Source organism: Spea bombifrons, chromosome 2 (assembly GCF_027358695.1).
Source record: "Spea bombifrons isolate aSpeBom1 chromosome 2, aSpeBom1.2.pri, whole genome shotgun sequence".
NCBI lineage: Eukaryota > Metazoa > Chordata > Amphibia > Anura > Pelobatidae > Spea > Spea bombifrons.
In genome coordinates, this window is record NC_071088.1 from 116,002,114 (window position 1) to 116,123,470 (window position 121,357).

A 121,357-nucleotide genomic window follows, 5' to 3' on the forward strand; every position below is an offset into this window, starting at 1 on the left:
TTGTACAGAAACCTGGCTAGCTGCCCCCCTAGTGTATCGATGCTGCCAGCAGCATGGGGTCTGCAGATCGCTTATAGCCACCCTGTGCCATGCCCCCCCCTTATGCATTCACGCTATCTCCCATACACCGATTCATATACTCATTCATTCACAGATTCATTCATTTCAATCACGCAAACTCATTCATACACCCTCCCCCACCCTCTTACCTGCACTGCAGATCTCTAGGTGCCGCTGCTTCCCTCTGGGTTGTTTGCATTCAGTGCGAGCAACTTCTCTTGTACCGCACAGAGAAAGCAGGAATGGGGTAAAGTCATGTGATGTGGCTTAAATTCACGTGACTCTGCTGGGTTACGTTTCCTCCGTTAAGTACAAAAGAACCTCCCACAGGTAAGCAGCAGGGCCCTTGCGATCCCATTTGCCCTGGCTGCAGATCACACGCAGGTCGTACCTCGAGGTCAGGCGGGCCGCATGTTGGACGCCCCTGCTGTAGATTGTAAGCTTGTTTGAGCAGGACCCATCTTACATGTGTCTGAATGTCATCTTGTTATATTATATACAAATTGTTATGTCCGGTCTACCCTTTATACAGCTCTGCAAAGTTTGATGGCGTTACATAATACAATAATAATAATAATGGTACGTTAAGCAAATAAACCTTATCAGAGCTGTCATTTTATTAATTACTCTGCATATTTAATCACAGACATTTAAGAATCTTTTATGGTTTCTATGGCAACAGCTCATCAGTGCCTGCGTTTAGGTTGTTACCAGTGATCCCATCAAAAATAGGAATGAGCCAAAAATTTGACTTGATTAAAAAATCATTACTGGGAAGGGTTTGGGTATTCAGCTGCACGTAGGAGCAGTCTTTTCAAATGCTGCGTTAGGAGATGCGTTTAATGGTTATGGTGCTCTGGACAAGAATACTCTGGTGGACCACCTGTACCAAGTAGAGGACCTGGTGAGGTGTATACTTTAAATGGCCCCTGATTCACTCAGCTGGCAGTGCCAAAGCAGCCGTGCCCTGGATACCTATACCAGGATACCTCTCCCGAACATACACCAACGAAGTAGCAGACCAACAGCACACATTTATGGCAACTGTGCACGTGAAGTATAGACAACGCTCAACGAAGCTAAGCATGCTCACAAACACAAGCTAATAGTGAACCGAAGATGTCCTGTTTTTTTACCTGCATTAAAGATGGTCCTGGCTGCATTTAGGTACAGAAGCGATAAGTTTAATAGAAGAATTAAAATGCCACCATTCAGTTAGTTCACAGAATGCCATCATTTGCCACAGAGCTCAGCTTCTTTGAAATAAAGTACTTTAAAACAATTACCGTATTGACCCAATTAGGGCCATGCCCGATTATAGGCCGCACCCCTAAAGTTTGATATTAATTTAAAGAATGAAACAAAAACATTACTAGAAAGCCGAAGCAGTATTTTCTCACGCTCTCTCCCTAACTTAAGAGTCATCTCACTATGTTTGCCTTCATCCACTATGTTTGCCTTCATTCAAGACTGAATCCTTAACTAATTTTACCAGAAAAAATATAAACCTAGAATTTCATTCATTTTTCATACTTATATGCAAATCAAACAATGATCAATTTTAGAGCAAACAAGCATGTTGTGTTTTTCAGTTGATAAAGAACATATTGGCAATTGTGAGTGAAGGAGTGGGAGAAGTGATTCCACGAATGAGCAGATGTGCTCTAAGAGGCCTGGGCAATGCTTCTCTTTCTCCGTGGATTTGTCTGCATTATTGTGGCTTGGTGTAGAAGTTCCGCAACAAGGTGGTGCCTCTCCCCCATCCCTTCAATCGACCTGTTGACGTATTACACCAGAATAATGCAGACAGATGAGCCGAAAAAGAAGATTTTCGACACTTCTCTTTTTTGCAAATGCGTCTGCATTGCTCTGGCCTCTTGGAGTACTTCCGCAAAAGAACGGTGGCGCTTCGGGAGGCCAGGTTAATGGAGCAGATATTTGGGAGAAGAAGACCACGAAAGAAGACAGAAGAACACGAGTCAAGACAAGAAGCAGAGCGTTAGAAAAAAACAGGGACACGGAAGTGGTTGGTGAAGACCATAGGGAGACGTTGAGAGAGTGAATGAATGAAGCAATAAAATGAAATGCAAAAGCTCTCTGCTTTGCGAGTTTGGTTGGGGCTCCTACTTTTCGGGCATTCGTACAAATTAACAAAGTTGGCAAATTTCTAATTAAAATTCATATGACAAATCTATAACAAAGCAAATCAAGTTTGGGTTACATAGATAATCAAAGGTAAATGTTTGGCCCATCACATCATGGATGAGAGGCGTGTGAATGACACAGAAAGGCAGATCCCTATAATCAGACATTACATTTATTTATAAAGCGCCGACCGATTCCGCAGCGCTGTTACATTTATTAGAACAATTTATAAACACATACAATGTTTTGAAAGTCATGTACGAGGCAGAAAGTCTGACGGAACGTTGAAGGGAATTCCACAGGAGGGGAGCGGCGTAGGTGAAATCCTGAATACGGGAGTGGGAAGAGGTAACAACAGTAGAAGAAAGCCGCAGGTCGTGAGAGGAGCGAAGAGGGCGGGTAGGGGTGTATTTGGATAGGAGGATAGAGATGTAAGGAGGTGCAGAGTTGTTGACTGCTCTATAGGTCAGGGTTAGAAGTTTAAATTTGATTCTAAAGGGTATGGGGAGCCAATTAAGTGATTGGCATAGCGGAGGAGCGGCAGCAGAGAAAAATGAATCTAGCTGCAGTGTTGAGGATGGATTGAAGTGGTAAAAGGCGGGAGACCGGTTAGTAGGCAGTTGCAATAATCCAGGCAGGATATCACAAGGGAGCGGATTAGTAACTTGGTGGTGTCTTGCGTGAGGAAAGGGGAGATTCGGGAGATTTTTTTCAGGTGGGAAGAAGTGTAGATGGAGAATAGCAGAGGCCCAATAACTGAGCCTTGAGGAACACCAGTAGATAGCGGTAGGGGAGAGGAGCAAGTTCCAGTAAATGAGACACTAAAACTATGGTTAGAAAGGTAGGATTTAAGCCATGAAAGAGCCATGTCACGGATGCCATGAGCATGGAGGGTTTGTAGGTGAAGGGGGTGGTCGACTGTGTCAAAGGGTGCTGAGAGGTCCAAGAGAACAACCAGTGAGAATTGGCCTTTCGTTTTAGCTGTGAGGAGGTCATTAGTAATCTTAATCGGTGCAGTCTCTGTTGAATGCTCTGGACAGAAACCAGATTGTAGAGGGTCAAGTAAAGAGTTTGACGAGATAAAGTTTGTTAGTTGATTGTAGGTTAATCGTTCCAGCAGTTTGGAAGCTAGCTGGAGAAGTGAAACTGGACGGTAGTTTGATGGGAATGTGGGATCAAGTGAACGTTTCTTTAGGATGGGGGAGACGATGGCATGTTTGAATGAGGATGGGAATACACCAGAGGACAAGGATAGATTAAAGATGTGGGTTAGGGTTGGGTTAAGGACACTAGAGAGTTGTAGGAGATATGAAGGTGCAGGGTCGAGGGGACAGGTGGTGAGGTGGGAAGACGTTGGAAACTTTGAGTGGTGTAACTGGGCTGAAGCAGGTAAGGATGGATTGAGGTGAGGAGGGAGGTTGAGGTACCATATGATTGACACTATGGGGGAGGATGTTATCCCTGATGATGTCAATTTTGTTTTTGAAGTAGGTGGCAAACTCTTGGGCAGAGAAGTTGGAGGGCAAGGGAGATGCTGTGGGTCTGAGAAGGGTGTTAAATGTGGAGAATAGACGTTTAGGGTTATGGGAAAGAGAGGTGATTAATGAAATATGTTTGTTTAGAGAGATGGAGGGCCGATGTATAGGAGCAGAGCATGACTTTGTAGTGAATGAAGTCTTCAGGTGAACAAGACTTCCTCCACAGGTGCTCAGCGGTACGTGAACACCTTTGAAGGAGGCGTGTCTGTTTGGAATGCCATGGCTGAGGTGGACGGCATGGGGGATTGCATACAGTTACAGGGGCAACCATATCTAGGGCTGAGGCTAGTGTATGGTTATACTGAGCTGTAGCTGTGTCAGGACCAGGGCCGGACTGGCCCACCGGGATACCGGGAAATTTCCTGGTGGGCCGGCAGGTCCGTGGGCTGGGACCAGGGGCGGGCTGGGACCTGAGCGGCCGCTGGGTGCTGATGCAGCCGGCCGGCGCTACTATAATACTTTTTTCTTAATTTAATATGGCAAGCTGGTCCGGCTTGCCATATTAAATTTTAAAAATGTATTACAGTATCGCCGGCCGGCCGCATCAGCACCCAGCAGCCGTGTGCGATGGCCGCTTAGTGATGGGAGCAGCGTGAGGGGTGAAAGCTCCGCCCCCTCGCACTGACCTTTCACCCCTCACGCTGCTCCCATCACTATGCAGCCATCAGATTGCTGGGAATGTAATCTAAACGGCCGGTGCGTGCTGATGCCGCCGGCCGGCTCGTGCTGATGCCGCCGGCCGGCTCTGCTTTAATACTTTTTTTTTTTTTTTACTTTATATGGCGAGCCGATCCTACTTACCATATAAATAAAAAAAAAAAGTGTTAAAGTAGCTCCGGCCGGCGGCATCAGCACGCACCGGCCGTTTAGATTACATTACCAGCAGTCTGATGGCTGCATAGTGATGGGAGCAGCGTGAGGTGGAAGCTCCGCCCCCTCGCGCTCAGACTGCTGCGGCACCGGATGTCAGGTCAGTGACATCCTGTCAGGAGAGAGAAGAGAACAGTGTGCGGCTATCAGAGGACGGAAGTCAAGAGAAGTAGAAGGTGAGTAAAGTAATGTATTTTTTTTGTACAAAATGTATAATATTTTTTTGAATGTGTTAAAAACAAAAAAAATCGGCATGTGTGTGTATGTAAGTGTGTCCCCCTATATGCCACTCTGCCTCCAGAAATGCCTTTTACCCCCCTATATGCCACTCTGTCCCATGACATGCCTTTTAACCCCCTATATGCCAGAGTGGCATATATGGGTATAAGGCAGAGTGACATATAGGGGATTAAAAGGCATATGATGGGACAGAGTGGCATATAGGGGAACATAAGGCTTTTTTGGAGGCAGAGTGCCCCATGATATGCCTTTTAACCCCCTTTATGCCACTCTGCCTCCAGAAATGCCTTATACCCCTATATGCCACTCTGTCCCATGATATGCCTTCTAACCCCCTATATGCCACTCTGCCATATAGGGGGTTAAAAGGCATATCATGGGACAGAGTGGCATATAGGGGTATAAGGCATTTCTGGATGCAGAGTGACATATAGGAGGTCAAAAGGCATATCTGGAGGTATAGTGGCAAAAAGGGGGTTAAAGGCATATCACGGGGCAGAGGGGCATATAGGAGGGTTGAGGCATATCATGGAGGCAGAGTGGCATATGGGGGTTAAAAGGCATATCATGGGACAGAGTGGCATATAGGGGGGCATAAGGCTTTTCTGGAGGCAGAGTGCCCCATGATATGCCTTTTAACCCCCTTTATGCCACTCTGCCTCCAGAAATGCCTTATACCCCCCTATATGCCACTCTGTCCCATGATATGCCTTTTAACCCCCTATATGGCAGAGTGGCATATAGGAGGTTAGAAGGCATATCATGAGACAGAGTGGCATATAGGGGTATAAGGCATTTCTGGATGCAGAGTGACATAGAGGAGGTCAAAAGGCATATCTGGAGGTATAGTGGCAAAAGGGGGGTTAAAAGGCATATCACGGGGCAGAGTGGCATATAGGAGGGTATAAAGCATATCGGGGAGGCAGAGTGGCATATAGGAGGGCATAAGGCTTTTCTGGAGGCAGAGTGCCCCATGATATGCCTTTTAACCCCCTTTATGCCACTCTGCCTCCAGGAATGCCTTATACCCCCTATATGCCGCTCTGTCCCATGATATGCCTTTTGACCCCTATATGGCAGAGTGGCATACAGGGGGTTAAAAGGCATATCATGGGACAGAGTGGCATATAGGGGGTATAAGGCATTTCTGGAGGCAGAGTGGCATATAGGGGGTTAGAAGGCATATCAGGGGGGCAGAGTGGCAAGCCTGGGGGCAGATGTGCATAACTCGGGGGTAGGTTGGCAAATAAAAGGAAAAAATAAAAAAACATATCTCAATCATAGCTTATATTAAATATGAAAAAAATAGTCTACATGAATTAATAAACAAAAGTTTCTTACCAGAATATCGTGAAGAATAATGTGATCAGTGTTTTGTTCCACTGAATTTTTTCATCTAAAATGTTCGCAGTAGTAAATGTTTTGATCCCATTATGTGTAATGTATTTAATTTATTAGGGCCTTTTAACACTTTTGCTTTCTGGCATTTTAATACAAATAATGAGATAAAAAGAATGGCGAATAGTGTGAGTCGGGTATGTATAAGGGGTGCGTGTGGTTAAAGAGCGCGACCGTGAGATAAACTATATGGGGCTGGTCTCCAAATTTTTCCAGGGCTGCTTTTCAGTCCCAGTCCGGCCCTGGTCAGGACAGGAGGAGGAGGAGGAGGAGGAGGAGGATATACTTGAGAGGAGTGGCTGTAGTGTATCTGAAAGCTGTGGAATGTTGAGGTTGCTGATGTTACGGTAGGTTTGTGGTGGTTTCTTGGGTAGGGAGGGTGTGTGTGATGTTGAGAATAAATGTAAGCAGGCTGTGATCAGACAGATGGGAGAGTTGTAGAACTGAGATGTGGAACAAAGGTGGGAGAACACTAGATCTATTTGATGACCGCCACGGCGCGTTGGGGAGTGTGTCCATTGTGAGAGTCCGAGGGAGGAGGAGCGTGAAAGTAGTTTGGAAGCAGCAGGTGAGGATGGGTCATCAATAGGTATATTGAAGTCCCCTAGGATTAGTGTAGGGATGGTGGAGGAAAGAAAGTGGGAAAGCCAAGCAGCAAAGTGATCAAAGAAATATGAGGTAGGGCCAGGAGGCTGGTAGATCACTGCAATGCAAAGAGCAATCAGGGAGAAAAGACAGAGAGTGTACTTCAAAAGATGAGAAAGACAGAGAGGGAATTGGTGGTAGACATTGAAAGGTGCAGCGAGGAGAGAGGAGAATACTAACACCACCTCCCTGTTTGTCTCCAGATCCGGGAGTGTGGCTGAAGTGAAGGCCACTGTAAGTGAGAGCAGCAGGAGAGGTAATGTCCGAGGGTGTCAACCACGTTTCAGTGAGTGCGAGAAGGCTTAGGTGGTTAGAGATAGAAAGGTCACGGACAGCAGTTAGTTTATTGTAAACAGAGCGTGCATTCCAGGACGGAAGAAGGTGGGGATGGTAGGGCCAGGGTTACGTTCAATGTCACCTGAGCACAGAAGGAGTAGGACACAGACAGAAAACAAATGGGAATGTGATTTGTGGGCATTGGATGCCTTTACTTGTGAGTGCTTAGTAGTGTTGGGGTATGAAGAAAACAGAACGGCATATGAGCTAGGGTGGGGTGATAGATGGGATGGAGTTAAGTGGACTGTAGAGGGTTTGTCAAGGGGTGTAGAGGCTGCGGCGATTGTGCGATTTGTGGGAAGAAACATGTATGTGTTCATAGTAGGGAAGGAGTGCAGCAAGCAAGCGCTTATGTGGGTTACCTGCTTTCTACATACCAAGTGGTACTTGGTATGTAGTTTCCCTCCAGTTGAAGTCCAGTGTAACTCTTATCTGTCCACTTATGAAGAGTCCACGTGGGGAGAGGCCACAGCAGCTACATTTCCAAGCAAGCTGGTTTCCAAGTGGGGTCTAGAAATATATAGGGCTGCCTCACAAGTGGTCAGATAAGGTGATTGCAAACAGGAGGCAGATGTTTCACACCTTGGCTTAAGCCATTGGTTTAAGTGAATCACAACTGACTTCACCCGCAGGGTGTTCTTGGAGACGGGGAAGGATTTGACTCCCACATCAACACCTCAGTCCTTATTCATTTATGCGAAAGTTTGTTGCAAATTCAGACAATAGATATGCAAACTGATCCTTTTTCAACTACACCATTCTCCAGACCCTAAATCTGCAGTCATATCCGCTTCAAACATAAATGAAGACACCAATTTTATTATAGGTCAATTGAAACTTCTCTGTAATCCTTTTCCGTCCGTATACAGTCTAGACTGATGAGTTTTGGCTATGATCACTCGATTTCAATATGATGTTATAACAAAGAGACATTGACGGGCTGGGACACGATCAGTAGACAGTGAATTTACATTCAGTGCAGGAGGACCGCAGAAGCACGGAACACAGACGCTCAATCAAAAAGATTTCTTCCGTGTCCACTGGGTATACTCTACCTACGGATTATTCTGTCCTGAATCATTTTATTGCTGGCACAGACTCGTCATTCACCTGGAAATGCCCCCACTTTTTTCTGTGTTGTGCTTTGGCAGTCCGGAACAGACTTAATGACTCAATACTCACGTCTGTAATATTTACATGGAGCCTGCCTATTGAGATACTCTATATACGCATTACAAACCCCGATTATGTACCGTATTGGCTCGAATATAGGCCGCACTTTTTTCCCCCACTTTAAGTCTTTAAAGTGGGGGTGCAGCCTATATTCGGGGTCTAGCGCCCGACGCCCGAGACATGCAGTCCCGGGCGCCGGGCAGGCAGCGGGGTTAGGATACAGATCCCCCGCAGCGGTACAGGGGACCTGTCTCCTACTCTCCGATACGCTCAGACAGCCTCCCCTGCCAGCACTTTCCACGGGGGGGGGGGTGCCGGCACGGGAGGTTGTCTAAGCGCATCGTGCGGACGGTCACCGGCTGACCGTCCGCACGATGCGTTTTACCTCTGCCCTCAAGACTTACCAGAGAAGACTCTCGGGTGTCTTGCGGGCCGGCGGGGGACATCTACGCAATACGCGTATACAACTTCCGGTGCCGGCACATCCGCTGAGTTCCGGCACCGGAAGTTGTATACACGTGTTGCGTAGATGTCCCCCGCCGGCCCCGCAAGACACCCGGGAGTCTGCTCTGGTAAGTCGGGGGGGGGCATAGTGGCAGCATATCTCGGGGGGGAGGAGGAGGACAGTGGCAGCATATCTCGGGGGGGGGGAGGAGGAGGACAGTGGCAGCATATCTCGGGGTGGGGGGAGGAGGACAGTGGCAGCATATCTCGGGGGGGGAGACAGAGTGGCAGCATGTTTTTTTGGTGCTTTTTTAAAGAAAAAAACTTCTTCTTTAAAAAAAGCACCAAACTTTTAGGGGGCGGCCTATATCCGAGCCAATACGGTATATGTAACAACCATAATTGTTATTGAATAGTTCAGGCATTCTTCGTAAGGTAGTGCTACGGAATTTGATGGTGCTATAAAAAACAATAATAATATTATTAACACCAAGGCAAGAAATTAGACATGCTTCGTCACCTTCTTCACCGCACCTCGCAGCTTCCTTATGCAAGATTTTATAGAATGCTCACATAAATACAAGCTATAGGTAGTTCTGCTAAATTAGTGACGTTGAAAGATGCGTCAGTTTCTCTAAGACATTTATTCATCCCATCCCCCAAAAAGACAAAAATACAAAAAAAAAAGTCAAAATAGCTGAATTTTACCATATTTTTGTATACACTGTTAATTGTTTCATACATGATGTAATCACATAATGGGAAAGCAACACGCTAGTTTCACACACATGATTTGTATAAAAACAGTTTTAAGTTCTAACAATAGCTTTAGCTGTCTTGAGCCAAAACACACATTAATGGAAATGTTCCAAGTGGCGAATCCGGGGTGCAAAATAACAGCATACAAAAACATTCAAGTTTTCAACATTTTTCAATTTGTAAACAAGTGTTACAATTAAAATTTCTTAGGGGCTTCCCTGTTACAAGTCAACCTAAAATATAACTAAGCTCTATCGTCAAATGGAAAACATTAGAATGAACCATATATATATAAAACACAAATTATGAGTTAACAACAACCGCAAAATCCAAATGATCATCTCACTCAAACAATACATATATTGATGATCATAGTAAATTAACAGGTATGGTAGTCAGATGATACCTAATAAGGAGGTATAAAGATCCAAGTTCAGAAGGTTGGTCCTGTGGACCCAAAGCATAATGAAGTTACATCACTTTTAATCTAAAGGCTGACCTGTGCTTTCGTGAGACCCAAGAGTCATCTTGAGAACCAGAGTAACTAAATGTCGTTGTTAAGGTTACCCAGAAACATATGTTCCCTGCATCTCCACCAAGCACAGGTGGCCCTCACAGTCACTGGCAGATGTATCTATCAAAAGGTTAACCTGTGATCACAGAGGGAGAGAGACAACTGTTATGGGACCTTGAGGATGCCTACCCAAAACTTTAATAACAGAGAGGATACAGCAACGTGCAACAGTCTGATCAATGCCCAGCTCGGGAAACACCATGGGTTCTTATCTGCTGTCAAACTCCATGTTACTAGGTTTTGCACACTTTGCAGAAAAGTAAAGAGTGTGAAAGTAATCAATTAAGGATATAAGTTGACAACGGAATAATGAATTGTCTTCATATTTATCCAGGGGCAGCTGGACGTCCGCTCGCTATTATGCAGAAAGCAGATGTTTTATCCACTAAACTAGAGCTATCAGAAAAGCGAAGGGGTTTTAAAATTCATGCCTATTTATGGAGACAAAGACATTGATCCCTATACAAAGATATCAAATAAAAATCACAGTAAACGGTAACCAAGTTAGTCAACAAAGTTTTGTTTTTTCTCAGACACTTTGTTAATTAAGGATTTTTTTTCCTCTGAAAATCTAAAATAAATAAGAAAGAGACTTTATACAAAAATACATAGAATAAAACAAAAACTTTCACAAATGTTAAAACAGTGGAAAGCTGCATTCCCGGATCAAGCTGTTACTTGATTGACATTTTACATTTTTTTAGCAAAAAGAAAAAAAGCACTTATAGAACTTGACAAAGAGTGGCTTTGTGTAGATTTTTTATGTGGGATTCTACCTATACAGGGAGTTGCCATAAGTAAATATTTTAAATAAAATAAAATGTGGGATAAAATATTTTTATAATTAAAGGCTGTGTTCATAAGGGGAGTAGATAGAAGTAGTAGATAATGGGGAGCTGCAATATTTACCCTCACCGCCTTAGCAATGCATTAAAAGGGGGGGAAACCCTCAGTAAGACTTTACCACCTAACCTGGCATAATATACTGGTAAATCGGCTACATTACGGCCAGCTTTGCAGCTTTGGGGAAAATCGCTGGCCTTTCATAATGAAATCATTGATTGTTATGACTGCGAGTAACATTTTAGTGAATTATCTGCCTTTTCTGCAATTTTAGCACTTCTAGCTCTGGCAACGTCCGACACCCGAATCAAGACAAAAGTAAAAATGTAGCGCCTTATAATAGTGCAACTTGAATCTGTAACTTGATGTTAGAGGCACAATAGTGTGTGCATGCCATAAAAGCACATAAAAACAAACACCTTGTTATTAGACACTGTACTGATCATGCACTTGAATATTCCGAAAATATATTTATACACTGTACAGTGTTAAGGTGCAGGTTGCATGTCGTTAGGACGTTGGTTATTAAGGTGGATATTAATGTGCAAAGGTTAGATTCTAGACTGATGCATTGCTTTTTTTGTGTACATATACACACTACTGTTCAAAAGTTCGGGGTCACTTAGAAAGGTCCTTGTTTTTGAAAGAAAATCAGATATTTTTTTCGATTAAAATAACATGAAATGGATCAGAAATACAGCACAGATATTAATGTTCTAAATTTAGCTGGAAATGGCTTATTTTTGATGGAATATCATGATAGGCGCACAGAGGCGCTTTATCAGCAACCATCACTCCTGTGTTCCAATGGCACGTTCTGTTGGGTGATCCATGTTTAAAAGGCTAATTAAGGCTTAATTTGCAATTAAGTTACACAGCTAGAAAATGTCCTCGTTGTCCAACCCCAAACTTTCGAACAATAGTGTGTATATATTATATATATATATACATATATCACTGTTTTAGCTGTGTTGTAAGTAAACTCTGCCTAAATACATAAATCACCAGTGTATCAAACTTCACAAGCAGAATAAAAGGCCTTCTATGAACTAACCATGGTGAATTCTCAAGCAACGTTAATTGGCATTATCAAGAAAGACCAGTCGGAAGACTGTTTCACAGTAGCTCTTTTTAATAAAACAACATTTGGGCTGCAAAAGTCTAGTTTGCCTTTTTACAACCCCTCCTTAGCTTCTGCCAAATAAAAAGTTGTTTATTCGATAAACATGGTGTCTTAGGAGAGGAGGAATGTTCTCTCAGCACCTCATATTATGAAGGCCACCTCAACCATCATGAAGTCGCCCACCAGAGCTGGCTCTCTATAACACAGAATGAATGCAGTCACTTGTGATCTTTCATCTCACCCACAACTTATTGTTTAGAGAATAAACTCCTAACAGTAAAGTGCTAGATTGTGCTGTATTGGAGCGCAAGTGGTTCTAACAGATTTGGAAACAAAACAGGGAAAAAATCCATCTGACACAGTAACTCTTCTTTATAATGGGACAAAAAATGGGAATCACTGCTCAGATAATATTGTACGGGATCATAGTTTTATTTTCAGATATAACGCTAAAGTGGATCTGTCACTTTTAAGACTTCACCTCTAAACGTTCCTTCTTTTGTTGCTGAAAAGTATATTCTCGCCTGTGACGAGGTCAACCCCTTACTCTTACTCATTGGAATAAATTGGTCTTGCAGGGAATTTGATAACTGTGGAGGACGCACCTCAATACTTACACTAGATTTGGCCTGGATATATTTTAGATATGCCTATATCTTAGAAGGAAATCACCTATTTATACACTTAAATGTCCCTTTTCCATTCTCCATTGGTATTTTTCTGTTACTTTGACAAGCTGAAGGTATTTAAAATCTGGCAGGGGAAAAACTATGAATCTATTTGTTAACTTTAGGAATCTGAAATGACTGCCTAACATGTGCTCTATGACCAAGCTGCTGTAATAGTATTTGCAGAATAAATTTGATACTTTGTAAGGAGAAGATATACAAGTGAATCACGTGGTTGGGTTAAAATGTAGTTTTAAAATACATTTCAGAAATGTTCTGGGATGAGCATTTTCTTTAATGAAAAATGTAAATACGGCCATCAAATATCTGTTTTTGGAATGCAATATATTGTAGGGTATAACGTGGGTGTCTGCCTCAGCTGACTAAAGGTATTTCTGCCTACTCATAAACAGTGTGATAACACGACTCCTACTGTGCAACTGGCTCCAATACCAGGGTCTTACGGGTCATCAAACCAATATAGCGTGGCAAAGATGCAAGCGCCACGGGCTACAGCACAAAATAAGAGGTACTTAGTGAATCAGGAAAGGAAAGAGGTGCGATACGAGTTTCAGTACTTAACAGACTGTATTTTGATACATAATAGACCCCTGATATAAAGCTCTTGAAGGAACATTGGAGCCAATGGTGTCTGAAGCATAGACGTACATTGAATTTGCTAGAATCCTCTGGATAATCAGTGCAGCATTCACATTACTTTTCTTGATCTGAGGTGTCCTTGACATGTGAGAGTTCAGCAGGTATATGAATATCGCGAGTATGTGCAGACTGCTGGTTAAGAATGAAGAAGATCTGGCCACACCATTACCCAGCCATTGCAAAGAAAAGCATTCTCTCTCATCACAATGGCAGAGAAGGTAGTACTGAAAGTGCATTAAGAATAACGTTAGATTAAAAAACAGTTGAATAGTTAGCTACTTCCCAAAGACTAGCTCATTAAACATTCAGCATATATATATATATAACATACATTAGTAGGCAATAGAATACTTCTGAATGGAATAGAACACAATCAGTCTATCACTTTCATTTTCTATACATCGAAAACCTAGTAAAATGCTAAAAACCCTCAACTGCATCCCTAGAACAATTCCACACCAATTCCATATTTATCACAAGCAAATCTGTTATATTAATATTTACATATTTAAAATATAAGTTGAATATTTTACATTTAAGACATATCTAAGTGGGGAGGGGGGGATTAAAATGTCAAATTCCTGTTCTTTTTATCCGACCCCCAGCCGTTTCCGACCTGCTACATTGCTCCGTTATCCTGAAGCAGGCTGATCGTGGCACCTTTATGAAAAAGTCATATTACTGTATGTTACATTAACCCAAGCAGCACCAAAGCGGCATGCGCGTTACCCCCTGTTATGCAAACGGTTGAATGAGAAAGCATCTGCGAAATGAAAATGTGGAGGATGTGAAAATTCCTCATAATTAAATACATCTATATTGCAGACTTTTTAAAACATACAAGTTATGTGAAACTGCACTGTGCGTCCCCCATTTAACCCCTGCAGCGCCACAGGAATGCAGACTGCATGTTGGACTCGTGCGGTCAATTCTGCAGTGAAGGTGTAGCTAAATATCCAGTGATCTGCTTTATAATGCTACATTAGCACAGTGTTCCCTTTAATAAAATAATGCAGACAGATTGTGGTCTACTAAAAGTTAAAACAAACAAAAAAAGAAAATACAAAGTTCAAACTATCATCAGGCATAGGTATTTTACGTGAAATTTGTCAAAGAATAAGTGGGTGATTCAGGCTGTTTGAGTCTGTGATCTTTACATGTTGTAGGCTACGTAAATAGGGTCCAACTGGTCGGCCAGGAAACTGTCCCGCAGATGCATCCGCTGCTTCTCTCCTCTGGAATTGATGGGTATAACTCCGGGGTCCACGACCACCACCACACCAACAATCAAGTAATGCTCTTCTAGCACCACGTTAGTTACTAGAGGAACCAAGTCCAGGGCCTCCTGCTCTGAGCCACACAACTCCACCACTACCACTAGTAAGTTGGTCCATGTGAAAACAGCGCTGCATATAAACAAAACAAAAGATTACAATGTACGACAAAGTAGGTTACACGTCTCTGTGGATGACTTTGCGGTGCATCTAAAACCGTGCTGTCCTGCAGGCTATAATTATATGTCAGACTAACCTAGTAAAAGGCCACCTTCTCTACAGACCGCCTTCCAAGAAAGGCATCATTTTAAGGATAAATTACAGCCCAAGATAGGGGATAACAAGCTTTACAAAATTTCAAATGGTTTCAGACACTTGTAAACGAGGTCATCATTTGTGCATTAAGTCACCAAAAAATATCTGCTGCTCTTTTCAACTACAGATTGATTAGAGATCTTTTCTGATCCAAATACCGGTAGCTTCATTTGTTATATTTGTACCAGTGCTATTGGTACTTTTTTCCTGCTTCCACCCGGTGCAATTGCAGCCACAGTAACTTTTGCTGCCATTTTATTTTTTGTTATTTTTTAATTCAAAAATAATTTTTTAAGTCCACTTTTCTTTTTGATTCTGTTCCTAAATGTGGAGAAAATGCCTTTTTTGTAACCAGTAGTACATTAGTCTGCGTTTATACTTTATAGACAGATTCAACACAAGACATTTCTGTAGGACACGCTTAAAATTTAAGTGGATGTTCTTTTGCTATTGGAGTGAATGTGTGCTCTTACCACTCAGCGATGCTCCTGTGTGTTCGAGAAACCGATGTTTCAATATCTGTTGGGTGATAACGTAATCCCCTTAACTCCAGTGTTTCATCCAGTGCTCCAACAACATACAGTGCATCATGACGTTCTACAGAAGACAAAACAGATGCATAGAAGAATAATAAGTACCTTTAGAACAAACCGCAACTGTGGTCAACCTCATCTTCTGAACTGGAAAGAATTATGTCAGATTGCACATTGCCATGTATATATATCTATAGATATATACACTGCCGTATAAATGTTTGGGTCACTTAGCCATTTACATGGAAAACAAGGATACTTCTCACTCTGCTAACATAATTAGAAAGGGTTCTCTAATGATCAAATAGCCTTAAAAAATTAAACTTGAATTAGCCATTGGATTGCCCATTTTGTGGGCAGAAGGGCTTCGCATGTCTGCTCAGTTGAAGAGGTTGCAGGAAAGCTGAATGTGAGTGTTGGATCTGCCCTGATTCATGACAGCCTTAAGTTCAGTAAAGTGGGTGCCAGAGCAGCTGACAGAGGAGCATAAGCGCAAGACGTTATCGTGAAGAAGGTGATGATTTTCTGCAGAAGATACTAAATAGACAGATCTATGTAGATTGTAATCGTACCGCCACTTGCGTCCGTTAATTCTGTTCTCCGGACAAAGCCAAGGTATCCCGTTTTCGCCCAGAGGGTCTGTGTGTCGCCAAAGCTAAGCTTGGTGTTGAAATGATCAGCTTGTAGACTTTCACTGTCATATATTGTGTAGTATCCACTGGCCGTATGGGGGCTATTCACCCATACCTACAGAAATAGCACAAAAAAGCATTATAAAACAATAGGTCTACACATCATCGCAACCCAATCAACTCATCCCCATCCAAGCAGTCCTCTCCTACTGTCTCACTCCCCTCAACCACCGACTAGATTGTAAGCTTGCAGGAGCAGTGCCCTTCTTCTCCTTTGCACCAGTTTGTCATTGTATGTGTTTATAAATTGTTCCAATGAATGTTACAGCGCTGCGGAATCAGCCTGTGCTTTATAAATAAATATAATGTAATGTATAATGTAATGTAAGGTCTACCTTAACTAGTAGAAATAACACAAATGAAAGCATAGCTCAATCAGAGACGTTCACGTTACTGCGCATCACCCGGTATATATGGACAGGTAGAAAGTAGCCATGTTAGTGGGATATTTGGTTAGAAACGGATAAAGCTTGTCCTTCTTAACAACAAGAGTAATATATGTGTTAAACTAAGATGTGTGCTCGTGTAGCTTCCCACAGTACACGTTTACACTCAAACATCCCAGGCTGCAGACAAACTATTAATGATAACTGCCATTTACATGAATCATTCTTATGATATATCTATGGTTGGCACACAAACCTGATACACGCGTCAGAAAACGAAACAAGGTGCACCCACCTCTCCCAAATGAGAATCCCCCAATGGTCCTTTGGTCTCTGGATTAACAATGATCACCGTGACTCCAGGTAAAATCTAACAGGAGACACACAAATGATAACAGCCCGTTATATTACCAACCACATGCATATCGGCACAGACGGTTATATTTCTAAGGAGCGATTCTTGGCCGTATGGGGCAGAAACCATTCGAGCATTTCTGCTGATCACTTCACTCTTGCCACCAAATATGCAAATACAGGGAAAGAGCAAATGTTAAAATAACTGATATGTATTCATAACGTTGTTATGACCTACCTTTAAGCAGTGTAAGCAAATGTATATACAATATATATATATATATTTTTAAATAGTGTTAATCCAGGGCAAGTAGGGAACGGTGCTTTCTTTCTATAGTCAATTTCATCTATCGTGAAAATACTTTTGTGGCAAGTATATTCTTGGACATTTATGACTGTAGTTCAGCACTATACACTAATTGCTTTTATAAAAAAACCTCATTATTATTATTATGATCTTTTATTTATATAGGCAGTTTACGCAGCGCTTACATGAGGTATATTAATGTAGACCTGTGAATCTAAATGGGAAAACTATACAGAATTTAAATCTGATATCAGAACAGCTTCAAACTTAGAATAGAACATAAAACTATGGAGTAAAACTCTACATTATGACGACTGATTCTCTTTATAATGTAGTTGCTGGTAACCCATTTCTCTGGGAGGCCAGATGGCGTTGTTAGCGCTGCCAGTCATTGATGTTAAAACAGCGCTGGGTGGAATCTTTTCAAGACAAAGATATTTCTTCAGGAGGCAATGAAGGCTCAGATCTTTCATGGGAGATGCCTTCCAAGCTATATCACATACATATAATACTAGAAGGTAATAACAACGATCAACTATCTCTTAAGACAAACATTTTAAAATAATTACCTTTCCAGACTCCATAAGAAGTAAACTCTGCGGAGACCCCCTCTCCACCAAGCGTACCCTGAAAAGAGGAGAGAAATATTATTTTAATCCGCCATATTTTACAATTTAATATTCAAACATATATATATATATATATATATATATATATATATATATAATACTCAAATATATATTTATAGCTTTAACAGCCATTTCAGCTGATGTGCACTACTGTACGCCTACATCCAATTGGCTGCTTGCAAAGGTGTATTATATATAGATAGTAGGTCTCCAATATTTATGTATTGCTTTTTTTAGCATGTTTAACAATCAAGTGTGTTGGGATTTGGTAAAAGAAAGATTATTGGTAGTCAGCTATGATGTTACACAAGCAAGACATTTAATGCTACAATATAAGGCCCAAAAGCAAAGCATCAGCGCTCCCTAAAGGGTTAACCAGTAGACACTTTAAGCATGTCATAAGCGTGTTCTGTCGCTTCTAGCCCCTGTCTCCTGATGCCAATAACTGAAGTCCTCACTCTCAGTCCAATTCGGCCTTAGGGTACTTGATGCTACCTCTGGTTCTGCTCTCCAGCTTGGTAGCTAAACATGGAACTTGTGAATAGCATTCATTGTTCTGACATGTCTTATTCTGATGCAATAGGCGCAAAGGTGTTCTAACATGAAGATTGCTGGGGTTTGGTTGTTTTGGACTTTACCAGCTCTTTCTTCCTTTTCATGAACAGAAATACAAATAACAAATTCATCACATATTCAATGATTTTTTTTTATTCATGAAAATCAGAATTTATGCAGAGGTAGAAGAATCCAGACTCTATTCAGGGCTCGATTTCTAAAATACAATGATGGGTAAAGTTCTAAATGTTATTGTAAAATCTCTGGCATAATATGAACACTTTACCCCTTTTCTAGACTCAACAAGGGCGTGCATATTATACAAGAATCAAAATTTGTTTATGCTGCATTATTGCTCCATGAGATTGAGGCACTGAAGGGGTTAACACTTGTGTCTTCAGCCCCCACAGCCTTGTGCAGACCTAGTCACAATCATTGCTCTGCTCCTATCGCGCACCAGCACCGAGTTCAAAAATAAAATAAAAATAATGATAATAAAAGTTTTCAACAGCACCCACCTGGAAGTCAAAGGTGCCTCCTGGTCAGCGGTTTTAAAGGACCCCTCCCCCACCCATCAGTGACAGAAGACAGGTCATCCAGGCCATAAGGGGTATATAAAATATCCCACAAAGGATTCCTAAAAATATTTTATTCTTATTTCTACATTTTTATTATAGAACTAAGTACTATCTGATCAATAATTAACAACATTTTAGGTCACTGATTATTGATCAAATTCACCAATGAAAATGGCAAGTAAACTGTTATCTGATCAATGACTCTAAGGCGCTGATAATTGATCAGATTCACCGATCATCGATCAGACCAACAGCCAGAGACCTTTTTCTACTAAAACTGCATATCCTGCACTTATGGTTATTAGATCAGAGATTTTACAGTAATCATCCAGACATTCCACTGGTTTCCATGGTAACTACTTCACATCTACAATTATAAGTATTACATGTAGAACTTGGCCCCATTGATGAAGCTAGAGTATTGCGCCTGCACAATTTCTATTCAACTCCCATCATTATGTCAAACATATTGAGGGTTACCGATAAAAAGGGGTCTCTGCAGTTTGCAAGGGTTCTTATCAACATGGCAACGGCTGGAATGCTTCTGCTGACTGGAACACTTTAATGGTTCCCATTCAATAAGAACGCTTTGCAAACGTAACACCATGGAGGGCTCTTCCTAATGTGTTAATAAGATGAAATGTTTAGTGAAGAAACCCCTGTTCAGTATGTGCTAAGGATTATGAATTATCCATGAGGGGACAAAACAAGGAATACTGCAATGGCAAGTAACTCTCCCCCTGACATTCACAGAGGACGTAGGCTGGCAGCGTGATGACATGATGGCAGTCTTCCACCGGTCTGTCCTTGATCTACATTATCAAGGTCATAGCATTTTGTTTGCTGACAGTTATCAGCAGATGGGAATAGCAGGCCACAGCTAAAAGTGGCTCTGACGTGCTGCGGAACCTGCCGGCATCTGGGAATGAGAGTCACGCTATCAGGCCGGATGGCAAACCGGTAAACCGGGCTACAAAACAGCCCAATGTAGGTCATTCTCAGCGTGAATAGTATTCAATATATACAGCATGAGATGCAAACCAGCTAAAACCACATTCATTGTAAAAATCTTAATGATCGGAATGATTTCCACTATTGGTCTCTATGCTTTGAAATAGTTCACTACGCGTGAGCCCCCCTTCACCATACCTGTCATGCCGAAGCGATTTGAGATCCACATACACAGTTGTGGGATCTGGCCCTGAGGTTCCCTAAAAAGCAAGCGATAAACATATGGTTAAACATAATCTATTTTTTATCATTCAAAAATGTCTGGTTTTATTTTCCCTTACAATTGTTTTTTTTTAAGAATCCACATTTTTAGCATGTGTGTAGTAATAAAAATTCTTGTCCTTTGCGGATTAGAAAAAGATAACATTCACTGAATCAACACGGGTGCATGTTAAATGCATGTACAGAAACGCTTCAGCGTAACCCCATAGAATGCATATAACATAATAAAATGAACACCTGTCATTCAAACTGCATCGTGCTTGTGTTTTATTCTGTACTTTGAGACTCACGTCCTTTTTGCCAAACACTGTATTATCACTGACAATTGTAATGTTTACGAAAGGAACCCATACAGAAGGTCCACAAATCAGAAACACATGAATCGTCCATATAAGTGATTTTTCAACCACTCCTATTCTTGCGATATTCAACTGATTTTACCTGTAAACATATTGCCGTATTGACTCTTGAGCCAAAAGTAGTACTGACAGCTCGAGGAGACAGACCAAGGTCCTTGAACAGCTTTGAAAAAGAGTAGGTCAGCGCAACTCTTGGTCGTTCCTCTGCAACCACCACACACGTCCGTACGTAGGAAAGGTTAATGCCTTTTGTCTATAAATAAATAAAAAAAGAAAGTTTACTTGTAATTAAAATAGTGGGGTAATTTCCTGTGATGTTTATGCACGGATCTGCAAACTCTGCACTCTGTACGAACCCGTCTTACATCTCAACTGCGTCCAATTTTTTTTTCTAAAAGTTGGATTTGTTACCGAGTGAATCAGAAATAAACAGGTTCTTTTTCTTGCATCCTTTGAAGGTGGCTACTCATGAAATTATATTGTTTTCACAAACTAGGTTTGAGTAAAAAACAGCATGTCGTAATATACTTCATTATATATATATATAAAGCTCCGTGCATAAAATCGATGTCGATAGTTCATGCCCCATACTCCGGTAAAAATACAGCTGAACCAATAATGTAAATAACACTTCCAGCAACTGAAAGGTTAATGGCTACAGGGAGGGTTTTCTAACTTGGTGCTAATAATGTATCCATTGAGAGACTTAAGATAAGTACCCAGGAAACATTATTAGTCACTGTTTGGATACTTTTGTTACTTGAGTGCTATTAGCAACAAGGAAGAAAGCCCTCCCGGCAGCCATTAACCTTTCAGTTGCTGGAAGTGTTAAAGTAATCTATTTCATTAACGCGTCCCATACATCTGCACCAATGAAGAATGTAAAGTTCTTCGGAAGGGAATTACTAGGCGATCTTTAGCCTTTATAAAGGTCTGCATCTCCATGATGGTCCTACTTTCATACTCCGAACAAAGCGTGAACGCTCTCCCATTGTAACCAATGGTACTAGATCCCCTGGAACTTGTGCCTGAGCTGAGAGCCGGCTAGCAGTAAGTACATGGGGTGTACGCTTTGGGATATTCTAGGAGTCGGGAGGAAGAAAATGAGGCAGGTGCATAAGGGGGATTCTGCTAAATCTCTCCCATGCATTTACCAGTAGGAGAAAATAATTTAAAAGGGAGCACTCGGCTATCACATGCATCAGGCGCATTCGTTGGCTGGGGTGTCCCTTTAGTAAAAAGCTTAGATGTGAGGGTTGTTAAAGAGACGCATTGATGAGAAGCTGTTGGTCCATTCCAAGTGTGTTTCGGTGATAAATAGTATCAGTGGAAATGCAGAAGCCTTATATACGGAAGTAAGAGATACCGATGACAGAAACCACCTTTGAAATCATTTTGTTACCTTCAGCACCTCGATCTGACTTCCGAGTCCCTTTGAGCACATCTCCATTACAGAATAGGAACAGAAAGTGTCTCTAATTTTGTACTGACTCACTGCAGACAGCCACAAGAATAGGTTTGATTCCAACTCCATAGGAGGAATTAATATTGACTGGTGACCTGAATAAACACTGACACAACAACAAGGGCCTGATTAGTTCATTTCATCATAGAGATACTTGAAGTCTTGATCGGTTCTTTAAGTACAACACACAAGATTTGGAACCTACCCACAAAGGCACCAAAGTACGAAGCCAAGTCCACAGTAAGGATCCAGACAGATGGCAATCTGACGGGTAGAGTACAGCTCACACTGCAGCTTTATGGAGCGACAGAGAGCATTTACAGCTCCATGGGACATCTAGAACATGGAGTCATATTAAAGTGCGTGAAACAAAAACAGTGTCAGAATTAAATTAAAATATCCCCTAAGCCACGTTAGGAAGAAACACAGCCAGATGAGTATTTCAACAAAATACATAACCTTTCATCTAACATAATAAAGCTGTTAAAAATAGAAAATCAGATTTGCTTTGGCAGCCATTTTCTAAAAAGCTCATGACTATTACCAAAAGAAAGATCATTTTTATTCTTCTGATGACCCAACTTACATGCATCTAATATATCTAATACATTAGTCTACAAAATGTTATCACAAAAGTAATCTCTTAAAACATCTCACTGGAAGAACAAGATGTAGGCCTCTGTAGCACTATTTCTGGGAATGCCAGATGATTTCTGGGAATGCCAGATGATTCCACTGCAGAAATTCAGTGGAATTTTCAGTAAAGTTAAATTGTCAAAGATTATTTTCACTTAAGAACAAGATCAAACATTACTCATTAAAAGGCTTGCACAATTATTCTTTCATGAGATTAAGTGAAAAAGCCAATTTACTTGCCTGTGCTGTCAGGTGAGGATCCCACAGTGCTTTATAGCCCCAGCAACGCACTAAGAGAACAAAGTGACGGCACAGAGGAGGGCACGAGCATCAACTACTTGATTAAATGGACCCTTTTCACTTAATCCCTTGAGAGATCACGAGAAGATTTAATATAAGTGTTCATTAACCATTTTCTTAAACAAAAAAACCCTACTACCCTCAGCTGCATTGTTGGGGTCAAGTGACTTTGTGCGTTGTTGTGATATTTACCTTCACACCTGTGAGCATGCCAGTTGTGCTAACACTGAAATCCAGGTATGCCAGCATTTCCGGGGTGGGTGGTTTGTACATCTGAGGAGCTCTTTTCCTGGGCAAATCATCTGAAACCAAAGAAGCGAGAATCATTTCAGAACTAAAAGCCTCTACCAGTCCAACAAGTCTGTCCATATAGTTTTTTTAGCACATACATTACGCCATGTTCCACGCTATTCCACCAAGTTCTAAAACCAGAAATGTTCTAACAGAATAAAACTATAGACGGCTTCCTGTTGGAAGCAGAAAATAAGGTATATCTAATAAGAGGGTTCCACTGACAGCTGATCAGAGACTGACAGAGTGATCCTCCAATTGTAGTTAAGATCAACTGTACTGATCTAGGTAAAAATCAGCAAAGGGATCACTGCACAGACAGTGAGAAAACAAACTGCAACTTCTACAATACAAGCTGTCTATATATGTCAGGGGCGTCCAACGTGCGGCCCTCCAGCTGCTGCAGGACTACATTTCTAATACTCCTCAGCCTGCCCCTTAGCTGAAAGAGCATTATGGGAGATGTAGTCCTGCAGCAGCTGGAGGGCCGCACGTTGGACGCCCCTGATATATGTGTTTAAAGAAGGTGTAGCATGTCCAGCCATATTGGTTTGACACAAACAGCATGAATAATGGCTCATGGGGCAGTCATATTGGTTCTAGTAAATCCAGCCTGGGCTGCCTTGAATATCTTTATGTCATATTTGGAAAAACTAAATATATATATAAAAAATATATATATATGTGTTTGCAACGTTTCAATATGACTGGGTGGTTTTAATCGAATGGATCAGCTACGTCTCAAATGTATATTGTTAGTGAAGTTATTAATTTTCTGTAATCACTGTTACCTGTCTCAATAATTGTTGGCCACGTCTTCACATCCACAGCTGCTGCTGCTTCTTTGGACTTCAGCAACCTCAGCAAGCTTTGTGTTGTGAGAATGCAGGAAGCTTTACTTACCTAAAATAAAACGGAAATGCTCAGTCATGCAAATTTATAAATTTATACTGAAAGAAATCTCTGATACGGCCTTCCTGGACAGAGCAGTGGAATTCATCAGTATCCATCCACAGGGACGATAAGCCGAGAGCACAGCGTCTCAGCTGTATTCGGACAGAGACAATCTGGTTTTCTCTCATTTTGTTCCAATAAACTACCTCCTGCAGACCTGAAGGATCTCGATGCTGTCAGTCATGTCACGTTCCTTCCTCGAGTATGGGTGATTAAGACCGAGCCATTTTAATGTTTACCAAAAGGCAGTATGATAAGGAATCGGGGCAAAAAGTAGACTGGGCGTGATAACAGTGCTTGAACACATAAAAATAGCAAACATGCAGCTGCCTGAAGATTTCAGGAGATGGGATTTAATGAAGCAAAGCATGTAAGCTTTTGAATTCCTAGCCCCCTGTTATATGAGCTCATGTGTTTACCGATAAATCAACATGTTACTCATCTAGCACTAAATAACTAGTTTCATTTTAGCGGCATCTTTTTTGTTCTGTCAGATGAATGGCAATATAATCACAAACATACAAAACTAATACACACAATCAGGAAAAACATCTACTATCATCAAGACAAAGAACTGCTTTGGAAAAATGGTTCCTCCATTCTCTTTCTTCATTCCTACCTGTGTTGCATTAATGACCTACCTACTGAATCCCAAAACTATAAGGCAGGTAAAAAATAAGAAGGATTGTAATTAAAGTGAAAATTAGCATAACAGATCACTGCTTGTATTGCAATAGTAATGTACAAAACTATGTTTGAAAGACAAAACAAAACAATAAAAAAAAACCCTCCGAACTTCATCCGAACCGAAAGCACAGATAACGAAATTTGTTGTCCAAATCGTTTTTGGTCCAAGTCTCCAGGACATATCTCCACTTGGAAGAGTTACTACATATTCTCACTGACACAGTATGAAACATAATAGTGACATCGAGGAAACATTGTTGCTACCTACATCTACAATCATCCGCACTGTAGGTAACGTGGCAGTGAGGTTTTGTGCATGCGGAGGTCGGACAGTTACAGGAATGCAGCCGGCATACAGACAGCCATAAAACGCAGCGATCAGCTCAATTCCTGAAAAGCAAACACACATCACAGCGTCACGACAATTGTGAAGCAGTGCATATTCATCTAAATGATAAAAATAGTTTAAACCATAAGTTAGAACTATTATAAGAGATTTAGAACTACTTATCTACATATATCATCGGGAACTATTCACTAAAACGTTGAGTCAAAAGTTAACAAGGCTTGCAAAACAACCTTTGACTACATGCAATCTTAAATTTTACAAGCTGCAGATGAAGGCATACAAGTGAAATGCCAACTCTCAAATCATCCCCTGTAACTTGCAGAATTAGATAAAACACCAAAACATTAAAAATGGGGTTGGAGTGAGAGGGGTTAAAATATTCACCCGGGGTGTAAAGAATCCACCTATAACCCCCCCCCAATCCTCCATCCCATGCCAGACAGAGCTTAAAAACATAGAAAAAAGACCAGGGGTGCTTGGTGGGATGTTAGGTTAAAAGGTAACATCTGTGAGAGAGCATATAGTCCACCTTTACCCATGGCCTACCATCCCCTGCTATTGAGATGAGAAAGGTTAATGTGAAATTAACCCTTTGGAAAGACAGTACCCATCAGTACCTCACATTCTCCCTGTGGTATAGAAATGAGCAGATTAAGCAAATTAAATGTCAAGTGATGCTCTTGAGTCCTCATCTTTGACCCGTGGAATAACACTGAACTGAATTAAAACCCTTTGACCCTCATCTCAACACAAATGGAAAGCTTACTGGAAAGTCTAGCTTGAAAAGATAACAAATATGATGCAGTCATGGTGGAAATACTAATTAAAGGGCCAGCTAAATTAGGTTTTTGACTAGCGGACTACCTTTCACAGTTACTGCCAAAAGTTCACTGACGGATGTCTTACCAGGAGGATAGAGGAGCACCACGTTGTCTCCGGCATTGAGGTGACCTTTATCACACAGCGCGGCTGCTATCCTCTCTGCTCGCTTGTGCAGCTGCAGACAGGACGCTGTGCACACTGCTGTTCCCTGGATACAATAAAACAAAAAGGTGGACATAATGTGTGTGCAACTTTGTTTCAAGACTCTATTTAAAGGGAAATATCTGCTATCAAACTTTGTGCACAGTACCACAATGTGACACGTGACCATTAAATACTTCCAACCAAAGGAAACTAGACCACATTCAAATATTCTTTTATCTATACCTCTACTGGCAATTGAGTAGATTTGAAGTCAAAATCCGATATGTTAATAGTGGATGTTTTTTAAGGTAGATGAGGCCATTATTTAGAAAACAATCTTCATAGTGGTGTTAAAATATTTCTTATGCAATACATAATACAAGCTGAAGTAAAATAGATATGAACTAGCACCCAGACACAATAGACGTTCACAGTACCTTGGCATTAAGCAGTATAAAGAGCACGTGTTCAGGTGTTGTCTGCGCCCGCCATTGCAAGATCTCGGTCAGGAATTGGTGCTGTCAACAAATGGAAATGGAAGCCGTTACACGCTATACACATACTCCGTTAGCTGAAGATCATATAGAGGAACTATTAGTTGTAGACGAGCTCAAACCATGAAACCCGGAGAGGAAAGCAATAATTCAGAAGCTGTAGTCAATGGACTAAGTGAAGTCAGGGGAACTGACAAACATAATGTGGAGGTTTCTAGGCCTTTCCACAAAAAGGAAAAAGTGACCTTCATGGTCACTGGCGGAGGATTTATTAAATCTATCTGTATAGCTTGTGCTTTTTGCTTACAATTAGTGTCATTATTTGATTACAAAATAAAGGACTCAATGAAGCTACAGAATAACATCTATCAAGCCGTTTGTATCTACATGGAACGATGTATCTTATGATTGTCTAATTCCCAATTATCCGGTTTCCAATACATACGGCTTATTAGAGTAAGTAAACCTTTTATAGGTCTAGTTGGCTGCCGAGGAATAAAGTGTAGTATTTGGAGGAAGCTGCAGATCCACTTTAACCAAGCGAACCGAGTAAAGCTAAACCCCACACAGCAGAAGTGAGTTACCAAGCTGGGCTTTGAGCTTACAACACAAATGGGCCCTCATAAATTGGTGGTTAAACGTTTGATGAATGTTTCACTACATATGGTACATACATGCTCCACACATGCCTTCTCATTACTGAAGGAAGTTTTGGTGCCGTCAACAGTCAAGGATCATTACATGTACCATGTATCAAACACAGAAGCATATTACCAACTCATTGCTTTTACCTTTTTCACTAAGTCATTCTCTTCAATTTGTCCCAAATCTCGGCCTGATGCCTGAGCAATTCTCTTTCCTGCAACCAGATTGCCAACCATAACGGAAGCCGGTCCAACTCCTTCATGGGGAATCAACAACGATGGATTAGTTCAGCTCTGTGCTAGTACACAATGTATTTATTCTGTACACATAGAGTTAATCAGCTGGAGTTTGCGTACCAGGCACCCTGTAGTAGACGGCTCCATTAAATGCAGATTAAGATTTTTTGCGTGGCGCAGATGGAGTGGGTTGCTAATTAGGAATATAGGGAGTGTTTGGTTGGGTTGAATGGAGCCATCATGGGGAATCCCCATATTGTACCAATCACAGGCTGCAACCTTGTGTTAAGGGGTTAACAATCAGTAAAACAGGTGGCATGTAAACAGGACAAGACAGGAGCAGAAGAGTTTCTTCTTCTTCTTTTGGAAGAACTGCTCCACGATGCACTTTTTGGGGGGGTCTGGGGACGCTCTACTCCTTGCTCTTCATCTATGACTATAAAGAGTGACTCCAATCCCTTCTTCTGAGACGTAGAGAAGGAGCCACAGTGTCCTCCTCACAATATAACGTGCTCCTTGAAGCATTAGTGTCTGTAAGGAGGTGGCTCTTCAACATCTATTCAATGCCCTGAGACCTTAATCACAGCTTAACCAATGATTCCAAGGCTTGAATTAGCAGATGAAATGGTTTAAATGAGGGCACTACTGTAAATAGTCATGGATATCCACAGGGCAAAAAAACCTACATAATACAGATGAGTTACGGCCAAGATGCACACTGTGTGCGATTTAATATTTTGCTTTAATCATTAACTTAGCATTGTAAGCGTGAAATCACCTGGTTGCTTCTGTCGTGGCTTTGGCAGGTTGGTGACACACGTGTGAGGACACATGAGGATGTTACACGGGTGAAGGTTGCCTTCCAGAAAGTGCTGTTTTGTCTGAGACAGGTGAATCCCTCCCAGTGGAGTTTTTGGCAATGTATTGGCAGGTACAAGGGCAAGACAGTATACCCCAACCTGGTGAATGCTGTCAATGGCCTACAGAAAAAGAGAGAGAGAGAGAGGCTGGTCATTTAACGAATACAAATCCTGCAGTAGAACTCCCATAACTGCATGCAATAAAATGCATAGGACTCCATGCAAAATGAACTCCCATTTCCATAGGGTTGGAGCTCACATTTATTAAGGTATGTCCAAAAATGGCATTAACTGATTTTAGGTTGGTCTCCAACTCTTTTTGTAATCATTTAGGGCCCTTAAAACAAATTTAGAGTTGCCCTTGGGTCCCAATCTGTATCAGATCTCTCATGCACCTACTTTTGGAAACAAGTAAATGGGCACTGATAATAGGATTTAGGGTGACCTAGAGGAAGGCTACCCAACTGAATGCACCCCAGTGTGTTAGTATTTTATTGGTGCTGTAATTGCCCCCCCATGTCGCTTTACAATAATGAACTCCTCTCCTAGTTAAAAAGTCAGAGAAACAAACTTACCTGCAACACGCGGCTCATCCACTGAAAGGAATCTTCTTCTGAGGCATCGGGGCGCTGTTCTGCTACCACAACTATCCGCTCGTCATAAAACACAGGGACTGAAAAGACCGCAATCCTGAAATTAAAACATAAATTATACAATAGGAATATATAGATGGTGTGTGTGGAATGTATTACAGTTTATAGTAATAGAATTATAAATGGGTTTTCGAGGCGCTGCGCCAGCAGTCAAACTCTAAAAATACCAACATGATTGCGGCTTAAAAAACCTTATATTATTAACCATTTGATTACAGAGTTTTTTTTTTTTTTTAAAGTTAACTTACATGAAACACAGAACAGAATGACTTACCTTCCTCTGTACAAGGTTTTCAATGACTCCACAGCCAGGGCTGTTGCCACAATGTCATCCGCGTTATGCCGACGGCCACTCACCACCAGGGTGCCGTCCATTTTTCCCACCACAAATACTAAGCTGCCCTGTAATAGACATAAGCAATATAATGACTGACAGCCCCAAATTACAGCATTATATTAGTCAAATATATGGTATCTTTCTAACTACTTTTAATTCTATTGCAGGAACAACAGTAGAGGATGGGGTTAATTCAAAGTTTGTCATTGGTGCTCAGAGGAAAGCAAATACTTAAAAAAATGCAAACCAATCTCAAAAAAATAGTCAAAACATTCAATTTAGATTAATGGGAAGTTAAATAATATTTGTAATATATAACATTGAAAATGTGGGGTCTATCCTGTAATACCACTCTGCTGGATGGTTTCTATGTACAATTCTACATTAATACATGTATCATAAACAGGATCCCAAACAATGGTGAGATAAACAATTGTAAACAATTTAAATATATCGCAAACACATACAGGTGCGGGGGAAAAGTATTTGCTTTTTTTTCTAGAGGTGTTTGGGAACGGCTTTTGACAACTTCAACCCCATGGCAAAGACCAACGCTGGTCAAATGTATATTGGGCCAGGTGTCCAAAATCAGGGCTGGTTGTCTTAATAATAATAAAAATAATAATAATAATAATATGATAAAGTTAAACTTACAGGGCCCACAAACCCAAGTAAACCGGTCCGAATGAAAGGGGTTTCTCCTATAGGAGATCCTGTGGAACTCACTGGTAAAACCTGAAACAAAACAAAAAAGTTTGCACATATTGTAGTCTGATTCCGAGTAGAAATGTACTTGTATCTGACTCCACACGCTAACTATAACATGCCGAGTGCTACAACCACTCTTATTCATAAACACAAGTTTAAGAGAGATACGAGTGCTTCTCTCCTAAAATACATGCCATTAAATTGTATCACCAAGATCCCGTCACCGGCAGCTCTTTCATTGATTTAACATTAACTGTGCTTTAATAAACTTTAGCGATTTAACACTACGGTACACAACCAGTTTCTTTTCTTGCCAAAGCATGTTATAAAAAGTAAACCTTACATTTATTTATTCTTTTTACTTAAAGAGCATGAGATATCTAAAGAAACATTAAAAACAGCAAGGGCATTTCTCCAGTCTTTACATTTCAGACATGGGAACATTATGAAATATATACATTCAAAGCATTAGTTCACGGTCCATTACTCATGTCCTATGAAAAGAAAAAAACACGACCGCCTTCCCAACTACTAACGGAAAATATACGTTCTGCTCATGGATGTTCGATAGTGAACGTCTGCAGCGGGTTTAGTAACGTACGTACCTCGAACGTGTTCTTGGTCACACCTGCCAGCCCGTAATACATAATGCCGCCCGCCTTGCAACTCACGCATATTTCTCCAATCTCGTCGGTTTTGCATAACTGAGGTAATCCTTCTGGTTTTACAATGCACATTACACCTTCAAGAACACAACACGGATGAAAATAATTAGTATGCCTTCAAAGGGGGTCTGAATAGTTTTTAGAAAGGCATGACATACAGAGCAATAAATAGAATAAATATTTTAGAGTCAAGAAGGAATTACCCCCCCGATGGCAGAATTCGAAGTAGGTTTTTTTTGTCTTCTTTTGGATCAAGAGTAGGAAGGTTAGGTAGAAGGGTTGAACTTGATGGACTTAAGTCGTTTTTCACGACTTATGTACTATGTAACTATGAAGTGATCCCCTGCACTGAGATACACAACTAGGATTAATTACCGGACGATAAGCATCACAGAAACATTTGTCACTACTAACAATACTGAACCTACAAAAGCAGTTCACCTTCATATTTGAAACCGATTAAATGGTGATTATTGGAAACAATGTTTATCCTCAACTCCTCCAAAGATTTATTTAATGTCACAAATAAGGAGAGTTTCAACTCTGGCACAAAATTAAGAAAACCATATGGGGCTTTGGGTAGGTGTTATGTTTATTTCCAAGTATTTAATATTTTTCTTTATAATATATGAATAGCTTGACAAGCGAGTTTGTGGTGATGTTGGATAGAAGCCCATCGGGCATTTGCCCAGTGTGCCAGATGGCCAGTGCGGGCCTGCGTTGTACAAAGAAATATTTAAATAGAAACTTGAGTATATGCACAATTTTTTGTATTGTAATGTATACATAATATTTAAGGGCCATTGTTCATATCAGTTAATTGTTCTTTTCTACTCCTTTATACTATAAGGCATAAATCTTAGTTATTTAATGATGTGTCACATATATTTTTCCTTTACCAGGAATGCATGTCATTTATGAAGCACTTGTATTAAGATGTCGGTGTTGAATGTTAATGTCTCTTACTTCCTGGCATCACGTGCCCCACATCCTGTACTGTGAGAGCCGAGTTCTTGTCTTCTGTGTTTACCCGGATGACTCCATAACTCAGGCCGTTCATAGAGAGGATAGCTCTACCGGGAAGAGGGGCTCCCGGTATTCCAGGTCTAAAAAATAAAATGAAATAAAGATATATTAAAAAAAAAAAAAAGAGCAGAAAACCATGTAGGTTCAATGTCAAAAACATTACTAGAAGAAATTACTGGTGATACACAAAAAAGTGGGCAGCCTGGGGTTTGAGAGTAGGTTCCGACCCTAACACATGGTAAAAGAATCACAGTAAAAACTAGAAACGTCACCTACACTGAGCACGCGGCATGAAACACCAGTGTGTTATATTGTTAAGATACACCTACTGCACATTAGAATAGTTTGTAGTGTACGATCATCATGGGTGCCAGCATAGCATATGTAACACAAAAAAACCCCACTGGGGATAAGCAAAAAAGAATGTCTTCGGCCTTAGTTACCTTCTAATGGCTACTGTCATGGCTTCAGGAGATGTGGCACATGGGCAAATGGCTTCAGGTTTAAGCCCGTAATTTTGGAACAAACTCAAGAAAGCATCGCAGGAGGACACTGACCCTGTGTAAAGTAAGCAATGTGTTTACAGTGAGAAATAAGGGAATCATAAGTAATACAAAGCACTACAATCTTTCAAAACAGTCAGAAACTTAACAAAAAGGGAGAGATAACGAAGAAACTGAAAACAGAATACTAACATGGCTGCTGCTGCTATAATAATAATAATCGGATTATATTAGTTACCATAGATCATTCAGTGCACAGAAGTGTAAGATATAAACATCGAATACATTTCCAGCAGACTCTGGGCCAGAACCAGTTCAGATAGAAGCCTACAATGGACTATCACTGTGCACGATGCTAGCTTTGGATTTTGATCCAACAAATGTTCAGTGCGAAACCATGTTCTCTCTTTGTGCACCCATTAGGCTGATGACCAAACACACTCCATATGGCAGCTGTCACAAAGGCACAATCCAAAAGCATTCTCGTTAACCAGTTTACTTACACTTACCTAGTCACCGACCCTGCCCGGAAATTAAATATACAAGTCTTACTTCCTCTAACTTCCAACATTTTGTTGCTAAAAGAATACATTTAGAGGATAGATCTCTCACGGATATGGAGCAGGGGTGGAAAACACCATTAAACTTACAGGGATTAGCTCCATCTGTTACAATGAGCATGCGGAGTGAGGCCAAACTGATATCCTTTTGTTCTCTGTGTGCAATCATCGCCCAGTGTAGGTCCCGGCACTTGACCACAGCAACTCTGGCTGCCAGACGGAAAGAGAGACAGAGATACATTGATCACGTTATCCGTTCACTACCCGTGTCAGAGATATGGATTTCCTTTCCATTTTTGCTGTTCATTCTCACAGTAGAGAAGACCATTAAAAATCCATGCAATTATATTCATCCATGTGTTGTGACAGTGATTGAGTTAAGAACAAATCTGGAGTGATTAAACAGACGAGAGTTTAGTCTATATTGGCAGCTTTCTTCTGCAGATGAAATCAAAGATGACAAGTGTTTTGTCCATCTGTATTTCTTGTAAAATTCACAAGTAAGAAGTTGTTTTACAAGCCAATGTAATCTACTGGTAACCTTTGAACGCTTAATCTTAATGCTTTCTTGAGTAGTTAAATTTATCCTGAACATTGTTGTCATCTTTTTAAAAATCCCAGAAACGGAAAGGCGAGTGACCGTCATGGGAGCTCTGAAGTAGCAGGAGGAATCTACAAATATATCAACACAATGACAATCCCCAGGATCACTAAAAATTGCCAGACAACTCCATTCTACCCCTACAAATATATTTCATTTAATGATTCTTTAGAAACCTGGAAGAAGTGATGTTTGCTTCCTCTCAAAATCTAATGGGGACTTTAGTCTAAATTGGTCCCATCTGAAGTAAAGACATTTGAGGTCTTTTAAATGCACATTTTCAATGTCGGCCCAATAAAAAACTGTTTCTCTTGGCCAAATACAATGGCCATTTTTTCATATTCTAAAGGACTTCCCGTTGTTAAACACAGGAAGTACAGTGTGTGAAGAGAAATAGCTTCCCCCTTTGTGAAGGAAACATTAGATGCAACATGATTTAATCACACACAAAATATGCAAGACTCACATGGTGGTGTCCTTAATATAAAGCCTTGTATATTCTATACATGGTTCTGAGTGTAATGTGACCATTTTCAAAGCTGGCTCTTCAGTCCTGGTACTATCCCTTACCTTTATTGGCGTGAACTCTCTGCACCCAAGATAACGGGCACGCTTTCATCACGGCATACGGCACACTGATCATGTGTATCTTGTTAACTACATTCTGTAAAAGACCAGAGGGTCAGTGATAGCTTTACTTCTCTCAGACATTCTGAATGCGGACGTGTCATATACAAAAACATTTTAAATTGTATTTGTACCATTTACAATGCAATTAGTTCAGCTAATTCTATTTCAGTTTTATTGCAGCTAGATTTTGTGATAAGTACAAACAAAAATAACATGATCAATACAGCTTAAAAAAGAAAAACAAAATGGTGACGACAACAAATATAACAAAAGAGCTTTTCCTCAGCCAGGCAGAGGATCATGGGACTTGTAGTTTAATCACAATCAGGGACTGCTATCACCTGGTTATTCTTGCTCTCATATTTTTTTATATATAATTCATTTCACTCATCTTACCGTTAGTATGCCGTGCCACAGACCAGCATCCCTCTTAAAATCGAGGACATTAACAACCGTTTCTCCTAAAATAGGAAAGAACGCAGTTATTACAATCTGGTTTTCCTTGTATGCCAATAATAAAAGATTTCAAAATAAATCAAAAATAGCTACATTTTTAAACCCTTTGTTTTATCAGCGTTTGGCCACCACGAGCCGTAAAAGATGTAATGCATGGTACGTGACACTAAATATCATAAATATGCAACTGGGACTCATTACTGTCTCCTATATCACCAGCAAAAGCAGACAGACAATGCATTCCATTACATTAACAAGGCTTTTATATTCACTAAAAAATAGTTTATCTGTGTTTGTGGAAGGGTTAAACTATTGTCTTAAATGGCATCTTTGCTGCGCATACAGAAGGGCCAAACCCAGGGAGCGAACCAACGGCATTTCTATAAATCTGCTGAATCAATGATCTATCTATCTATTTAAAGTTAAAATTGGCTCAATCTCCGGACTGTTTTTGTATAATTCATACTTGCAGGCAGATCTGGGTCATACCAAAGGCCACAACTCGGGAGCATAAAATTAGTATCCGCAGATACAAAAGGCTCTGTTATATTAGTACAACAGGCTGCAACATGACACTCCATAAAATCCGGGGATACTACCGAGTATAAACACGATTGTTGGGTAGACCGCGGCTCTGTATAGTCACTACAAGAGGGTACTATGTGGGTTTAACAGAAGGTCCAAGTGTTCTCTGTCTAAACACCGGTGTGTATAACGCGGCTCTAGAAGAGTGTATCTAGATCTGCTATTCTTAATACAAATATGTAAAAGGTAGCCCTCTGTGGTCCAATGTGGGGTATTATGATTTATACCAAAGTGTAGAGGATATAAAGCAGCAACAGTATAAGTATTATTGGTTGTTATAATGTAGGAAAGGAGAATATATCGCTGGTGAACATTGTTCGCATTGTTGCCATGTTTCTCAAACAATGGATAAAATGTAGATTCGGCAGATACAAAGTAGCCTGTAGCATTCACACACATCTATACCATAAAGAGACGTTTCATTCATATACTTACCCTCTGTATAGTTGCATGCCTGGGACAGGGCTTGACAGTGAGAAAGCATTGCGATTCTTGACACGGTGACTCCCATTACGCTCCCTTCTTTACTCGTTTTATACTAGAAACACAAATCATGAAATCAGGCTTTACATCTGAAATTATCTAAGTAATATCACCTAGTTTGTCCCTGTAGGAGGTCTTCTACATTTACTTTGGAAAAACAAATACATTATTAAAATTTAAGAAAAGCTGCCCATATAAAACATGATTTTGCATCATTTTCTTTAATAGGAAGGCACACTTGAAATCAATCAAAATACGGCTAAAAAAGCTTTAATTTGGAATGTACCGTGACAAATCTTGAATGTGTGGCTTTGTTATTTGGCAAGTGTCATCTTCCATATTGTTGTGTTTTGTGGGAATAAACGTAATAAAATAGATTACCTCAATGTATGCTGGCTCCGTACCAGCCGTAGTAATGTTTGGCTGCCAGTCCTTTGGTGACTTGGAAAGGTATTTGGAGTCTGTCACAACCCATTTGAGTTTTGGCCACCCTAAAAAAAAAAAAAAGATGGTAGAAGAGGTCTACTGAATCCCAAGTGTAATGGCATGTAACAAACTGGGTGTTTGACGTGGAAGCCGACGTTCAGACAGTTTTTAGCAAAGCAAGATGGTCCTCCATCAAAGTGAAACTTTTCATACAAAAAAACGAAGTAGTGCTTTGTACACTTATTTGACATGCAGCAGGTTGTTAAGCAGCTACATTTTTCCAATTTTAAAAAACAGATGACCAAAAGGGCCCAAAATCCATATACTCTAGTTTGTGGATATAATACACCGGACGGAACAGAACACACATTGGAAAGGAAGACCATGTAACCAGCGCATGAACTTTGGATGATCCGGAACGTCTATTACGACAAATAGCACTGAGCATTTGTGTTTTCATGTCTATACGCAAGGTTACATTTCATTTAAGTGAACTTTGAGCAATAATAAACTCACCAAACTGTGTAAGTGGTTATCTACAGTTAAATAGCAATATGCCTGCAACCAGACGTGTGGGCTTTACAGGAATCATATGCTAGATGTCAGCACTAATGTTATATTTTCAACGGGTTCAATAGGTAGCGACTCCAGTGCCAGTGTAAATGAGTTTACCAAGGGCCGGACAGTTCCTAGGCGAGTTAATCAGAAAACGCATTGGAATAAATTGAGAACATGAGAAAAGTTGATGGTCCCACCTTTGAATTGCACAATCTCCCCATTCTGTGTTTTTGGCAGTCCCTTCAAGCAAACCTCGGTAGTAAGAGCAAGTTTCACACCACAGCTTCCCAGTAAGAATCCAATCTGATGTCCGCCAGCATCCTAAGAAGAGAAAGATAAGAAAGAGGATCATCACTTTAAACCGCAGTATTTTTGTTTTGATCCCACTCAATATAACTCTTAGATAATTGTTTTTCTCCGAAAGGAGACTGCTTTTCAAGGTCTAGTATTTTATTAATGGGGAAAATCCATCCCCTCTATAAGTGCCACTATAGAGATCTAGCATTTCAACTAGATTAGCTCTAACACTTTGAAAAAACAAATGTTGGAGTGCACAATATTACCATTTTTTCATATATCGGTTCATTAAAAAAGGTGATTTTTCTTATAGCGTTAGCACACAGAATGAGGAAGGCCACTTGCACAAATGTTTTTAGCATTCTTTTACATGTTTTTTCTTCTGACGCAGAACAGAAAACAAATGAAAACTATTTTAATACTAAAGAAAATGTTTTAGATTTTTCTTTTGACAAGATTGCAAAAACATAGATGTTATTTTAAGTAAGATACCTTGAAAGTCATTGCATTGTGATTGTCAAATGATCTATTAAAGATCAGTTTGCTTCCAAAGTATGGAAAGAAGGACCTGATTGTTTTAATATGGAAAAAGTTGTACCCTGTTGTAATTGGCACAGAGATGTCTATTAAAGTAGGCGGCAGTAAACGAAACGCAAAATGATGGCTCAACTTTGGTGTTAATATGCCTACCAATGACAGCAACGTTTTCCAAACACTTTTGATCAGCAAGATGCTCACAAACCATGAGGATATGAATTGTTACTGTCACAGAAAGCTGTTATTTAGATCAACAGTAAAGTTTAAAAAATAACAGATAAACCACCCAGAAATTTCTGAATGCTTTAACAAATACAATTAACACAGAAAGTGGAGGTTTAGATAAAGAACTAGCAGAAGATAGGAAAAGAAACCGTTGAGAAGCTTGTGGTCTTGTAATTAATACAATGCGCCATAAAAAAAAAATTGAAAGAAAAGGATAAGCTGAATCTATTTAAGAAAAGGGATTTATTATTATATTTTACTTACAAAATGTGCCAGGCACCATTACCGATGTGCATTTAATAACTGAACAGAGCTGCATTAACATAAATTATAAATGTCTGCCGTTTTATTTTACGCCATGTACCAAAGGAATGAGAATACATTTTTAAAGGCATTATCACTGGGGTAAGGGCGCCAAATGTCTATACTGAAAAGACTGTAAGAGACTGAAGGCCTGAGAGCCTGTCCGTCCAACGTGACTGTACATTTTATCGTTACCTTTCTAGTAAGAGGTACCTCAATCGGCACTGGGATCACTTCTGCCAGGAGACAGCCGTAAAAAGCAACCATGAACATCACTGGATCACTGTTGGGGTAAACCAGGGCCACCTGTAAGAGACCAATTAACCCGGTTATTTAGGAGGTATGAGTATGCACTGTACAGAAACATAAATAAACAAGATTTGGTAATTCAGTTAAAGAAACATAAAAGATAAAGTAATGTTGAACATAAGGAGCCAGACATCCAAACGGAGTTCTGAGTTTGTGCAATTACCATAAAAACATAAGGGGCGTCCAATATATATCTCTGCAGAGCATGATGGTACTATATAAATCAAACCAAATATTGTGCTTTTACATATTCCATAACATTATTATTATGGTAATAGCTGTTAATAATTATAGAAATAGTTTTAATGGTTGATGCTGAAGTCTGACCACAGATGATGCATCAAAGGGGGAAAAAAACATTTCAACATTTCAGCCACCAAGACGGCATCTCTGTCCCATAACCTTTAGAGTTTGAAATCAAAGCATGCAGTTTTGCTTTATTTATTTTTATTATTTGTTTTTTTTTTAATTATTACTAAACTTGCATGGTTGGTAGAAAAAAAATGAATTAACTAGGCACATGTTCTACTATAATGTTTTCCCGTAATGCTGATAAATACGTGCTACAATTAGCAGAATTCACAATGTTTAGCTCACTGAGGCGAAACAAAGCGTGCCGGGTTCAGTCTGCTGGATTTTATATACTCATCCAACAGGTATATGAGCATCGATGATAGGACAAGAAGGCAGACAAGAAAGGAAAAAAAAAACCAGACATTAACACATTATGACAACCAAAAAGAAGAAAACCACATACGGCACAGCTTGCTCGATATACCTGCATGTGCTGCATCTGCGTTGGGCCCTTACTCAACATTTAAAACGACCCAAGAGGGAGACATTTCTAAGGAACGTTACTAAAGGTGGGACCTCGGTGACCATATCTAGGTAACTTATGAAGTCAGGTCATCCATAACATGGCCAAAGACCCTATTACATGAAACAAAGCCATGGACACGTAATCCTGTGAGGGCAGAGTCTTACTGCGGAGCCCTATAACCCTTTTGTGCATTAAGAGAGTGGAGACGGAAAGAAACGAAAGGTTCAGAAACGTTGTTAACTTTAGGTCGGAAAACTTCAGAGGCAGTGGTGGATTAAACAATTTACGGCCTTTCTACTAAACATTTAAGATGTACAACTGTGGATTAAAAGAAGAAAAAAGTATTTACTATAGCATCAGCTACCAGCATATCCACAAAGAGAACACATTTACCCTAAACAATAATTAAGCCTTGTGGTTCAGCAGTGCCACCTAATTAGTCTCGCCACATGAGAATCTTAACCGCAAAGATAATTCCTGACGACAAATTATATATCAACATAAGAAAACATACCAAATGCCTGCTGAAGTTACCTGCAGCTGATTACCTTAAAGGGGTAGACAACACATCTATGCATGGATACATTTATGAAAACATTTCTATGCATTTGCAGATATCACGTACCCTGTCTCCTGGTCTCAGCACTTGTTCGTTTTTTGTTCCCAGTTTGTTGAGCAGCGTATAAGCCAGTCTTACACTTCTGGTCCATAGCTTGCCTGGGAAGCAAAACCCAACAAATCACACAAAATGTAAACAAAATATTGCCAGATCAACATAAACTTGCAAACATTCATATAACAGAAGCTCAAGACATTAGCCAATATATCCAGGTCTGTATGTTAATTACACGGCTCCTGAATGGGGAAAAATCTGACTTTATTATGGCTTCAGCTACCTGTGACCCTACAGATTATGAGAAGTGCTACACTTTACACAAAGGGCTAAGAGAAATGGGCTTATATTCACACTGAAAAGTCATCAATAAAGCAATATCACAATGGTGATCATTTTTTATACAGAAACACACGTGATGACTTCACAGATGAAAGGCTCGTCCTACGCAGGATTTTTACCAAAGCCTAAGGATGAATTGAAAGGGTGTCAGTCATCGCTATCAATAAATAAATGGTAGTTTATAAATAATAATTATTAGTGGTGGTGGTGGTGGTGGTAATACATTTTTTTTTTATAATTCTCCGTTTATTGAGAGATTGTGGTAATACATTTTAACTCAATGAGATATTTAATATCGTTGACTGGTGGTATGCTGATAAATAAGAGGAATCCATTGCTACAGACAGAACTGCGTTGAAGTCCTCAAATTCCACTAAAAGTCTCGATCACTGTTCAAACAAAAAAAGTCAAATAGCTAATGTACTACAAACGGCACTGTATCAGCGGAAATAACGGTTACATTATTGGAGAAGGCAGCCAGATGGAGCGTGCGTTGAGTTATAATTGAGCAATCCTGGTAGATTCCCAGAAGAGGCATTAAACCACAAATAAGTTGTTGTTTACCAGCTGCGAATCATCATTTGGGAAACGGTCTACGCAGTCGGCTATGCTTAATGCACAAAGAATGAAAAGGTTGGAAGCGATTAGACGGACTGTCTTACCGTACGTTAAAGTGTAAACAGGTTTCCCAGTCACATCAAGAGCGGTAAGACAAGAGCATTTTGCTTGCGTGGTTCCCCAGCGCTGTAAAGCTGCTTCGACGGATGGAGGCCAGTTACACACCACACCCAGGGGCTCCCCTTTGACAGGGGTCATTTGACGACCTTCAGGTTTTGGTTGGTTTGGATCTGGTCTAGGAACTAAAAAAAAAACATGTAACTGATGCACTCTTTATGTACCATCAAGGGTAATACTGCACAGTTTAAACTATTGTCTGAAGGACAGACCAAGTTGAGCTTAGAACAAGCTGCTTCGGAAGCTTCCAACACTAAGACAGATACAATTAATAATGCAGCTTTTCAAAGTATGATGAACACTATAATCAGCCCATCTGAAGCAATGTCAAAACAAGGTTGTAATGAAAGCTTGATTTACTAAGAAGTGAAATGTTAGCGAGTGTTCTAAAAAAGGATACTGACACTTATCTCAGTGTAAACTAACAAAAATACAGGTCAGGTTACAGAACCAGACGATAACAAAATCTCGCGTAAATGAAAGACGATTTGTGCTTCGGATGAGTAACTCGCATAACAATCTAAGTGACCCTACAGTAGACGGATGGATAAAATCTTTAAAGTTGTTTTTCTTTATCAAAGTTCTAGAATAGGGTGAATGGAAAAACATTTTTCATCTTCCAAGTGTCAGAAAGTACAAATCATTCCAGCTGTCTCCTGGTTTTACTTTTCACAGACTAGTGGTAAAATCTGGCCCCGTTCACTAGTAATTCGTTCTTCACATTACCTTCCACAATCTCTTCAAAATCATCCACAAAGAACTCTTTTAAGGGTGGCCTTTTTGGTCTTTTCAAGGTATTAAGTAACTGTTGTATTTTTGTAGACACGCGAGTATTCACAGCGACACCTGCAATAACAGAATATATACTGTCATCACCTACAATGAACCGTCTGAACAAGAATTCACCGACTGCTCAAGGAAACATCAGCTGGACACAGACCCAACCGGAGGGGATTTACTCTCCACCCTGCTTAGATATACCCATCATAGGGCAACAACTTTATGAATTAAAGAAAGAGGGGAACAAGTGTATTTATTTACTGGTTAAAATTATAACCAGTTAAAATTATAACTTTTATGTTAACTTCATGTTCTGATGATCAATATGTCCTATTCACTGCTTTTAGGTATTTCCCCATTCTAATAAATTCTAATGGCAGATAAAATAATGTAATCTTTGGACTACAAGGATCGGCCATCTCTCACCATGACATAAAATACTGTATTTTCGAGAATATAATGCTTATTTTAATAGATGAGAACAGATGTTATATCTCTAAAAATTATTGCAAATCATAGTCTGTTGTGTTTTATTATCAGGTGCATCTTATATTTGGAGATGCAAGGAAATGCACCCAAGATTACGATCCCCTTACCATCCGCAGTGTCCATGAGGCTTGATCGTCTAGCTGCCTTGTGCATTCCCTTCACTATACCCCCAGGGGGCAAGTCCATGCTTGCTGGCCTCACAGAGGACAAGGACGACGAAGAGGATGAAGAGGTTGTGGTGGTGCTTGTGGTGGCGGTGACATCAGGTGGAGCTGAGAAACTTTCTACGAATGGCAACACATACATATATATTATAAAACCGTTCAATAAACTTGGTGATCGTCTGCTAATTGGTTAATTATAATTTTTGTATTGAAACTCCTAATTAATGAATAAATGTATTTGTAACCGACTGTGTGGCATAAGCTACCTTACATTTTATTGGGACAAAGCTCTTTCACGTTATGTCATGGGGTTATTTATGAATTCTTATGGGTCTTATCACTATAGCACTAAAAGTCCCGCTGACCAAACCGCACTATTCCATGGGTTGCTATGGTGTCACATTATATATTATTTTTTCAAAATCCATATATTTCATGTAATACTAAACCATGGTTATATTGTTTAGTTCTTTGCCTAATTTCATCAAATTGTATACGTCTCGCATACAATGTCTGTATTTACATGTTTATTCAAACATCCTAGTCGTTTTAAAAGACAATTATGAAAAACCAGAGCAAAAAGACAAAATGAATCAACGGGTCACGAACACTTTACAATACCACATTATGGGAAATGCTGCTGGTATGATGTGCATGGTGCAAAAGTGAAGTGGGCAACCAATTATTTTTCTCTTCATCCATATAGTAGCTATATTAATAAAGTACACACTATTCTGTTCAAGACACCCATAACTTGCAGAATTTACAGATACATTTCTGTTTTTTTTTGTTGGTTTTTTTTACCAGAATCTCAGCTTTCAATATATTGGATATCTGTTCGAAAGAACACTCCAACTTACAAGAGTCTTAAAGCAGTTTTTTTTTAGATATGCCCTCAGCTATGTACGAGGCTACGACAAAATGTCGAATTCCAACTAAAAAGGCTCCGGTTTCCTTCATTTACCTATATGAATGTTCGACAGGGCATCAGCTAATGATCCACTGGTGCTCTTTACTTCTCCATGTGACAATGTAGACGAGGCGGAGGACGACGTTGATGAACCCTGCACAGATTTGTTGATCCATGATTCTGTGTTCTGTAAACTCTGAGCCAGGACTGCAGACAGTACTGCCTGGCGTCTCAGGGAACCCTCATCCTCCGATGCAGATGACGTATCTGGAAAATCAGAAAAAGTATACATAACTTAGCTGGTAATGTATTTTTTCAATTATCTCTTTAGTACCGTTTAATCTAGCAATGCGCATATCATAGCCATTATAGACATATGTTCAAAACATTCAGTATAATTCCATTCTTCAGACTATCCAGTGTAATTCCCCATTGGTATTTATTAGGGCTATGAATTTATGAGCTCTTACAATCTGGGAGGTTCGTTATTTAAGAGAACATATTTTATTCTGGTTTTTGACCATATTGCTAGTTTTATCATGCGCAATGTGCAGTTCACTCATTGACCTCAAACTACATTTACTTTGATCCCAACGGCTGTACCTGGAGGTGTACATGTGTCTGCTGGAGACTGCACAAAAGTTGACCGCCTTTTGGTTGGCATTGGCAAGGCCATCTTCTGCTCTTTATGTTTAGCCAAAGCAGCTTGAACCGCTTCTGTATGGATATCTGCAAAAAAAAAAAAAACATATATATTTTTTAGTTGACGAATCAGCATTCACAATGTTTGCCACCATAAAGGTAGGAAAAAATCTGAAAAGACAAATTTTAGAGAGAACAGCTATACTATAGTGAACTCATTGATAAGTAAAATCTACATGCAAACAATACTAAAATCTACCTGTCTTCTCTCCTTCTCTCATGTCCCGAATTACCAACTACTTGTCTGCCATTTCTTCATGGATGTCAAAATGCTAACTGAAACTTAAATCTCTCTAAAACTGAACTCATATTCTTCCCTCCTCACATCTCCACCCCAGTACCTGAATTCCTAATCTCCATTAACACTACTATCTCTCCTATTAACCTGCGCGGTTGGGGTGAATCTTTAACTGAAACTTCATCCCTCACATTCAGTCCCTGGCAAGATCGGGTCACATGCACCCATTCCTTGCCCAAGAAGCCACAAAAATCCTGGTTCATTCACTTATCTCCCACTTTGACTGGTTGGCATTCCTCTGTCTCGACTCTCCAATCTATTCAAAATACTGCTGTACGACGCTTATTACCTTATAACCTTTAGATTTAAATTAAAAATTCTCCTACTGATATATTAAGCCTTCCATAATACTGCAAAATACTTTCCTACTTGATCTCAAACCCCATTTCTTTAGAGAAGAGTAAAATCTTTGTGGCTAGAACGTATCTGCCACTAATACAACCCCCACATCCATCTATGACAGGATCCCCCCATTTCTCCATACCTTATGTTTTCTCCTCACCCCCATCCCCTGTAGATTGTAAGCTTGTGAGCAGAGCCTTCTTTACCTAATGCATCGGTTTGTCTTAGTCTGTCCATTATAGTCTTATCATACCCCTTTAATATATGTATTGTAAGAAGTGCTGCGTAAAACGTTGGCGCTATATAAATAAGGAGAGCCTGCTTTGCAGAAACCTTGTACATTTACATACGAAACCAATGAAGAAAACATCACAAATGGGCAAAGCCCAGCGTCATTCTCAACTCAGAAACGACACTGCCAGGGCCGGCAATGACTGCAATCCACACAGATCTAATGGGATGCTGATAGATTATTAATAGACTAATTCCACCAGTGGCAGGTTATCATCAGCAGAAACACAGAGGAATGTGGGACAAACGTGAAAAAAGCCAATGGAAACAGAGGCAGTTAATTATATTTTCAAAATATGATAGAATTAGATTACTGGGTACTCCCGGAGTGGATGGATCTTCTGACACTGTGACCACAATCTAGAAGGAAAACTCGCAAAGTAAAACCTGAAAACATTTACAAAATCTTAAAGATTCGTTTTTCCTAATGGAAATGCTTACCAGCAATTGATTTGGTATTTAGCTATTGGTATTCCAAGACCAAACATAGATATCGATGTATATAGCAACATGCAGCTCTGTACAAAGGGTAAACAGGACTTACATACAGCAACAACATAAGAATTTGGATTTAAAGGAACAAAAAGAAATGGGGTCTCGCTTGCATTGAAGAATATGCAATAGTATTCGCTCATTCCTTGCCAAAATATAGATGAACTTAGATTCTCAAGAGAGAAACAGTTAAACAGCACGATTAAAAGGAAAATCACTAGTGGGCCAGATGGGAATATAGAGTATCTTCAGATCCATAAGGGGAGAGAACACCGTGAATTACAGACATGGATTCCGGCTAACATTCTTTCCACCAGACTCATCAGCATACCTCTCAATCACGTATTCAGCTTCTAAGTAAGCACCAGACGGGGCGCGAAACGCGTTAAGCCTTTTTCACAGGTTCTCTGTCCTACGCACTGGCGCTTTAACAGAGAACTCCTTGCTGCGTTTTATTTCAGTGTGCAAAGATTTTCAGGGTTTTTGTGCACTGTTTGGTCTCGTTCCGAGGGGACTTTTTAAGACTCCTAGCCGGCATTTTCCCTCTATACGGGGTGATGCAAGTGATGATATATTCACTGATTAGTTTGCCGGGCACTGAGCCCACATTGTATAAGCAATCATCAGCATAGCAGCCTAACCCACACTACTACTACTACGTAGGTTTTTCTTTTGGTCAATCCAAAAACCATGTTGCTCCTTAACTGAGCTAAATCACTACTACTACTTAAAAGAAATGAAAGCTTCTTCTGAAGAAGAGACCACTGACGTCCCAAAACCTTCAGTAACTTTCTATGTCAGCGCATCAAAAGGTATCAACCTTGACAAAAGACTCCATTAGGTCTTGTGTTAATATGGTTATGTTGATTTTTCTTAGTATTTAGGTTATTCTCCATGATCAGCTCTAGTTTAGGGCTTTTAAATTCGCACATAAATAATCCATCATCTTTTTCTTAGCAATATGGTAAATAATCAGGCACGCTTCTTCTAAGGCAAGAATTTGGGCAACCCTGTTCAGGTGAACCCTGGGTATGTATGACGTAAACTGTTGGCACTACACAAATAATAACCTTTTTAAAAGACATCGTGCTGCCATGCCATAACAGTAGGACTATTAAAAGCCATTTCCAGAGGATGAGGCTGTAAAGAGCATAAGGAATGAACCGTTAAAGGCAAGTTTTACGTGGCAGACAAGCAGCACAGCCGCCAAGCAACAGCGAGGGAACTTAAACACGTACTAGATCGGTAGGGCAAGTAGGCAGACCAGAGGAGGTTAAATGGTATCAAATTCTGTGCCATCAGTTATATGCCAATCTGCCATCAAATTCTGTTTCCATGGGCACAAATGCCATTTAGCTGTCCCCAAATGTAAAAATAAATAAGCGAACCCGTAAAAAGTGTACTGCCCATATGTAATTAAAGTACGTTCACAACTGCTGAACCATTAAAAGTTTACGCCTTTTACTAGACCACAGATCCATAATAAACAGTGACATTTCTATTTACCTGAGCGGTAACGTTCATCTCTGGCGCCCCCAGATCTGGCTCTATGGTACTTGGAGGACTGTGCTGGAGCTGCAGTTGATGACGTCTGATTTCTATTATCCTTCTGCAGTGCTGGGTCAACACCTGCAAACAGTGTACAGATAACAAAAGTATTAATGTACGTAGACGTTAAAAGAGAGAGCATCAACTAAAGTGACATTCATAAACATACACTATAAAACATTTGTATTCCTTTGATGTATAGCTCTTACTTCCCAGATGGGTTTGAAACCGTAACGTGGCAGATTTCTTCGGCATCTGTTACAATGCAGTAAAACCGATGGCGGGGGTCAGATTATGGCTTTTTAGGTGGACAGTGCTTTCACAACTTTTTTCCAGAAATGCTTGCATTATTAGCGGTTGAACGACTCTTATTTAAATGCAACCTCACCGCAAAGTACAAAGTACGGCTATATTTTTGGAAACAAGGCTTCAGGAGACATAGAACAAAAACATACATTAGGGGTAACTTTTATTACCTTAACACTGCATGGACATTGTCGTTGTTTCAAAAGTGTATATGTCGGAACAAAACCATTAGAATACGGAAGCCCGGAGAGGCCATTTTTATTGACTAGCCACATACAGAAATCATTCAGTTATTAAACAAAGAAATAATGAGTTACATTTCATCAAGGACCTTTTTCACCCAATTTTGTTGAAATCATTTGTCGTCACCCATCTAAGGCTGCTTTTAAGGTACGATGCCATTGTGAACACAGATGTACTGCTGGACCGTCCACCTTCCAATGGACACCGATGCACACAGAGTCTTCACAGCGAATCACACATATGGTAACACGTGGCTGGACACCATTAAATCCGTGGGCACGCTCGGTAGCAGATCCAGGCCTGAATTCTTTACAAAGTGGGAACCGTGGCCCCAGAGCTAATAAATACAAAGTCAGGTGTGGGATTTTTTTCCACGCCGATGGATCACAAGATGGATCAGCGTTTTAGACATGAGTACGTTAATTATGCATATGCATGGCAGCAGATTAACGAATGATTCATTAAAAAGGCAAACCCTGCGGTGCCTCTGGCTTTCACTAAATATAGAAGACGTAAAAATTGCTTTCCATATCTGAAATGTCACAGAAAATGATAGGATTCACATTAACGTCTCCTAATGCTCATTTTCAGACAGACATGGTCATCAGTGCCACTTTTGTAATGATACAGCACGTGATTAGAAGAAAGTCATATAATCAGCAAACGCAGTGAATGAGGAGTAGATTTGGGATATGTAAAGAGACCAGGCAGCCGGTGAAGTGCGTTACATTAATCAGATGAAAATGGCACATAAGGATTTGTGGGCTTTCACGATGGTAATATATACACTAAATTCATCAAAAGGGTCCCAAACACCCTTTGTTCGTCTCATCGCAGCAACCATTGGGATTCTTCTGCCTATCATGCAGATCAAGAACATTTCCATCACTATAAAACAAGATTACTACGTGCGCAGGGAAACACGCGGGAAGAAGAAAAAACAATGAACACAGATACTTCAAATTCTGAATTCACAAACACAAGGCACCCTTTTCTCATTGTTGTGTACTTTAACTCTCTATTCGTATATATGGCACAATATAAAGTCTTTTTTAATGTTCGTGGCTTCAGAGTCCTTGCACTAACATCCCGTGAGATCGGGGATCACCTCTAAGATTACAAAATGACAAGGAACAGGTTCCTGCTCTCAATCTTCAATCTGATTATGGAGGGGAAGCAACAAGTTCCATTTCTATTATTAACAGCAAGACTACTCTGGTAACCATTTGACTGCAAAGTTAACCTTCATTGTGGAGGTTGATCTTCAAGAAATACAAATACAAACACTTCTATGTTTTTTTTTTATAAAAACATTTTAAAATGGTAATACAATAAAGTCGGTGTCTTCAGCAGAGAGGAGATCTGCTAGAAGGGAGAGTGCAGAGTTCTGTAGGTTGAAGTCAGCAAAACAGGGGCAGAATGGGTGGCAGCATTGGGCACCATAGATGGTGGCCTTCAGCAGTTGCTTATGGTGCTTGCATGGGAGCGCCTCCCTGCTGCATTTTACTCTGTGACTCAAATGAAACCCAATACTTCCACTAAATGCTTCAATGGAAATATGATCACCGTAATTACAAACATTCAGAATAGTACGAGAAAACCGTGCTATGACTCAACGCACAATGCTAAGACAGTGGGGAAAGCTGTCTTCAATTCACTACAATCAGGAATTCACTTGGTCGTTAAAAAATGCAATCCACCCAAAGTAAACTGGGCGGGTTACATAGAGAATTTGGTTCATAACACATAAAAGTCAAATAAAAGTAAAATTAAAATATCCGTATAATTAATAGATCCATTCACTTCTAAATTAATGCCAGAAGCTGAAAGCGAGTCATGGTACTGCATCAAATAAAAAACACAAGGAACAAAAAATAAATGCAAACATAATCAGACATGTCCGCAAGTGAAGAGTATTATTAAAATTGTCCTCATCACAGTGCCCTGTTGGAATGATTCAAACTTTTTTTTTTTTTATTGAACTACATTGTGACCTTTAAAACCCACACGCAATGCAGGATAAGCAGGAGGGACAATCTCATATCTTCTCAGTATTACAGGAGTTTATAGGAATGTTAGTCATAATTAAGAGACAAACCAAACAGGACAGTGATTGAAAATCTGCTCTCAATTCCTTAAGATGTTTCTAAATAAAAAAGGAAAAAGTACAGTAATTAAATGACATAAAACTAAAAATGCTGATGAATGAAAAACACAATGAAGATGAAAAAAAAAAAACACAGTACTCGCTCTTCTGTGCGCTGTGAACTACCACTATTTTCTATTGATTACATGATAATGATTATGTTGATGTTCATGCTATTTATTATGTAAAAACCACTGTGTTTATTTTATAGGATAGAAAATGTGCATTTGTCTTTATTCACATGCCAAAAACACACGAATCATTGGTTGTCCAAAAATGCAACTGCAGAATAAAGAAGAACTTGGAACAAGCTTGAGACTACAGTTTGAGAATAAGATAACACGCTCTCCCTGGAATAAGCTATGAGCTGTATTAGGCACAGATTGCCTGAATCCAGTCTTATTACTTGATCGTGTCTAATTAGTTATGAATGAGGGTGGATGCCCTATTGGCATTCTGCTTGCCCATTTCTGTCTACTGACAATAAGGTAATATTCCGCATTTGTGCAAATGTCAAGAGTTCTTACAATGAAGGTCTGTCCTAAAAGCTTGCCTACATATAGACCCCCAGCGACCATTATTTCCCACAAATAACTGGCTCCCAACACAGTGCCAGCAGTCCAGGTGATGAAATCTATGGATTTGAACAAAATGTGGTAGTTACTAAATCCTGTCCTCTTTGTCTAGATGGCCCGGGGTTCCAATGGGAACTGATGGATTTTTTCTGGCCAACCCTCTCTATTCCATCTTATCCCCTCGCCCCTAACCTCCATCCCCCTACATTTATGCTGAAATGATAGGTTTGTTTTGTGTCATAATGACATTACACCAAATTCCCTTTCTCCAAATTACTGATAAAATCAAAACATCCGCTTTTAAAATGCTGTTGTATATTTTTGCCCTCTAGTCACATAATTAAAACTATGCTCCGTTTACTGTAGATATCAAGATAAACTTAGTTTCCTCCGACATAGAAAAAAACACCTTGTGTCTCGGGCTGTTAATTTTTCAATGTTTGAACTCCTCGCACCACGATCGTCTTGAATACTCTCCAAGGGTTTAAATCAGGCTCTGCAGATTAAGAGGCCCGATAAGCCTGTTACACCCCGTCTGGCAAATTGTTCCTTAAACCCCAAATTCTAATAAAAATCACTTAAAAAGGTTCATTAAAAGTGATTTTTCCCCCCTTCTAATGTTTATTTACAGGTAAGTAAATAAAAAGGCATTACCCGCCTATACTTACATGAATACCATTACAAAGACTCAAACTTTTAATAAAACAATTTGTAGACTAAATTTTTTATATTGTTCTACTTTTGAATATTTTTCTTTCTTTTCAGTTGGCAGATAAAAATCCTTGCGCTACCAACAGAAAAAGCACCAGAACATGGGGTGACATTGGGATACCACACAGCATCTTTCCATATTACATGGGTGGCCACTAAAAAGGGTGTCATCAGGATTTGTGCTATAGAAATATGATTAATTAAGATAAATTCCAGTGTGTTAAAACATCTAAGAAAACCAAGCCGTGAGACATTTAGTTTAGCAGAATTAATTCGTACTCCCGATGAAGTCCATTTTGGCTGAAACGCTGGCTTAATAAACTAAGTTTTGATTCATCATAAGTTTGTATCGCACATCTTTATATTTACTCAGAAAAAAAACATGGATGTCACTCCAGCTTCTTAACAAAACATGAGTTCATTCTGCACCCAGCGCAGAATATATTTAGAAGCTGAATGACGAGAGACGTGTACGATAACCACAAGAGATACTAATTTTCTCTTTAGTTTTTGGATCTTGGAAGACAATGAGCGCATTGTGAATGGGGTTGTGTAATGTGCCAAGTATGTGACCACCTCAGGCTCATACGAATGGGATTTCCTTTTTATCAGTTGCACAAGCAGTGGAATATTAAATGCTTGTCAAAGTGATTCACGGATACGTTCACTGGTCTTTCTCAGTAATGCCGATGACATGTTAACCGATCAGAAGCTGTCTCACGAGAAACACAATTACATAGCTGTGCGTAAGGGAGAGTTTCCACAGATGTTACATGACATTTTTAAAGAGCAAACCAAACCAAAACTGCATCATTTCATTACAGAGATCTAATTCTAAAGCAATCAGCTAATAGGAGAGCGTAAAGAATCACCAGAAACGAAGCCTGAGGGAGGTGTGGGATGTAGCAGAGCATGGTATAGAGACACGTTTACCCCCCCAAAAACTAGAGTGTTTATTGGATATTATGCCATCATGAACAACACCCGTCGAATTAATGCATGCCGTTATTAAGGACTGATCCACCCTAAACTCCTTATGTCTTGTTTTTACATGCGACCATCGTAATCAAGCCATCGGAAGGACCAACAACCTCTACGGATCGCCCTGACTCTCCTACTGAATTCAGATCCTCCATTGCAGATATAACAGCTACCACTCTTCTAGGAAGGCTTTCCACAAGACCTTGTGCCCATTCATCCAGTAGAGCATTGGTGAGGTCAGGCACTGATGTTTGGTGAGAAGGTCTGGCTTGCAATCTAAGTTCCAGTTTACCCCAAAGGGCTCAGAGCTTTTTCCAGGCCAGTTAAGTTCTTCCACACCAAACTCATCCAAGCATGTCTTTATGGCCCTCGCTTTGTGCACTGGGACACTGCCATGCTGGAATAGAGGCTACTTCTAGCTTTGTGAAACACAGCCTGCTGTCAAACACTTACAAAAGTAGCATAATCTGCTAATTATCTAGCACTACAGACTACACAAAGAGGTGACTGAGTGCCACAGGATTCACAGCCTACACAGCAAGTGGTTTTCAAGCGCAGCCACATCAAGAATGAACCACAGATATTCTATCACTGCTGTTTTATAAGGGACCCTATGTACATGTATACATAGCGCATGTTTATGAATCTTATGTGAGGGAGTGTTCATGTATATGCTGCCGGGAGGATGGGTGGCACCACGTGAAACAGGTTTGTATTTAATCAGGTAACTCTCTGAACGTATGACTTCCTGTTAGTGAATTCTTGAGCGAAGTCTTTGCGTGATTCAAATTAAAACTACATTAAAAACACATTAAAACAGATTACTATAGAAAGTTAATGGTTAAAAAAGCCCCACATATTTTAGTCGGGGAAAAAATGTTTTTTTGTGTTTTTATTTGAACATTACAACAGACCACATGTTAGCTCTAGAAAATGGGGTGTGGTAGATACTGTGATCGACACAATCGCTTTCTTTTATTTCACACCCACTCAATCGTCAGACCGTAGAGCTGCCACTAGGTGGCAGAACAACAACAATTCTCAACCACTCAGAAACTCCATCCAGAATACACTCACTGATGTCTTTACATAGGAAGGAGGAGGACACCTACGTCAACATATAGTTTATATAAAGTGCAATCAGCGGAACACAATCGCCACTGGGATTTGTTTTTCAGCTCTCCGCTGTACAAAAGCAGCAAGAGATGTTCGGAAAGTTCACCAGAACTGTAGCGGATATTAAAATGTCAAAATGTATACCAGATCGGTCAAAAAGGCAGAAAACAATGGAAGTATTGTCATCATTTTTTCCAGTATGTCAGAGATCCTTCTAACCATCAACAATCTGGAGCTTGTTGGTCAATGCTGTACCTCATCTATCTCGGTCGAGCTTCGACAGTGATGGACACACAGGTTCCATTCCCTTTTCTCAAGTCTGCGTTAAAAATAGGAGCTTCTGTTGCCAAGTGAGTCCACGGAGAGTCGCTGATTTATAAATACATGTTTATATAATGGCTTTGTTATAGGAATAAAGTAAACAAACTTTTTGACATGCTGTTTTTTGAAGAAAAAAAACACTGGGATAGCCAAGATTTGGATTAGTGTGAGGAAGAGAACATGCTTTCAAATTCCCGCTACAAATCATAGGACTCGCTGGTTCTATGGTACTATCCAGGCCTACGTACTAGACCGATTCCAGTACTGAATGAGCAAAGAAGGCTGTGAAGTTGTGAACATTTTCTTCACAGAATAAATAAAAGTACTCTGCTCTCATGGATATCAAACACAACATAGGTTCATAATAAAATAAATTAAAATGTGTAGTACACCTGGGTCACTAGGTGCAGGAAATCATTCAACCATGACTTCCTGTCTCACAGGGGTATAAATATCAGGTAACACATAGGCCAAATTCCCTTAGTCATTCATCACAAGGGGTAAGATCAAGGAATATAGCTGTGATGTGTGGCAAAAGGTTGTTGAGCTTCACAAAATGGGAAGTGGCTATAAGAAAATAGCAAAGCATTGAAAATGCCCATTTCCACCAGGGCAATATTTAAGAAGTTCCAGTCAACTGGAAATATTATGAATCAACCTGAAAGAGGACGTGTGTCTATATTAAAATCATGATTTCAGGTACTATGGTCAGATGAAAAAAACAAAATAGTGCTTTTTGACAAACACCAGAGGTGAGTTTTCCCACACAGAGAGGTAGCAATATCAAAAAGTACCTCATGCCCACGGTTAAACATGGCGGTTGCTCTTTAATGTTTTGGGGCCGTTTTCTGCCAGAGGACTGGGACATTTCGTTAGGATACACGACACCTGACTGCCTCTGCCAGAAAGCTTGTGGCCGTGGTTGGATCTTTCAGCAGGACAACGATCCAAAACAAAGCAAAACTGGCCATCCCCAACGAACTCCATAGAAAACTTGTAGGTTGAACGGAAGAGGAGAGTCCACCAGCGTCCATATAATATTGCTCTAATATAAATAGGCAATTGAGCTCAAGATGGCATGCGGTACATGGAAAGGTAGGGGCGAGGGTTTGTCTTAGTAACAAATATGTAAGAAGCAGGCATGACTGTGCCCCTAATGGGTATAATATAATGTGTATGAGCGCGAACAATAGCTGTAAAACTACCACTTGGCTCTCACCGGAAACTTCAAACGCAATTTGAAACGTAAAGAGATGTATTTATTAACCAATTAAAGACCTTTTACTATGTCAAGTATAACTAAAGCAGCATTCCTCGTGTATTTAATGGTTCGTCTCCTGCAGGAGGCAGAGGCATCGGCCGCAATCAATATCACCCTGCCATGCGGTGAGGAGTAGGTCTGACACAAATCATTAACCACAGGCAGGCCCAAGTGCTGAAGAGAAGAGGCCGTCCGTGATATCGTGGACACTGTGCTTTCTGCTGGTGTTACTGAAATGTGGAAACTTTAAGGTGGTACTTTGCCTCATACAAAGGAGTTCGGGGAGTGGGATTGTATCCTGGAAAAGTATGTGGCCCACATAATAAAGGGTGCGGACACAAAGGGGTAGAACTTTAAATAGTCTAAATGTAATACAAAACATTAACTATTACAGTATCTAGGTTTTTTTTTTGATGATTCCAAGTACGAAAGTGGAAAAGTAGTCCCTGGTGTGCGATCCTATTCACTGCTTAAACTACATTTCAATCCAACTTTTCCCTTCATTATAATGTCCGGGTCATATATTCATAAGACTTTTGTGTTGTGTCTGTATGTGTTAATGTGTATAATAAGGCATTTTTGTTATGTATGTTTTTAACCTCCCCATTCAAATTGTGCTGCATAATATATATGATGGTACTTAATAAAAGATAATAATAATAATAATAATAAACTAACCACCCACCCCAAGACCTGAATTATACATAGGAAGCTACCAACTGGTGTACCTGTGTACCCCAAAACTGACCCACACTGAGGAGAGAAACCACCTTAATTAATGGAAACGCTAAATGGATATAAGTCTCACTGAATATTAAAAAATCACAATGGAAAATAGTAAAGCATATTGTTTGTCAACTTAGTAAACTACCGTTATAACCTTTGATGGGAGTAGCAAGTCTGAGATTTCCAGTTATACAAATTTAAACATCATACAACAGAAGCTTATGTAATATTAAATACATTTGTGTGTATATAGCGTTGTGTTGAGTCCATAATCGGCTGTGAGACATATTTCTTAGGAGCTTGAAAACCATAAACCAGCCTCTGATGATTTCCGTTGATGAAGTTCATATCAGCTGTCTGGAGGACTTTGAACCTAAACTGATAAGCTCACCAAAAGCAGCAGCAAATCAGCTGAGGAGCATTTATGCGACACCTCTCTCTCTCTCTCAACAGGACAGACAATTCTAATTGTTAGGAGACAGATCAATCTGTCCATCTCCCTCACCAAAGAGGTATGTTTCTTTTTAAAGCTAAAACATTATTTTGTACAGAGCATGAAACCTACTGGCCATGGGTGTCCATGATCTCTGGTGAAGACTCCTGCAGAATGTGGGAAGTCCTTTTTTTGCTTTACAAATCGTATCACATTATCTTTAAAGATATTTGTGGGATAACATGCATTTGAGTGCTATTAGCATTTGTTTATTTTAATTTGTATCCATCATTTCAACCCTGTATGGCTTTTGCAAGATTGCCTCTACCTGCAGAGTAACAAAGTCAGTTAAATGTCCATGCTCTGCTGTGATAGTAATATTCGAATCACCTTATTATCAATCTCCTTTGATGAGGTATGGATAAAATATCAATGTGTTACCCCCCAAAAATGTTATGGTTCCATCGAATGATAATTGGAATTTTAGAGTTTAGTTCATGAAGGCACAAAAAATGGATATGTTCCAACAATAACAAGGAATTGTAGAAACCGGTGGCATCATTCTGGTCAATAAAAAATTGGCAAGCTGCATGAAACTCTTTCTTTTACTTAAACAAAATTATGGTATCCAACTATACTAATGAAAATCATTATATGACTGTAATCCAGTGGCTGAAGCCACAAACATGTAGATTATCGAAAGGTAAATGAACAGATATCTCAAAAGGATGCAACAAGCTGTACAGTGAAGACAGCCACTGTGCAGACACATAATAAACACACATAGATCTTACCTTGGGTTTGTGGGATATATGGAGCAAGCAGTTTCGCCCGCTTCTTCTCATAGCCTTTCTGGGTGATATCACCTTTAAACAATAACAAAACATAAGGTAAGCAGGTATATAGGCACTTACAATGTATACATAGGTCAATTAGGCACTGCAATGCAATTTATTTACTACAGTAGAGGTTGGTGGGAAAGAAAGAACCAATTTAACCTTCCCAACTTTGCTATATATTATGAAAGACCAACTCTAAGAGCTCGGTCGGCCCTGTACAGTAAACTTTTGTTGAGAATAAATTAAAATTAAGATTAAAGAATCAACATCTTTGTTTTAAGAATGATAATTGTCCCATTTCGTAATAATAATTCCTTTTTTCCAAGAAATAAAACGAATATCAATTCTGTGTCTTATCGGGTATTTGCAGCAGTTTACTGCATTAATTGGATCATTTTTATTGTAAATGAGCTGCAAAATGTAGAGTGCTTTGCTTCCTGTTTCCTTAATTCCTTATCATTGAAAACAGATACATGGGCAGAATACCATAACATAATAACCGTATGTTAACCAGTCAGCTCCACTTTCACTTCCTTAACAGACAGGCTAATTGCGACATTGTAAAAGTCCCTGAGAGTTAAGACTCCATGTTATCGGCAGAAATGAATAACCATTACATCCGTGCTCATCGTACAGTAAGTCAGAGAAGCCGACGAAACCATGTCCTGGGCTTTCTCGCCTCAGGTATGATGCAACATAAACATACAATAGATAGTAATGGAAGACGCACATAAGAATCCACTTGTTAATGCCAAGAGTTCATGTAAGGTTCTCAGCCGCAGCTGTGCGAGAACAGTATATAAACACATGTTCCCGGTAGGATCTAACAATATCGCCGAATGATTGATCAATGGTTTGGCCACTTGACACACTTGGCAAGATCTTGTAAGGATTACTGCCTATTTCAGACTTAGTTCCATAAATACTGCTGAATCCAAGAAGGAAGTGTATTTTTTTAGCTACGGAATATATGTCAACTGTATAAAAGATATATATATAGAGAGAGAGAGAGACAGGGCGGGAGAGGGAGGACCAGAGAGAGAGAGAGAGAGAGAGAGAAAGGACCAGAGAGAGAGAGAGGACCAGAGTGAGAGAGAGAGGACCAGAGAGAGTGTGTGAGAGAGAGGGGACCAGAGTGTGAGAGAGAGAGGGAACCAGAGAGAGAGAGAGAAGACCAGAGTGAGAGAGAGAGAGAGAGGACCAGAGTGAGAGAGAGAGAGAGAGAGAGAGAGAGAAGACCAGAGTGAGAGAGAGAGAGAGAGAGAGAGAGAGGACCAGTGAGAGAGAGAGAGAAAGAGAGAGAGAGAAGACCAGAGTGAGAGAGAGAGAGGGGACCAGAGTGAGAGAGAGAGAGAGGACCAGAGCGAGAGAGAGAGAGAGAGGACCAGAGCGAGAGAGAGAGAGAGAGGACCAGAGCGAGAGAGAGAGAGAGAGGACCAGAGCGAGAGAGAGAGAGAGGACCAGAGCGAGAGAGAGAGGACCAGAGCGAGAGAGAGAGGACCAGAGCGAGAGAGAGAGAGGACCAGAGCGAGAGAGAGAGGACCAGAGCGAGAGAGAGAGGACCAGAGCGAGAGAGAGAGAGGACCAGAGCGAGAGAGAGAGAGGACCAGAGCGAGAGAGAGAGAGGACCAGAGCGAGAGAGAGAGAGGACCAGAGCGAGAGAGAGAGAGGACCAGAGCGAGAGAGAGAGAGGACCAGAGCGAGAGAGAGAGAGGACCAGAGAGAGAGAGAGAGAGGACCAGAGCGAGAGAGAGAGAGGACCAGAGAGAGAGAGAGAGAGAGGACCAGAGAGAGAGAGAGAGAGAGAGAGAGAGAGAGAGAGAGAGAGAGAGAGAGAGAGAGAGAGGACCAGAGAGAGAGAGAGAGAGAGCGAGAGGACCAGAGAGAGAGAAAGAGGACCAGAGAGAGAGAAAGAGGACCAGAGAGAGAGAAAGAGGACCAGAGAGAGAGAGAGAGAGAGAAAGAGGACCAGAGAGAGAGAGAGAGAGAGAGGGGATCAGGGGGGGGGGGGGTGACGAGAGAGCGGAAAGAAAGATCTAACAGACAATTCTACGCAAAGCATGACACTGACACACATGGCTGATACCGCGGCATAGATGCCGTCTAATGAAACAGAGACATTCTACATTCTTCATTTCATATTTGCAGTTTCCTGCTCTGTCAGGAAACACAAGAAACACCCCGTTTCTATCTGAACACAAACACGGATATCCTGTCATAATAACTCGCTGTAGACTGCAGTCTCAGGAAGCGGGAATGACAATAAGAGTGCCTAGAAACAGATCTGCCAGTAAGCCATAAAGGTAGGGCAAAGGACAAGTAGCTTTTAAGAGCTCTCCACATGTCTTATTGCATGGTGGCAATCCAAAAATAAAATGCGACACTACAAAAAAAAATATACAAATAAAGAAGCGCACAACCTAAATAGTATAACAGGCATATGCATTCAGATTCACAAAACACACAAAACAATGCATGGACTCCGGCATACTCAGTGAATGCCATTCAGAAAACTCCTAAGGCATAAATGCTGGGGAGTCCGTCACACTATACGGCCATACACTGCTTTGCCTATTTCATACAATTCGTATTAGGGACAATTTTCCCTAGTTTGCATTGATTCAGAGACTTTGGGCAACCATCTATGGCCCTTTTCACATATGTTAACTGCAGTTCTACCTATTGCCAGCAGTGACAAGGACCATGGGCAGCATTTACACAGTGACTGGATCCATTCTTGTGCGTAGAACAAGATCACAGAGCGTCCACTGAGGATACTGTTTGCCAGATGCTGAAATGGACACTATTACAGGACCACTTAAACAGTTACATTTAAAAACTGTGAACTTTAAAAAGCCTGTCTCCGCTGCATACTGCCAGCCTCAATAATCCGACAATACGCCATTGTTAGGAAATGGCCGTCTTGTCACGAGACTGAACTACAGCGCTCAGCATTTTAAATGCATGTTTATCATAGAAATAAAGACATTTAGTATCCTGCTTCCTTGAAATTAATGAATGTGTATGGATAGCCGTATAGATATAGAAATGAATGAATGTGTATGGATAGCCGTATAGATATAGAAATGAATGATGTGTATGGATAGCCGTATAGATATAGAAATGAATGAATGTAATGGAAAAGACACTTCATTTACCCTTTAACATGGCATTTCCCGTGATCTTGGCATCCCTGACATTTTTAAAGCTACACTGGTGGTGCGGGATACCAGCTTACAGCAACCTTTAATGATCTGGAATTTTTTTTTTTTTTTTTTGGAGAAATAGAATTACACTCTCCTGCCGCCCATACTGAACTATGTTGTACAAAAGTTATTTTTTTTTTTATTACTAACAAATCCTGTTTTTAACAAAATACTTTTGTTTCAGTGTGTGTTCAAACCCGGATTATCTTAAAGGGCAATCGATACATTTTTAAGCAGAACGGCTTAGTGACAGACAAAAATGTCATACATTTGCTAGATCTGTTCTTCATTTGTGGCATGGCCATGTGGCACAATTTACAAATGAATAACTCCCCACTACAGCAGTTTTCTGGGGCATGGTGTTTTACGGCGAAGTCATAAATGGGGGACAGTAGAGAAAAATAACTAAAAAGCGACATCACACCTGTGTCATACACCTGCTTGCAAGTTTTTTGCCAAATGTATGCATTGCTTATATATGCTAGACATAGAAAAAGTACAGTTTAGAGGAATCCGCTTTATGGGTCAGTTTATGCTTAAAGCATAGCTTAGGTCTGATAGGGTTGAGAGCCTGTGTGTGTGTTTGTGGGGGGGGGGATAAAGCGCATATAAGACTCAATGCATTCGGTGCTCTTTAATGTGAATAGACAGATATGTGCGACTGACATTTTAATGGAGAGGGCCTATTTCTTGGGGCTAAGGCAGACATCAATCAAATGTGGTAAGCATTTATCATGCACCTGCACCCTCAGGCTACTGCCCAGGGGCAATTCAGTGTGTGCTGGAGCTGCGATCATTACTGGGTAGGATTACTGGCTGTGTAGCTTAAGCTCCCCTTGAAGTCCATTTCTTCAAGGATATATTCAGCAAAAACACAAAAAAACAATGTTGAGATTGGATGGACCAACATGTCACAGCAGCTGAAAGCGCCAAGTCTGCTCCCCTTAGTGCTACAGGAATCCTTAATAACGAAGACCACCAGATTCCATACCATACCGTTTGCCCTTTTCTGTAACGTCGGCATGGAATCTAATCGGGCAGGAAGGAGTTAAGAGAGTGAGAAATACTTTTCTCGTAATGCATGTATTGTATGTGTGTTGTAGACGTATGAGATCACTTCCTCTTATATATGAGGAACCCAACATGCAAGTCACAATGCATGCATGTTCTGCTCAACAGCTCCCTTATACTGAACACACATATATGCATTAAAAGTGCCGTGGCAGGTATATAAGGGTCTGTACATGTGTTTTATGCATAGCCTTGGTTCAGCTTGTGATCTTATTCACAATGAACACTTTAGGTAGTACTGCTGGGCTTGGTTTTTCTGCTTTGTAGTTTTTATATGGATTATACGACTTGGTGTTTCCTAAACATAATATAAATATAAAAATATTAATGGAAAAGTCCATTACTAATGAAATGATCCAACATAAGCATTCTGCATCCACCCAGGGGAATCGATCTAGCGCTCCCACTGATAATTACTATAGGTAATTGATTTCTTTTCCTGCGGCTCCAGGTAGTGTAAATCAAACCATTTATTTTGGGTCATGTTATTTAGTATAACTGGCTAAAATGAATGCGGTTTTGCAATCCGCAAACTCAAACAATGTAAGCAGTGGGGCGACGACTGAAAGTCACAAGATTATCGCTGTCACAGGTGTTGAAGGGTTAATCCTGCATACAGATGTGATCACTTCTCTTTTGCCCCCCTTTAGCCTTACGCTCAGATGGATCGTTTTGTAAGAGATCGGATAATTTCCACTTGCGCTGCCATCATGACAAATTTCATTCAGGAAACCGCAGGACACATCAGCAGGGGTCATAGACATAGTTTAAAAGCAGCCATCTGGTCAATTAAAAAAAGGTTTCTTCCATCTACTCACATGAATCTGCTCCTACTACACTTCCCTTGCTACCTCCATCACAGACAAGCATTTTCCCACAACATTTAACAGACACAAAAGTAAAACAGCAAGCTAGAATTTGCTTTCTCTCCTAGATCAGGATGAACAGTAAAAAGGCCACGAGGCGGTCACGGTCCTGCCGCGACAACAAATGCACCGGAATGAAACGACACATTCATCAAAGCAGTAAAGCAGAACTGAAGAGATCTCTGACTCCGAAACTTGGCCCAGGAAAACTTCTAAGAATGATACGATCCTATTAATGGAGCTGTTCCACATAGGGGACCTCTTAAAAGTATCTCCAGATACTTCATATAAAGTGCTGCATCATATAAAAAGAAGTAAAAGAAAGCGATCTGTCTCTTAGAAACCGTCTTTAAAAGTTTATTCAAATACTAGAGTCCTGTCATTCCTCCAAAGTCCTACGTATTACATCACAACAGTCTGACCACCAGCAGCGATCACACAGTGATGGCCGGCGAGTGTGACTGAGTGAGGTGTTCTGTGTGATAGGTGTGATGAGAGTTATTAGAAGAGCTTAAAGGTAACGCCCCTTCTGTGATGTCAGAGGACAGGCTTAGCAATGAAGACATGGTTCAGAGACCCTGCTAAAATGTTTTCAACAATACACCAAAACGGTATGTTATTTAAAAAAGGAATAAGCTTATTCCATATTAGTACATAATAATTTAAAAATCTAGGAATGCTGGGGGGGCATCTATGTGTAACAGCACCTTTAAGTTACATCGCACAAATTAAAAAGTAATGATTTGCATAAAACAGTTGGTTTTGCATATTTTCTGCAACAGTGAATGTATAGAAAATGACGTTTCACTTCAGTGTTAGGTACTTGCTTAACTAACCACAGCACTTGGGCAGATGGCAACAGATGTGATTGGCTGAGCAGGAGAGAGGCTTCACCAATAGAAAATCCCTGATGTTCCAACACCGAGTCTAAATTATCTGCGTGTGTGTCTGCAGGAGATCCTGGCTCAGCGAGCACAGCGGGTGGGGGTCTGCTTGGACCCCTGTGCACATGGGCAGAAAGCACTCCCACTGATTTTAAGGGGAGCACTTTCCTGTCGCTGACTGGTTGCTTCATGCGGCCAATCAGTGGCAAGAATAATATTGAAGTCCTTTAATGCGCATTCTTCTTTAGATGGTCTGTCAGAGACAGTAAAATGTCCCTTTAAAACATGACCATCTCTGCTCACTCTCAGTAGTAGAAAACCTTTGCAGTCCAGAGCAGCAACGGATTTGTCTGCCAAGCAACCGTATTATAAATGTTTCAAAAAAGCATTTGGAAAATTAATTGTTTTCTATAAAACAGAATTAACTTATTTAATTAGGTAATAAAGTATTGCCGGGCATTCTAAAAAAGCATGACCACGTGTTAAGAGTCATTGCTTGAACGAATACTAACCAATGCACAGGCGCAAAGTATTAAGGGGTAGTCTGCTACTTATTACGCTGTAAATAAGGCGACCATACCTCTTACTTCTATGGTGCAACGTCTCACATTCATCTATACATATCTATATCTAATTATATGTATATTCACTCACACACATGGAAAGTAACAAATGGAGATTAATGTCTCTGCCAAGTGTAATGGTTGGTACTGGTCATAGACCGGATTCTGCAAAATCCCTCAATGCTCTCGCAAAGGGGGGGGCGATCACTGAAAAGGGGACACTCATCTTTCACATGTTGGCTGGCGGGTCCCTTTAAAGCATATTTCACACCTTGTTAGGTCAGACGTGGAAATCCAACTGCCCTACGGTTTTTCTGTTAACAAACCAAACACAATTTCTTGGCTTCCGAGGCGACCGGAAACGTAGCCTTAACAATAGGTAATAACAAAGGAACAGGTGTAAGGGATTCCACATTGTGAAGGTCAAACGGGGCTCCGAACAATGAAACCCATGTGATGCTTAAGCAAGAACAAGCACTATCCAGCCAAGCTCACAACAGAGATTCAGAGTTTAATCCATACAGTCTTTTATGATATAGAAAAGCTGTCTGATTTATGAGACGCAGTACGTCAAACTCTTTTTTTTCTGGTTTAATAGGTGTGTGAAAGTAGGTTTAATCCATGGCTCCTAATGGGCAAGATACAATTCAACACAACACTGTTTTATGTTAAAGGTATCCGATTATAGAGAAAAGTGGTCTTTTCACCATTAAATACGGAAATATATCACCCCCCCTTAAAATCTTATCATAAAGCTGTTCCCAGTCAAGCTGGAGAATCATCCAATCTCGCATTTCATTAAGCTGCATCTTATAGCGGACGTGCCTCCACTTCTGATGCTGAAATTAGAATTTCCCAGAGGAAAACAGAATTTCCAAAGATATTATTATATCTTCTTCCCGAGGACAATACCGGAATAAAGAGTGCATATATTAAAAAATAAATGCTGCATGCTGGGTGCTCAGTAGATATTACCGTATTTGCTCGATTATAAGACGACCCTGATTATAAGACGACCCCCCAAAATCTGAATATTAACTTAGGAAAAAAAGAAAAAGCCTGAATATAAGACGACCCTAAAGGAAAAAAGTTTTACCAGTAAATGTTAATTCATGTAAACTATTTTTTTTAATAAAAGCTATGATTGAGAAAAATATTTTTTTTTTGTTTTTATTTCTCGTATTTTCCAACCTGTCCCCCAGTTACACACATCTGCCCCCAGGCTTGCCACACCAATATGGCACTGTGGCCCATGATATGCCTTTTAACCCTCTATATGCCACTGTGCCCCATGGTATGCCTTTTGACCCCCTATGTGCCACTCTGCCTCCAGAAATGCCTTATACCCCTATATCCCATTCTGGCATTTAGGGGGTTAAAATGCATATTATGGGGCAGAGTGGCATATAGGGAGGTATAAGGCATTCCAGGAGGCAGAGTGGCATTAAGGGAGTTAAAAGGCATTATATAGAGCACTCTGCCTCCAGAAATGCCTTATACCCCTATATGCCACTCTGGCATTTAGGGGGTTAAAAGGCATATTATGGGGCAGAGTGGCATATAGGGAGGTATAAGGCATTTCAGGAGGCAGAGTGCACTATTAAATGCCCCCTTAACGCCACTCTGCCTCCTGAAATGCCTTATACCTCCCTATATGCCACTCTGCCCCATAATATGCCTTTTAACCCCCTAAGTGCCAGAGTGGAATATAGGGGTGTAAGGCATTCCAGAAATGCCCTACACACACACACACACACACACACACACTCTTACTTACCGGTGCTTCCAATTTCCTGCTGTATTGCCGGGGCAGCGGGTTGACGTCTCATTCCGCGGCAGCCGGAAGGAGGTGGAGTTGGCAGCGGGGGTTTGTATGCGTCCGTCGCAAATACCTTCCCCGGCTGTCAGACATCAGGAACTCTGGAACTCTGATCTCTGACAGTCGGGGAAGGTATTTGCGACGGACGCATACAAACCCCCGCTGCCAACTTCACCTCCGGAAGCACCGGTAAGTGTGTGTGTGTGGGGGGGGGGGCGACGACAGGAGGATCCAGGTCCCCTGCAGCGGTGCGGGGGATCTGGATCTTAGTCTCCTAATCAGACCTCTATTTGAGGTCTGATTAGAAGACGACCCCGATTGTAAGACGAGGGGTATTTTTCAGAGCATTTGCTCTGAAAAAAACCTCGTCTTATAATCGAGCAAATACGGTACTATCCAAAAGTATGGGGTCACTTAACGTGTCCATGGGAAAACAAGGACATTTCTAGCAACATAATTGCAAAAGGGTTTTCTTATTTATAAGTCCTTTAAATTTGGATTGGCAAACACAAAGCGCCATTGGAACTCAGGAGTGAGGTTTGCCGATAACGCTACAATTGTCATTTACAACATTAACACTGTATTTCTGATCCATTTCATGTTTTATTAACAGAATTTGCTTTTCCCTTAAAATTAAGAACATTTCCAATTGATTCCAAACTTTTGAATGGTAGTGTATATTGATCACTATTCTTTTAATCTTGGCGACCTGAAAGATCTCTAAATATGGATAGATATTTCAATAGCTTATACTATATTATAATTCAATTTCAGTGATGGATAAGGCACACCTGACTGGCAAGTCTTCCGAGAGGTATTAGTATGGTAAGCACAGGAATCATGCCCCCCTGATTAAATGTATAGATGGCTAGTAATACACTACAGGAGCAAAGTAGTACAAAAAAGGGAAAAACAGACATAAAAATATCAGTAGTCTATTAATCAAGGGTTTTCTCTCTTTAATTTCTGAAGGAGGTTTTAGCTGAAGTCACGATACTGGATGAAAACCCAGTCTCTTCTTCTAGGGGCCTCCAGAAGATCCAGCTGTTGCTTAACTACAAAGAAGAAAGCTTGGCCACGGTAAAAGAGCTTCAAAAAGGTAGATTTTCCCCCTTTTTGGGCTGTCCTGTTCTCTATTAAACCTCCTCAAAAAGGTTACGTTAATGATTCACTAAAAGATTTCTAGTAAACCCAGGGTCTGTGTTTTATCTACATGATGGCCAAAGGATAATGACTCACCACCACTAAAAGCACCCTGGCTCTGTATCAGCCTTCATAACCAAGCTTTAGTAGACAGAAACCTAATATATACACCTCGGTTCCCAAAGTATTTTCTTCTTATGACACAAAGAGACATGGCTGAGTCAGCATGCACTAAGGATCCAAACAATTACAATGAGTCAATGGTGAAGCCTATCCAGATAAGGTTCTGTTTTATCAACACTTTTCTGTTCAAACAAACTTGTAGGGAATGACACGCATTTAACCCTGCTCACACTGGAGAAACGAACTATTCGATCCTTGTGAGGGCATGAGGGTCAACGCGAATGGTCACGAGAGCCCATCATGAGCTCATCGGCTTGGCACGCAGGGACTTTGGTTTTATAATTTGTTTCTCCTAACAGAGCATCCCTTATTGTCCAGACACTGATCCACAAACAGTGGAAATCTTTACACATATTCTATTAACAATACACCACATGCTAAATCAAACTGAGAGCTGGGGCTAAACCCAACCACTGCCAATCAACTCCGGCCACATGGTCCAACAGTATCCACGTCAAGGTGGACAGAGTCCCTTTGGGCTGAACCATTGCCATAAGTGTCCACTATGTTCATAGAGACTGCTGTGCTGGGGTGTCTTTTCTCACTTCTATACAATTTGCAGTCTGGACAGATCCTGTTGGACGATGGTCCAAAACCACAGTCCTTCTATTTGGGTGCAGAGGACAAAGGTTGACAAAGGTCACAAAAGAGGTGCCATCATTAATCAACAGCAATCATCAAATGAAAAGCGCCCTTTGTTCCTTGTATTAAAAATAAACATTCCAAACTATATATATATATATATATATTCCCCATAAAGAATAATTTCAACTAGGGATATGTGTGCTGAGCTTATTAGTCGGAATGATTCGGATTGCAGCGTCTATAAGGAGTTAATTCTAAGATCACAAAGCTAAAATACTCTAGACTTGGGAACTGCTGACAGTGCACGGTCATCCAGAGCCAAGTACAGCTTACAGCCCCTCCGACAACCCTCAAACTCTTGTTTGGAAACCTTAAACAACCCTGCTATTCATCCCACACAGAACCGCATTTGCAAACAGCACCAAGGATTTTTCTCGTAGATATAAATATTAGATTCAGAATTAGTTATGCAGCAAACATTTAAAGTTAACCCGGCTTTAAGACCTGAATGTGCCTTCTGCTTGATTTATTTGCAACTACTGATCAATGACCATAAAAACATCACAAGGCAAAGATGTTGTGGTCTTAAATCTATGAAGGGAGCCCTTCTTTTCACAGAAGCCTGGTGTGTCCCTTTAAATATATTTCTTTTTGTTTTATATAGCATTATCATATTCCGCAGCGCTGTCATTGCATAGCACAGGCAATATTGTTTTCAGAAGACAGAACAAGCCATATATATTGTTGCCAAGACTCAAAAATACATGGACTAAAGACACTGAGAGAGGGATTCAGTTTGTAAATGTCCTTCAAAGGCTGCGATGTCCTTGGCCAATCTGAAACACACAAACGTACAGCCTGTGCACACTAAGCCTCTGTTTCCCCAGTATACTATCAGTGGCGTGTAACATGCGCGGCTGCCCTCCCGGTGCTGCCTGTGCTTGTCTGCAGGGTTGCGCTGCTGCCTCGGGGATTTAACTTTGCACAGCCTTTTTTAACCCTACGCAGGACAAAGAGCATGCTTGCAAACTGTAATGAAGTTGAGACAGGGTTATAGGGGGAGATAAAGTTACCGATTTAGGAGAGGAGACAAAAGAACAAAAAAGCTATTTTTTCATTGTTTTTGTACTTGAAACACCAATGGCCAAGTAAAATGTCAAACTTCTCGACGGGTGTCTTCATATGAAGGGTTAAATACTGAACACTGTTAGAAGTAAAGCGACCCTATATAAAGGGGCAGTATATTTCTATCACAAACTGAATATTAATGGTAGTCATGTATGATATTGTAGGCATTAGTTTCCAAATACTTTGAGAAACAAGCTTGTAGTTCTATAAGCCACAAGCTGCTTTCCGAGGACGACCAGCACTGCCAGCTTCATTTAGGTTTTTTAACCAAGATCACTACAGTGGATCTCCACTAGATCCCAACTAGCGTTTGTGAGCCAAAAAGTGCATCTTTCTCAGCCGGTTGCGCTTTCTGAAAATTCCAACACCTAAAAAGACAGCTTTTAATTTTAAGATGATAGAGATATTATAATCAGAACCTTGGGGTTTAAAGGCTGCACCTTTTTAAACTTGTATCCATTTAAAGGCTGAAATCTGATCTACACATGTAAAGTTCCCATTAACAAGCTATCCAACAATTTTATGGTACATTCACTGGGAAAGATGAGGCTAAAATACATATAGGAGATCATTAGGGAGTATATAAGCTTTAAGACAAACTGGCAAGGAAACGGTTACACTTGAGCGCAATAATGCTGTGGAGATATTGCTGCAGCACCGCACCCCGAGCAGCAGCATGCGCTGCTATACGGAGTCTCCATAGGGAAGAGGCAAGATGTGTTTATTGTCGCTTTACCTTTAAACTTTTAAAAGACATAAAAGCTTTAAATAACAATTTTCTAGGCAATTAACCGCACCCTTTACTATCCATTTAATCTGCATAAACAACGAGTTCCAAGGCTATTAAAAACATATAGTAAAAACGGTGAGAAGAAACTCAAAACGGTTTAAATACGCACTGGGCAGGGCCAATTCAGGCGTCCTCGCTGGAGAAGATCACTGGACGTGACCATTCGCATATTTACGTCACATGAGGCTTCATCTCGCTGCAAATCACCTCCCATATTGTCATCATTTAGCTGAAGAATGAACTCTATGTGCAGAACTAAAAACTGGTCGTGCAACACAAGCTCCGCGGGTGCTACGGAGGGGGGAAAGCTAATTATGTTAGTTATTGATTAATTCCACCTACATAGTCTACCCATTTCTCTACTGATATAAGACCCCCGGAGCTTGCCTGGTCTATGGCTTTAAGTTATATAAGGGATAACCTCACAACTACCCCATGCATAAGTATGGAATGGTGTATTCCCATCACATAACGACATCACATATATATATATATATATATATATATATATATATATAACATCCATTGTGCATTCTTGCACACAGAGCTGTCCACATTCATTGAGCTGACCTTCCTGGCTTCTGGAGATGTTGCGTACGCCTCGTCGTCGTTGCATACTCCTTTATAGACTCAGCTCCAGCGCATGTTCTCTCCCGGCCCCCCGCTGTTTGGTGTTAAACTCCATCCCTTATCATCAGGTGCTGCATGTCTTCAAACTGCTGGCTAATAGCCCACATCCTAATCACAAGAATAAACCGGCAGGACTGACAGCGTGACATCCCACCGGTGGACCGAAACCACATCACATAAGACATGTGGAAGAAAACGATGGCATTTAATTATTTGGACGTGTAAGTGGGGACTGTGAATGACTGCTAGTAAAAGTGAGATCGGTTTACACCCTTAATGACAGCCCATTATAATTGGGCTATTTAAAAAAACAAAACAAAAAAAAAAAGTAGGGTAATCACCATAGCAACCAATGGAATGGCCCTTCTGATCCATATATTATAGAAGAATCAGTCTATAAAAAGCAAATGAAACATGGTGAGTATTTTTACAACAAATAAGGAATAGTTAACAATTGAGGAAGAAATAACTATAATGGCCATGTTAGCCACTTGCCTGAAAACCCAGAAGATCCAGAAAAACCCAGAATATCCAAAGAAAGCTTGGAATCAAAGGGAGAGCATGCCGCACATATACACGAGGGTCTTAACAGACCCCCACGTGTAACATTAACTGGGACAGGGCTGCAGAACCCCCCATGCATATGCAAAAGGAACGTCCCAAAAGCTTAATTATACATTAAAGCTCTTTAGGAAAATAAAACAGACGCATTTACAGTCCTAACCGCAGTAAGAGATTGGACCTACAGCATGGAAACAAAAACATCTGGTTTAAAGATAGCCGAGGACTTTATAATTCACAGGAAACCTGCAAATTAGATAAAGTTTAGGTAGCAGCCAAAACACATCCATTCTCCCCCCATCAAAACAAAGAAGAAAAGCTCTAACTGTGATAAGCCAACACATCTGGGTCGTTAATTCTGACGACAGATAAAACCGAGGCATCACATTCTCAAAAACAAGCAGATCGTTATTTTTAAGCAAATAACAAGGTTCCAAAAGTGTTATGAAGCTGGGGATTCCTCGCGGAACTTCGTAACGCCAACCAAAGTTCCAAGAAAACAAGGTGTGTACCGGGATAAAGGCGCAGACAATTCCACCATTACCACAATGTTCCAGTTGCTTGTAATTGACACAGTTGCCTGTATTTCTTGCCAGAAGAACAGAAACTGTCGGGGGCAAGCGAAACGTCCTGTGGAGCACATCAACCAGTTTGGTCATCGAAGACTAATTCTGTACACACATTCATTTCCGACAAGCCATGCAAATATATCAACCTTTATAAAAATAACACGCACAGCCCTTTTTAACTATGACTTGCCAAAAGGGGACTTCATAAAAAAATATACATTGGGAACAAAGAGAGGACGATACCTAGTCCTATATGGCCAACGCAACTAAATGGAAAAGGTTGGTGGACCAAATTCTTCAAATTGGCTGTTAAGATGGTGCATGGATTTCATACTGGGGAGATTATATATATATATGGGTTGTAACGGAGTGTGCATGATCAGAGCACTACTAGTAAGCGGAGGCTTAGATCTCAGAGCACCCTGTGAAGCCCAGCAGCAGTCCATCCGCAGACGGAAACTAATCTCTGATTGTCTTCCAAACAAACAGAGATTTTAGTCTATTTATATTTATTCCAGGAAAGAAAATCCTAACAAATGAAAAGGACACCGCAATTCTGTTTAACATTTCAGAATACTTTGTCGACACTGTCCCTTTTTTCTTCACTGGGTGTTATTTGCTCGGAAGTCCGCACACAGAGTTACCGCTCACAGCCCCACTAAATTAGAGTGCGTTTTAAAAGAACTCTGTCCGCTAGGTAGAAGCTGCAGCTTTGCAGCTGCCCTTCTCCTCTGTGATCTGAAACAGCTAATCAGTGAATGAGACTGCTTTCTGCGCATGTGCACTTGCATCTCAACAGCACTGGAGCTGACTAGCTGTAATTACATCATGCTCAACGTGATGTGTTTGGCCCAACGCATCTCCTGCACAGAAGGCAGGTAGGGGGCAAATTCATGTGGGGGGGGTTTCTTCAGAATCTCCCACTCGTTTGGAAAAAGGGACACAATGGAAATTTAAAGAGACCTCTTAGCTATCAGATGCATTAAAGTACGTATGAAGGCTGGACTGTTCCTTTAATCCAAAGACTGCAGCACATTTTCCCCGAAGACCCCTGAAGCAAAGTTGCAATGCGGGGCACAGCTGCACCCTGGGATGCATACGCAAATGCACAGTGCAGGGAGCAATCTGCCGTGAAACTCCCAACTGCATGTCCCCCAACTGTCCCGATTTGGGCGGGACAGTCATGATTTTGTGTCTCTGTCCCGTCTATCCCTACCTTTGTCCCTCTTAGCAGGGGCAGAGGTAGGGTGAGGCGAGAGCCGTTCTCACCTCAGGTGCAGCTGCAGGGGGGCGCACAGCCTTCCGATCAGCAGCTGCAGGACTAGTTGTGAGATCATGATCTCTCCCTAGTCAGCTCAACATTAGGGAGCGCGAGGTCTGTCACTTCAAACCTCGCTTTACTGCTCCCTCATCACTACGCGCCGGCAAATGGCGCCAAGCGTGGGGATATGAAGTCGTCCTGCGCTCTGCAGCAATAGCCGGCAAGTGTTTGTGAGCTTGTGTGTGTGTATGGACAGGTGTGTGTGTAAGACCAGTATAGGTACTTGTCTATAGTGTATGTGTATATGTGTGTGTGTAAGCACAATGCATGTGTATGTGTGTGTGTGTGTAAAAGCAGTTATGTGTAAGGGCAGTATATGTTTGTGTGTTTAAGGGCAGTGTATGTGTGTTTATGAGGAGGTGTGTGTAAGGGCAGTGTGTGTGTGTGTGTAAGGGCAGTGTATGTGTGTGTTTATGAGGAGGTGTGTGTAAGGGCAGTGTGTGTGTGTAAGGGCAGCGTATGTATATGTGTCTGTGTAAGGACAACGGTATATGTGTGTTTATGTGCAGGTGTGTGTAAGGGTCCTGGGAGGGAGGCTACAGAGTTAAACAGAGTTTAACGGCCCATTTTTCTGACGTAAAGGCCCACACCATTTTGGACGGGAGGCTGTTCCATTTATCTACTACCCTCTTGGTGGTGTACATACATGACGCCTCATGTAGCGGCCCAAAATCTTTATATCAGCTCATGCCCCTTGGTAGAAGGGTACATCTGAACCCAACATATCAAAAACGGGACAAGTGGTAAATATTATAGGACAAGGAGCATCCAAAATAGAAGAGTAAAATAAAACATTTAAAAAGCTTCAGAATGACTGAAATCTGTTTTAAAAGGTCTGGTTATTTAAGGCAAATGACTATAAGAATGATTGATATGGCCACCAGTTTATGAGGCAAGAAGTAACGTGGACAGCATTTGCCAATAATCGCATCAAACCACTGCTGTACTCAACACTAAATATACCTTTAATACATTTAAAAAAACTTTACAAACTGACCTTAATCTGCCCCGGCAGTGAAGACAGCGGTGGCAGCGCTCCAATACAAACACCTTCTCAGGTTCCAGGTACAAAATCCTTTTTATTTCAATGACAATGGTGCTAAAGGCTTCTTTACTGATCCAATGATGTAATGGTGTTGTGAGCCAAGAAAAAGTATTGCATGCGCAGCCTGTTATTACACTAAACACAGTGACCACATGAAGCTAAGCATGAAGTGACCTCTGCTCACTGCTTGCTGTGTGAGACATCACCAATACCACAGCGACCAAGAAAACAATGATGTCATCCAACTATTACCCGTGCAACCTGTCCCAAGAAAAAGCCAGCTCCAGTGGTGGCTGGCGCAAGAGTTTCAGGGTATCTAACAAGATCCCCCACGCATATGCACAGAAGGTGCTCCCAACAGATGTCAAAACTGGAACAGAGTAGAGCAGGAGGGTGCTGCAGTTCTGGAGCTTCAGCTTCTTCTAAAGGTAAGCGGTTTTACGTTTTTCCAGGTAAAGAATACATGTTAACCCTTTCATGATCAAGGGTTTTACTCCTCTGAGTGACATATCTTCGTACAACCATTTCATTCACAAATTAGGCGGCGCTGACTAAAAACAAAAACACCCCCATTTATGTTCAACAATATTCCTTGAGGAGAACACCATACGTGCATAGTTTTTTGTAATGCTTCCTTAAATACTACACTATTTTTATATGGGGGGCAAGAAAACTGTTTTTTTAATGTGTATTTCTATTGAGATGTGCATGTGATCATGTGATTTTTGAAGTTTTTATTTATTTGTTTTTACTTCCATTCCATTACCCTGCACTGCTGATCACAGTACCTGCTGGGGGCTCATCAGAGTGAGAGTCTGGATAGACCCTCTGGGAACCTTTTTAGTGTTATTTCCAGCGAGTTCCATTTGGCATTCTCCATTATTCTGACATAATTGGCGCTCGTGCAGAGCTTCGTTACATCAAATAGGTAAGTAGGAAGCTAGAAATGCTAGCTCTTGCTGGCAGTGGAGACTCCAGGCTGTCCCCACTGGTGCAAAAATCATAGGACATATTATTACGTCATTGGTCATCTAGAGAACATTATATAGGACATAATACTATGTCTTAAGGTCACAAAGCAGTAAAAGTGATTACAACATACTTTAATATGCATTATTCATAGGTGGGGACACTAGACTGTCCCTTTTTTATATACAGTTGCTTTGGAATTATCTGTGCTAAAGTACAGAGCACACCTGGCTACTGTATTCTGATTACTTACTCATTTGAGTCTTTTTTCCAAAAAAGGTGGGCTGAACTGAAAACCGGTTGACACCTTTTTGTAATGGTATCATAAATACATGTCATAGACCAACAATATAACCATGGCAGTTACATAACTCCACATAATCATTCCCAATACAAAGCCGCCAGAAAGAAGGCCTGGGCAAGCATTAGACACCACGACAGAAGCTATATCCACATTCTTCTTGGGAGATAATTTCCATCATGGAGAATGCTAGACAGTCAGCTTTTTTGTGAAGTCGAAACAAGGATTGTCTCGTTCGAGTATCCAAGTGCTGTTCAAACATAGTGCATACCAATTTGCTTTGTGATTCAACGTGTTAATTGCTTAATTAACTGTTTAGCCTATTAATTGGGCAACTACTGAAACTCTGGTAGGCTTGCAGGTCTTTAGGTCAGGATTGGACAACCCAGCTCTAAACAAACAGCAAATCATTTGGATGGCAATTTCATGTATGTACTCCCACACTGGAATAATGCCAGCAATGTAGTCATCACTGATCTCTATGGACTCAAACTACCGTATTTGCTCGATTATAAGACGAGGTTTTTTTCAGAGGTCCGCTGCAGGGGACCTGGATCCTCCTGTCGTCGCCCCCCCCCCCCTCCCCACACACTTACCGGTGCTTCCGGAGGTGAAGTTGGCAGCGGGGGTTTGTATGCGTCCGTCGCAAATACCTTCCCCGACTGTCAGAGATCAGAGTTCCAGAGTTCCTGATCTCTGACAGCCGGGGAAGGTATTTGCGACGGACGCATACAAACCCCCGCTGCCAACTCCACCTCCTTCCGGCTGCCGCGGAATGAGACGTCAACCCGCTGCCCCGGCAATACAGCAGGAAATTGGAAGCACCGGTAAGTAAGTGTGTGTGTGTGTGTGTGTGTGTGTAGGGCATTTCTGGAATGCCTTACACCCCTATATGCCACTCTGGCACTTAGGGGGTTAAAAGGCATATTATGGGGCAGAGTGGCATATAGGGAGGTATAAGGCATTTCAGGAGGCAGAGTGGCGTTAAGGGGGCATTTAATAGAGCACTCTGCCTCCTGAAATGCCTTATACCTCCCTATATGCCACTCTGCCCCATAATATGCCTTTTAACCCCCTAAATGCCAGAGTGCCATATAGGGGTATAAGGCATTTCTGGAGGCAGAGTGCTCTATATAATGCCTTTTAACTCCCTTAATGGCACTCTGCCTCCTGGAATGCCTTATACCTCCCTATATGCCACTCTGCCCCATAATATGCATTTTAACCCCCTAAATGCCAGAATGGGATATAGGGGTATAAGGCATTTCTGGAGGCAGAGTGGCACATAGGGGGTCAAAAGGCATACCATGGGGCACAGTGGCATATAGAGGGTTAAAAGGCATATCATGGGCCACAGTGCCATATTGGTGTGGCAAGCCTGGGGGCAGATGTGCGTAACTGGGGGACAGGTTGGAAAATACAAGAAATAAAAACAAAAAAAAAATATTTTTCTCAATCATAGCTTTTATTAAAAAAAATAGTTTACATGAATTAACATTTACTGGTAAAACTTTTTTCCTTTAGGGTCGTCTTATATTCAGGCTTTTTCTTTTTTTCCTAAGTTAATATTCAGATTTTGGGGGGTCGTCTTATAATCAGGGTCGTCTTATAATCGAGCAAATACGGTATTCCAGGCTTCTACAAATAAATTAGGTCTACAAAGATCTGTCTCCATTGATGTACCACTTACACCCAAACAGATTGCTTGCTAAAAACAAACCCCTAGGTAAAAGGGATACAATACAAAATCCTTTCATATAAGTTATTGTGGTACGTCCACATTGTACTGTTTTTATAAAAATTGTAAGCAACAAGTATTGATATAAAACATGCACAGAAACACGCATTCCTTCAGTCTGCAAACAGTGTATGTACAACCATAAAGGGATAATAATTTAAATACTAATTCTTGAAATTCAAGGAAAGATCTATGGTTGGAATACAGTGGGGGATGGTTCTACCGTCCTGCGTGTTAAATAATTATTTTTTTCCCACAGCAATAGCATTAAAGAATATTTGTTGCCTTCTAGGTTGGTGTGCCAAGAGTCTCCAGTTGCCGTAGGACTAAAATCCCATTGATAATGGATGGCTGTGGACACCTCAACCTGCATTAGATAAGGTTCTACAGAGGCTTGCAGAATTTAGGTGAAAATATTTGGTGAATTTTTTGAGGCCAAGAGTCACATTTGTAGGAAAATCGTGTATACATTACACAAAAGGAAAAATTTGATTTGTGGAGAATTTGGCTATGCTGACTCACCAGCACTCACTGTATTTAAACACCCATATTAATGAGAACGAAACAGGACTGAACAAGTGAGTACGATCATGTCCCAGGTAACAAGTATTGTTCTGTGTTTATGTCAAGGTTACTAGGTGTGGCAATAACTAATATACATAATAGGGTTCTTACCAGCTTCTGAGTCAGTGTGTTTTTATACACAGAAATTAAAGCACTGTGCTAGGCTTTGCCAAGATCAGGTGTAACAGAATTAAGTAGGCAGTCAATAGATGTGGTTCCATGATGGATATAGTGTAACTACGTGTATCCATATTCTTATATCGAGGACTATTTATTTCATTAAATACCGGGGGCAGGCTGGCAAGGTGATGTTTAAAAAAAATAAATAACAAAAAAACTACCTAAAACCTGTGTTTTACTTGCAGTTCCACATACAGCCACCAGGTCATCATTATTATTATGATCTCTTATTTACCGTATTTGCTCGATTATAAGACGACCCCGATTATAAGACGACCCCCCAAAATCAAAATATTAATTTAGGAAAAAAACAAAAAGCCTGAATATAAGACGACCCTATAGGAAAAAAAGTTTTACCAGCAAATATTAATTCATGTAAATATATTTTTTAAATTTCCTTTTATTTGCCAACCTGCCCCCCCCAGTTATGCCACTCTGCCCCCAGAAATGCTTTATACCCCCCCTATTTGCCACTCTGCCCCATGATATGCCTTATACCCCTATATGCCACTCTGGCATATAGGGGGTTAAAAGGCATATCATGGGGCTGAGTGGCATATAGGGGGTTAAAATGCATTTCTGGAGGTATATATGCATATCATGGGGCTGAGTGGCATATTGGGGGTTAAAATGCATTTCTGCATTTCAGCAATCACACTCCTATCAAGCCAAGGCAGCCAGTACATGCTGGAACCTGGGGATGATAGTAGTGGGATTACAGCCTCCCTATGCCATGCTACAACCCCCACCCCCCTTACACATCCATGCTATCACACACAAACACACATTCACAAACATTTAAATACTCATTCATTCCATTAATCACACATACTTCACACATTAATCACACATACTTACCCAAAAACCCTCCCCCACCCCCTTACCTGAACTGCAGATCTCTCACTCGAAGACTTCTGCAGGGGACCGGCTGTACCAGCAACTTCTCTGGCCCCGCCCCCAGAGGAGGGAGGGGGAGATAGAGTTCTGTGAGGAAGCTACAAGCTTCCTGTCCTCCTGCTTCTAACGGAAGAGACGCTGCTCGCGACCGGTAAGCAGCATGGCCCCAGCCATTTTTTTGGGGTCTGATTAGAAGACGACCCCGATTATAAGACGAGGGGTATTTTTCAGAGCATTTGCTCTGGAAAAAACCTCGTCTTATAATCGAGCAAATACGGTATATAAAGCCAACAAGGCAGCGCTTCTTAAAATACATTCAATGGGAATGACAAAACTAGAACTGACAGACAAACCTATACATTAGGTAAAGAGGGCCCAGCTCACAAGCTGGAAGGATTGGATCCCTTTGTGCTTTTTATGGGTTTTCTCTGCATCCCATTCTGTAAATATGTTTTGAACAGGACTAGATCTAGTGCACATTGACCATGCCGTCTGCTAAATGTGTTCTTCTGCTTTATTACTTTGCTACATGACAGGAACTGCCCCATGAGCTAAATGATATCAGTCCTCCCCTGGTTGAATAAGAACGCTGGGTATTTTCAAGGACAGGGCTGGTAAAGAACAGATTCTGTATATCGTAAGCTTCAAGGTAGGGTTCTCTTTACCTCAAGCACGAGTCTCTTCTGTTAATCCGAGTAGCCCCCACATCACATCCCATCCCATATCTAAAGTACCTTATTGTTAATATTGATATAAAAATCTAAGGAGACAAGTGAAGTTTGAATGATACCTTTATTGGCCAACTGAGTAAATATAGATTGCAAGCTTTCAAGACCTCTCAGGTCCCTTCATCAGGCATGTTATACAACAATGTGAAAGAACTCTTTAAGTATCAGTCAAATAACATGGTAAAGAATGGGAAGCAGATAGCATCAAAAAGTCTAAGGCAAGGTTCTTTGATCAGTCAATAGTGTTAAAATCAGAGGTGGATTGGAGTCATAAAACGAGGTGTCAGGAGGTATTCACAACTCTAATAGGGTCAGGTTGTGTGCCTGTCTGGTTTGTTAATCTACAAAGTGATCATGAGATACAATTCCCTATCCCGGTTGAGGCCGGCATTTAAAAGAGTTAAATTTAAGTATTAATTTAACCTCCCATATTTTTCTCTCCCTCTGAGTTTTGAACAGTCCCAGTAATACAGCCAGCCTGATGTCTCTGATGCTGTGTCCATTTTGGCAAAAATGTTCTCCCACTGGTGTCTCTGCTCTCTTGTTGTTGATGTTGAATCTGTGTGAATTAAACCTTTTATGCAATGGCTGGCCTGTTTCACCCACAGAGGGCTGTTGGACACTTTGCAAACATAATAAGGTAAACCACATTAGAAGATTTGCAGGAGAAGGCACCATTGATCTCATGGAGTGTATTTGAATTTGGTATAGGCACCATGTCCACAGTGTGGATGTGTGTGCATGTTTTATATCTTCCTTGTAGGCAGGGGAAAGTGCCATTTTTTGAGGTTCTTGAAGTTCTTTAGATACTTTGCACAGAGCTTCTACTTGGGGGTGGTAAGGGACAACCAGAGACACATGGGTTCCAGTACGATGTTCTTTGTACTTTAGTAATTTTTTAATGGGGATGTTGGTGGCTTTCTGTATCTGGATGTCAATTATCCTGGCATTGCAGCCCTGGTTCATAAAGTCTCCCCTTAGTTTCTGGAGCTGTTTGTCACGATCTGCTGTATCAGAACAGATGCGGTTGTATCTTATGGCCTGGCTGTATATGATAGAGTTTTTTGTATGTTTAGGGTGGAAGCTGTTGTTTTTAAGGTAAGTTGGTCTGTCTGTTGGTATGCGATACAGGGATGTGTGGATGGAATTGTTCCTAATGCTGATGGTGGTGTCCAGGAAGTTTGTTTCTGTGGGCGAGTGGCTGATTGTGAGGTTGATGTCGGTGGAATGCGTTGCAGTTCTCGTGGAAGGTGAGAAGTTCCTCTTTGCTGGTGGTCCAGATGATTAGAATATCATATATATATATAGCGAAGTTACACTTAAAAGAGAGTTCTTTCACATTGTTGTATAACATGCCTGATGAAGGGACCTGAGAGGTCTTGAAAGCTTGCAATCTATATTTACTCAGTTAGCCAATAAAGGTATCATTCAAATTCCACTTGTCTCCTGTAATTGTACGGCTAACACGGTACCAACTCTCATCTTTTATAAAAATCTAAGGGGACAAGAAGTACAGAACAGTATCAACTATAACTAACTGGCCCACATCCAAAATACCAGTTGCCATTCCTGAATGGTCCATCTCCTCCATTTTCAGACTTCTCATCAATGATACAGATGCCATCAGTGAAACCTCCCGTTGACTATCATAAAGTGATGCATGAAGCCAACACAAAGGTTCCTCATTGAGACAGACCGAGAAACAAGCGATGTGAGTTTTTTTTTTTAAGTGGAAATAAAGCTCTAAATGCACTCTGGCTTTTCCAAATGTTACAATTAGTACAGTGGCGTTTCTGGGTGGAGGGTACTCTATGATTGCAGGTTTCTATGCAGTGAAACCGTAAAAAGGAATGAATGTGTGACAATGCATGTGTAGCACTGGGGCTGTCAAAAGGGTATCCACTGATCCTTTAATTACATGTATTAGGTGTCTGAGCAAAGCCGCCTAAAACCGAACAGGAATATAACATTACAAAGATACACCATCAGCTGCTACTGAATTATTAATTAACCTTGGTGTAAAACAATGATTGAGAATGTCTTACAGATCGAGGACAGAGTCGCTTTGTCTTTAACATGGAGAAAAAGCACAAAAGCTCCATTGAAACTGGAAAAATGCCACTAAACCTAGGCAGAAAGCCACAACTCTGCAGTGATTTGCAGGGCTACTCCCTATACAAAAGGCTAACAGAAGATTATTTGCCCAAACCAACCGAGGTAGCGTTTAATTGCTGCTGTTATAGGGGCCACGTAATGTTAATGTTCGGTTTCTGCAAACATCATGTCACAGGTGTATCTATTTGTTACAGCACAATCCAATTCTGCCACAAACGCTTTTAATTTAATAATCTCTATTTATTGTTAAACTATATCTCCCGAGACCCCTCTTTGGGTCCCAAACCTCTCTGCCCCTCTTTTCTAGGATGTTGGAATGTTTGCTGGGTATCTCAGCGCTCTACAGCCCTAAAAGCCACAATGATGTATAAATGCGAGTCAATAAAACACATTATTTTAGGTCAAAGTCAATATAGTATTGGGAAAGTCCAACCCTTAGTCACAACTATAACCACACTTCTAAAGCAAAAAGTCTCTCTTTAGAAACATTTGAAGGTAGAAAATAATCAAACTAGCCCTTGGGCTATAAAAATGCATTACTGAGCACAGAAACTGGGCAAACATTTACTTTTGCATAAAACCCTAACTAGCCTGGAACTTTACAGGATTTCGCCGTGCATATGCTTTAAAATGAGGGTTGGAGCATCTTTTTAATGTTGGCTTTTCCTCTTTTTTGTATATGTGATGTGATCATGTCGTAATACAAAAGGTGACTTAATACATCTAATAAAAGAATTTACCAGTTATCAATGCATATAGTGCATCTTTTCATTAACGTAATCGTGCACCTGGAACACACATTCTTTACAGCTTTTATCCCATCTCCCCTCAAGCTCTCTCAATATGATACCGTAATCCTCAGTCATTTTTAATTCAATAGACTTTTCGCTCCCAATATGACACTTCCTGCTTGTTAATTGTCTCGTGATCTATTGTCCATATACTTTCTTACATTGAATTCTTAGTTTAAAAAAAGGATTAGTGGGGTTCCCTCCCTAAACCATATGAGAGAAACTATATTCTATATTCTGCATTCTAGTTAAGGGTTAATGCTCGCTGACAGGTGTTTATTCCAGCAAGTAGTGAGCCATGGTTTCAACAATCTTACAGCTGATGCCCAATACAAGTTATTTTATTAATACTACCATAAATGCAGCTGCTCCGTGACAGTAGGTCATCTTCCCCCCATAAACCCGTTGTATATGAGCAGATAATTCAAACAACTTGAAACAGAAATGCTTTACTTGTCTGTGTTTTAGTAAAACCTAAGCAGTTTTCCAGACTCATTTAATCTACTTGACAGAAGACCTCAGCACCGACCCTGGAAGAGCAAAATCAAATGCTCACAGTCAGGCCTGGTCAACCGTCACACTGGACAAATGCCTGGTGGACCTCTACTTGACATCATACCATCCAGCAGACCTTCTGAACACCAAAATATAGCATGCAACCTGTCATATTCAGCTGTCAGCCATGCTGATTTCATTGGGTGGCCCCTGGCCTTAAAGTGCCAGGACTGCCCCCTTATCCTCAGTCGAATCACGGCCCCAGTGTTTCTTCACCTTGTGGCTTGGGGCAGAAATGAACCCAGGAGTGCCCCATCTGCTGTGCCGGCATGCTAACCTGCCATAAAGGCTGGGGTGACAGGAATATTCGTCAGGGAAGAGAGAGACTGCAAGGACCTCACATTCTTTTCTTTCTTTACATGAACGTAAACAATTCCATGACTATTCTTTCAGTTATGCTGAACTCTAAAAAGAGAAAATTACTCACCGATTCGCTTGCAGAATATTTATCAACTTTATTTATTTTCAACACGTTAGAGACAACGAATGACCCAACTTACAGAAGGGAACATATATGTACATCAACCAAATGTATTTTTCTTAAAAAAAAAAAAAAAAAAAAAAAAAAAAGGGGAACAATCTAAGGAAACGGCTGCAATTGAGTGTGGCCAGAACAGAAGGGAGGTTTAAAACTATGTTGGACCAACAATATGTTCCAGGAGAAAAATCTAGGTCAAAGGTTGCAAATTCTCCCCAAATTCAATGTATTTTTTTATTTTTATTACAAAGGACTCATGAGAAATGAAACCATTGAAAGAGAAGACATGCGCAGTCCAGTGAATACTCGTGTGAATGATTCTTTGTTCAATCCTTCTCTAAAGTAAACGGTTAAAGACTGGTGGGCATCCCGATAACGGAAACATCCACATGCAGATAACCATGTCGGTGTCAAGGATTTTGTTTAGTTTAAGACATGAGTGTACCCCTAAGCCTCAAATTGTAACCCTTTATATAAATAAGCAGGATAAATAACTAATGCCCCCCCTAGTCAATACAATTCCTAGAGTTTCTCAAAAGAGCACCAGGCAGATGTCTCCTGCTCCCTACGTCTACATAACATACTCAACATGAGATGGCCCCAGTTCTGGCTCTGGCAAGCGCTCCGGGGGGGGGGTTACCAAGACTTGTTACCCATTAATTTGACTTTTCCCTGCAACTCATTGGTTTCCTTATTGTTTAACAGGTTGAATGTATATTAAAGCGCTTTGTTAGCGAGGCTGCATGAGACACTGGAGTGTCCTTTTAATACCATCTTCTGCCCCTGATCTCCTACGATGAATTAGCAATTACATTAATTCTATAAATATGCACAAACATTGACTCCTTTTTTTCAACTCATATTTATCCAAAACTATTTTTTTAAGTGCAATCAAATCAAATAAAAGTTTCTCTCTTTTTCTGCACAGTCAACATTAGAGGGAGTGAATGCACTGGAACGGTTCAATTTAATCCTCTTTATTATTAATTTGCTGGCTGATACTGACAGGAATGCATCTATTTTACGAAGCTGGCAGAAATGGGGTGGCTAAAAATAACTTCATTTAGAAATATCATAACTTCCCAGAGCTTTGTGGCGGTAAGTAGGGCTGCAGACAGTTCATCCTAATCCAGGAACTCAACATAAAATATAGATCGGCAGTGCTGTCCCACTAAGCAATATTCCTTCTAGATGCAATCCGCAATCGATATAACTGAATACGCAAAATGTCATTCGGACATTTAAATATAAGCATTTCAATCTCTAAAACCAGCAATATTGAACCAGCAATCATTTGCTGCTCAGCACGATACAGATTTTAACCCTTTGTAATTACAGCCAGCCAATCAAAATGTTGGAAAGCGATCCCTTTGCAATCAATAGGAGCCCCAAATGTGTGTGAGTTAAGAACCTCATGCATGCGCCGTCCGTTCTAAACGAGCTATACGTTCAGCTAGACACACCTCCTATAAGGGAGAGTAGCAGAAGAGGGTAAATTCTAAGAAAATGGCAATTACAAGGTAAAAATCCACTATCCTATATACTAGAGTGCAGAGGAGGGCTAAAAAATGTATCTTTAACGACAACTTTGTAAAAAATGTTTAGTATAGCTCACTGCCCGAGGGCTATAAGTTTGCATTATTAAACCATAAAAACATGAACATCGAAAACAGTGCAAATGACCATCCCGTCACCTTTACAGTCACCCAGTTAAGTCTGACAAAAACAAACAAAAAACTTGGTTCATCGTCTTAGGCACATGAAAGTGGTAAGAAAAAAAAATATATAAAATGAAAGCTAAGGAAGTTCACTTCATTTAACCACTGTAAAAGTGGTACTTATAGGGTTAAAGTCTCGTGAGTCTCTGTTAAAAAGGAAAATATTAACCTAAAAAATATTTGCTCTCTGCGGTGTGTCCTGTGCTATAGATTCATTAATAACATTGCATCACTCATGATCCTATCTTAATGAGCCAACAATTAGACCAAACAGCTGCGGTAACCAAATAGCGTCTGCATGGAGACCCTAAACTGACAAAAGCCTGGCACTCGAGTCCCCCTCATACCAGCGCTCCAGACTGCTTCAACCAGGAAACAGATCGGAGTAAAAAGCCATCCCCCATTACTAAAATAATATGAGAGAGACGGTCTGAATGCAGACACGACATACAGCGACATTTCCGGGAACAGATTGTAGATGGGCTAAAGAGGATAATGGTAGGAGATCGGATAGATTATATATATATATACATTATATATATATATATATATATATATATATATATATATATATATATATATATATATATAGTCTTCACCATTCCGAATCAGAGTAAGACCCCTGTAACAGTGCCCACCTACAATGCTTTCCCTGAGTAAGTCAACATTCCAAGATGCCTTAACCAAATAAGCTGGGTTTTATCTGTAGCCCTATATTGGCATACGGGCATCGGTTAACGTTAGCAGAGTAAATTTATTTGCCTAAACTACTTATTGTTTGTGCATTTTGTTTGCCAATGTAATCGTTTAGGAGAAATTTAGCTTAAAAGGTTTGTCTCACGGGAGCCGAGATTGGTGGCAGCCTGTGGCAGGGCTAATCAATTTCTTGTGGTGACATTAACGCCCGCCAAAAAGCCAACAATTTAACGATACAACGATCATAACTTAATGGGGAGAGATAATCATGCAGATCCTGAGGAAAAATAATAAAGATACATTTATCCACAGTGTGTGTGTGCATATATATATATATATATATATATATATATATATATATATATATATATATATATATATATATATATATATATATATATATATATATATGCATACACACACACACACACACACGGGCATACTTGGGGTAGGCAGTCCAGCCCATGTGCCACATTGGCACACAGAGGTCACAAGTCTCCCGGAAATTCCTTCTCCCACAATGCCTCCCTATCTTCTTCGCCAACTCCTTCCGTGTCCCTGCCTTCTTTCCAGCAGCTCCGCCCCTTTTGGAGAAACAGGGAGGGCTTTCCTTGTGGCTCCGCCCTTTTGCAGAAGTACTCAGGGAGGCCAGAAAAATGGAGACAGATAGGTGCAGAAATGCTTCTCTTATTCCTGCGACTCCGTCTTCATCATTCTGGCCGCTCATAGCACTTCTGCAAAAGGGCGGAGCCACAAGGACAGCCTCGCTCCATTCCTCCAATTGGGAGAAAGGGTGTGCCCTATAGCGGAAGTGCGCCAGGTTCATGGAGAAGTGGATGGGGGAAAAAGACATAGGGAGAAGCGGATGGAAGAAAAAAAAACATGGGGAGAAGTGGATGGATAAAGACAAAGGGAGAAGGAGACAAGGACAGAAGTGATCAACGGAGAAGGTAGGGAGACATTGAGAAAAAGACGGGAGTAAGAGAGGGAGTGTGGGAGCGTTTTTTTACATTTTAAAGCATGAGGGAGAGTGCCAAATACTCTAGGCACACCCCTGTGTGTATATATATATATATATATATATATATATATAAACACACATACAAATATATATATATATATATATATATATATATATATATATATATATATATATATATATATACACACATATACATACATACATATATACACACACACATATAAATATATACATACACAGATATACATGGTTTATTTTGTATATACGTAGAGCTGGAAAGTGTGGGATTTGGGACAGTTCTGCTTTAATGCTTCCAGGGCTGTCAATTCACACTCATGGGGAAAGTATGTTTGTTTTATTAAGAGGAAAAGTGAACTAATTATTTAATCCTAACAGCAGCAGAGGGACAGCATCATCATTCACGCTCTTTATCTTTCTATGTCGACAGCATGACTCAACACACCTGGCAAACGTTAACCTGTGCCGTACACTGGTGATATTATCTCATACCTGCAGCCCATACAGAAAGCATTCCATATCATGGAACTCATGTATACTTTGAGTTATAACGTGCGAACAGATGTACTTGGAGCCTTACGGTTTACAGTATAATAAATAGGAAGTTATAACACTTGATCTTTGCCAAAGGCTGAGAAGCGACAGTACAATAAGTGCCGGAGATTTATTAGGTACTGCAGCTGGCACATCTAACCGTAAATAGACTGTCGCTGTTATCTTTTATTTACCGTATATTGAGTCAAAAATTCATGCAGCGCTTCTTACAATACATATATTCAAAGGATATGACAAGACTAGAATAGACAGACTGAGACAACCCGATACATTAGGTAAAGAGAGTCTTCCTCACAAGCTTTCAATCTAGAAGGCTGCTGGATAGTATCTCCCATCACTCTGGGCTTCTGTTGGACAAAATTTGTTGCCAGGCTGTCAAGTCTTAACTGGCTGATGGATTTGGTAGTTGTGGCTAGAGAACATGAGAAGAGCAGCTTCTAGCACCCATCTCACAGATTTATCCTGGATCACTAGCGATATGTTCAAAGCTGAAGCGAAAGCAGGCTTGGAAGACCTCAGGCGGACTATTAAACCAGGGAAGCACATTGTATCTGACAACGATCGCTGTTGGCAGAATTAAATGACTTCATAGGTCTCTGCACTGGGAAACTGCTAGAGGAGGTTACTGTATATAAAGCATGCTATAAATATCATTGATTTCCTTCGTCTAACATTTGCATGTCTCTAAACATGTCATTTTCATAAATTGTGACTACTTGTGGTTATATTTGTTTCTTGCATGTACCATTATGGCTCCCATTTCCAATAGTAGTTAGCAAGATACTAGAGTGACCGTGAGAACGTAATTAGATGGTAACAATTAGAGAGCAGAAGACTGTGCAACTTGTAGGACATCCAAGACAGGTTTGTATATATGAAAGGCTGGAAACAATGTGATAACTTTTTTTCTCAACACACGAGGACAACTAAGACACGCACCTCAAATATATTTGTTGTAGAGCAAACGTGGAATGCCGGGGAACATAAAAATTATTTCTGATATCTCACGTGCCTGAGACAAAACCTACCATGAATCATTTCAGAAGTTAGCCGGGAAAGAGGAGGTTGGGAGTATTTGTAGCTATAAATCTCAGCAGCATTCAAGCATCGGTGGGCAGGAAGTAAGTTAAGGGCCACTTCCTGTCATCTAGTACAAAAATGTGCCCAATTACTAAAGAGTGTGTTCACTAGTAGGTTTTAGTTAATATTAACTGCTCTTAGATTCATGAATGGTCATAGCACTTCTGTAACATGAAACTCTAACATAAAGGACAAGGACAATTAGCCTTCTTTGTGGCCATTGTTTTTCTTAGCTTTTTCCCCATACAGGTTCATTTGCCACAGGTCCCTTCTGGGAATTATCACTAATGCTTTCTAAAATGTGAAAATACAATTATGAAAATGTCAATACTGTGAAAAGTGTTCCAAAATTTCACAAGGCAAAATAATTTTGTCAGATCCTTGAAGTTGTCCTCAAAAGGTGCAAACAGGCCAGAATGTTTGGGTATTTCAGCTTGATCCCCCCATTTTAAAAACATTTTTTTTATTGAGATGAACAGGCATCTAAAAGCTGCCTTATTTGTCCGCTTTTATTGAAACTCCCATGGAAGTGATGAAAAGTATGAAAGCGGTTGGAAACCAAGTGTCGTATGGAGCAGGAAGAGGCAGCCTCTACCCCCTTTCATATTCCTCCTCAATTCTATGAGTTTCCAAAGAAGCCACCTGCCATCTTGTTCTACTCCTGATCCAGGTTCTATAACGTTAATAAGAGGCAGTCAAATGCATATCCTCATTGGGATCAAAAGCAGAGCAAGTTCTTGGCAGAAGGTGAAAGGGTAAGCCCTGGAGAAAGAAATAGTTTTCATGGAGTCTCTCAGAGTAAGGCAGTATAGCACTAACAAAATTAACTTGTTTTTGGTTTTCTATTAATCGCAGAAATTTTACCCCATTATAGAGGGTCATGTGATACTTAGGGCCCGACCCTCACTCTCAATATATACTTTGGAGGTAGCTTTATGGCAGACCATAAGTGTCACCATCACAACTAGTATAATCACATTCATTATCAAAAGTCCCTTTTGCTTTTGTTTTGTTTTTTCCCCCAATTACAGTAATGGGTTTGGTAACAGTTTAAAAGTTCACCTCCCGGAAGTGTCGCACTCTCCTTTCTTCCTACCCCACCCTTAAAAAAGAAGGACTATTAGCTAGAAATGGAAGGACTGTTGTTGTACGCTTGTAAACTGCCTTCAAACAGCTGAGATCCTCAGACAGGATTTAAGGCAAATCAGGGACTTTGCTCGTTTCAATGGATTAACAGAAAAGCAGCCTCTGCTAATGCATGCAGTTCCGCAGAAAAATACGTCCATATACCAGCAGCAAAGACCCTGTGGATTGGTAGCAATTAAGCAAAGTCAACAAATTATCACCTCATCATTAGTTGCACAGACACCATCTGGACGGCTGTGTTCTCTTTCAGATCAGAAGGGGTACGCGGATATCTTTGGGCATTTTCATGACTAAGCAAAAAAGCTGCTTAGTCATTTATTGTAATGAGGTGAAGGCCGGTGTGGCCTGAAAGATTAGAAATTCCAGTAACTTGCTGTGAAGAACGCTTCTCTGTCAGAATAAAGCAGGGTAGGCTGTGGAAGGCTTCTCATAACACCATGCCACCCCATGACATCATTAGAAGACACGCCTAACGATTCTCTGAATGAAAGCGCGGCTTCAAACAGGATCTCCAGTCTCAGACAGCATGCCGTTTTATTATGCGCTCATAAAACTGGTGAACACGACCATCATAATCTCCATACGTATAATGGCCTTGTCGTCATGGGAATTGCTGGTCGCACCAGGCAGGGCTTGAAGCGAAGTGCATTACGATTGGGCCTTTGCCGTGTGCAGCACCCAGTGGGTGCAAGAATTCCCACCAACAAGGCTCAGAAGTTTAGGATTGTGGGCATTTGAGGGGCTACTTAATTTTGTTGTGGGTTTGGGGGAGAGGAGCTGCTAGATAGTGTTGTGTAGAGGGGGAGAAAAGACGGAGAGCTAAAGTGCATATGAAGGTGTCTTAAATAAATATGTTATCATACATCCTATATTTTTCTTCTTCCATGAAAGAAAAATAATCAAGGTGGGGGTGAAATGCATATGAGGGGATTTCCTTTAAATGAACCTGAGGCTTTTAGTGGTAGTTGTATGTGTAGGACGATACAGCCTTCCTACTTTTTGGTGTATTTAAGCCGATTACAGGGGAGATCTCTGATCAACAACCGGCACTCCGCATGACAGAGGATCTCCCAACACTCCTATAAGTAAGTCCATCTTTATTTTAAGTCCTTTTAAATCTACAAAACTAGTGTAGCCACCTTACACATTTTGCGCTGACTGCATTTAATCATAATCTGACCTCCCCAGCCGGCCCACTTACACTATGGAGGACTGTACCGCGACGACGCAGCGTGCACGGAACTCCATGATATGACATCATACCCCAGCATGCTGCAGTAAGGATGTCAGTCGTGGTGGAGCTATGGCTGGGGGTGCTTTCCTGGGTCAGTGGGTCAAGCTAAATTTACCACGCCATGACACAAACACAATGTACTTAATAAGTGATCACAAAACATTCACTATACCCCTGCAATTGTGACCCATTTATAATCAACCCCATACAGCCTTGTAGAGTATGACGGCACTCTATAATATTAATTTATAGTTTTATAGCAGCGTGTCGCTCCAATGCTGCTCTAAGCAAACCGGCCGAGGTGCAAGCAGACGGCATCACAGTTCTAAGTGTTCCAACAAGTGCAATTACAACGTTGCCATCTCCGCGACAGGTACGTTCAGTTTATTGAACCGCTTGTCGTTCTGACATAATTCTTGCCCTAGCTTTGACACATTTCCTGCACGGAGATAGTTGCAGGGTGCGACGACGCTACACATTCAATACAGTTTTCCAACAGATGGCGGGATGTTCATCACAGCTGCTATTGATCGCAAAGCAGGGGACCGCTTGCTGTTTGAAGACACCACGCTCAGAACATTCCTCCCAAAGTAACTAGGCTCCGATAAGCCGTTTAATGCTCATGTTTCCAAACTTGATCTATACACTAGGAAACTGGAAAATAAGCAAGATAGTTCTCTGGTCCTAGTAAAAACATTTTGAGCATTTAATTATATACAGCGACTTGACAGATTCCAGGAGCTGGGAACCTATGGATTCTCAAATTCTTATTGCAGACACCGGACTTTTAGTGTTTTGTAAAGATCTATAGATATTCCTATTAGATGGCTTTTACAAAGATCAGACCAGCTCCTGAACAAGGCTCTCGATTTTAATATCCACAGCTCTGTCTGAGCCTCTACTGTGCATCTAGTGGAAAAAAGACGAAGAGAAGGTGTTTGTGGAAATTGATTCTTGGTGGTAAAAACACTGAAAGTTGGACAGTCGACATCTTTTAGCACAACCAAGTTCCTTAACTAAAACTAAACAGCGCTGTATTTTAACATTCACAAAAAAGCTTTTTTCTTCTCGTTTTGTTCCAATAAGCGACCTTTATCTGCAGACATGGAGGCGGCCATTGTTATCAGTCATGTGACCTCCCCTGCTCAAACACCACACTGAGCTGATTCTTTATGGCAATGCTAATGAAGTCTGCTTCTACATAGACTTTCATTAGTCAGTGCCTGACTGGGGGATTAACACTGAGCCATTCTATTGTTCATAAGAGAAAGTATGATAGCAGATTGGGCTAAAGTAACAGCCCTAGAGCACATAGAAATGGCTAACATACAGCGGCTGGAAAACATTATAAAATATCAGACTAGTAATTTAAAAAAATGGTGTTTGCTCTGCTCTCCCTTAAGGTTTATTTTTTTAAGATACTAACATGCGCAATTAATGTTTTGCCTTGGTGCAACCTCTAAAATTCTCGCATCACCATGCAGATAGCGCTGAGCAGATAGTCCTGAGCAGATAGGCACCAGGGCAGGACGGCTACACAGCCAAGGACTTTTTCTTATTCAACATAAAAACTACAAACCCTTTAGAAAGTTTGATCCACTGAGAAAACAATACTATACTACATTTATTAACGTTTTAGCTCAGTGTGATATTTCACAACCAAAATATTCAAAACATGCATATTTCACACACACAATCTTGATTACACCACGGCTGGTGACTTTCCTGCTCTCTACAATGGAAAAGGCTCAATCTTGGTCATTCTCAAATCCACAACATTTACCTGTATTATCCAAACTTACATAGAGACAACATAACAAATCATTTTGCCTGCACTGTATTTTTGGATATAAAAACATACAATTTGGAGGCAGATGAGTACAATTTAGCCCATTTAGTATGCCTATTTCTCCTGATGCAACAAGTCTTAAACCCTTGGCCTAGTTCAAGGTTGTGTATAGCTTTATGCCTATCCCATGCATGTTTAAACTCCCTCTACCACTTCTGCTGGGAGGCTGTTTCATTTATTTGCCAGGCTCTCAGTAAAGTAAAACTTTCTTTTGCATCTAAGCCTCTGGCCCTCTAGTTTTAGATTATGATCTAACATTTCTCCTCCTTTGAAACCTTATCTTTGTCTTTTCGCTGCACTCGGACTTAAGCGGCTACTTTTTACGGGAATAAATAGTCAGGGACACTTGGGGTCTATGGAGAACAGCGATTCATTTGTGGGATTAAGTGTGTGGCGATGCCGAGGTTCTCACAGTTGTATGAAGCACCTTTGAGGCAGTCCATCCGTTAATTATTTATAGACTATGCATTATGCGGTGTGTGCTTTAGATCAATACTAAAAATAATGTGCCAGATTTTGGCAACCCAGAATAAGATCAGATTATTTTTAAACACGTGAGACTGAAAATGTGAGCCAGAATGTTTGAGGAACCCCTTTGGGACGGTAAACATCGATTATAACTATTTGCCTATCTAGTCTGCCTATTTTTTTTACTAGCTGTAAAGATAGCAAACCTTATTCAGCTATTTGTCTAATATTTAGACCAAATATATGTAAATCCCACGCAAATTTACATTAAATTAAGATATTCCACACATCTACTACTCTACATCTTCCCTACATCTAAGCCTCTGACGCTCTAGTTTTAGACTATGACATCATGCTAACATGTCTCCTCTTTTCAAATAAATTTCCCTCCTGTACTATGTTAAATATTTTTAAAGTATTGAAATGTTTCTATCATATCCTTCTTTTTTGTAAATTTTTGCCCTAAATCCGTTTTAGTGGCTCTTCTAACGACGAGGTTTCCAGGACCGAGGAGGTTAAGCAATGACCAGAGATCTGTAAAGCGACATAGACATCCTCTTCTACTAATGCCACTAGCTATACAACCCAACGCCCCTCATTTTCCAACACTAGTTACCGTCCAATGTTTCACAGACAGCACCATAACACCATATTTATACCCCAATATCTCACTTCTGAACAATAAACTACAGCTGCCTCAGTCTCGGACGTTCTTTTAATTTACTTTAATCCATGCGCACACTAAACATGCAAAGCGTCCAACCAGGCACTGCGCACAATGAAAACAGCCTATGAAGCAGATATAATACAATGTCTGGCGCTATCCTAGTCAAAGTATAAAAACAATGATTTAAACCTTTTTTATATATATATATATATATATATATATTTTTAAATACAATGGCCATCCTTCATAATTAAAAAAGAAAACCAAATACACGAGACGCTGAGGCTCACATGTCAGCCCCTGCTTAAAGTACCAAATCTTATTGTTTGGGATGATGGCAACGCTAAATATATTCACCCTTCTTCTTTCGAGTACCCCCAAAAGCCGAACATTCCAGCCCGGAACTTTGTATAAAAGTACAATAAGGCTTGATGGACGCTCGCTGGCAGGGTTCTCAACTCCTGATGTGTCTGTAGGTATTAATGTATATTTGTTATGTGTGTTAACGCTCCCAATTAAATTGTACAGGTCTGGGTAATTTTATTACATTTCCACTTAACTTTGTGTAATAAAACATTTTTTCTTGATTTTAAAGTTTTAAATTTTTCATTACAGCATTCAGGCACCGCATACAATGAATACACATTCTACGCGGACAGACATTAAGCATAATGCAAATTTTTTACATACTCCCTGCATATTTCACTTGCTGTAAATTGGCATATGCTTCACTCCACGTGGATCTTCAAGATAAGCCTCCACGAGAAATTGCAAAGTATTCCTGGAGTCTCTTGGATTTGCCGAACTTTTCCCGACGCATCCAAGGTGCGGTCCCGCGGTGGGAATATTGGGACCCAGGCATTGCCTACGTTCCTCGTTTATTTTGTACCGCCAGGACCATATTACTCACCGTTTTGCTCTAATCCCCAAAGGATATGTTTGAATGGCTTGTTAAGCCATCCTGAAAAAAGTTACCCAAGTGAAGCGACATGGGAAACGCTACTGTGAGCATAGATCTACGACGCATTTTGAAGGTGGCATGTATTACATACGGTACGCCATATGTATAATACATGTGTTAATGAACTCCATGCTGACCGTCCAGGTCATGTACTTTGGGACCAAACAAAAGAAAGAGCGTAGATTTCTGATGACGGGTATAAGAGTTCTCCTGTTTGACCGGTCCACTCCATCCCCACAGAATCCTATAGAACAGGTTAGGGCGTCCCATTCTAGCTGGAATAATATTCTTCTATGGGAATGGTAGGTTGACCACATTATTACATAAAACTTCATTTCACAAATACCTCGCAGGCACCTACGTACATCACATAGAACGGGGGCAGGAGACAAACCCATACAGATACTGACGCACGGCTTATGTTTTATGGGAAAGCTATAAAGGTTGAGTTTTTCCAATGTGTGGTGCTCAACGTTTGGTCTCGTCAACTGTAAGCAGAAATGAGGTCATCACTTACAAAAGGATTTTAATTGTGAATTGAATTGTTACAAAAATAATATTGTGGGGGTGTAAGAATGAAGCTGAAAGGATCAAAGCTAGGCAAATTCCCAGAACCCAGATGGCTAATGTCTTCCTGGCACCTACACATAGAGGTGGCTTCTACCATTGTCTGCCTGGCTCCTGGACTCTAATTATTCTTTTCCAGCCCTAGACTGGGCGATGGGAAAGCAAGAAGAGAGAGTTAGATCAGCAGGGTGTAAGGGAAGGAATAATGGGGAAGGAAGGACAAGTATCAGCCAAAGAAACACATAAGAATGAAATAGAGTGTTTTATGGGAAAATTTAAACATTCATTAAACATATAAAAATGTAGTCATACTTCAGAACACGAAATAAAAGGTAAATTTTCCCCAATACAGTCATCATTTCCAGAGACTACGAGAAAGACATTTCCAGAAAAACTAGAAAAGCATAACCGAGATGGTAAAAGATACACAGCCAAAGGAGGACAGGGGAGGGTAAACAGGATTCCATGAAAAGTCAAGTTGACAGCCAAGTTAAGGGTCAACTTTACTAGCAAGAGTGGACTTAAGTCGCATGCTACAATCATCAAAGCAAGCCATATGTATTAATACACGAGCTGATGTGCCTGCCCCAAACTGTAAGTTAGACAACTTAGAGCCCCCAATGAGAGTTAAAGGGCAATATTGAGAGGGATGCTACTTTGCTATGTGCCAAGTATAGTTAGGGTTGGGTGTGAATGTGAGTTGGCAACAGTGGATACACCACTCACATTCACCAGACCTTTCATGACCACGGGCAAGAGTATAACAAGGAGAAGAAAGAAGAGAACATAGCAGTGGGAATAATGATTTAATCAAGGGTTAAACCGAGAAGGAGAAAGAGGAAATAACCAGGGGACAGAAAAACAATGTCAGAAGTCAAAGCGTAACCGAAGGATGGAGAACAGGACACAGATAATCAGATGTATAAAAAAAAGGGGGTTAAACCAGAACAGAGGAACGAAGCAAAGGATAAAGGTACATCACACGAGAGAGACGTATTATACGAGAGTGAGGAGCGGAGAGAGAGGGGAGTCTCGTTCAGCGATGGAGAAAACTGAAAAGGAAACTTGCACACAAAGTCTATTAATGTGATGTCAGAAGAAGCTTCAAGCCGTGATCTGCCTGATACTCGAAACAGACGACGACCTCAATACTTCAATCAACAGAACGACTGCAATTTACGCCAAACAGACAAACGGCTTTCGGAGAAGCTTTTATTTCTGCCCAGGTATCCAAGAAAAACAAAGATTCCCAATCTCCTATAATAATTCTTATAATTTCCCAAAACAGAAAGAATGACAATCATTTTCTGGGCTCTCCTAATAAACAAGCAGAAGAAGGATCTGCCGGTCGTAACAAGCCCTCGCCTTGGGACGAATTCCACATTTCCCCTCTGACAGCTTGACAGTCAGCGCCTTCCAGTATCTCGCTTCCCGAACACGCATCCATCGCAAAAACAAACACGGCGGCTCAAAGATCAGATTCTGATGCCGGCCCGCGCGTACATTTCAGAATAAATCAGACAAGAAAAAGAGCGCGTTTAACCCTTCCTTATCATTTCAACAAGTTTAGGAATTAGATCCACGCAGGACACTTTCTGCGACAATAAAGACATTGTACACAGAGATCTAACTCGGCTATAAGTGCCCCTACTTTCTGGACTATGATGTCCGATGTTTAAAGTCCCAGGCAGCCTCGCCAAAGAGGAATACATATTTAACTACTTTACGAAGCTAAGAATTAAAGAGCACTAGCATCAGGGAGAAGCTGCAGCTCCAGAACTGCAGCTTCCCACCTCCTCCATGATCGGACAATCCTTCAAATCAATTAGAGCGCCAAGCCAGCGATGGAGCTGGCCAAGCCACATGGCCAAAACAGAATATACAGTTAGCATTATAGTGCGTGTAGCGTGTGTGAAGTCGTTTTAATGGGTTAATTAACCTTTTCAGTTCCTATAGGCCTTAAGCACACAAGTCAGATGACAAAATACGCACAAAGGACAATTACCAAAAAAAAAAAAAAACACACTTAATCATCTTGGTAGTTAGAAAGCATTTATATTTCATATTGGAATTCATAGAAGGTTCCAAATGAGGATGTAGAAGTTAACATAAGGAAGTTCACAGTTTGCGAGGGTGGTAGATATGCAGAACAGCCTCCCACCAGAAGTGGTAGAGGCGAATATAGTAAGGGAATTTCAACATGCATGGGATAGGCTTAGAGTTATCCTGAATCTAAGAAAAGAGCAAAAAACGATCAAAGTTTGGGTCGTAACATCAGGAAAATTGGAATGGAAATTCTGCGTTAGAAATGTATGGCTGAACATACAGATAATATAATTACGCAAAACATTCTCTTATCCATCAACGCGCTCGTATTCTCGCAAATATTTGTGAAAGACAATGGAAAGCTGACACCCCGGGCATTATTAATTAAGCAGCATGGAAACATTTCATCATTCCGAATAATCGAGCGCAAACAAAAAGGAATGCGACGGGAACACCCAAAAGATTAGAAAAACGCTCACAGGAAGTAGATACCTGCTAACCCGGAATTAAACAATCAATCGTGTCATAAATCTGGCCCGGGGACTCATTACCGACAATAAAAAATACTTACAATTAATCATTATTCCATCCCATGGCACTACGCGATAAACACTAGAGCCCAAAACGCCATTCTGGAGTATATAACACAAAGCGAATACCCTGGCTGCGGACTGAACCCAATCACAAAAATATTACTAATGTAAATTGTATATCGGCTTCTGTAAATATTTGAAATATGCGTGGAAGTGCCCACATATGGCATACATTTTTTCCCTACGCTATTTATAGGCCCATAGTTCCTCTACCATTTACACTTTCTAAAAATAATCTATGCAATCTATGAAAAACAGGCTCAGATGTAAAGGGTCGGCCATAACTTAAACCCGACTAGGTTCAAACATCGTAAAGATCCTAAAGATCGCTCTGAACAAAAAAAAACAAAAAAATGACCTGACTATAAATTAGCATCAAGCTAAATGCACGGCCGTCAGCATTTTCCATGAAGATCATCACTGTGGGTGATGGGAGTAGCGGCCTCACACTGGTTGGGGGCTGCCGTTTTGCTGACCCTGATCTGGAAACGTTCAGCCATTATTTATTGATCACCCCGACTGCTGCACTTCCACAGATTTAGAGGACCTCGTCACCGGAGATCCCTTTAGCCAAAGCGCCTTCTTTAATGAATAAGCCTTCGCTTCATTTTAGAAACCATGATAACACTCGCTGTACTGGCACTCAAAGGGTTGATTCCATGGCATCATGGGATGCTGAGCGGAAAAAACCTAATTAATGCTAATCATTTTAAAGCATAAATTGTTACAAGCCCACATGTAAGCAAAAGAAATGGTCAACCATGTCTCACCTGCGACACACCGCCATGTAAAAGTGGCTACTTACTAACACCAAATACCAGGTATCCGTCCTACGGGGAGAATAAACATTCCTATATAAAGCCACGTACGTCAACTAAACTGACCGCTTCACCAAAATAATAATAAAATAGCTGCCAGCCATTTGGGCCACGATGACCAAGTCCACCGAGGTCCTAAGTGATGACCACAATCCCGACCTTCAAAAAATTCACTCGGTGTTCGCATTACTAGCATCAGCCGTAGGTATTTAAGGTTTCCGTTGAGCCGCTCGCGTTAAATACTGTTTCCTAAAGCACAGAACTTTAGAAACAAAGAATCAAAATAAGGAAATAACACACAACGGACTGCGAGCGAAAGTCAGGCAATATCTGCCGGCCTCCTGGAATATAAATGTAATGCGTCTTCCAAGCATGAAGGAGCACCGAGACCTGGAGGTCATCTAATCACCCAGCACTGACACAGATGTGAGATGTCTCTTAAATACTGGTGTTACCCCCCCAAAAAAAAAACACACACGGCGTCCAATAATAATGCAAATTAAACGGCAGCAAAAGCTTCTGTTTGAGGAAACCGCTCGTTGGCTCTATGGGTGATTTGCATATAGATGCCATTGTCATAGAGCGCATGAATCGGTGGATAGGCACAAAGGGGGCCCCTTGCCGGTTTTCTACAAAGCCTGTGGTCCTTCTGAAGCCACACAGAGCAGCGTGTCTGGAGGCCACGTAAAATAAACACATATATATCATACAAAGCTGAACACGGCCTGCTCCCCGAGCTGCGCTGATCTACTAAATGAGGAGGCTGCAGGACTGTCACGTCTCCTGTCTGGCACTCTATAGTCAAAGGGACCCTCTTTGTTTTACCAGCAGATGGAAACCTCACCCACCGCCAACTTAATTCATACTTATTGATAAGGTGCCAACACATTCCGCAGCTCGCTACCAATGAAGCGAAAGACAATAGCGAGGCCGACAAAAATAAATCACAATGGAACCCGGTCTGTAGAGGAGAGAAGCCAACGAATGAACGAAGCATGGGGTAAATGGAAACCGCCGTACAGAATCACTTGGTGATATTACAGATATTCATCCATTCATCTCTACAGCAGATACAGCGCAGCAGATATCAGGCGTAATATTGCGACTTGTCACCAGCGGGGTCACAATACAGGGTTACGTGTCATGCGTCCTCGCTATGCGGTGATCAGAGTGGTTTATTTCATGATTTTGCACAAAAATGCATTTAATCAATTAATTTCCCAACTGCAATCACCCCTCCTCAGTTGGCACCCCCGCCGGCCCCATGGGGTAACCAGGAGTGTCAAGCTGTGGGCGCCCGCATTAACCCTTTTACTGCTTTTACTGAGATGCCAATGCACCCCCTAGCACCGGATCACCGGATAAGTAAAATGATCTCAATGGATCCCGAGGCTGTGCATGCAGCCCGGCTCCTTCGCTCTCTTACCTTCTGACAGCTCGAGCTCCAACTCTGCCATCTGCTCCCTCACCTCCTTGGGGAGGGCGGACACGTCAAAGCCTCTTTCCGCCATGGAGCTGCCCTGAAACAATATACGGTTGGGATTTGATTCACCGGAGCTCAGTGCATAGCCTTCAACACGGCCGCCATGCCAGGCCCAGCCTCATGTCACATGACCACAGGCTCTGTTAGACATCCCCAGCTACCGGAATAGAGCCTCCGATGAGTACGCCTGCCACCTGCCGGATACTGCTTGTATTGCAGCGTAGGCGCTTAGAAGACGCCTGAAGCACGGGAGCGAGGCTTTGCGCAGCGCAGGGACGTGGCTGACACCTACAGGGAAGAAGTGGAACTACACTCATTAATCTTCCAACAGATAGAAGGAACTTTACTACTAATAAAAAAAAAACAGGTACCTGAAGAAGGGACCTCAGTGTCTTGGAAGCTTGCGTTCAATATTATACTCTTAAATGTACTTTTTTATTGCAAATATACCTTTACCCCACATCATAATTGCCAAGTGTCCCATTTTAAGCACTGAAGCAAAACTCAACAAGATGTCAATACCCAGGAAGTTTCTGGGTGAGGTTCTGCTTCCCTGATGGGGTTTTGTTCTATTTATCCTGCTGGCTAATGCGCTACCATCCTATCTTCCCAGAGACCCTGGCGTGCTTTCAATTTACATACTGCTTTTTGATCTAAACATTTAAAAAACACTGACTTCCAGAAGGTGTTGTTTTGTTTGAATGATGGAGCACAAAATGCAGACGTTCCCGTTCCCGGTCTCCTTAATACAGGGCTGGAATACTCTGGGAAGTGAGAGCTCAGTGGGTCGCATAACACAAGAAATTGAGCCAGGTACCCGACAGATATGCTGATCGGGGGAATGGGTTTTGTACATGAGGGGCCATCGGCCACTTGGCTCTACTTAGCCCCAGGTCAAAATATGCCAGCCATTCAATTCACTGTGCCTAGCAGCAATTAATTACACAGGGGATGTAATTATTTCCAGCTTCAATGGGCATATTTGGGCAAAAGAATGCCTTTGGACCCCCAACATTATGTGGGCCACATTGCCACACCTGGGATCTCTTTGCCCATAGCCTCTGGAAACCAAAGTTGATTAGTAGCCCTTCCAAGGTCCACCATCCCGCATATATCCTGACAATTTCAATTATTTTGGAAACTACTCTCATCCCTATGGGTGGGTAGCCCAACCATCATAGTTCACACACCCCATTCCTGCCTCCTATAAGGAGCACAAGAGCTCTGGCCTTTTACTTACATTTTATGTAAAAGCCTGATGATGTCATCAAGCAGCAGTGTGACATATCCTTACATTTCCTTTAGAAAACTGTTGATGTGGGTGATCTTATCACTTTATTTTATTAACCTTTAAAGCAATTTTACTACATTCCAAAAAAATGTTATCTATTTTCTGCGCCGATCCCATGAGCCATTAGCAAGCCATCGCATTGTCGCTTTTGCTAAACGCCTCTACTATCGCCATTAAAAAAACACTCAGTTTGCAGCAATGAATCATTAATGAGCTATTAAAACTATATTTGTCATCATGCATTATTCATGCCCAAACAAATACACTGAATTCCAAAAATACAATTGAGAGAATACCAACATATTGTTAAAATATCAATTAATTGGATTTGGATATTCCAAAAGTTAAATGGATTTACGTAGATGTTAAAATGTTTTAAGGGATCTCACCATACTTTACTACGCCAGTACTTGGATTACAAATCCTACAGAAGAAAGTCTGGAATTCAGACGTCATTAAAGGCAGCATGGACTATTGAAAACATGGAAGGATAAAGTACCAAACAATACGTTTTGATTTTTCTGGCACCATAACCACTCAGGACATGTGCTTGCCGATGCGCCAGGGAGGTGTACAAAATAACTGACGTAGGCAAAGACCAACACTGCGGTTAAGGGAGGATTCCAAGATTTCCTGCCCTACCAGGAAAGGCAGAGTTCCCACTACACGTTACTGGGAATGGCACGGAAAAGAAGAGTAGGTTGTAAGAAATATCTGCATTTTAATAAAAAGAGATGGAGCAATTAGTACCAATTACATTAAAATTATAATACAGAATAAGCAGAAGAAAGCAGAAAAAAAGATCAAAGAAGTGGGTTTAAAAGAAGAAATGAGATAAACATGAAAAGAAGAGAAACATGAATGTGACAGCAAATACTGTTTTTAAAACTGGGAAATAAGGTTGAAAAGGAGGTTGAAAAGTTAGGTAGTTAAAGGGGGGAAAAGAGAGGAATTGTAAGGGACAGGGCTATGAGAGAGAGAAAATTGATTAAAGGAGAGAGAATGGCTGCTTGCATGTCAGGAGTCCCAGGTGAATGTGTGAGCACCTGTGGGTGTATTTGTATATATGTATGTGTATATGTGTGTATATATATATATATATATATATATATATATATGCGCACTGGGACCACTGAGTTTCTTCTGTGGCTTCTAGGTTCAGTAATAAATAGTATGACATCATAATCATGCTATCTGAAGTTATAGGTGGGTTCCCTGCATAGCATATTCCATGTTCCATAACATATTACATGGGTACAAGATTCAGTCAGAAATATAGGCACTACAGTAATTTTACTTTTTGCTGAGTGGGTGGATGAATAGTGTGAATGACTGAGAGAATGAATGAATGAATTAATGAGAGAATGAATTGTGGATGAATTAGATAATTAATGTGTGGATGAATTGCTTGAATGATTTGTGTGAAAGAGTAGGAGAATTAATGATTGTGTGAATGAAAGAGTGAGTGAGTGACTGTATAAGTGTCTGTGTGTATCACAGATGTATAAGCGATTTGGGGAAAGGCAAAGATGGCACAAGCAGGGTGTTTGAGACTTGGGAACAAAGATGGCACAGGGCGGGCTGGTTGGGGCAAAGATGTCTTATTGCGGTCTGTTTTGGGGACAAATATGGCTCACGCTGGGCTGGTTGGGGACAAAGTTTGCTCATACTAGGCTGTTTGGAGACAAAGATGGCAAGTCCTATGTGTGTAATCTGGGTGCTGGTCAGTTTCTATGTGGGCAATGTGGACACTGGGGCTGGTCTTTGGGGTGTGCAACCCCAAATTCTTGCAGGTGGTATAGCTGCCCATTCGTCATGGCAAAATGCATGAACCACATGGTTGAGATCTCCCCAGAGTGGCTCGATGATATTAATAGTCAAGAGACTGTGATGGCCATTCAGGAACCTTCACCTATTTCTGCTGTAACCACTGGAGGTTGAACTTGGCCTTGTGCTTAGGGTCATTGTTGTGCTGGAGCATCTTTCGTGCAGAAGAATGCAAATTGCCTGCCAGTATTTTCTAACATGCTGCATTCATCTTGCCATCAATTTTCACAAGATTCCCTGTGCCTTTAGAGGTCACACACCCACAAAACATCAGTGAGCCACCACCATGCTTCACAGTGGTGATGGTATTCTTTTTGCTATAGGCCTTGTTGACCCCTCTCCAAACATAGTGCTTATAGTTGTGATCATTAAGCTCTATTTTGGTCTTGTCACCCCAAATTACAGTGTCCCGGAAGCTGTGAGGCGTGTTAAGGTGTTGTGTGGCATATTGTAGCCAGGCTCTTTTGTGCCATTTGCACAGTAAAGGCTTCTTTCTGGCATGCAGCACATTTTTGTTCAGGTATCATCGGATTATCCTCCTTGACACAACCACACCGTCTTTTTCCAGAGCAGCCTGTTTTTCTCCTAAGGTTACCTGTGGGTTTTTCTTTGTATCTACCTGACCTTGGCTTGGTTTCAAGAGATCCAACATTTCCACTTCTTAATAAGTGATTGAACACCACTGACTGGCATTTTCAAGGCTTTTGATATCTTTTTATACCCTTTTCTATTTTTGTAAAGTTCCATTACCTCGTTACGCAGGTCTTTTTATAGTTTTCTGCTCCCACTGGCTCAGTTTTTAGCCTGTTCAGTGCATCCACACGAGAGCTAACAAATTCATTGACTATTTATACACAGACACTAATTGCAATTTAAAAAGCCACAGGTGTGGGTCATTAACCTTTAATTGCCATTTTAACCTGTGTGCGTCACCTTGCGTGCCCGTAACAAAGCCAAAAATTAAAGCGGATATAAACTTTTGATCATGGCCATTTGGGTGATATCTGTAGTTGTGATTTAAAAAGGTTTAAATATGATAACTAGCCTTAATTAAAAGAAAGTTTTTGCATGAGCAGTCATATTTTCAAAATCAATACCAACATTTCACAATGTCTGCCAGGGTATGCAAACTTTTGAGCACAGCTGTACATCATAAATACTATTGGCCAAATGTACACTATATGAACTAAAGTACACCTGTCCATTACATCAACAGGGACTTTGATGACATTGCATTCTAAATACATAGATAAATTGATAAACCATGTTTTGGGGATATCTTCTGATTAAAGTACCGTATTTGCTCGATTATAAGATGACCCTGATTATAAGACGACCCCCCAAAATCTGAATATTAACTTAGGAAAAAAGAAAAAGCCTGAATATAAGACGACCCTAAAGGAAAAAAGTTTTACCAGTAAATGTTAATTCATGTAAACTATTTTTTTTCAATAAAAGCTATGATTGAGAAAAAAAAAATTTTTGTTTTTATTTCCTTGTATTTTCCAACCTGTCCCCCAGTTACGCACATCTGCCCCCAGGCTTGCCACACCAATATGGCACTGTGGCCCATGATATGCCTTTTAACCCTCTATATGCCACTGTGCCCCATGGTAGGCCTTTTGACCCCCTATGTGCCACTCTGTCTCCAGAAATGCCTTATACCCCTATATCCCATTCTGGCATTTAGTGGGTTAAAATGCATATTATGGGGCAGAGTGGCATATAGGGAGGTATAAGGCATTCCAGGAGGCAGAGTGGCATTAAGGGAGTTAAAAGGCATTGTATAGAGCACTCTGCCTCCAGAAATGCCTTATACCCCTATATGCCACTCTATTTGAGGTCTGATTAGAAGACGACCCCGATTAGAAGACGAGGGGTATTTTTCAGAGCATTTGCTCTGAAAAAAACCTTGTCTTATAATCGAGCAAATACGGTATATCTTGCAACCGTAATAATAATAATGATCAGGCGCTAAATAACATAATATTGTGCAATAACGTTATATAGATATTATAAATAATGCTGCAAACACTTCAAGTATAACCCCAAAATACCACTAATAATCATAAAAGATAATAAAGTGTTGCGCAACACTTTATTATCTTTTATATCTTGCACTGACAAACTAAGCCACGTTTGTTAATTTACATATCAGACCTCTAAAGGCTTTTCTGGCAGAATACGCTTTTGTTGTGGCCAGGCTGCCCTGGGCGCAGACAGGCAACCTCCTGTTTTGTAGATGTTGTAGCCCGAGCAGCTTTAGACACAACGAAATCCTGTTGTGTGAAGCAGAGGTGAGCCCAGGGTCAGTCGTTGCTGAGTGCAGTGTTTCTTTGGAGCGCCCCTTCGTAACTAACATACACACACACATACTAACACACAAGTCCACGCCAAAATGCTCTTCCCCAGGCACAATTAACCACAGGCTCACTTCTGACACTCTCAACACCACGTACCTTATACATACCACCTATGTGTACACACACACCCTAACAGAATATCATAAACATCATACACTAATACACCTGCATATACACTCACTCTAACATACTGTCTCTCGCTCAGAGCCCTGTCTTCCATACGGGACATACTAAAACGAATGACAAAATGGAATGCCCATAGACTATAATGGGGAGGAATGCCCATAGACTATAATGGGGAGAAATGCCCATAGACTATAATGGGGAGGAATGCCCATAGACTTTAATGGGGAGGAATGCCCATAGACTTTAATGGGGAGGAATGCCCATAGACTTTAATGGGGAGAAATGCCCATAGACTTTAATGGGGAGGAATGCCCATAGACTATAATGGGGAGAAATGCCCATAGACTATAATGGGGAGGAATGCCCATAGACTATAATGGAAGGTAAAAGAATAATTGATTTTGAATTTAAAACATATCATTTAGATCTTTGGCACACATTCTCCCCAGCACAGACACAGGATCTAAAACTCAGATTATGTGGGATTATAGCTACTTTCTATGGAATGACAGGTGAATGACAGTTTTGAGTGAATGCCCATAGGATAGAATGGGAGAAAAATTAAACTTGTTTTTTAGAGAAAACCATCTTAAATATCATATAGAACTTTGTCATGTATACTCCCCTAGTACAGTTATAGGTTCTAAACCTCATATTAAGTGGAATTATAGCTGTGTTCTATGGAATGACAGGTGAATGACAGTATTGATGGAATGCCCATAGGATAATGTTATCTCTATGTTTAATGCTGTGACGGAAGCCTCCATCACTGGGACCACTGGAGAAGCCTGACTGCCAGCCTCCTCCCTATTGACTATGGGCCCTGGGTTTGTAAAGACTTCTGTGGCTTCCCCCAGCAGTATCATCTCATCACTTGCTGAGGGGATTATCTCCAGCAGACAGCCAGGATCTGCAACCAGGGAGTGACTGCCATTGTTTCAGTTTAATGTTGTATAAATCAGTCTCCCCCCCATTGTATTGTTAATCTCGTTACTGCCCCTGTTGTCTCTGGGAGGCAGATTAAGGGGGGGCGGTTTGTGTCCCAATATCTTATTTTATGTAAATGTGTGTTTTGATGGATATATCCAGCCCTGTGTGTCCAAAATAAATCAGTCTTCGTTTCGTTTTACCCTACACTGAGTCTCGGCTAGTGACTGGGGAACTGGGGAAAGTGTTGTCCCAGGCTAAGGGAGCACAAGACAGCGGAGGTAGTCGGTCGGACTAGCCAGCCCCGTGACATTGGTGGCAAGCGGCGGGATTGCTTCTTAGTCTGAGGGACACTTCCTTTCTACCGGGATTAACTGACAGGACGACAGACTTCGCTCGCCTTGACGAACACATGGATGTGGTATCAGAATTCCAGGGGCTGCTGCGGGTCATCCTCTCCTGCTACACCACTACTCTGCCTACAGAACAATACCAGAACCTGAGGCAACTGGTTCGACGGTCACTATGGCAGAGGGCTGTTATATGCCGGAGTCAGTGTCTTCCAAGCTCCGAACAAAAGATTAGAGACCAGCGGGAACTACGGATGTCATTCCCTTAGTGCAGAGAATTACATCACATGCCGTTTCCAGTCTCTTAAATTCTATTAAGGTTTGGGGACCAGGGCATTTTTATTTTTGTAACGGTTATAAGTTGCACCTGCAACCTGTAGCTTTCCTATCAACTGCTCGCAAAAATATATTTCTTTCCCCAGGTAACTAGAGTTAATAAATAATAGTTCCTTTTTTACACTTGAAGTATAACATTGCATAGCCTATATTGGTGTTAATACAGGTATTTTATTTTTGTATTTCTCATGTGGTACATAGTTGGAATTAAAATTAATACTACTAAAATAGACTGTCCCAAACATGACATGTTGGAATGGAAATGTAGGTGTATTTGTGCACCGAAAAATGCACCTGCCCCTTAAGCCCGCCGCAACTGCGACCGGGTCCGCCACTCAAAGGGGCCGGGAAGCCCCCGCCAGGGCCGGCCTTACAGGTGTGCGTCCACACAGGGTTTAAATTAAAACATCGGGGGGGGGTGTTTTTTTTTCCTTCATGTTAAATAAAGTTTTTTTCTTAAGAGGATGTTAAATAAAGTTAAAACAAAAAAAACGGTGTTTTAATTTAAGTCCCGGGTCGCTCATGAAGTTTTCAGCGACCGCTTGACGCCCTTCACTCTCCGAGACTCCGTCAGGGTGCCGGCGTTTCATGCTGAGCACTGGAATTATGCCACACCGCGGCAGAGCGGGAAGACGGCTCCCATCGCAGGACTCTGGCAACAAGGTAAGTAAGGATAGGGAGAGGGGGGTAGATAGTGAAAAGGGGCAGAGGGGGGAAGGCAGTAAGAAGGGGCAGAGGGGGGAGATTTTTTTCCTTTCTTTTTTTTGGGGATGGGGGGCGCCAGAGGAGTAGTCCGCACAGGGCGCCAGAACACTTAAGCCCGGCTCTGTCTCTGTGTGTAGGGCTATGTCCGTGTGTAATGTTATCTCCTTGCGTAATGCTGTGTCCATGTGCAATGCTATGCCCATGTGTAATGCTTTGCCCATGCTTAATGCTATTTCCATTTTTAACGCTATCTCCATGTGTAATGCTATCTCCATGTTTAATGCTATGTCCATGATTAATGCTATCAACATGTTTAATGCTATCTGCTATACACAAAACAAAGCAAGAATTCAGCGCATACCCAGTAAATATCATTCAAAAAAACCTAAAGAATATATATTGGGGATTTCTTTATACTATATGGCTATATCTAAGGCTGGTTAGACAGGCACGTCCAACTCGGGGTATTTTGATGTAGTGGCAACTGAGCGTTATATAGCCATATAGTGTGATGCAACCCCCAATACTTACTCCTCAGATCAGTGATTGATATTCACTGAATATGCGCAGAATTCTTCTATTGTTTTATGTTAGTGTGTGTGCAGGCATGTTATGACTGTGTGTGCAGGCATGTTATTACTGTGTGTGTCTGGGTATGATATTGTCTATGTGTGTCTCTCTGTATGATAGCATGCATTTGTGCTAGTTTAAGTGTCTGTGCATGTGTGTTAATGAATGGGCCTTGTTGTGTTAGTGTGAGTGTCTGTGTGTGTATTAGTGCTGATTGTCTGGTTGTGTTAGTGTCAGGGTGTGTGTTAATGTATGGGTCTGGTTGTGTTAGTGTGAGTGTCTGTGTGTGTATTAGTGCTGATTGTCTGGTTGTGTTAGTGTCAGGGTGTGTGTTAATGTATGGGTCTGGTTGTGTTAGTGTGAATGTCTGGGTGTGCGTATTAGTGCTGATTGTCTGGTTGTGTTAGTGTCTGGGTGTGTGTTAATGTATGGGTCTGGTTGTGTTAGTGTGAATGTCTGGGTGTGTGTATTAGTGCTGATTGTCTGGTTGTGTTAGTGTCTGGGTGTGTGCTAATGTATAGGTCTGGTTGTGTTAGTGTGAATGTCTGGGTGTGTGTATTAGTGCTGATTGTCTGGTTGTGTTAGTGTCAGGGTGTGTGTTAATGTATGGGTCTGGTTGTGTTAGTGTTAGTGTCTGTGTGTATTAGTGCTGATTGGTTGTGTTAGTGTCAGGGTGTGTGTTAATGTATGGGTCTGGTTGTGTTAGTGTGAATGTCTGGGTGTGTGTATTAGTGCTGATTGTCTGGTTGTGTTAGTGTCTGGGTGTGTGTTAATGTATGGGTTTGGTTGTGTTAGTGTGAATGTCTGGGTGTGTGTGTATTAGTGGTGATTGTCTGGTTGTGTTAGTGTGAGTCCCTGGGTGTGTGTGCTTTAGTAAAAAGATTGTGAGGAGAACCGGTGTGCCCCAAAAATAGTGTGTGCTAAATAAGTAAATCTCTTAAAAATACTTCCCTTTTGTTTTCTCACAGCTGCCTCCTTAAAAACAACTCTCTCCAGGTGTTGTAAAGTATAGGTTCAATTTTAATAGGGGGCGCTCATGTAAGAAAAACAAATGAAACAACAATAGTGTAGACTGTTCAAACGATACGGTGTTAATTATATTGCGTTAGTTGCACTCACAATAGTGCTGAAGATTTGTGTCTGTTTCTCATTCCCCTCTCATAGCAGCTCGTGAAAAAGGTAGTAAATGGTTGCAATCACGGGGTCCAATGCACGTAAAATTATGTGCAAGGTGCGCTCAGGGAGGGGGGTAGGGGAAGCCCACGGTGTCCAGGATCTCTTCTCCAAATGTCGTGGAATTTCCGGTCCAATCCCCCGAACGCTGTGATACAGTGTGGCAACTTCTTCCAGCCAGGGAGCGGGAAAACCACCCCCAGAGAATAAACAACTGCTGCTGATATTTAAAAATATAGGTTTATTATGGGAATATGCCTTTAAAATAATTTTATTTAAATTTTAAAAAAAAAGTACTTTAAGATATATAAAATATAAATATGTAAAAGTCAAACGATTAAGTGAAATAAAAAGTCTTTCCTCAACGCGTTTCGGCTTTAATGGCTTCCTCAGGAAAAAAGTATTTGATCGCTTCTTCCACTCTTTTTATGTGTGTTAAATCGTTGTATTTTCTTCTATATACGCTAGATGGCGGTGTAACGTTGTTTCCCAGAACATGAGGACGTGTTGTACGCACATGTACACTAGGTGGCGTTGTTACGTCATTCCACAATACGTGAGGACGTATTGGAGGCTGGATGTGCGTACTGCCGTCATTCTGTTTATACGCGTCCCCATAGAAACGGCTTCTCCTTCTCCGTAGGGCTGTCTCTTTTCTTGGTGTTGCATCGGCTCCTAGTGTCCTGCTGTGCTGTGAAGTGCAGATGTTAAGAAATGACATTTGAAGACGGATTAACATGAACGCTAAGTATAAACGCTATAGGATGTAAACGTTTAAGGATGTGATTGCATTAAACGTGGATATATGAACTATAACTAAACATACTATGGGTTTTGTTTATACATAAATGTCTATATGAATCCACGGAAAAGAGAGCAATAAGGGTGGAAAAGTGCCAAACAATAATACAAAATATGAAATATTGGAATTGTGTATAGTAAAAAGTAATATTAAAGAACCCATGAATGAATAAGTAGTCTGTGTGTATTTATTTCAAATGGGGGTTAGGATCCCTTAGGTGAAAGCGTGAATATCCAAGTTTATGTTCAAGCCTCCTTTTTTTATATGTTCCTAATTTAAAGATCCACTTAGTTTCCTTTCTTGAAATGTTTTCTGCACTATTCCCTCCTCTCCAATTTGGGGGTACAATGTCTATTCCCATGATTCAAAATAGAAATAATTGAGAAAACAGGACATGAATTACATTATTGTGGGACACCGTGTTTAATGCTTGAATTCATAATGTTCCCAAGATGTTCCTAAATTCTTCCTTTAAGTGGTCTGGTTGTTCTTCCCCCATACTGTGCACCACATGGACATTGTAATAAATAAATTACAGATTTGGTGGTGCAGGTGATGAATTTCTTAATTTCGTATGTAGTCCCTGTCCTATTACTGATAAAACTGTTTGTGTTCCTTGGTAGGTTGGTGCACATCTTGCACCTACCGCATGGGCAAAAAACAATGGGTTTCTTGCCCAGAAAGGTATTAAAATTAATTTCTGTTTTCTTTGTTGGGAGGAAAATGTTTTTCAAATTATTTGTTTTTTTTGTATACGATTTGAGGTTTTTCCGGTAAGAGGGGACCTAAAATGTCATCGCTCTTCAGGACATGCCAGATCGTAAATATGGGTCCCTAGGGTGGAGCAATTGGAGAGCAGGGTGGGCCAATGCTCCGTTTCCCCATGCTGTGGAAATTCCATGCCGAGTTTTCCAGGAGGCAAGAAATCTGCAGGATCCGGTCCGGGATGCCAATTGGGCCAGCATCAGGCACAGGTGCTGGACATTAAAAACCCCTGGAGCTTGATACTCAGAGAGACTGTTGGGGGAAGAGGAAGTTCCCTGTGCTCCCAGGGCAAGGAGAGGCCCTGAAGAAGACAATCCCTGCCTGGACGTTTTGTGTGTTGTCTGGGGGAGGTTTTCCAGAGCCTGGCGTAGCTGGGTCTGGCTGGGAGGTTGAGGTAGTGGGTGATTAGGCTGGTCAGTCTGCACCAGCATAGTTTAGTTAGAGAGGGCTCCAATTGGGAGCTAGGTTTTCTTTTGCAGGTTTCACAAATATGCAATACTTTTATCCAGCAAAAAGAAACTTCACGTCCGGATCATCAATAAGTCGTCACAAACACATCAAGGCCATCCTCCATAAGCATATGTATTTCAGCCAGCAATACACAAGGGCACATACCATGCAACAGTCCAACAGTGGTTTTTGGGGTTTAAGCGGTTAAAATAAGGAGGAAAAAAAACGAAAAAAAAAAACAAAAAAAAATGAGCTGCTGTTCCTGGCTCTAATTGCCCTAGAGGACTTAGGTGCTTAGGACCCCTAAAAGTGACATGTATGGCCCTCATGCTATAGGGTTTGTCACATATGGTGGAGGATGCGGGCAAAGCACTGCTATGGTCTGTGGGCAGAAAGCAGGAACCAAAAAAAAATAAAAAATGAGCTGCTGTTCCTGGCTCTAATTGCCCTAGAGGACTTAGGTGCTTAGGACCCCTAAAAGTGACATGTATGGCCCTCATGCTATAGTGTTTGTCACGGATGGTGGAGGATGCGGGCAAAGCACTGCTATGGTCTGTGGGCAGAAAGCAGGAACCAAAAAAAAAAAAAAAAAGAGAGAGAGAGAAAAAAAAATTCGCTTTATTTTAACCGCTTAAACCCCAAAAACCACTGTTTGACTGTTGCATGGTATGTGCCCTTGTGTATTGCTGGCTGAAATACATATGCTTATGGAGGATGGCCTTGATGTGTTTGTGACGACTTATTGATGATCCGGACGTGAAGTTTCTTTTTGCTGGATAAAAGTATTGCATATTTGTGAAACCTGCAAAAGAAAACCTAGCTCCCAATTGGAGCCCTCTCTAACTGAACTATGCTGGTCCAGACTGACCAGCCTAATCACCCACTACCTCAACCTCCCAGCCAGACCCAGCTACGCCAGGCTCTGGAAAACCTCCCCCAGAAAACACACAAAACGTCCAGGCAGGTATTGCCTCACTTGGCTCAGGGATTGTCTTCTTCAGGGCCTCTCCTTGCCCTAGGAGCACAGGGAACTTCCTCTTCCCCCAACAGTCTCTCTGAGTATCAAGCTCCAGGGGCTTTTAATGTCCAGCACCTGTGCCTGATGCCGGCCCCATAGGAATCCCGGACCGGATCCTGCAGATTTCTTGCCTCCTGGAAAACTCGGCATGGAATTTCCACAGCATGGGGAAACGGAGCATTGTCCCACCCTGCTCTCCAATTGCTCCACCCCAGGGACCCATATTTACGATCTGGATAGCACCTGTACCCAAATGCCACACTAAGCATCTCCCTGGGGTTTACACTGTCACAAATGCTATGTCCATGTTTAATGCTTTATCCATGTGTAAGGCAGTGTCAGTGTTTAATGCTATCTCCATGTTTAATGTTATCTCTATGTGCAATGCTATGTCCATGTTTAATGCTATGGCAGGAACCACTTTTTCGCTGCCTGAACCATGGCATTTTTTATACAAGTGGTGTTTAAATCTGCTACCACTAGTGGCCGCCCTCTGGAGCACTCAGAACTCAGGTGTGCCTTGTTACCTGGGTTGAGCCCTAGCCAATACATCTAGCTGGCCCTTGTTACCTGTGATTACCCTGCCTTTATGAACCTGCCCTGCCCTTCAGTCAGGGCCTTTGTATTGAAGTCTATGGATCTTCCTGCTGTGGCTCGGCACCTGTACTGTTCCTGGTTCCCTGCTTTGTGTCCTGATCAAGTGGACTCCCTGCTTTGTGTCCTGATCAAGCGGGTTCCCTGCTTTGTGTCCTGATCAATCGGACTCCCTGCTTTGTGTCCTGATCAAGCGGGCTCCCTGCTTTGTGTCCTGATCAAGCGGGCTCCCTGCTTTGTGTCCTGATCAAGCGGGCTCGCTGCTTTGTGTCCTGATCAAGCGGACTCGCTGCTTTGTGTCCTGATCAAGCGGACTCGCTGCTTTGTGTCCTGATCAAGCGGACTCGCTGCTTTGTGTCCTGATCAAGCGGACTTGCTGCTTTGTGTCCTGATCAAGCGGACTCGCTGCTTTGTGTCCTGATCAAGCGGACTCGCTGCTTTGTGTCCTGATCAAGCGGACTCGCTGCTTTGCGTCCTGATCAAGCGGACTCGCTGCTTTGCGTCCTGATCAAGCGGACTCGCTGCTTTGCGTCCTGATCAAGCGGACTCGCTGCTTTGCGTCCTGATCAAGCGGACTCGCTGCTTTGCGTCCTGATCAAGCGGACTCGCTGCTTTGCGTCCTGATCAAGCGGACTCGCTGCTTTGCGTCCTGATCAAGCGGACTCGCTGCTTTGCGTCCTGATCAAGCGGACTCGCTGCTTTGCGTCCTGATCAAGCGGACTCGCTGCTTTGCGTCCTGATCAAGCGGACTCGCTGCTTTGCGTCCTGATCAAGCGGACTCGCTGCTTTGCGTCCTGATCAAGCGGACTCGCTGCTTTGCGTCCTGATAACTAAACATACTATGGGTTTTGTTTATACATAAATGTCTATATGAATCCACGGAAAAGAGAGCAATAAGGGTGGAAAAGTGCCAAACAATAATACAAAATATGAAATATTGGAATTGTGTATAGTAAAAAGTAATATTGAAGAACCCATGAATGAATAAGTAGTCTGTGTGTATTTATTTCAAATGGGGGTTAGGATCCCTTAGGTGAAAGCGTGAATATCCAAGTTTATGTTCAAGCCTCCTTTTTTTATATGTTCCTAATTTAAAGATCCACTTAGTTTCCTTTCTTGAAATGTTTTCTGCACTATTCCCTCCTCTCCAATTTGGGGGTACAATGTCTATTCCCATGATTCAAAATAGAAATAATTGAGAAAACAGGACATGAATTACATTATTGTGGGACACCGTGTTTAATGCTTGAATTCATAATGTTCCCAAGATGTTCCTAAATTCTTCCTTTAAGTGGTCTGGTTGTTCTTCCCCCATACTGTGCACCACATGGACATTGTAATAAATAAATTACAGATTTGGTGGTGCAGGTGATGAATTTCTTAATTTCGTATGTAGTCCCTGTCCTATTACTGATAAAACTGTTTGTTTTCCTTGGTAGGTTGGTGCACATCTTGCACCTACCGCATGGGCAAAAAACAATGGGTTTCTTGCCCAGAAAGGTATTAAAATTAATTTCTGTTTTCTTTGTTGGGAGGAAAATGTTTTTCAAATTATTTGTTTTTTTTGTATACGATTTGAGGTTTTTCCGGTAAGAGGGGACCTAAAATGTCATCGCTCTTCAGGACATGCCAGATCGTAAATATGGGTCCCTAGGGTGGAGCAATTGGAGAGCAGGGTGGGCCAATGCTCCGTTTCCCCATGCTGTGGAAATTCCATGCTGAGTTTTCCAGGAGGCAAGAAATCTGCAGGATCCGGTCCGGGATGCCAATGGGGCCAGCATCAGGCACAGGTGCTGGACATTAAAAACCCCTGGAGCTTGATACTCAGAGAGACTGTTGGGGGAAGAGGAAGTTCCCTGTGCTCCCAGGGCAAGGAGAGGCCCTGAAGAAGACAATCCCTGCCTGGACGTTTTGTGTGTTGTCTGGGGGAGGTTTTCCAGAGCCTGGCGTAGCTGGGTCTGGCTGGGAGGTTGAGGTAGTGGGTGATTAGGCTGGTCAGTCTGCACCAGCATAGTTCAGTTAGAGAGGGCTCCAATTGGGAGCTAGGTTTTCTTTTGCAGGTTTCACAAATATGCAATACTTTTATCCAGCAAAAAGAAACTTCACGTCCGGATCATCAATAAGTCGTCACAAACACATCAAGGCCATCCTCCATAAGCATATGTATTTCAGCCAGCAATACACAAGGACACATACCATGCAACAGTCCAACAGTGGTTTTTGGGGTTTAAGCGGTTAAAATAAGGAGGAAAAAAAACGAAAAAAAAAAACAAAAAAAAATGAGCTGCTGTTCCTGGCTCTAATTGCCCTAGAGGACTTAGGTGCTTAGGACCCCTAAAAGTGACATGTATGGCCCTCATGCTATAGGGTTTGTCACATATGGTGGAGGATGCGGGCAAAGCACTGCTATGGTCTGTGGGCAGAAAGCAGGAACCAAAAAAAAATAAAAAATGAGCTGCTGTTCCTGGCTCTAATTGCCCTAGAGGACTTAGGTGCTTAGGACCCCTAAAAGTGACATGTATGGCCCTCATGCTATAGGGTTTGTCACGAATGGTGGAGGATGCGGGCAAAGCACTGATATGGTCTGTGGGCAGAAAGCAGGAACCAAAAAAAAAAAAAAAGAGAGAGAGAAAAAAAAAATTCGCTTTATTTTAACCGCTTAAACCCCAAAAACCACTGTTTGACTGTTGCATGGTATGTGCCCTTGTGTATTGCTGGCTGAAATACATATGCTTATGGAGGATGGCCTTGATGTGTTTGTGACGACTTATTGATGATCCGGACGTGAAGTTTCTTTTTGCTGGATAAAAGTATTGCATATTTGTGAAACCTGCAAAAGAAAACCTAGCTCCCAATTGGAGCCCTCTCTAACTGAACTATGCTGGTCCAGACTGACCAGCCTAATCACCCACTACCTCAACCTCCCAGCCAGACCCAGCTACGCCAGGCTCTGGAAAACCTCCCCCAGAAAACACACAAAATGTCCAGGCAGGTATTGCCTCACTTGGCTCAGGGATTGTCTTCTTCAGGGCCTCTCCTTGCCCTAGGAGCACAGGGAACTTCCTCTTCCCCCAACAGTCTCTCTGAGTATCAAGCTCCAGGGGCTTTTAATGTCCAGCACCTGTGCCTGATGCCGGCCCCATAGGAATCCCGGACCGGATCCTGCAGATTTCTTGCCTCCTGGAAAACTCGGCATGGAATTTCCACAGCATGGGGAAACGGAGCATTGTCCCACCCTGCTCTCCAATTGCTCCACCCCAGGGACCCATATTTACGATCTGGATAGCACCTGTACCCAAATGCCACACTAAGCATCTCCCTGGGGTTTACACTGTCACAAATGCTATGTCCATGTTTAATGCTTTATCCATGTGTAAGGCAGTGTCAGTGTTTAATGCTATCTCCATGTTTAATGTTATCTCTATGTGCAATGCTATGTCCATGTTTAATGCTATGGCAGGAACCACTTTTTCGCTGCCTGAACCATGGCATTTTTTATACAAGTGGTGTTTAAATCTGCTACCACTAGTGGCCGCCCTCTGGAGCACTCAGAACTCAGGTGTGCCTTGTTACCTGGGTTGAGCCCTAGCCAATACATCTAGCTGGCCCTTGTTACCTGTGATTACCCTGCCTTTATGAACCTGCCCTGCCCTTCAGTCAGGGCCTTTGTATTGAAGTCTATGGATCTTCCTGCTGTGGCTCGGCACCTGTACTGTTCCTGGTTCCCTGCTTTGTGTCCTGATCAAGTGGACTCCCTGCTTTGTGTCCTGATCAAGCGGGTTCCCTGCTTTGTGTCCTGATCAAGTGGACTCCCTGCTTTGTGTCCTGATCAAGCGGGTTCCCTGCTTTGTGTCCTGATCAATCGGGCTCCCTGCTTTGTGTCCTGATCAAGCGGGCTCCCTGCTTTGTGTCCTGATCAAGCGGGCTCCCTGCTTTGTGTCCTGATCAAGCGGGCTCCCTGCTTTGTGTCCTGATCAAGCGGGCTCCCTGCTTTGTGTCCTGATCAAGCGCACTCCCTGCTTTGTGTCCTGATCAAGCGGACTCGCTGCTTTGTGTCCTGATCAAGCGGACTCGCTGCTTTGTGTCCTGATCAAGCGGACTCGCTGCTTTGTGTCCTGATCAAGCGGACTCGCTGCTTTGTGTCCTGATCAAGCGGACTCGCTGCTTTGCGTCCTGATCAAGCGGACTCGCTGCTTTGCGTCCTGATCAAGCGGACTCGCTGCTTTGCGTCCTGATCAAGCGGACTCGCTGCTTTGCGTCCTGATCAAGCGGACTCGCTGCTTTGCGTCCTGATCAAGCGGACTCGCTGCTTTGCGTCCTGATCAAGCGGACTCGCTGCTTTGCGTCCTGATCAAGCGGACTCGCTGCTTTGCGTCCTGATCAAGCGGACTCGCTGCTTTGCGTCCTGATCAAGCGGACTCGCTGCTTTGCGTCCTGATCAAGCGGACTCGCTGCTTTGCGTCCTGATCAAGCGGACTCGCTGCTTTGCGTCCTGATCAAGCGGACTCGCTGCTTTGCGTCCTGATCAAGCGGACTCGCTGCTTTGCGTCCTGATCAAGCGGACTCGCTGCTTTGCGTCCTTCCAAGCGGACTCGCTGCTTTGCGTCCTTCCAAGCGGACTCGCTGCTTTGCGTCCTTCCAAGCGGACTCGCTGCTTTGCGTCCTTCCAAGCGGACTCGCTGCTTTGCGTCCTTCCAAGCGGACTCGCTGCTTTGCGTCCTTCCAAGCGGACTCGCTGCTTTGCGTCCTTCCAAGCGGACTCGCTGCTTTGCGTCCTTCCAAGCGGACTCGCTGCTTTGCGTCCTTCCAAGCGGACTCCCTGCTTTGCGTCCTTCCAAGCGGACTCCCTGCTTTGCGTCCTTCCAAGCGGACTCCCTGCTTTGCGTCCTTCCAAACGGACTCCCTGCTATGCGTCCTTCCAAACGGACTCCCTGCTATGCGTCCTTCCAAGCGGACTCCCTGCTATGCGTCCTTCCAAACGGACTCCCTGCTATGCGTCCTTCCAAGCGGATTCCCTGCTTTGCGTCCTTCCAAGCGGACTCCCTGCTTTGCGTCCTTCCAAACGGACTCCCTGCTATGCGTCCTTCCAAGCGGACTCCCTGCTTTGCGTCCTTCCAAGCCGACTCCCTGCTTTGCGTCCTTCCAAACGGACTCCCTGCTATGCGTCCTTCCAAGCGGACTCCCTGCTTTGCGTCCTTCCAAGCCGACTCCCTGCTATGCGTCCTTCCAAACGGACTCCCTGCTATGCGTCCTTCCAAACGGACTCCCTGCTTTGCGTCCTTCCAAGCGGACTCCCTGCTTTGTGTCCTCATGAAGACCATTCACCTACATCTGTTACATCACCTGAGAAATCCAACAAGCCTGTTACCAGTATGAAAAAGGAATCTTCTAGGAAACGTGAACCCCTTACCACAACCGAATTGCAACAAAGGCGTGATGATGAGGCTTGCTTTTACTGTGGAAAAAGGGACACTGGATCACCCAATGTCCTCTGAAACCTCCCAAACCCTCTGTACTGATTGAACAGTCTACGTCACAAGAACAGAGCTCTCCTAAAAGGGGAAGTAGCTTTATTCCCCAGGACAGTGAACCCATGGAGTATATACCACCCCTGGTGATTCCTAATGCTTCTCAAACTCCAGTGGATGTCCAGCTGAAGCCTGAAGCCTGATGACTGTTCTGTGATGGAATGCAGCTTCTGTGATTCTACAGTCTGTGGCAGTGTGGGTTGCTCCCATATGGATGAACTTCCTATTGCTTTCTGTTCAGCCATGATTGCAACTCCTATCACTCTTACCTCAGCAAAGTGTGATACACCAGAGACTACCATAGCCCCTAATATCTCCTCTGGACTGTTAGCAAAGATACATGACCCTATTCCATCTCTGAGGAGGAAGGGACCTTCCATCAGTGCTTCCCATACCAAGTCTGCTTCTCCTGTTTTGAACCAGTGCAGTTCTGGTACTACCCCCCTGCCCCCAGTAGTGCCCTGGGTACAGGGCAGCTATGTGACCCCTGGTACATGGAAAGAGAAAGCACTGAATCATACCTTCTCATCAACTTCTTCAGCATCCAGTCCTAATTTGACCTATGATTGCACCACAGATAACCTTTCCTTTGATTGTGTTATTACCTCTAATGGCAATATAATCAGAAATGAAGACCTGGAGATCTGTGAACAAGCTTTACCGAAAAAGAAAAAGAAGAAATCACGTTAAGTACACCCTTCTGCTCAGTTTATTAAAGGTGTACAGATTTTGTTCAGACTGTTCGCATTCAGTGACCGCTCCTTGGGGAGGGGGTACTGTCAGGAACCACTTTTTCGCTGCCTGAACCATGGCTTTTTTTTATACCTGTGGTGTTTAAATCTGCTACCACTAGTGGCTGCCCTCCGCCCTCTGGAGCACTCAGAACTCAGGTGTGCCTTGTTACCTGGGTTGAGCCCTAGCCAATACATCCAGCTGGGCCTTGTTACCTGTGATTACCCTGCCTTTATGAACCTGCCCTGCCCTTCAGTCAAATGGGTGTTTTGATGGATATATCCAGCCCTGTGTGTCCAAAATAAATCAGTCTTCGTTTGGTTTTACCCTACACCGAGTCTCGGCTAGTGCCTGGGGAACCGGGGGAAGTGTGTTGTCCCAGGCTAAGGGAGCACAAGACAGCGGAGGTAGACGGTCGGACTAGCCAGCTCCGTGACATTGGTGGCAAGCAGTGGGATTGCTTCTTATTCTGAGGGACACTCACTTTCTACCGGGATTAACCAACAGGACGGCAGAGTTCGGTCGCCTTGACGAACACATGGATGTGGTATCAGAATTCCAGGGGCTGCTGTGGGTCATCCTCTCTTGCTACACCACTACTCTGCCTACAGAACAATACCAGAATCTGAGGCAACTGGTTCGACAGTCACTATGGCAGAGGGCTGTTATATGCTGGGGTCAGTGTCTTCCAAGCTCCGAACAAAAGATTAGAGACCAGCGGGAACTACGCATGTCATTCCTGGGACAGCAACCCCAGGAGCAATGGGTATCCAAATCGGACAAGCTGGTCCAACAGGAGGTAGAGCTGGAAAATTACTATAGGGCTCTGCAGTGGTATACAGAGCAAGCATATTGGGGAACTGTGAAAGAATGTTCTCCAGAGGGCTATGACTTTGGTGGCCCAGGATTATTATGGGATAGTCTTCAGGAGGATCCGGACTTCGGAAGTACAGCGGAGTGGCGGATTCAGAAGATGCCGTAACCCCAGCTGAAGCGCTGGCAACAGGGCAGAGCATCGCTGGCCTCTGCCCAGCACATACCAAAGCTGCAGGAATTCAGGGAGATACAGCGGCCGACCCGCCTCAGCAGCAGAAGCAGGGAGGTGGAACAGCCGGTCCATCTCCCCAGCGGCAGAACCTAATTCCGGGACAGGAGGAACCTGACCTCCCTCCTCAACGGCAGCAGGAGCACCAGGGAGGGGATGCAGGAGACATCACTCCCCAGCGGTACCCGGAAGATGGCGCAGCCGGCCCATCTCCCCAGCAGCAGCAGGAGCAACAATTTTGGGAGGGCATTGATGGGCCAAATGAACTGACTGACTATGGAGTCAACCCGTTTGGGGTTTCCTCCTGTGTCAGTCCAATTTGGAGGGGGGAGAATTGTGACGGAACCCTCAATCATTGGGACCACTGGAGAGGCCTAACTGCTAGCCTCCTCCCTATTGACTATGGGCCCTGGGTTTGTAAAGACTTTTGTGGCTACCCCCAGCAGTACCATCTCATCACTGGCTGAGGGAATTATCTCCAGCATACAGCCAGGATCTGCAACCAGGGAGTGACTGCCATTGTTTCAGTTTAATGTTGTATAAATCAGCCCCCCCCCCATTGTATTGTTAATCTCGTTACTGCCCCTGTTGTCTCTGGGAGGCAGATTAAGGGGGGGCGGTTTGTGTCCCAATATCTTATTTTATGTAAATGTGTGTTTTGATGGATATATCCAGCCCTGTGTGTCCAAAATAAATCAGTCTTCGTTTGGTTTTACCCTACACTGAGTCTCGGCTAGTGACTGGGGAAACCGGGGAAAGTGTGTTGTCCCAGGCTAAGGGAGCACAAGACAGCGGAGGTAGTCGGTCGGACTAGCCAGCTCCGTGACAAATGCTATGTCCATGTTTAATGCTATATCCATGTTTAATGCTATGTCATTGTGTAATGCAATGTCCATGTTTAATGTTAACTCTATGTGTAATGCTATGTCCATGTGTATCATTATCTCCATGTGTAATGCTATGTCCGTGTTTAATGCTATGTCCATGTTTAATGCTATGTCTGTGAGTAGGTCTACATCCATGTGTAATGCTATCTCCATGTGTAATGCTATCTCCATGTGTAATGCGATGTCTATTTTTAATGCGATGTCTATTTTTAATGCGATGTCCGTTTATATTGAACTGATGATGTTAAGGCAGTCTATTAAAGGGAAAGAGCTTGCGGTGGAGGCATAATCATCCACAGAAGCTTTGTGCTTCCGTGTTGTCAATTACGTTTTGCCTTTTCTTTTCTACAGGTATAAATACACGGTTAACCTCTTAGTGTCCAGAGGGAAGGACAATCTTTCAAGCCATGGTTCCCCAGAGGTTTCCACCCTTAGGGTGGTTTTTCCTCTCCTGCGTGCTGAAAGGTGACTCTTCGTGAGTCTCGAGGTAGCTGTCACCATGATCATTGCTTTCAGGCCTAATTAATTGGACTATTAATTTTGTAATTAATAATAAACAAATTAAATGACCATCAGTTTCTGTTGTGTTTTTTATACTATTGACTAAAAGTAGCTGTAACCATATGTAATAACAAAAATGAATGGAGTTTATCCAGACCAATGGTTCGGGCCCAACCAGTGTGTATG

General features: G+C 41.5%; 1 protein-coding gene across 1 annotated transcript; it reads right to left on the reverse strand.

The window, feature by feature from the left end:
* Window positions 1–14,342: 14,342 nt before the first annotated feature.
* On the reverse strand, window positions 14,343–99,312 carry DIP2B (disco interacting protein 2 homolog B). Its single transcript, XM_053455816.1, has 38 exons — window positions 99,125–99,312; window positions 56,576–56,647; window positions 46,921–47,043; window positions 43,893–44,018; window positions 43,344–43,556; window positions 42,323–42,499; window positions 41,673–41,792; window positions 40,874–41,071; window positions 39,882–39,973; window positions 38,323–38,433; window positions 36,963–37,086; window positions 36,163–36,272; window positions 35,734–35,836; window positions 34,654–34,718; window positions 34,198–34,291; window positions 33,117–33,236; window positions 32,407–32,521; window positions 31,904–32,043; window positions 30,878–31,014; window positions 30,219–30,299; window positions 29,502–29,629; window positions 29,150–29,264; window positions 28,493–28,694; window positions 27,625–27,734; window positions 26,777–26,857; window positions 26,280–26,403; window positions 25,293–25,414; window positions 24,175–24,286; window positions 23,285–23,394; window positions 22,362–22,492; window positions 22,094–22,262; window positions 20,774–20,944; window positions 20,249–20,310; window positions 17,907–17,964; window positions 16,972–17,046; window positions 16,171–16,345; window positions 15,539–15,662; window positions 14,343–14,882 (listed from the first exon to the last, which is right to left on the reverse strand). The coding sequence occupies exons 1-38, from the start codon at window positions 99,207–99,209 to the stop codon at window positions 14,630–14,632; spliced, it is 4,728 nt and encodes a 1,575-aa protein (XP_053311791.1). The 5' UTR covers window positions 99,210–99,312; the 3' UTR covers window positions 14,343–14,629.
* Between the last annotated feature and the right edge of the window lie 22,045 nt (window positions 99,313–121,357).

Bases quoted from the DNA above. Each gene is read 5' to 3' on its own strand.
- DIP2B (XM_053455816.1), bottom strand. From the start codon at position 99,209: ATGGCGGAAAGAGGCTTTGACGTGTCCGCCCTCCCCAAGGAGGTGAGG. The intron at 20,311-20,773 runs GTAAAATCAGTT...CTTGCTTTTTAG, and splicing joins ATACGGCAATATGTTTACAG to GGAACCTCAGGGCCAGATCC. The intron at 17,047-17,906 runs GTAATTATTTTA...GTCTCCTGTTAG, and splicing joins TTCTTATGGAGTCTGGAAAG to ATTTTACCTGGAGTCACGGT.